Source organism: Lethenteron reissneri, chromosome 72 (assembly GCF_015708825.2).
Source record: "Lethenteron reissneri isolate LAM-NWPU_2019-01 chromosome 72, ASM1570882v1, whole genome shotgun sequence".
NCBI lineage: Eukaryota > Metazoa > Chordata > Hyperoartia > Petromyzontiformes > Petromyzontidae > Lethenteron > Lethenteron reissneri.
Window position 1 is genome coordinate 1,155,510 of NC_083850.1, and position 144,179 is coordinate 1,299,688.

Here is a 144,179-nt window from a genome sequence, read left to right on the forward strand (position 1 = left end):
TGGACTCACATGACATTGACTTCTCCAAGACAGAGGTTTTCTGCAAGCCATCTGGCTATCATGAGAGAGAGATTCGTTCATGAGGCGATCCACATATACAAACAGAGACAATTTCAACCGAGAAGATGGATTCTGGCTCAGCAATCATTGGAAGGACGTAATAAACCATTTCGGATCTTAACTGATTGTTGTTCACGTTTACGGTGACTTTCAGACCGCAGTCCACTCACTGGCATTAACTGTGTATCTTGTGTTCTCCACAGGGAATGCATTATTTGCTCCGCTGCGGGTCTCCTGCCACCGCTCTCCCATTCACATGTTTCATTGCTTCTACATACTATTAACATTCCCTCCCTTTGTTAATGCTACCCCCTGCCCCCTCCCTTTGGTGCTGCTGATCCTGCATAATGCATGGGCATAATATGACTTTGAAACCCCCCACCCACCTCCTACGCATTTTCCATGAATATGCAAAATTCCTCTTGATATGCACATTCTTTTGTTAAGGCGCTCTTCTTACACCCCCAACTCAGCTTATATATAAGCTCCTAGCTTGGCAGTGTCTCATTCTTTACCTGAAGACGGCTGCTTGCGTTGTAGCCGGAACGTCGTGAGAATTATTTTATTGTTTTATTTTTAATATTTTATTACTTCCCTTCTACGTGACTTTACCGAAAAAACCAAGAATATATATGCATTGTCCTTGAAACTGATTGGTCCACACCAAGGGACGGCTTTTTTTGAGCCTCGACCCAATTGGTGCTCCACCAGAGGACGCCAATTGGTGCTCGACCAGAGGACGCCAAAAGGCGTACAGCTCACACATTATCATAGTGTGTTTTTGCGGTTGGGGGTTGTGAGGGGTCCTACGATCCCTCGCAAACACTCCCAATGGCCGGGGGGGCTACTGACGTACTGGCCTGCAACGGCAGACATGCAGACCTCGGTGAGGGACTCTGGGGTCACCCGCGTCCCTCACGGAGGTCCGCACCTCGGCTGAGAAACGTATATAAGGCAGACCTCTGGAGAGGTCCTGGCAGTTTAAGACGACCAGTTGAAGCAAGAAGACCTGCTAGAATAGGACCCTGGACCCCTAGCTTCGCCGTCTTTTTAAGGGCCGAAGCTCTGTGAGGCCAGTGGTGGACCCTGGGTCTCCCATAGGATATTATAGCCAGAGGACCTGGAGCACAGCCGGGGCAGGCATGTTACGTAGGAGGCGTATAATATACCGAGTGGAAGTACTCGAGATAAACTGTACGAGGAGTTATGTTTAGTAGTTAGGGCGCGTGTATATAATAAAGACGTGCCCCCAACAAAGTGTCTCCGGAGAAAACACGACACAGAAATGAATCCTCGTAAGGTTTCAGTTTTGTTGCCAGAAAAAAGGGGAAAACTCCTATTATTAACTCCTATCATTTTTCATTGCTGGAGGGTTTGCCCCCCTCCCTACCTTAAAATACTGACTCCGCCCCTGAGTGTGTGACAGTGTCAAGTTTGTATTTGCAGTAAAGTCTTTTAATTCTATTGAGCACGGAGGTTATATCAAAACAGTAGTTTATTTTTGTTTTCCTCTGGAAGTCTTTGTAAGATTGGAGTCAGGAAGTTATCACAGCACACGTGCAGCTGAAGTCGGAACTTCATACCAGCATTTAAGGACATCTGTGCCTTGCTTCACACCTCTAAGTTGCAATTGAACATTAATTTATGCATTTGTGCATAACACAAATAGTATTTTTTTTCAACACCCTTTGCTATGTCAGCTGAATTTAGCTTTCATAAATAGTCATTTTGAAGCCAGACAGCCGAAATCGTGTGCTCGGAGTTTTGGGTTAACATTCATTTTGAAGATACTAGGGCTTCCAGGCATGTTTATAACCATTTGCCCTCTCATTGTGTGCAATAACAGCCCGTGTGATGAATTTGGGACACTTTTTCACTATCATGAATATATGTATAAGTATAGACGTGTAAATCACGTGTGACTATATATGCATTGATACTGATGTGTAGATGGTGTGGATATATTTTTCTGTCTGCAGCTGTCGCTTCCTCTGCAGAATTGGTCTGATGGAGCAAAGGCACTCGGCGCGGCTCGGTGCAAAAAGGCAACAATGCGACCTGCGTGCCAACAGCACAGATCGTACTGAACATTTGACACAGCACCAGAGAACTCAAACAGCAGAGAAACCCGTCAAGTGCAGTGTGTGTGGGAAAACGTTTGCACAGTCATCTACTCTTATAAAACACCAGAGAACACACACAGGAGAGAAACCCTTCAAGTGCAGTGTGTGTGGGAAGGCATTTTGACAGTCAGCTACTCTTGTAGCACACCAGAGAACACACACAGGAGAAAAACCCTTCAAGTGCAGTGTGTGTGGGACGGCGTTTGCACAGTTATCTGCTCTTGTAAATCACCAGAGAACACACACGGGAGAGAAACCCTTCAAGTGCGGTGTGTGTGGGAAGGCGTTTGCACTTTTATCTACTCTTGTAGAACACCAAAGAACACACACGGGAGAGAAACCCTTCAAGTGCAGTGTGTGTGGGAAGGCGTTTGCACAGTCATCTACTCTTTTAAAACACCAGAGAACCCACACGGGAGATAACCCCTTCAAGTGCAGTGTGTGTAGGAAGGCGTTTGCACAGTCATCTGCTCTTGTAATACACCAGATAACCCACACGGGAGATAAACCCTTCAAGTGCAGTGTGTGTGGGAAGGCGTTTGCACAGTCATCTGCTCTTGTAATACACCAGATAACCCACACGGGAGATAAACCCTTCAAGTGCAGTGTGTGTGGGAAGGCGTTTGCAAAGTCATCTACTCTTGTTATACACCAGAGAACACACACGGGAGAGAAACCCTTCAAGTGCAGAGTGTGTGAGAAGGCGTTTGCACGGCCATCTACTCGTGAAGCACACCAGACAACACACACGGGAGAGAAACCCTTCAAGTGCAGTGTGTGTGGGAATGCGTTTGCACGGTCATCTGTTCTTGTAATACACCAGAGAACCCACACGGGAGATAAACCCTTCAAGTGCGGTGTGTGTGGGAAGGCGTTTGCACATTCATCTACTCTTGCAGAACACCAGAGAACACACACAGGAGAGAAACCCTTCAAGTGCAGTGTGTGTGGGAAGGCGTTTGCACAGTCATCTGCTCTTGTAAAACACCAGAGAACACACACGGGAGAGAAACCCTTCAAGTGTGGTGTGTGTGAGAAGGCGTTTACACGGTCATCTACTCTTGTAGAACACCAGAGAACACACACGGGAGAGAAACCCTTCAAGTGCAGTGTGTGTGGGAAGGTGTTTACACTTTCACCAAATCTTCAAAGACACCAGAGAACACACAAGCATCACAATATCCACAAGGAGTGGAGTCTGAAATCAGCTTGTGAAAGTCAAAGTGATGCAATGAGTGTATCCCTCATGAAACAAGAACCGGAAGAAAATCCCAGCTTGGATACTTTGAAAGATATCGAGGTGAAACGTGAAGAAGTGATGGTGAAGAGCGAAGAAGTGAAGGTAAAATGTGAAGATGAAGATTCAACTCCAAAATCGGACCTTCACATCGATGGAGGCAACGTGAAGCAGGAGGATAATTCTCACTGTGAGGCAGAGCGAGGCAACTCCCAGCAGTTTGTGGAAGTGGAGGTGTGGGTTGACTTCCTCCGCGACAATAGAAAGTCAAATGGAGACCCGGGAGATGTGTAAGCTTGAGACGATGTCGCTCCAATAGACGCACCTTTGTCACAGGCCTTTAATGACAAGAATGTGAAGTTGAACACTCGGTTCCTAGGTTCAACCTGCAGGGTAAGAGCGGCCAGTCTTTGTGGACCTGTTTGTTGGGTAGATTTCTAACCAGGAGCGAGAGCCAATAAGCTCCCAAGCATTCACTGTTATAAATTGCATTCATATGGTGCTTACTTAATCGCCTCGGCAACTCGGAGTTTTGTATCGTATCTCGTTTCAAACACTCGAAGAGCACCCCCAAGTAGCAGCTGCCCCTGTGTGGCACAAGGTGGTTAAAATGATTGTCAATAATTTAGAATGATTACTTGTCTGATGGTGTGCGCACATGTAACATTTTGTCTATAAGGGTCAAACATTGAATAAGTGATGTTAGGACAAAGTTTGTGTTTTGCAAGTAACCTGTACAGATCACTCGGGTGAGACTCATTGTTCTTGTGATACAGGTCAAAGGGTACTTTTGTGTTTTCAGGAAGCGTCTGCCTCTGGAGCAACTCATTGTCTTTTAAATAGTGAGCACGCTCGGATCATTAATCAGTTACAAGGCATACCAATTAAAAGTTACACGAAAAGGAGGAACATTCTCTACAACACGAATTATAATTTTGTATTATGTGTTGAATTAGGACGAGAAATGGTCCTTGCTGATTGTAAAGTGACGAAAAAAATTTCACACGAGCGACGCATCCACGCAAGCTCCCGATGCTCCGTTTTTAAGTTTGAAAATGAAACAACTTTGAATTGTATTATGTTTTGAATTACATAAATGTACTTCTTCATTAAAAGCTTATTCATTGAAAACGATATTTCGTGTGAATTTTCTCTCGTCGTGAAGTAGATGGCCTTGCTGGGGGTTCAGTTTGATGCGGACTTTCACCTGTTTGGGATCGCGGGATCGAGATGAGGCGACACAGAGCTGGCCGTGCGATAAGACCGCCGTCTGCAGATCGATTCCAACGCGATCGAACGTCTGTCCCTGCCCCTCCGTCGTTCATGCAGGGGGCACGTAGGTTTGCAGCGCCCCCTGCATGAAAGCGACGGAACGTGCAGCGTTCGTCACGAAGTTGTGCGTAAGCGCCATAACAAGGCGCTGTAAGCTGACCTGCCACCACGTGCACTGGTCAAAAGGGAGCAGGCGAGAGAGAGCGAGGTGTGTAGGGGTCGACCAAAGGTTAAACCCCCGGCCCCCCACCGTGACCGGAGACTAACACCCCTGACCCCCCACTCGTCCCTAAGGCCCATTAAGATCCTTCAGAAGGTTCTGGGACGGGGGGGGGGGGGGGGTCAGGAGGGGAGGGGTGATCTCGACCTGGGGATAAAAGGCCGGCCCTCTGGACGGACCGGGCAGTGTGGGACGGGTCGTCCAGTCTTCCCTTAACGCCGGGCTAAGGGACCCGTGGGTGGCAGAGCCCAGAGTGTGCAGGCTGCGATAGAAACGAGGCTGTCACTCCCGTAGGCTATCGGTTGGAAGGGGTCGTACCCCTTCGTGTTTCAGTCGTGTGTAGAGCCGAGTTCGAAAGAGTTATAATAAACGTGTTGCCTCAACCAGACGTCCCCGTGTGGTTAGTTAAGGACACAACACTTATATAAAAGAGTATAGCCAGTGGGTTTTCAAAGTACCTTCGTTTTACAGAAATCAATTTCGCGTGAGCCCACCGCATTGAAACAATGCTCAGCTGAGCGAGGCAAGCCCCGGGAGGGGGGGGGGGGGGGCTCACCTCATCTTTGTCACGTGCCGTAGCTCACGTGACATCTGCCGCGACAATGTCTGGATGTTTTTGCCTGAGGACGATCGCTCGTGTTGCGATCGAAACGTCGTGATTTATTTATTATTATTTTATTTGTTCTACCTATTTTATTTATTTGTTTAGTAACTGCAGCTACATACTATTAACATTCCATCCCTTTGTTAATGCTACCCCCATCCCCTCCCTTTGATGCTGCTGGTCCTGCATAATGCACGGACATAATATGACTTTGAAACCCCCCGCCCACCTCCTACGCATTTACCATATATATGCTAAAATTATCTTGATATGCAAATTATTTTGTCAAGGTGCTCTTCTTCCAACCTCCCCCCCTCCAACCCAGCTTAAATATACGCTCCAAGCTTGGTGGTGTTTCGTTCTTCACCTGAGGACGGCTGCTTGCGTTGTGGCTGAATTTTATAGCTTTAAATCGAAATTTAATGCGATTCTTGCCCTGTACCCCCCACAGTTCACATATCCGACCCCTGGTTCGATTTAACAGATAATTTACATACATATGTATAGAGTGCGATTTAATACTTCTAATGAGATTAAAATATCGTACCTCCGTTTATGGTGGTATAAAGTATTAAACCAGTTGATAGTTTATAGACGTTTAATGTTCAGTGTTATTGTTTATAGTGTTATCAGTTTACGTGTTTTTAAGTACAGGTGATCCCCGGTATACTTCGGTATTCTGGACTTGAACGTTGCAAAACAATTCCTAACGAAGACATTTCCCCACCAGAGCGCAAGCAGCTAATGAAAAGAACACCGGCGGCAGCACGTGCTTCCATGGTTGGTCAGGGAGAGGGCATGGTTGTATTGCCCACAGGTGCCATCGGGTATATCCGCCCATGGCCGGTTCCGGTCGAGGTCATCGAGGTGGGTGATGTAAAGACAGTGCGTCTACTAAGCGACAAGTGGTGACAACAGGATAGAGAGATTTCGAGAAGGGAAGGCGGGACCAAGTGTAGACGGAGGTTCATGCTGAGAATAAGAGAGGGGGAGAAACGAGGTTCGGGGCTGTGTTGGCCGGGATTCGGGTCGAGGCTGGTTGCTGTCTCGTCGTCATCGTTGCTATATTTTGACGCCTGGGTCCTAAGCCGCGTTAAAGGCTAAATAAAAGAACCCTCTGTAGTCTGAGTCTGGAGTCATTACAATTTTAAGGATTCATAATTGCACTGGCTTATATTGGGTTTGTTCGATTATTTATATATTCATACTGAATATTGCTATTTGATGCCATTGAGATGGAACATTCATCCAGCAGTGGACAGCTTAATCCTAATACCACCAACGTGTTATTCAAATAATTGTAATCCCATCCTGATCCTGCACCTTCATGTTTCACATTTCCCACCATTGGTTTGCACGTGCATATTACATACATACATGTTACATGCATACATACTACATACATATCTCATGCATACATATTACATACAGACATGTTACATACTGACGAGCAAAGTGTGATTCCTAGAGGACCACGGTGTGAAGCTAAGAATTCGAATGAGATTCGATTATCACACTTCAATGTACGGTGTTCTAATCTGTAACACTAGTTCATAATGTCTTTTTATAGCATAATATATCGCTCATAGCTTATATTGTTAGAGTTCACAACATTATAGTTTACTATAACACTAGTTTGTAGTGTTATTTTAAAGCGTTACAATGTGTAGCTCATAGTTTAAAGGTTATGTTGTTAGAGTTTATAATGTTAGAGTATACAATGTGAGTTTATATTTTGAGAGTTTGTGGACGTGCCCTGTTCTCGTGGGACCCGACACGGATTTGGAAATAATTGCTATGATCATGTCTGAGCTGGGATGAGCGACTAATGTTTACTTTGGTTAATCATAACTGTATGTAGGTTAGTGCCATCGGTGCTTAGTGAATACTACTCATGAATGGACTCATACTTCTTCTTAGTTCTTTCGGTAAAGTCACGTAGAAGGGAAGTAATAAAATAATAAAAATAAAACAATAAAATAATTCTCACGACGTTTCGGCCACAACGCAAGTAGCCGTCTTCAGGTGAAGAATGAAACACTGCCAAGCTTGGAGCATATATATAAGCTGGGTTGGAGGTGGAATAAGAGCGCCTTGACAAAATAATTTGCATATCAAGAGGAATTTAGCATATTTATGGGAAATGCGTAGGAGGTGGGCGGGGGGGTTTTCAAAGTCATATTATGCCCATTCATTATGTAGGATTAGCAGCATCAGAGGGAGGGGGTAGCATTAACAAAGGGAGGGAATGTTAATAGTATGTAGAAGCCACCAAACATGTCAATGGGGAGCGGTGACAGGAGGCCCGCAGCGGAGAAAATAATGCTAAATGTCATCGAATAACAAAAGACGGAATATATTTAAATAAATACACGCACAAACCCATTATAAACCCATTATATACTCATGAGATTCTAACAATCACAGATTTTGACAAAGCGAAATTCCCACAAGCAAAACACCACGCTCACGTGACGAATTCTTAAACAAACTGCAACACTCAAGTGACAGAACTCAACAAAAAAACGCCGCAATAAAAATAATAACATCAATGGACAAATCCTAAAAACAGACAACACACGCACGTTAGTAGCTGTTAGAAAAAGACAACACCTAGCACCTTCAACTATACACATTTAAGCTGGGTGCTTTAAGGATCCGCCACGTGCGAGGGACCGGTGTCTGGAGCCCGGTCAAATTTTTCATAGGAGGGACCTGCCTAACCCTGTGGTGCGAACCCTTGACGCCCGGAAAGGCACAAGATTCCACCATGGGCAGGGGACTGGCGTCGAGAACCAGGTTAAAATGCGCAACGTAGCGATTGTAGGCTCCACTCCCAACAGCAATACTGTATAGTTCTATTCGGTGCCATTTAGTTAAAAGATTCAGCCAGCAGTGGGCAGCTTGATTCTAGTATGACCATAGTGTGATTATAATGATCTTGATGCGATTCTAAATCTGGCACCTGCCAGGCCGCATTTACAACTCCCGATGCGCATTTTCAAATAACGTTGATTCGAGCATATTGTAATTATAATACAACCAAAGTGTTATTCTAATACTTTAATCGAATCCTAATCCTGCACCTTCCGTTTCGCATATCCGACCCCCGATACGAATGTCCAAATTACATACATACATACGAGCATCGTGTGATTCTAATATGGCCACATTATGATTCTAATCATTCTTTTGTGATTCTAATACCACTCTTCAACATATGGTGTTCTAAACTATAACACTAGTTTATAGTGTTATTTTCACAGCATTATAATGTATTGTTTATAGTTTATAGGTGATATTGTTCACAACATTAGAATAATTATAATAGACCAAAGAGTTATTCAAATAATTTTAATCCGATCCTGCACCTTCAGTTTCACATATCTTCTATATTCAAGCAGAGTAAACGCTAATACGACCATAATGTTATTCAAATATTTTAATTCGGTAATCCCATTTATTCAAAATAAGCGCATAATTACACACTGAGATCCACTTACATATGCATGCATGAAGCACAATGGGCACATTACCCTTCGGTATGTTAAAAGACATGCGGATTGTGCCTTCAAAAATTAACAATCGAATGCAAATATCCTGAAATGCAAAGGATTGGATCCTAGGGGGGGAGTTATAAGGCGGCTCAGAAGCAGAGCTCAATGCCATTTCGAGAGGAAACTTGATGAGGTTGGACGCTCGACTCGTCGCTCTGCTGATCGCCCTTCTACCGCGATTTTGCGTCGGGAGAGTTCGTGGCGACATCTTCAGACGGGTTCCAGACATCGATATACCGTGAATCTCCAAGTAAGTGTCTATTTTCGCGGAACGTGTTCTTCGTCAAATTAGCGGGATTTTTTTGCGTCTCGGTTAGACGCAAGTGTCGTTCTTGTTTTAGCAGTTAACAAAATCTAAAACTCAACGCTAAACATCCTTGCGGCCGATAGCGTACTTTTGACTCGATAACACCGCTACTGTTACTACGCTCACATGGAGCAGAGACGCTCTCCACAGCCCAACGCACACGGAGGCAAGAAGCCATTCAATTGCTCTGTGTGTGGGAAGACATTTTCATGGCCATCACATCTTCAGAGACACCAGAGAACACACACGGGCGAGAAGCCGTTCCTGTGCTCTGTGTGTGGGAAGGCATTTGCACAGTCATCAACTCTTCAGAGTCATCGGAAAACACACACTGGTGAGAAGCCATTCCGGTGCCCTGTGTGTGGGAAGACATTTGCACACTCGTCAACTCTTCAAGACCATCAGAAAACACACACGGGCGAGAAGCCATTCCTGTGCCCTGTGTGTGGGAAGGCATTTGCACAGTCATCAACTCTTCAAACTCATCAAAGAACACACACGGGGGTGAAGCCATTCCTGTGCTCTGTGTGTGGGAAGGAATTTGCACACTCATCAACTCTTCAAACTCATCAAAGAACACACACGGTGGTGAAGCCATTCCTGTGCTCTGTGTGTGGGAAGGCATTTGCACACTCATCAACCATGAACAGGCATCAGAAGGTCCACAATGATAGGACACTGAAATCAAAAGCTGAAATTCAAGGTGCTGCAATGAGTCCTGAAGATGTTTCCACCTTCGATCCCATGCAATTGGATCCTGAGAGATGGCTGGATGTAATGGAGTGGCTCGAGAGTCAACCAGAGAGCTCGGGGTGACTGAAACATAATATTGCATGTGGTTACACCTATTACGCCATATCGAGTACTTTTGTGCGTAATTTTTTACCATTTTAGTTTAACAGTTTTTGTGAGTTTAATTACGTGCACAGTGGTGGTTTGTAATGTTATCAGATTACTTGCCGAAGTGGTGTGAAGAGCACTGGATGTGAGAGGGTTTAATTGTAGTCGTTAGGTGTTCCTGTTGAGCTAAAGTTGGAATGCGCCTGTAGGTACATCTTTACTCAACATTTTAAACGGTTTTTTCAAGTACATAGCTTTTTTATTGGTATTAATCGACTTTAGATAGCCGATTTCAGGATGTACATTGATGTGGTGAACTAATAAGGAAATCATGGGGAATTATATTTTAACGCTTTGGTATTCCTAGAACGGAAATGGTTTGCATTGTACTGGAAATGTGTGAACATAGAACATAATACATATTCCCTTCGAGTTTTGACGTAAGAATGATTGCAGATGAATAAAAATGTATTTTGAACAAATGTTTGTACGGTCTTTATTTTATAATGTCCCTAGCAAAAACATGTTCAGATAATGTCAGGTGGAGGATCTCCGTCACACAAGTGTGCCCTTAACCGGCAGCATCTTGGCTGTCTACCCGATTAACACGTGTTCCTTGAGGGGAAAGGTCCCCGTAGTTAATCGTTCATCAACGTACCAGTCACTAATCCCGAAGTATGTCGGGGATAAACTGTACTCTATAACATGTAAACTGTAATACTATAAACGATACCACTAAACATTTAACGATTATAAACTCATAACCATATACACGGAGGTAAGGTATTATAATATCATTAGAATCACAGTGTGGTCGTATAAGAATCACGCACAAACCCATTATAAACTCATGAGATTATGAATCGTTACAATTATTATAACAATCACAAATTGTGACGACTAGTGGGATTCGAATAATTGTAATTCGATTCATATTCTTAGGTTTTTTCGGTAAAGTCAGAGCTCGGGGTGACTGAAATATAATGTTGCATGCGGTTATACCTATTAAGCTGTCTTGAGTACTTGTGTGTTTAACTCTGACCCTTTAGTTTTACAGTTCGTTTGAGAGTTTCTTGACGTGCAGGTGGTGAGTTTTGATGTTGGCGGATTACTTGGTGAAGTGGTGTGATGAGCAGTGGTTGTGAGATGGTTAAATTCCAGACAATATTGTAGTGTTTAAGTCTTCCTGTTGAGCTAAAGTTGGAATGCATCTGTAGTTAGATCTTTACGTTTTTTATAACACCAAAACAGAGGTACGGTATTATTAGTTCTGAACAAAATAAACGGAGGTTCGTGATTATAATCGCATAATAATAATTAGAATCGCACTGTGATAATGTTAGAATCACACTGTGGCCATATGCATGTTAAGTGAATGCGAACCGGAGGTAGGATTTGCAAGATTTGAATCTCATTACAATGATTAAAATCCCACTGTAGTCGCATTAGAATCAAACAGTCCACTGTTGGATGAATGTCATGTTAATTTAATCGAATAGCTATAAACGGTATGTAAACATATAAAGTGTATAACAATCACACATTATAACATAATTACATTACATATGATTTGAAAAATATACGTTCATTTAAAAAAAACTGAGAATTACGTGGATCTTGTGGGGAGATGGAACGCGGTGGATCGGATCGTCTCCGCTGCTGTTGACGGGGCCAAGCAGCGAATTTTTAACTCCAGTCACAGCGCCTTATCCAAACTACATCTCCCCAAAAAGGCAGCCTTCCCTCTGCTGTGTATTTTAGCCGTATATTTGAGGACGATATTGAAGATAACAATTCTTCAAGAAAAGGCATGATTACAATGTCTTTCATAAAGGAGAATGAGTTCATTCATGAGTGGTATTCACTAAGCCCAGATGGCACTAACCTGCACTCAGTTATGTTGAAACAAAGTAAACATTAGTCGCTCAAATCTCAGCTCATTCATGGTCATTGCAATTATTTCCAAATCCGTGTGGGGTTCCACGAGGACAGGGCACGGCCAAAAAACTCTCACATTATAAACTCACACTGTAAGCTCTAACATTATAAACTCTAACAATATAACTGTTAGAGCTATACATTGTAACGCTATAACAATAACACGGCAAACTACTTTTATAGTAAAATTTAATGTTGTGAACTCTAACAATAAAACCTATGAGCTCTACATTATAATGCAAAAAATTGCATTGTGTTATAGATTGGAACACCATACATTGATGTGTGATATTGGAATAACATTCGAATATTTAGAATTATTCGTGGTCCTCTTGGAATGACACTATGCTCGTAAGTACGTTACATGTCTGTATGTAACATGTCTGTATGTAATATGTATGTAATATGGACGTGCGAACCAAGGGTGGGATCTGTGAAACGGAAGGTGCAGGATCTGATTACATTTTTTTTCGTACCAGAATTACACTGCTAAAATCTACGTTATATGTAAATACGCATCAGAAGACCAAAATGTGGCCTGCGAGGTGCCAGGTTTAGAATCGCATAAAATTATTAGAATCACACCATCATCGTATTAGAATCAAGTTGCCCACTGATTGATTAATGTTCCATCTCAACGGCATCGAATATAAATATACAAGTATGGAAATAGATAAATAATCGAACAAAGTTCATGAAATTGAATCGTTACAATTGTAATGACTCCAGACTCAGACTGGAGAGGGTTATTTTATTGATCTTTTAACACTGCTTACGACCCCGGAATCTCGATATAGCAACGAAAACGACGAGACAGAAAAATGCCACGACCCGATATTCCACCAAAACAGCCCTGAACGTCGTTCCTCCTCCTCTCTTATTCGTGGTGAGAATTTCCCACCACCATTTGTCCCGCCTTCCCTTCTTGAACTCTCTCTATCCTGTTGTCACCGCTTGTCCCTTAGTAGATGCACTGTCTTTACATCAACAACAGTTTTTAGAAGCCACGTGCGTCAGGGCAGCAGCTGTAGAAAAATTTCCCAAACCTAACACTCAACTGTACGGGGTAAGCGGTGTGACCACACTCACCCGTCAACAACAAGAAAACAACACAATAACCACAACAACAATCCTAACACGCTTCCACGTTGTTCAACTGGCCCCTTCAATTGTCCGTGTGTTGGGCTTGGATTCTACGAGCGCAACCTTGCGCATTTTGACCTGAATTTCGATTTAAAGCTTTCGTGACTGCAGGGATTCATCTTCTTGGTTCTTTCGGTAAAGTCACGTAGAAGGGAAGTAATAAAATAATAAAAATAAAACATAATAAAACAATTCTCACGACGTTTCGGCCACAACGCAAGCAGCCGTCCTCAGGTGAAAACCAGGTCCGTCGAGGCGACAGAGTCTGAATGAAACAGCACACGGGCTTAGAGCATATATATAAGCTGGGCGCATTGACAAAGGAATTTGCATATCAACAGGAATTTAGCATATTTATGGGAAATGCAGGAATGTAATTAGTACTGCATATGCATGTGCATTATGCAGGATTAACAGCATCAAAGGGAGCTGCAGTTACTACTGCTGCAGCAGTTGCTGCTGCTGCTGCAGTTTCTGCTGCTGCAGTTGCTGCTGCTGCTGCAGTTGCTGCTGCTGCTGCACTTGCTGCTGCTGCTGCACTTGCTGCTGCTGCTGCACTTGCTGCTGCTGCTGCAGTTGCTGCCTTATCCATTTTAATATAACACTATGTATTATTCTACCCACCCTAATGTGTATCATACTGCTATATGTTTACTGTACAATTACGACACCATACATTACTCTGCACACTGCACCATGCCAGTGAGTGGAACGCGGTCTGAAAGTCACCGTTAACGTGAACACAATCAGTTAAGATCCGAAATGGTTTATTACGTCCTTCCAATGATTGCTAAGCCAGAATCCATCTTCTCGGTTGAAATTGTCTCTGTGTTTGTATATGTGGATCGCCTCATGAACGAATCTCTCATGATAGCCAGATGGCTTGCAGAGAACCTCTGTCTTGGAGAAGTCAATGTCATTGACAAGGTAGCAGTTACATTCGAGAAACCAAACGACATGTCTCGGACCGCATCCGTGAACATAAGGCAGACCTGAAACACGGTAGGACAAACACCTCAGCCGTGGCAGATCACTGTTACAATTCAGTGGGCTCACATGACATTGACTTCTCCAAGACAGAGGTTCTCTGCAAGCCATCTGGCTATCATGAGAGATTCGTTCATGAGGCGATCCACATATACAAACACAGAGACAATTTCAACCGAGAAGATGGATTCTGGCTTAGCAATCATTGGAAGGACGTAATAAACCATTTCGGATCTTAACTGATTGTGTTCACGTTAACGGTGACTTTCAGACCGCGTTCCACTCACTGGCATGGTGCAGTGTGCAGAGTAATGTATGGTGTCGTAATTGTACAGTAAACATATAGCAGTATGATACACATTAGGGTGGGTAGAATAATACATAGTGTTATATTAAAATGGATAAGGCAGCAACTGCAGCAGCAGCAGCAAGTGCAGCAGCAGCAGCAAGTGCAGCAGCAGCAGCAACTGCAGCAGCAGCAGCAACTGCAGCAGCAGCAGAAACTGCAGCAGCAGCAGCAACTGCTGCAGCAGCAGTAACTGCAGCTCCCTTTGATGCTGTTAATCCTGCATAATGCACATGCATATGCAGTACTAATTACATTCCTGCATTTCCCATAAATATGCTAAATTCCTGTTGATATGCAAATTCCTTTGTCAATGCGCCCAGCTTATATATATGCTCTAAGCCCGTGTGCTGTTTCATTCAGACTCTGTCGCCTCGACGGACCTGGTTTTCACCTGAGGACGGCTGCTTGCGTTGTGGCCGAAACGTCGTGAGAATTGTTTTATTATGTTTTATTTTTATTATTTTATTACTTCCCTTCTACGTGACTTTACCGAAAGAACCAAGAAGACATTTTGACCTGGTTCTCGGCGCCGGTCCCTCGCCCATGGTGGAATCTTGTGCCTTTCGGGGCGTCAAGGGCTCGCACCACAGCCTTGAAGGATTAGACAGGTCCCTGGCTTCTTTTGAGAAACATGACCGGGCTCCTGGCACCGATTCCTCACACGTGGCGGATCCTTGAGGCACCCCGGGCCTCAGGGGCTAGGAAACTGTGGGCGCCACAACACATTTCCTTTGAAGTACGGTTTCCGTTGCCGAGAGCCCCACCACGTCGGACACACCAGACTTGGGCTGTACAGGACATGGGGATGAGCTGTCTGGGTGGGGACGGACATAAGTCTTGAGGCGGGATGGGTGGACGAACCAACGGCGACGCCCTATCTACATTTTGCACACTTAGGCCGTTTCACCTCTATGACTTCAGCTGTATCATTATAAACGATATCACTCAACATTAAACGACTATAGACTGATTTTAGAATTTATACCACCATAAACGGAGGTACGGTATTCAAATCTAATTAGAAGTATTATAACCACACTGCTCATATGTATCTAAAGCGAACGTTCCGTCGAACCGGGGATTGGATATGCGAACTGTGGGGGGTGCAGGGTTAGAATCGAATTCAAATTCCTAGAATAACAATATTGTCGTATTAGCATTTTACTGTGCTTGACTGCATGTTACGTGTAAATGCAAATTGTTAGTCGTAAATGCGAGGCAGGAGTTAAGAGGTGCATGTTAATCCAGTGTTAACGTTTATTTTAGCATCATATTTAAGGACAATATTGGAAATAAAAGTTCGTCTGGACATTGCACGTGCCTTGTTCGTCTCGATCAACAAAAATTAATACAATGTCGGTCATAAAGGAGTGCGAGTTCTTTCATGAATAGTATTCGCTGAGCCCCCAGATACTAACCTACACACAGTTATTGTTAAACAAAGTAACGTTTAGTCACTTAATTCTCAGCTCAAACATGATCATCGCATTCATTTCCAAAGATGTGTGGGGTCCCGCGAGAGCAGGGCCTGGCTACAAATAGCCGAGCAGCAGAAACAGCAGAATCAGAAGTAGTTGCGTCGCCCTCAAAATGTGTTGTTGCTGCTGTTATTGTTGCTGCTGTAGTTACTTCTGTTGCTGTTATGTATTGGGTGGTGGCTCTTTTACTCATCACCACCCATTATCATCAGAATTAACACCCATTATCATCATTATCACTATCAACTCACCATCACCAACCATCATCACCACCACCACAACCCAACCATCACAACCAACATGCATCATAACCACCAACAATCATCCATCATCATCAACACCCATAATCACAACAACCCATCATCACCACCCATAACCATCACCACCCATCATCATAACCTCACCAATCATTACCACCACCCATGATCACCACTACCACCCATCATAATCACTGCACATTAACATCATCAACCATCATCATTACCACCCTTAATAATCACCACCCATCATCATCATCACCACCATCCATTATCAAGAAACATCATCATCACCACCCATCATAAATTAACAAACACACACAGCTATATAGATATGTAACCTGACACATAGATAACAGACACACACAAATAAACAATCTCATTAACAACTTAATTATAAAAAGCCCATATTACCTCTGCCAGGATAGGTGCACACAGACAAATCGTTTACACAATAATTTACATGGAACTCAAATTCACACTTAGTACAACCACCTCACTCACTTAAATATAACTACAGATCAATAACTCTAATAAAAACCTGAATTTATAAGTAAATAAACCAATGGGATGGTGTTTATACACTTGAAATGTAATGAATGAAATGCAAGTTAATAATTCCAATTAAACAAAAAATAACTAAGAACAAATATGAAGCCTGAGGCCTAGGTATATGCCAGGCCTGATGGCCAGGCATCGCTTCAGTCCTCGCCGCAGTAACGGCGACATCAAAGACGGCACAAAGCGAGGGAGAAAATGTTTAATGTTGAACAGAGGGCTCTGCTGTTTCCGGTGACGCACACCACCCGCACTGCACCACGTGGTGCGCCCGCCACGCGCGTGGGGGCGGAGCCTCGCTGTAGTGACGTCACCTCTGTTACGTCATAGCCACGCCTCCACCCGCAGTCGAGAGGAATGCGCACGAGTGAGCAGCAGAAGAAGAAGCCTTTGCAGAGCGAATCCTCAACGAGGTGAGCGTCCCTGTTGACGATGTGTGTTGTTTATTTTTATTGCACGTTTTGACTACAAACTAAAGCTTCATTAATTTTTGAATATGTTGACATTTGGATTTTCTGCAACCAAATTAAGACTATTAGTTAGGTTACTTGGCATGCTCTGATATGTTGCTGTTACTGTCATTGTTTAGACGCAAAGTAAGTCAACATTTAAAACGTTCGTAACTAACCTGTTTTAATCTTATATAATATGATTAACATGTCTATAATGATTGTGTTATGATTGCCTGCATAAGTGTGCCCTGCATTACATGTATTGAATGTTATCCAACACGAGGAGTCTGCCTTTTAGTTCAGACCCAAGCTGCTGCCATAGACGTCTCCTATCTGTGATGTCACAGCCACATGGGCTGTATCTCTGACATCAAGTGACCTACGACGTCATTCTCGGGTCATAACAAATGATTAAAGTATGGTCATTTGACCCCAATGACCTACAAGACATGGGGGGGGGGGCTTTATCAAGCAGTCGATTAATACAAATGGGCTGTGAATCAACATGCTTGTCTGGATTAGAGTTTAAACATCACGGTTATGTCTGGCGATTATGTTTAATGCAATAGGCAGTTGGAATAAACATGTTCGCGTGGGTGGATGATTGAGTGATCTGACGCACGTGTGAGTGGGCAAACAAGCGAGTGAGTGATATGATTGGTACAGCGAGTGGTCAAATATGTAATAATTGAGAGGATGAGTGATTCAAAAGGTTGCTAAATCTGAGCGTTTTTACAACCTCCCCAGGCCCTCCAACATCAAACAGAAACTACTCCTGCCCAACAACATGGATAGACAACGCAAGTGGGCTGACATCTTGGAGGACTATGATGGTAAGTCCCAGTTACCTGCATCACGTGGCTTTTATGCAGAGGAGGCAGCTCCCTGATTAATTATTTTAGTGGACGTGGCTTGGTGGTGATGGGAAGAGGTAAACGGTCAAGTGTGGCAGACAGCATGGATTTAGAGCTGCGTTTCAGCCATATTGGTTTAAATGGGGGTCTCAACTTTATGAAATTGATGATCTCAACATGCTTACAAAAATATGACTTGTAATGTTTTACTGCCATGTGACTAATGTTTCTCAACAGCAGGTCATGTTATGTGTTAAGAGGTAATTACAAGAATCTCAGAATTAGTTGTGTGAATATCCACGTGCTTCGTTCTCTAATACACTACTCGTCCTTTGAATTAATTTTGTTTTCCGTAGCCCGGGAGTCATGGCGCCAGTCGACCACGTGGGGGGACATTATGGATGAAGTGGACCCTTTCCCAGGCCAAAGCTATGAAAATCGTTCCCCAAAGGTGTGTATGGGGTCTATGGGAGTCAAACACCACATTCTCTCCACACTCCCACACCATTGCACCAAAACATCACTACACCTCACATCACCACACAATCTCTTCACATCACCACCAACTCGATACAATATACTCTTAGTTTTTTTCGGTAAAGTCACGTATGTGACTCTTTCTTAGGTTTTTTTCGGTAAAGTCACATACGTGAGTATGAATCCTTGCAGTCACGAAAGCTTCAAATCGAGAATCAATACAATATCATAGAGCCTCATAAAGCGTCAATACCATCACAAGGCACCGTCTCTCCAGAACATTCCACAATTTCACCTCTCTGTATCACAACACCATCTCCCAACACCATCTTTCCATCCCTCCATCATCACGTCATGCCATGAGTTAATGTGCATGTTTGCATCCAGACATAGATGTGCCAGTATGCATTTTTGTTTGTCTAAGTGCCCGTCCATGTTTGTGTGCCAACGAGAATAGATTTTGTCCTGAGTGCACATGTCTCAATGGTCATGTGCTTATCTTCGCGTGAACAGAGGAGCATTGGGGAGGTGAAGAATTTCAGCGGAGTGAAGCGTCTCCAGGAGGACAAGCGCCTTGCGAAGGAGAAATGCACACTGGAAGAGAAGCGCCCCAACGACGTGAAGCGTCTCGCCAAGGTGAAGCACCAAACGGAGCAGAAGTGCCTTCAAAACAAAATCCTCAACGACGTAAAACGCGTCATGGAAAAGCGCCTCCTTGAAGAAACGCGCTTCATGGAGGAAAAGCGCCTTCGCGAGGTGAAGCGTCTCAAGGAGAAGCATCTGGAGGAAGAGAAGCGCCTCATAGATGTGAAGCGGATCAAGGAAGAGAAGCGCCTCATGGAGGAGAAGCGGATGGAAGAAGAGAAGCGCCTTGTCGAGGAGCAGCACCTCATTGAGGTGCAGCGGGTCGAGGAAGAGAAGCACCTCATGGAGGAGAATCGCCTCTTTGAGGTGAAGCATCTCATAGAGCTGAAGCGTCTTGAGAAAAAAAATAAGCGACTTGAGGAGAGGCGCTTTCGCAAGGTGAAGCTCCTCGAGGAGAAACGTCTCATTCAGGAGAAGCGCCTCGTTGAGGTGAAGCGTCAAGAGGAGGAGGAGCACTTGATGGAGGAGAAGCGTCTTGTGGAGCAAAAGCGCCTCGAGGAAGAGCAGCGCCTCGCCAAGATCGAGCGACAATGGCTCCAGACCGCTACCACCAGCAGCAGCACCACTACTACTGACACCACCTCCACCACCGCCGCCATCGCCGCCGCCACGTCCTCCAATCCTGTGTGGGGCCCAATAGCTCCGAGCTTTGGAGAAGAGGGCTTCCAAGAAGATAAAGCAAACTCCGGAGTCGCTGAGCCACGGTAAACCACTCTGCGTGCGCGCCCTGTGTGTTTATTTTTGTTATTTATTGCCATGCTTCTCACGCAGCATCAGCCTTACTCGGTCTCAAGACTTTTTTTCAGGAGGATCCTGCCAAGTTTGCTCGCATTTTTCAAGAAAGTTGCTACTGTTTGCGATCCAAATTGAACAATTTGCATTGCTTGTGTGGGTTCAGTAACAGGGAGAAGGCTGCAGAACCTTCCCAGAACAGGGGGCTGCATAATCCACACGGAGAATGTGGCCAAACGTGGAAATCAAACCCAGGTCAATGTTGCTGTGATGCACAGGTGCTCAAGCCCTGTCGCGCTCTCAAAATTCACAGACACTGCAAACCCCACGTGTACATTCTACTATACTGTGGACAGATTTATTTTTCATAACTGGTTTCTTGGTTAGACCACATAACGAAGTGGGCATATCTTCACCATGTAACCCTCCATCCACCGTGGGATTTTCGCTGTCTATCGACTGTTGCCAGGCCAGCTGCCAAGTCGCCTTGTAATGCACAGCGACAGCTACCACTGAGAGGGGTGTCCAATTTAAAACGCGATGAGATGAGAGATGCGAGAGGCTCATCGCATGCAATGCACTCTGAGATGTCTTCGACGTCAAGGGAGGTGGCTCTCTCGACCACAAATCACTGACGGACACTTTTTTTAAATCGTGGATGTGTTGAAGCGACCAAATTTTCGTGCACTCATTCTTCACCATTACAGTTCAGATCTTGCTTCCCGCCCTGGCTATTATTGCTGCTGCATTGACCACACAGATCCACACCCTTTCCGTCACAGTGGACGTTCAGGATCTCTATCGATGCCATTTGAAATGCTTAGGACATTATGTGCAAGGGGTCAATTAGAATATACATATAGAATATGTTCAATCTAGATTTGAAGTTTTAGTGACTACAGGGATCCATATTCTTTGGTTATATCGGTAAATTCACGTAGGTATGAAATAAAATAAATTAAATTAAATCACGACGTTTCGATGGCCATGTCGTTATTGCAAGAACGTTTCTTGCTGTGGTTTTCCCACCTGATGATGATTGCTTGTGTTACAATCGAAACGTTGTGATTTAATTTATTTTATTTTATACCTACATGACTTTACCGTAAGAACCAAAAAAATGTCACTTCAAATTATTCAGCTAAATTTGCACAGCAACGCCACCCACTACTGTGAAACTACAGCAGTCTGTGTGAGACACAGCTGCACCTATCTCAAGGATAGCCTGGCGCCATGAGAATGACAGCACCAATACTAAGCACACTCACTGGCCATGTCGTTATTGCTGTTTCTATTCAGCTCGAATTAATCCGCCACACATTCCACCCACGGACGATGGGGAGATGGCGATGTCTGCCGTAGCAGCAAGGTGGAACGGTGTCGTGTTTGACAGACAACCATCACAGTTTTACCATGTCTAGTGGTGGTCTCCCTGTTACAGGTTGAGTCACAAACCGCACCTCTCCATAACAAAGGCTCAGCCTTTGTTATGCAGTCTATTCTTAGTCTTAAGCCTCACCTTACCATATTAATAAAAGTATGCGGCCCTTGCCCCACCCACCTTCTCCAACTATCATATTAACGAAGTGGTAGCTTCTGCAATCTCTCATTTACCTGATACAGCTGTCGTGGCTGTGACGGTTCCACCTGAAGACGGAAGCTTGTGTTGCCTCCGAAACGTCGTGATTTTTATTTTTTATGTTATTTTATTTTACTTTTTAATGTTTTTTTACCTACGTGACTTCACCGAAAAAACCTAAGAATATGAATCATTGCAGTCACGAAAGCTTCAAATCTAGAACGGTGTCGTGTTGTCTCTTCACAGATCTGAGCCAGCTCAGCCCTCCTCCTCACTCGTCCAGGCCTTTGAAGTGAAGACAGAGGTTGTGGAGAAGGAGACGAAGGAAGAGGTGAAGGAGATGGAGGATGAAGTAGAGACGGAGGAAGAGAAGGCAAAGGAGGACGAGATTGTGATGGTGACAATGGAGGAGAACACGGAGGGAGAGGAGAAAGACAATACGGAGATGGAGGACAAGGAGACAACAAAGGATGAACAGATGGTCGTGGTGGAGGACATGGAGACGACGGACAAAGGGGAAACAATGGTGGTGGAGGAGGAAGAGAAGACGGTGGTGGAGATGGTGGTGCCGGAAGTTGAGGAGGAGATGAAGGAGGAAGAGATGGTGCTAGCGGAGGAGAAGAAGATGGAGAAGATGGAGGTGACGCAGGAAGAGGAGGAGGAGGTAGAGGAGATGGTGGTGGGGAATGAAGAAGAGGGGATGGAGGAGGATGAGACGGAGGAGAAAACGGAAGAGGTGCAGGTGGAGATGCACGAAAAGAAGAGGAAGCGAGGGGGCCTCGCTCGCGTGGCGAGAGCGATCGCCTCACTCCTCCGCCGCGTGCTGCTTTGTGGTGGCAGGTCCACCGCCCAGTAGGGGTGGTGGCGGTGGTCGTGCATCGGTGCCAACCGTGACCACTATCACCACACTACCCGCCCACCCCGTGATACTCGCTACACACACCACACGGGTCCCCAGAGAGACGGTGCAACGTTCAGGTCCAGAATACCGAAGTATACCGGGAATCACCTGTACTTAAAACACGTAAATTGATAACACTATAAACAATAACACTAAACATTAAACGACAAAAAAAGCTACCAACTGGTTTTATAATTTATACCACCATAAACGGAGGTACGGTATTTTAATTTCATTAGAAGTATTATAATGGAACTCTACACATGTTTGTTAATTGTCCGTTCAATCGAACCGACGGTCGGATATGTGAACTGTGGGGGTCGAGGGTAAGAATGGCATTCAAATTTTAGAATGACAATTTGGTCGTTTTAGCAAATTACTGTACTTGAATGTATGTTATGTGCAAATGCAAATTGTTAGTCGTAAATGCGAGGGAGGGGTTAAGAGGTGCACGTTGTTGATAAGAATTCGTCTGGACATGTTATGTGCCTTGTTCTACTCGATCAACCAAAATTAGTACAATGTCGGTCATACAGGAGTGTGATTTCATTCATGAGTAGTATTCACAGAGCCCCGACGACACTAACCTACCTAAAGTTATGGTTAAAAAAGTAATCTTGAGTGACTTAATTCTGAGCTCAAACATGATCATCGCAATCATTTCCAAAGACGTGTGGGGTCCTGCGAGAGCAGGTCCCGACTACAAACAGCTGGGCAGCAGAATCGGAAGTAGCTGCGTTGCCCTCGAAATGTGATGTTGCTGCTGTTGTTGCTGCTGTAGTTGCTTCTGTTGCTGTAATAATCGCAGAGAGGTGGTGTTCCGTGATGGGATGACGCCTTTGATTAAAGCCTCTGTTCAAACTCACCCGATTGACGCCCTTGATCGTCGCATTTTATCAACTCTGATATTGTAGACTCTCACATGTTAAGCTCTATCATAGTGAAACATAATATTATAACCTATGAACTACAACCTATCCATTGTAACGCTGTAAAAGAATATTACCTATTGGGTTTCACTCCCTCGTCGAGAAGGCCGCTCTATTCCTTTTCTAAAGTTACATGCTAATTTCTCTGCATTCACTTTAAATCGAGGACAAAGTTTTTCCATTTATTCAAAATAAGCGCACAATTACACACTGAGATGCACTTACATATTCATGCATGATGCACAATGGGCACATTACCCTTCGGTATGTTAATCTACATGCGGATTGTGCCTTCCAAAATTAACAATCGAATGCAAATATCCTGAAAGACAAAGGATTGGATCCTAGGGGGGGAGTTATAAGGCGGCTCAGAAGCAGAGCTCAATGCCATTTCGAGAGGGAACTTGATGAGGTTGGACGCTCGACTCGTCGCTCTGCTGATCGCCCTTCAACCGCGAGACAACGCAGCCTGGCGAGCACAATTGCTGAGTCGACAGTTAGGCGACTTTGCGTCGGGAGAGTTCGTGGCGACATCTTCAGACGGGTTCAAGACATCGATCTACCGTGAATCTCCAAGTAAGTGTCTATTTTCACGGATACACTCTTAAACGTGTTCGTCGTCAAATTTATGGGATTTTTTTTGCGTCTCGGTTAGACGCGAGTGTCGTTCTTGTTATAGCAGTTAACAAAATCCAAAACTCAACGCTAAACATCCTTGCGGCCGATAGCGTACTTTTAACTCGATAACACCGCTGCTGTTACTACGCTCACATGGAGCAGAGACGCTCTCCACAGCCCCACGCACACGGAGACAAGAAGCCATTCAATTGCTCTGTGTGTGGGAAGTCCTTTTCATGGCCATCAGATCTTCAGAGACACCAGAGAACACACACGGGCGAGAAGCCGTTCCTGTGCCCTGTGTGTGGGAAGGCATTTGCACGGTCATCAACTCTTCAAACTCATCAGAGAACGCACACGGGCGAGAAGCCATTCCTGTGCCCTGTGTGTGGGAATGCATTTGCACAATCATCAACTCTTCAAAACCATCAGAGAACACACACGGGCGAGAAGCCATTCCTGTGCCCTGTGTGTGGGAAGGCATTTTCACAGTCGTCAAATCTTAGCACGCATCAGAAGGTCCACAATGATTGGAAACTGATATCAAAAGCTGAAGTTCAAGGTGCTGCAATGATTCCTGAAGATAATTCCACTATCGATCCCATGCAGTTGGATCCCGAGAGATGGCTGGATGTAATGGAGTGGCTCGACGATCAAACCGAGAGTCAGGGATGACTGAACAAATATTACGTCAGGTAATATTTGTTAGTTTTACAGTTTTTGTGAGAGTTTAATGACGTGCACAATGGTGGTTTGTAATGTTATCGGATTACTTGCCGAAGTGGCGTGATGAGCAGTGGTTGTGATATGATTCAATTCCGGACAATATTGTAGTGTTTAAGTCTTCCTGTTGAGCTAAAGTTGAAATGCATCTTAAGTTAGATCTTTTCTCAACATTTTAAACGGGTTTTTTCAAGCATATAGCTTTTTTGGTTGGTATTAATCGACTTTAGATAACCGATTTAAGGATGTACATTGATGACGCGTTCGTTGGATATATGGCCTTGACTTCAACATGGACGCACAGTGAACAAATGTGGTGAATTAATAAGGAAATCAATGATACTTTAACGTTTTGGTATTCCTGGAACGGAAATGGTTTGCATTGTACTGGAAATGTGTGAACATAGGACATAATAAATATTCCCTTCGAGTTTTGATGTAAAATTATTGCAGATGAATAAAAACGTATTTTTAACAAATGTTTGTCCGGTCTTTATTTTATAATGTTCCTAGCAAAAACATGTTCATCTTGGCTGTCTACCCGATTAACACGTGTTCCTTGAGGGGAAAGGTCCCCGTAGTTAATCGTTCATCAACGTACCAGTCCCTAATCCCGAAGTATGTCGGGGATAAACTGTACTCTATAACATTTAAACTGTAATAATATAAACGATAACGCTAAATTATAAACTAGTATTCGAATCACTCCGTGGTCCTCTTCGAATCACACTAGTGTTTATAATTGTAAACGGAGGTAAGGTATTATAATTTGATTAGAACCATTAGATTATGAATCGTTACAATTATTATAACAATCACAAATTGTAACAAAGCGAAATTCCCACAAGCAAAACACCACGCTCACGTGACGAATTCTTAAACAAATTGCTACACTCAAGTGACAGAACTCAACAAAAAAACGCCGCAATAAAAAGAACAACATCAATAGACAAATCGTAAAAACAGACAACACACGCACGTTAGTAGCGGTTGGAAGACAACACCTAGCACCTTCAACTATACACATCATACAGCCAACTCGTAAATGGAGCGGTATATGACAGCCTTCGCTGCTGTCGACGGGGCCAAGCAGCGAGTGTTTAACGCCATTGTTTCAGAATCCGTGTCATCACCCGGTCACAGCGCCTTACCCAAACTGCATCTCCCCAACAAGGCAGCCTTCCCTATGCTGTGTATTTTAGCAGTTTATTTACGGACGCACTTGAAGATAACAATTCGTCTCGAAAAGGCAAGCGACTTGTTCTATCAACACGATTTCAAATTTATATCCGAAAGAAGTATGAGTTCATTCATGAGTAGTATTCACTTAGCCCCGATGGCACTAACCTACACACAGCTATGATTAAACAAAGTAAACATTAGTCGCTCATCCCAGCTCAGACATGATCATAGCAATTATTTCCAAATCCGTGTCGGGTCCCACGAGAACAGGGCACGGCCACAAACTCTCAAATTGAAGAAGAAGTCGCTGCTTTGCCATCGAATGGTTTCGTAGCTGCTGTAGTTGCTTCTGTTACTGTTATATCGGCAGCATGTTGGTGTCCCGTGACACCAACCTACCAACGCCATCGATCGTCGTCTTGGATATACTCTCACATTGTAAATTCTCACACTGTGAACTTTAACATTATGAACTTCAACAATGGTAACTTAAAAACATTCACATATACATTTGAAAAATCTACAAATTACTGTAAACTAGTATGTGAACTCTAACAATATAACATATGAGCTATACATTATAAGGCTATACAATAACATTATTAACTAGTGCTATAGATTAGAACAACCTACCTTGAAGTGTGATTTTCGAATCGCATTCGAATTATTCGAATCACTCCGTGGTCCTCTTCGAATCACACTACAGTCGTAAGAATGTAACATGTATGTATGTAACATGTCTGTTTGTAACATGTCTGTTTGTAGTAAGTATATGTGCATGTAACATGTATGCATGTAACATGTATGTATGTAATATGGACGTGCGAACCAAGGGTGGGTTATGTGAAACGGAAGGTGCAGGATCAGGATGGGATTACAATTATTTGAATAACACTTTGGTGGTATTAGGATCAAGCTGTCCACTGCGGGATGAATGTTCCATCTCAATGGCATCACATAGCAATATTCAGTATGTATATATAAAAAATTTGCACAGACCCAAAATAAGCCCGTGCAATTATGAATCGTTACAATTGTAATGACTCGTTTGATAAAAGTATTTGATCAAAGTTTGTTATCCCATCACGGAACACCACTGGAACTATTCTTTGGTTCTTTCGGTTAAGTCACGTCTAAAGATAAAATAATAAATTAAAATAATAGCATATTACGACGTTTCAATTGCAATACAAGCAATCATCATCAGGCATAAAAGTAATTGCAACAAAAATCTAACTCGAAAACTATAGACAGACATACAAGCAGACAGACATCACAAGGACACACAGAGAGAGGACACATATCGGCACAAAGAGAGGGGTCGTTTCTGTGACGGTCCCTTAAATATAGAGAGGGGGGGCGGGGACGGAGAGAGGGAGGGGGCAGATAAAATTAGCATATCAATGAGTGGACGGCAACGTGATGCTGCTGCGCAAGTAAGATTGGTGATAATAATTCGTCTGGACGTGGCACGTGCCTTGTTCTACTCGATCAACAAAAATTAGTACAATGTCCGTCATAAGGGAGTGCGTTTTCATTCATGAGTAGTCTTCGCTGATCCCCGATTATACAAACCAACACGCAGTTATGTTTACACAAAGTAAACTTTATTCGCTCAAACCTCAGCTCAGACATGATCATAGTATTCATTTCCAAAGACGTGTGGTGTCCCGCGAGAGCAGGGCCCGGCCACAAATAGCCGGGCAGCAGAAGCAGCATGTCCTTTAGATTGCACTCTCATACTCACAGGCCCTTTGGATTGTACCCGTTGGGTTGCACTCCCTCGTTGAGAAGGCCGCTCTCCTCCCTTTCTAAAGTTACATGCTAATTTCTCATGTGAACATCACTAGCCCCGGCCACTTCTTTATGACAAGAGGTCTACACCCATTTCAAACCTTTTAAAACATTCTGCCTCAGCAGCAGACCATGCTTTTACACATGACGGACGCTTGTGTTGCGCCTGAAACGTCGTGATTTATTGAATGCCTATGTGTCTTTTACTGAAATAACCAAAGAGTATATAATATTATAAACTATAACCTATCAATTATTACTCTATAAAATACTATTAATTGTTAGTGTATAATCACGTAAATGGAGGTATGGGATTATAATCGCATACGAATCATTGAATCGCACTGTGCTCATATTAGAATCAGAATGTGGTAGTACGTATGGTAAGTGAATATGCAAACACGGGGGTAGGATATGCAGGATTAGAATCGAATTACAATTATTCGAATCCCACTCGTATTAGAATCACACTGTGCACTGTTGGATGAATGTGTCGTATCAATGGAATCGAATCGCTATATACAGTATATATACACGTACAAAGATTATAACAATCACACATTATAACATTTATACAACGCACATTATTTTAAAAACGCATTTAAACATTTCCATTCATTTTTTTTTACTGAGAATGTCGTTGTCCATGTGGGGAGATGGAGCGCAGTGGATCGTATCGTCTAAGCTGCTTTTCGGAATCCGTGTGATAACCCAGTCACATCGCCTAACTCCAGTGACAGCACCTTACCCAAGCTACATCTCCCCAACAAGGCAGCCTTACCGCTGCTGTGTATTGTGTTTGTGGGATAACAGGGGTGTGTATTTTCCCATACGCCTTGCCCAAAAAGACTGATTATCCGCTTAACAGCCTAGCCCATAAACCACTATTGGTGACAGTGTTGTTTGAGAGCAGCTATTAAAGTCGCTTTGGCAAACGAGTTGGTGGCTGGCCAAACCATGCCTCGCTGTTTGTCTCCGGAGTGATGACGGATACCAACCAGACCAAGCGGAGACCATGTACCAGATCGGATTTTGGTAACTGATGTTAGAGTGATTGTATTGCAAGTGTGGTCACTACGCGTCTGTATGTGCTCACTCCCGAAGCTCGGCGATTTTTGGCAACGCCACGGGGCTGCATTCACTTTAAATCGAGGACAATGGAGGGCATGGGGAACGTGTTTTTCCATTTATTCAAAATAAGCGCATAATTACACACTGAGATGCACTTACATATTCATGCATGAAGCACAAAGGGCACATTACCCTTCGGTATGTTAATAGACATGCGGATTGTACCTTCCAAAATTAACAATCGAATGCAAATATCCTGAAAGACAAAGGATTGGATCCTAGGGGGGGAGTTATAAGGCGGCTCAGAAGCAGAGCTCAATGCCATTTCGAGAGGGAACTTGATGAGGTTGGACGCTCGACTCGTCGCTCTGCTGATCGCCCTTCAACCGCGAGACAACGCAGCCTGGCGAGCACAATTGCTGTGTCGACAGTTAGGCGACTTTGCGTCGGGAGAGTTCGTGGCGACATCTTCAGACGGGTTCTAGACATCGATATACCGTGAATCTCCAAGTAAGTGTCTATTTTCGCGGATAAACTCTTAAACGTGTTCGTCGTCAAATTAGCGGGATTTTTTTGCGTCTCGGTTAGACGCGAGTGTCGTTCTTGTTTTAGCTGTTAACAAAATCCAAAACTCAACGCTAAACATCCTTGCGGCCGATAGCGTACTTTTGACTCGATAACACCGCTGCTGTTACTTCGCTCACATGGAGCAGAGACGCTCTCCACAGCCCCACGTACACGGAGGCAAGAAGCCATTCAATTGCTCTGTGTGTGGGAAGACATTTTCATGGCCATCACATCTTCAGAGACACCAGAGAACACACACGGGTGAGAAGCCGTTCCTGTGCCCTGTGTGTGGGAAGGCATTTGCACACTCGGTAACTCTTCAAGACCATCAGAGAACACACACGGGCGAGAAGCCATTCCTGTGCTCTGTGTGTGGGGAGGCATTTGCACACTCGTCAACTCTTCAAGACCATCAGAGAACACACACGGGCGAGAAGCCATTCCTGTGCCCTGTGTGTGGGAAGGCATTTGCACACTCGGTAACTCTTCAAGACCATCAGAGAACACACACGGGCGAGAAGCCATTCCTGTGCTCTGTGTGTGGGGAGGCATTTGCACAGGCATCAACACTTCAAAACCATCGGAGAACACACACGGGCGACAAGCCATTTCTGTGCTCTGTGTGTGGGGAGGCATTTGCACAGGCATCAACTCTTCAAGACCATCAGAGAACACACACGGGCGACAAGCCGTTCCTGTGCTCTGTGTGTGGGAAGGCTTTTTTCACAGTCGTCAACTCTTAACAGGCATCAGAAGGTCCACAATAATAGTACACTGAAATCAAAAGCTGAAATTCAAGGTGCTGAAATTATTCCTGAAGATAATTCCACCTTCGATCCCATGCAGTTGGATCCCGAGAGATGGCTGGATGTAATGGAGTGGCTCGAGGATCAAACCGAGAGCTAGCGGTGACTGAAATATAATGTTGCATGCGGTTATACCTATTAAGCTGTCTTGAGTACTTTTGTGTGTAATTCTGACCCTTTGGTTTTGCAGTTCGTTTGAGAGTTTATTGACGTGCAGGTAGTGATTACTTGGTGAAGTGGTGTGATGAGCAGTGGTTGTGAGATGGTTCAATTCCAGACAATATTGTTGTGTTTAAGTCTTCCTGTTGAGCTAAAGTTGGAATGCATCTGTAGATAGATCTTTACTAAACATTTTTTTACGTTTTTTTTTCAAGTATAAAGCTTTTTTTGGTTGGTAATAATCGACTTTAGGATGTACATTGATGACGCGTTCGTTGGACTTCAACATAGACGAACAGTGAACAAACGTGGTGAACTAATAAGGAAATCATGGGGAATTATACTTTAACGCTTTGGTATTCCTGGAACGGAAATGGTTTGCATTGTACTGTAACTGTTTGAGCATATGACATAATAAATATTCCATTCGAGTTTTGACGTAAAAGTGATTGCAAATGAATAAAAACGTATTTTAACAAATGTGTGTCCGTTTATTTATTTTATAATGTTTATAGCAAAAACGTGTTTTAAGCGAGTTTTAGGTGGAGGATCGTCGTCACACAAATCTGCCCTTAACCGGCAGCATCTTGGCTGTCTCTCCATTAACATGTGTCCCTGGAGGGGAAAGGTCCCCATTATAAATCTATTCGCAACGTTACGGCCCCTAATCATCAAGTATGACGTGTGAACTGTAACACTATCAACGATAACAAAAATAGTTAAAATAAATAATCTATTAACTAGTTTCATCATTTATAACACCAAAAACAGAGGTACGGTATTATTAGTTTTGAACAAAATAAACGGAGGTTCGTAATTATAATCGCATAATAATAATTATAATCGCACTGTGATAATCTTAGAATCATACTGTGACCATATGCATGTTAAGTGAATGCGAACCGGGGGTAGGATATGCAAGATTTGAATCTCATTACAATTATTAAAATCCCACGTTAGTCGTATTAGAATAAAACTGTCCACTGTTGGATGAATGTCATGTTAATTGAATCGAATAGCTATATACGGTATGTAAACAGATAAAGTGTATAACAATCACATATTATAACATAATTGCATTTCATATGATGTGAAAAAACTACGTTCATTTAAAAAAAACTGAGAATTTCGTGTATAATAGTGTACGTGCAAGCGAACTGTGCTCGTATGCATGTAATATGCATCTATGGCCTTTGGACATGCGAACCGGTGGTCGGATATGCGAATTGGGGGGTGCAGGATTATGATCGGATAAAAATGATTAGAATAACACTATGATAGTATTAGAATTACACTGAGCTAGAATGTATGTTATATGTTGATGCACATCGGGAGTCGTAAATGCGGCCTGGGTGGTGCCAGATTTAGAATCGCATCAAAATTATTAAAATCGCACCATGGTCGTATTAGAATCAAGCTGCCCACTGCTGGTAGAATGTTCCATCTCAATGGAACCGAATAGCAATATACATCTTCTTGGTTCTTTTGGTAAAGTCACGTAGAAGGGAAGTAATAAAATAATAAAAATAAAACATAATAAAATAATTCTCACGACGTTTCGGCCACAACGCAAGCAGCCGTCCTCAGGTGGAGAACAGGTCCGTCAAGTAGACAGAGTCTGAATGTCACGCTCCAGGCTTGGAGCGACTATTTATGCTGCTGCGATGGAGGGGCGAAGAGCGTCTTGACCAAATAATTTGCATATCAAGAGGAGTTTAGCATATTTATGGGAAATGCAGATATGCGATTAGCACTACTTGTGAAATGCGTAGGAGGTTTGGCGAGGGGTTTAAAGTCATTATGCCCGTGCATTATGCAGGATTAGCAGCATCAAAGGGAGGGAGTAAGGTCAGAATTAATAATATACAGCATTGATATTGGGCGTGGAGCCTACAAGCGCAACCTTGCGCATTTTGACCTGGTTCTCGACGCCCGTCCCGCGCCCATGGTGAAATCTTGTGCATTTCGGGGCGTCAAGGGCTCGCACCACAGCCTTGAAGGATTAGGCAGGTCCCTGACTTCTTTTGAAGAATATGACCAGGCTCCAGGCACCGGTACCTCGAACGTGGCGGATCCGTGAGGCACCCCGGGCATCAGGGGCTCAGAAACTGTGGGCGCCACAACACATTTCCTTTGGAAATACGGTTTCTGTTGCCGAGCGCGCCACCACGTCGGACACACCAGACTTGGGCTGTACAGGACATGGGGATGAGCTGTCTGGGTGGGGACGGACATAAGTCTTGAGGCGGGATGGGTGGACGAACCAACGGCGACGCCCTATCTGTATTCATACACACTGCAGCCGTTTCACCTCTATGACTTCAGCTGTATCATTATAAACGATATCACTCAACATTAAATGACTATAAACTGGTTTTCTAATTCATTACACCATAAACGGAGGTACGGTATTCAAATCTCATTAGAAGTATTATAATCGCACTCTGCTCATATGTATGTAAAGCGAACGTTCCATCGAACCGGGGGTTGGATATGCAAACTGGGGTGGGGTGCAGGGTTAGAATCGAATTCAAATTCCTAGAATAATAATATTGTCGTATTAGCATTTTACTGTGCTTGACTGTATGTTAAGTGTAAATGCAAATTGTTAGTCGTAAATGCGAGGCAGAGGTTAAGAGGTGCATGTGTAATCCAGTGTTAACGTTTATTTTAGCATCAAATTTAAGGACAATATTGGAAATAAAAGTTCGTCTGCACGTGCCTTGTTCGTCTCGATCAACCAAAATTAGTACAATGTCGGTCATAAAGGAGTACGAGTTCTTTCATGAATAGTATTCGCTGAGCCCCCAGATACTAACCTACACACAGTCATGGTTAAACAAAGTAACGTTTAGTCACTTAATTCTCAGCTCAGACATGATCATCGCAATCATTTCCAAAGATTTGTGGGGTCCCGCGAGAGCAGGGCCTGGCTACAAATAGTCGAGCAGCAGAAACAGCAGAATCAGAAGTAGTTGCGTCACCCTCAAAATGTGTTGTTGCTGCTGCTGTTATTGTTGCTGCTGTAGTTACTTCTGTTGCTGTTATGTATTGGGTGGTGGCTCATTTACTCATCACCACCCATAATCATCAGCATCAACACCCATTATCATCACCAATCATCATTATCACTATCAACTCACCATCACCAACCATCGTCACCACCACCACCACCCAACCATCACAACCAACATTCATCATAACCACCACCAATCATCCATCATCATCAACACCCATAATCACAACAACCCATCATCATCACCACCCATCATCATAACCTCACCAATCATTACCACCACCCATGATCATTACTACCACCCATCATAATCACTACACATTATCATCACCAACCATCATCATTACCACCCTTCATAATCACCACCCATCATCATCACCACCATCCATTATCAAGAAACAGCATCATCACCACCCATCATAAATTAACAAATACACACAGCTACAAACATAGATATGTAACCTGACACAGACATAGATAACAGACACACACAAATAAACAATCTCATTAACAACTTAATCATAAAAAGCCCATATTACCACTGCCAGGATAGGTGCACACAGACAAATCCTTTACACAATAATAATTTACATGGAACTCAAATTCACACTTAGTACAACCACCTCACTCACTTAAATATAACTACAGACCAAAAACTCTTAATAAAAAACCTGAATTTAAAAGTAAATAAACCAATGGGATGGTGTTTATACGCTTGAAATGTAATTAATGAAATGCAAGTTAATAATTCCTATTAAACAAAAAATAACTACGAAACAGTATGAAGCCTGAGGCCTAGGTATATGCCAGGCCTGATGGCCAGGCATCGCTTCAGTCCTCGCCGCAGTAACGGCGACATCAAAGACAGCACAAAGCGAGGGGGCAAATGTTTAATGTCGAACCGAGGGCTCTGCTGTTTCCGGTGACGCACACCACCCGCACTGCACCACGTGGTGCGCCCGCCAAGCGCGTGGGGGCGGAGCCTCGCTGTAGTGACGTCACCTCTGTTACGTCATAGCCACGCCTCCACCCGCAGTCGAGAGGAATGCACACGAGTGAGCAGCAGCAGAAGAAGCCTTTGCAGAGCGAATCGTCAACGAGGTGAGCGTCCCTGTTGACGATGTGTGTTGTTTATTTTTATTGCACGTTTTGACTACAAACTAAAGCTTCATTATTTTTGTGTATGTTGCTATTTGGATTTTCTGCAACCAAATTAGGACTATTAGTTAGATTACTTGGCATGCTCTGATATGTTGTTGTTACTGTCATTGTTTAGACCCAAAGCAAGTTAACATTTAAAACGTTCATAACTAACCTGTTTAAATCTCATGTAATATGATTAACATGTCTATAATTATTGTGTTCTGATTGCCTGCATAATTGTGCCCTGCATTGCATGTATTGAATGTTATCCAACACGGGGGAGGAGTCTGCCTTTTAGTTCAGAACCGAGCTGCTGCCATAGACGTCTCCTATCTGTGATGTCACAGCCACATGGGCGGTACCTCTGACATCAAGTGACCTACGACGTCATTCTCGGGTTATAACAAATGATTTAAGTATGGTCATTTGACCCCAATGACCTACAAGACATAGGGGGGCCTTTATCAAACAGTCGATTAATACAAATGGGCTGTGCATCAACATGCTTGTCTGGATTAGAGGTTAAACATCACGGTTTTGTCTGGCGATTATGTTTAATGCAATAGGCAGTTGGAATAAACATGTTCGCGTGGGTGGATGAGTGAGTGATCTGACGCACGCGTGAGTGGGCAAACAAGCGAGTGAGTGGACTTGTAAAACAAACGGCACGAAAGTGATTTGATTGGTACAGCGAGTGATCAAATTTGTAATAATTGAGAGGATGAGTGATTCAAAAGGCTGATAAATCTGAGCGTTTTTACAACCTCCCCAGGCCCTCCAACATCAAACAGAAACTATTCCTTCCCAACAACATGGACAGACAACGCAAGTGGGCTGAGATCTTGGAGGACTATGATGGTAAGTCCCAAATACCTTATGCTCTCATACTCTGATGGTGCATTGTCTTTGAGTTGTGCGCCTTTTGGCATCATCTGGTCCAACCCATGTGAGACTAGGCTCTAAGGAAAGCTGTCTCGGGTGTGGACCAATCAACTTCAAGGACAGTGCACATTATCAGAGTTATGTCTTTTGTTTGTATTATGACTGCAGGTATTGTGGTCTATGCAAACATGACTCCTTGTAAAAAGGTGTCAGTTGTGTTGCCAGATAGAAGGGTAAAAAAACAATTATCCCAAATACCTGCAGCACGTGGTTTTTATGCAGAGGAGGCAGCTCCCTGATTAATTATTTTTAGTGGACGTGGCTTGGTGGTGATGGGAAGAGGTAAACGGTCAAGGGTGGCAGACAACATGGATTTAGAGCTGCGTTTCAGCCATATTGGTTTAATTTGGGGTCTCAACTTTATGAAATTGATGATCTCAACATGCTTACAAAAATATTACTTGTAATGTTTTACTGCCATGTGACTAATGTTTCTCAACAGCAGGTCATGTTATGTGTTAAGAGGTAATTACAAGAATATCAGAATTAGTTGTGTGAATATCCACGTGCTTCGTTCTCTAATACATGACTCGTCCTTTGAATTAATTTTGTTTTCCGTAGCCCGGGAGTCATGGCGCCAGTCGACCACGTGGGGGGACATTATGGATGAAGTGGACCCTTTCCCAGGCCAAAGCTATGAAAATCGTTCCCCAAAGGTGTGTATGGGGTCTATGGGAGTCAAACACCACATTCTCTCCACACTCCCACACCATTGCACCAAAACATTGCTAAACCTCACATCACCACACCATCTCTTCACATCACCTTTCTCATCACACCACACCACCACCAACTCAATACAATATACTCTTAGGTTTTTTCGGTAAAGTCACGTATGTGACTCTTTCTTAGGTTTTTTCGGTAAAGTCACATACGTGAGTATGAATGCTTGCAGTCACGAAAGCTTCAAATCGAGAATCAATACAATATCATAGAGCCTCATAAAGCGTCAATACCATCACAAGGCACCGTCTCTCCAGAACATTCCACAATTTCACCTCTCCGTATCACAACACCATCTCCCAACACCATCACTCCATCTCTCCACCATCACGTCATGCCATATCCCACTCGTGCAGGCAAATGAAGTCGCCATTCATTACCAATGAAGACAGAATGATATCAGGCAATCTCTTGAATTATGTCTGTGAGCTGATTGGAAGTTGCCATTCCAGTTACCCATTATGGGTGCTGCAATAAAATGTGTCCAGATTATGGGCATCCAGATCTTTACAATAGAACATTCTATGGAAACTATTGCCCGTGATGATTGTTGCCAACAATCGCCATGAAATCGTTGTAGACTATCACTGCATTAAGTGCGTGTATTGAATTTGTGAGAATATGAGGATGTAACATGTATTTTGATAACATTAGGTGATGGTGTATATTCATACGTGTGCTAGCATGTTTGCATGAGTTAATGTGCATTCTTGCATCCGTACATAGATGTGCCAGTATGCATTTTTGTTTGTCTATGTGTCCGTCCATGTTTGTGTGCCTGCGAGAATGGATTTTGTCCTGAGTGTGCATGTCTGAATGGGTATGTGCTTATCTTCGCGTGAACAGAGGAGCATTGGGGAGGTGAAGAACTTCAGCGGAGTGAAGCGTCTCCAGGAGGACAAGCGCCTTGCGAAGGAGAAATGCACAATGGAAGAGAAGCGCCCCAACGAGGTGAAGCACCTCGCCAAGTTGAAGCACCAAACGGAGCAGAAGTGCCTTCGAAACAATATCCTCAACGACGTGAAACGCGTCATGGAAAAGCGCCTCCTTGAAGAAACGCGCTTCATGGAGGAGAAGCGCCTTCGCGAGGTGAAGCGTCTCAAGGAGAAGCATCTGGAGGAAGAGAAGCGCCTCATAGATGTGAAGCGGGTCGAGGAAGAGAAGCGCCTCATGGAGGAGAATCGCCTCTTTGAGGTGAAGCGTCTCATAGAGCTGAAGCGTCTCGAGAAGAAGAAGAAGCGACTTGAGGAGAGGCGCTTTCGCAAGGTGAAGCTCCTCGAGGAGAAACGTCTCATGCAGGAGAAGCGCCTCGCTGAGGTGAAGCGTCAAGAGGAGGAGGAGCACTTGATGGAGGAGAAGCGTCTTGTGGAGCAAAAGCGCCTCGAGGAGGAGCAGCGCCTCGCCAAGATCGAGCGACAATGGCTCCAGACCGATACCACCACCAGCAGCACCACTACCACTGACACCACCGCCACCACCACCACCGCCACCACGTCCTCCAATCCTGTGTGGGGCCCAATAGCTCCGAGCTTTGGAGAAGAGGGCTTCCAAGAAGATAAAGCAAACTCCGGAGTCGCTGAGCCACGGTAAACCACTCTGCGTGTGCGCCCTGTGTGTTTATTTTTGTTATTTATTGCCATGCTTCTCACGCAGCATTAGCCTTATTCGGTCTCGAGACTTTTTTTCAGGAGGATCCTGCCAAGTTTGCTCGCATTTTGCAAGAAGGTTTCTACTATTTGCGATCCAAATTGAAGGATTTGCATTGCTTGTTTGGGTTCAGTAACAGGGAGAAAGCTGCAGAACCTTCCCAGAACAGCTGGCTGCATAATCCACACGGAGCATGTGGCCAAACGTGGAAATCAAACCCAGGTCAATGTTGCTGTGACGCACAGGTGCTCAAGCCCTGTCGCGCTCTCAAAATTCACAGACACTGCAAACTCCACGTGTACATTCCGCTATTCTGTGGACAGATTTATTTTTCATAATTGGTTTCTGGGTTAGACCACATAACGAAGTGGGCATATCTTCACCAAGTAACCCTCCATCCACCGTGAGATTTTCGCTCTCTATCGCCTGTTTCCAGGCCAGCTGCCAATTCGACTTGTAATGCACAGCGACAGCTACAACTAAGAGGGGTGTCCAATTTAAAACGCGATGAGATGAGAGATGCGAGAGGCTCATCGCATGCAATGCACTCTGAGATGTCTTCGACGTCAAGGGAGGTGGCTCTCTCGACCACAAATCACTGACGGACACTTTTTTTAAATCGTGGATGTGTTGAAGCGACCAAATTTTCGTGCACTCATTCTTCACCATTACAGTTCAGATCTTGCTTCCCGCCCTGGCTATTATTGCTGCTGCATTGACCACACAGATCCACACCCATTCCGTCACAGTGGACGTTCAGGATCTCTATCGATGCCATTTGAAATGCTTAGGACATTATGTGCAAGGGGTCAATTAGAATATACATATAGAATATGTTCAATCTAGATTTGAAGTTTTAGTGACTACAGGGATCCATATTCTTTGGTTATATCGGTAAATTCACGTAGGTATGAAATAAAATAAATTAAATTAAATCACGACGTTTCGATGGCCATGTCGTTATTGCAAGAACGTTTCTTGCTGTGGTTTTCCCACCTGATGATGATTGCTTGTGTTACAATCGAAACGTTGTGATTTAATTTATTTTATTTTATACCTACATGACTTTACCGAAAGAACCAAAAAATGTCACTTCAAATTATTCAGCTAAATTTGCACAGCAACGCCACCCACTACTGTGATACTACAGCAGTCTGTGTGGGACACAGCTGCACCTATCTCAAGGAGAGCCTGGCGCCATGAGAATGATAGCACCAATACTAAGCACACTCACTGGCCATGTCGTTATTGCTGTTTCTATTCAGCTGGAATTAATCCGCCACACATTCCACCCACGGACGATGGGGAGATGGCGATGTCTGCCGTAGCAGCAAGGTGGAACGGTGTCGTGTTTGACAGACAACCATCAGTTTTACCATGTCTAGTGGTGGTCTCCCTGTTACAGGTTGAGTCACAAACCGCACCTCTCCATAACAAAGGCTCAGCCTTTGATATGCAGTCTATTCTTAGTCTTAAGCCTCACCTTACCATATTAATAAAAGTATGCGGCCCTTGCCCCACCACCTTCTCCAACCATTATATAAACGAAGTGGTAGCTTCTGCAATCTCTCATTTACCTGATACAGCTGTCGTGGCTGTGACGGTTCCACCTGAAGACGGAAGCTTGTGTTGCCTCCGAAACGTCGTGATTTTTATTTTTTATGTTATTTTATTTTACTTTTTAATGTTTTTTTTCCTACGTGACTTTACCGAAAAAACCTAAGAATATGAATCATTGCAGTCACGAAAGCTTCAAATCTAGAACGGTGTCGTGTTGTCTCTTCACAGATCTGAGCCAGCTCAGCCCTCCTCCTCACTCGTCCAGGCCTTTGAAGCGAAGACAGAGGTTGTGGAGAAGGAGACGAAGGAAGAGGTGAAGGAGATGGAGGATGAAGTAGAGACGGAGGAAGAGAAGGCAAAGGAGGACGAGATTGTGATGGTGACAATGGAGGAGAACACGGAGGGAGAGGAGAAAGACAATACGGAGATGGAGGACAAGGAGACAACAAAGGATGAACAGATGGTCGTGGTGGAGGACATAGAGACGACGGACAAAGGGGAAACAATGGTGGTGGAGGAGGAAGAGAAGACGGTGGTGGAGATGGTGGTGCCGGAAGGTGAGGAGGAGATGAAGGAGGAAGAGATGGTGCTAGCGGAGGAGAAGAAGATGGAGAAGATGGAGGTGGCGCAGGAAGAGGAGGAGGTAGAGGAGATGGTGGTGGAGGATGAAGAAGAGGAGATGGAGGAGGATGAGACGGAGGAGAAAACGGAAGAGGTGCAGGTGGAGATGCACGAAAAGAAGAGGAAGCGAGGGGGCCTCGCTCGCGTGGCGAGAGCGATCGCCTCACTCCTCCGCCGCGTGCTGCTTTGTGGTGGCAGGTCCACCGCCCAGTAGGGGTGGTGGCGGTGGTCGTGCATCGGTGCCAACCGTGACCACTATCACCACACTACCCGCCCACCCCGTGATACTCGCTACACACACCACACGGGTCCCCAGAGAGACGGTGCAACGTTCAGGTCCAGAATACGAAGTATACCGGGAATCACCTGTACTTAAAAACACGTAAATTGATAACACTATAAACAATAACACTAAACATTAAACGACAAAAAAAGCTACCAACTGGTTTTATAATTTATACCACCATAAACGGAGGTACGGTATTTTAATTTCATTAGAAGTATTATAATGGAACTCTACACATGTTTGTTAATTGTCCGTTCAATCGAACCGACGGTCGGATATGTGAACTGTGGGGGTCGAGGGTAAGAATGGCATTCAAATTTTAGAATGACAATTTGGTCGTTTTAGCAGATTACTGTACTTGAATGTATGTTATGTGCAAATGCAAGGTGTTAGTCGTAAATGCGAGGGAGGGGTTAAGAGGTGCACGTTTAATCCAGTGTTAACATTTATTTTAGCATCATATTTAAGGACACTGTTGTTGATAAGAATTCGTCTGGACATGTTATGTGCCTTGTTCTACTCGATCAACCAAAATTAGTACAATGTCGGTCATACAGGAGTGTGATTTCATTCATGAGTAGTATTCACAGAGCCCCGATGACACTAATCTACCTAAAGTTATGGTTAAAAAAGTAATCTTGAGTGACTTAATTCTGAGCTCAGACATGATCATCGCAATCATTTCCAAAGACGTGTGGGGTCCTGCGAGAGCAGGTCCCGACTACAAACAGCTGGGCAGCAGAATCGGAAGTAGCTGCGTTGCCCTCGAAATGTGATGTTGCTGCTGTTGTTGCTGCTGTAGTTGCTTCTGTTGCTGTAATAAACGCAGGGAGGTGGTGTTCCGTGATGGGATGACGCCTTTGATTAAAGCCTCTGTTCAAACTCACCCGATTGACGCCCTTGATCGTCGCATTTTATCAACTCTGATATTGTAGACTCTCACATGTTAAGCTCTATCATAGTGAAACATAATATTAAAACCTATGTACTACAACCTATCCATTGTAACGCTGTAAAAGAATATTACCTATTGGGTTTCACTCCCTCGTCGAGGAGGCCGCTCTCTTCCTTTTCTAAAGTTACATGCTAATTTCTCTGCATTCACTTTAAATCGAGGACAAAGTTTTTCCATTTATTCAAAATAAGCGCACAATTACACACTGAGATGCACTTACATATTCATGCATGAAGCACAAAGGGCACATTACTCTTCGGTATGTTAATAGACATGCGGATTGTACCTTCCAATATTAACAATCGAATGCAAATATCCTGAAAGACAAAGGATTGGATCCTAGGGGGGGAGTTATAAGGCGGCTCAGAAGCAGAGCTCAATGCCATTTCGAGAGGGAACTTGATGAGGTTGGACGCTCGACTCGTCGCTCTGCTGATCGCCCCTCAACCGCGGGACAACGCAGCCTGGCGAGCACAATTGCTGTGTCGACAGTTAGGCGACTTTGCGTCGGGAGAGTTCGTGGCGACATCTTCAGACGGGTTCCAGACATCGAATTACCGTGAAGCTCCAAGTAAGTGTCTATTTTCGCGGATAAACTCTTAAACGTGTTCGTCGTCAAATTAGCGGGATTTTTTTGCGTCTCGGTTCGACGCGAGTGTCGTTCTTGTTTTAGCAGTTAACGAAATCCAAAACTCAACGCTAAACATCCTTGCGGCCGATAGCGTACTTTTGACTCGATAACACGCTGCTGTTATAATTGGTTCTTTACCCTTCTATCTGGAAACAAAACTGACACCTTTTTGCAAGGAGTCATGTTTGCATAGACCGCAATACCTGCAGTCATAATACAAACAAAATAACATAACTCTGATAATGTACTGTAGGACAGTGCACATTATCAGAGTTATGTTCTTTTGTTTGTATTATGACTGCAGGTATTGCGGTCTATGCAAACATGACTCCTTGCAAAAAGGTGTCAGTTTTGTTGCCAGATAGAAGGGTAAAGAACCAATTATCATATTTTTACTGGCAAATGAGGTCCCCATAGTAATAACGCTGCTGTTACTAAGCTCACATGGAGCAGAGACGCTCTCCACAGCCCCACGCACACGGAGACAAGAAGCCATTCAATTGCTCTGTGTGTGGGAAGGCATTTGCACAATCGTCAACTCTTCAAACTCATCAGAGAACGCACACGGGCGAGAAGCCATTCCTGTGCCCTGTGTGTGGGAAGGCATTTGCACGGTCATCAACTCTTCAAACTCATCAGAGAACGCACACGGGCGAGAAGCCATTCCTGTGTCCTGTGTGTGGGAAGGCATTTGCACGGTCATCAACTCTTCAAACTCATCAGAGAATGCACACGGGCGAGAAGCCATTCCCGTGCCCTGTGTGTGAGAAGACATTTGCAAAGTCATCAAATCTTCATAGTCATCAGAGAACACACACGGGCGAGAAGCCATTCCTGTGCCCTGTGTGTGGGAAGACATTTGCAAAGTCATCAAATCTTCATAGTCATCAGAGAACACACACGGGCGAGAAGCCATTCCTGTGCCCTGTGTGTGGGAAGGCATTTGCAGACTCATCAACTCTTCATAGTCATCAGAGAACACACACGGGCGAGAAGCCATTCCTGTGCCCTGTGTGTGGGAAGGCATTTGCAGACTCATCAACTCTTCATAGTCATCAGAGAACACACACGGGCGAGAAGCCATTCCTGTGCTCTGTGTGTGGGAAGAAATTTGCACACTCATCAACCAGGAACGGGCATCAAAAGGTCCACAATGATAGGAAACTGAAATCAAAAGCTGAAATTCAAGGTGCTGCAATTGGTCCTGAAGAAGTTTCCACCTTCGATCCCATGCAGTTGGATCCCGAGAGATGGCTGGATGTAATGGAGTGGCTCGAGAGTCAACCAGAGAGCTCGGGGTGACTGAAAAAATATTACGTCATGTGGTTATACCTATTAAGCCGTATCGAGTACTTTTGTGTGTAATTTTGACCATTTTAGTTTTACAGTTTTTGTGAGTTTAATTACGTGCACAGTGGTGGTTTGTAATGTTATCGGATTACTTGCCGAAGTGGTGTGATGAGCACTGGCTGTGAGAGGGCTCAATTGTAGTCGTTAGGTGTTCCTGTTGAGCTAAAGTTGGAATGCGTCTGTAGGTACATCTTTACTCAACATTTTAAACGGTTTTTTTTCGAGCATATAGCTGTTTTTATTGGTATTAATCGACTTTGGATAGCCGATTTCAGGATGTACATTGATGACAAGTTCGTTGGATATATGGCCTTGACTACAACATAGACGCACAGTGAACAAATGTGGTGAACTAATAAGGCAATCATGGGGAATGACACTTTAACGCTTTGGTAATGGTTTGCATGGTACTGGAAATGTGTGAACATAGGACATAATAAATATTCCCTTCGAGTTTTGACGTAAAAATGATTGCAGATGAATAAAAACGTATTTTTAACAAATGTTTGTCCGGTCTTTATTTTATAATGTTCCAAGCAAAAACATGTTAAGCGAGTTTCAGGTGGAGGATCTCCGTCACACAAGTGTGGCAGCATCTTGGCTGTCTACCCGATTAACACGTGTTCCTTGAGGGGAAAGGTCCCCGTAGTTAATCCTTCATCAACGTACCAGTCCCTAATCCCTAAGTATGTCGGGGATAAACTGTACTCTATAACATGTAAACTGTAATACTATAAACTATAACACTAAACATTGAACGATTATTAACTAGTGTTTTAATTTATAACCATATAAACAGAGGTAAGGTATTATAATATCATTAGAAGCATTAGAATCACAGTGTGATCGTATAAGAATCACGCACAAACCCATTCTTAACTGATGAGATTATGAATCGTTACAATTATTATAACAATCGCAATTTGTGACAAAGCGAAATTCCCACAAGCAAAACACCACGCTCACGTGACGAATTCTTAAACAAACTGCAACACTCAAGTGACAGAACTCAACAAAAAAACGCCGCAATAAAAAGAACTACATCAATGGGCAAATCATAAAAACAGACAACACACGCACGTTAGTAGCTGTTAGAAGAAGACAACACTTAACACCTTCAACTATACACATTGTACAGCCAACTCGTAAATGGGGCGGTATATGACAGCCTTCGCTGCTGTCGACGGGGCCAAGCAGCGAGTGTTTAACTCCATTGTTTCAGAATCCGTGTCATCACCCGGCCCCAGCGACTTAGCCAAACTACATCTCCCGAACAAGGCTGCCTTCCCTATGCTGTGTATTTCAGCAGTATATTTACGGGCGCACTTGAAGATAACAATTCGTCTCGAAAAGGAAAGCGAATTGTTCTACCAAAACGATTTCAAATTTCTATCCGAAAGAAGAATGAGTTCATTCATGAGTAGTATTCACTAAGCACCGATGGCACTAACCTACGCACAGTTATGATTAAACAAAGTAAACATTAGTCGCTCATCTCAGCTCAGACATGATCATAGCAATTATTTCCAAATCCGTGTCGGGTCCCACGAGAACAGGGCACGGCCACAAACTCTCAGATTGAAGAAGTCGCTGCTTTGCCATCAAATGGTTTCGTAGCTGCTGTAGTTGCTTCTGTTACTGTTATATCGGCAGCATGTTGGTGTCCCGTTATGGGATAACGTCTTTGATCAAAAACTATGATCGAACCTACCAGACCAACGCCATCGATCGACGTCTTGGATATACTCTCACATTGTAAACTCTGACATTGTAAATTCTCACATTGTGAACTTTAACATTATGAACTTCAACAATGGTAATTTAAAAACATTCACATATACATTTGAAGAATCTACAAATTACTGTAAACTAGTATGTGAACTCTAACAATATAACCTATGAGCTATACATTATAACGCTATACAATAACATTATTAACTAGTGCTATAGATTAGAACAACCTACCTTGAAGTGTGATATTCGAAATCGCATTCGAATTATTCGAATCACTCCGTGGTCCTCTTCGAATCACACTACGGTCGTAAGTATGTAACATGTATGTATGTAACATATCTGTTTGTAGTAAGTATATGTGCATGTAACATGTATGTATGTAACATATCTGTTTGTAGTAAGTATATGTGCATGTAACATGTATGTATGTAACATGCATGTATGTATGTAACATGGTACATGCATGCATGTAACATGTATGTATGTATGTAACATGTATGTATGTAATATAGACGTGCGAACCAAGGGTGGAATATGTAAAACGGAAGGTGCAGGATCAGGATGGGATTAAAATTATTTGAATAACACTTTGGTGGTATTAGGATCAAGCTGTCCACTATTGGATGAATGTTCCATCTCAATGGCATCACATAGCAATATTCAGTATGTATATATAAAATAATCGTACAAACTCAACATAAGCCCGTGCAATAATGAATCGTTAAAATTGTAATTACTCCAAACTCTTTTATTTAGCCTTTAACGCGGTTTCAGACCCCAGGCGTCACGATATAGCAACGACGACGAGACAGCAACCAGCCAACACAGCCCCAAACATCGTTACTCCCCCTCTCTCATTCTCGGCGTGAACCTCCGCCCACACATGGTCTCGCCTTCCCTTCTCGAACTCTCTCTATCTTGTTGTCACCACTTGTCCCTTAGTTGACGCACTGTCTTTACATCACCCACCTCTATGACCTTTACCTGACCCCGCCATGGGCGGAGCAACTTGGGAGATTTTCCCGGTAGCACCTGTAGGCAATACAACCATGCCCTGTCCCCCACTGCCCATGGAAGCACGTGCTCCCGCCGCCCCGAGTTCTTTTCATTAGCGTATTGCGCTCTGGTGGGGAAAGGTCCTCGTTATGAATCGTTTCGCAACGTTCAGGTCCAGAATACCGAAGTATACCGGGAATCACCTGCACCTAAAAAATATGTAAACTGATAACACTATAAACAATAACACTAAACATTAAACGACAAAAAATTATCAACTGGTTTTATAATTTATAGCACCATAAACGGAGGTATGGTATTTAAATCTCATTAGAAGTATTAAAATCGCACTCTACACATATGTATGTAAATTATCTGTTCAATCGAACCGGGGATAGGATATGTTAACTGTGAGGGTACAGGGCAAGAATCGCATTCACATTTTAGAATAATAATATGGTAGTATTAGCATTTTAATGGGCTATAATGTATGTTAAGTGCAAATGCAAATCGTTAGTCGTAAATGCGAGGGAGGGGTTAAGAGGTGCACGTTTAATCCAGTGTTAACATTTATTTTAGCATCATATTTAAGGACACTGTTGTTGATAAGAATTCGTCTACTCGATCAACCAAAATTAGTACAATGTCGGTCATACAGGAGTGTGATTTCATTCATGAGTAGTATTCACAGAGCCCCGATGACACTAACCTACCTAAAGTTATGGTTAAACAACGTAATCTTGAGTGACTTAATTCTCAGCTCAGACATGATCATCGCAATCATTTCCAAAGACGTGTGGGGTCCTGCGAGAGCAGGTCCCGACTACAAACAGCTGGGCAGCAGAATCGTAAGTAGCTGCGTCGCCCTCGAAATGTGATGTTGCTGCTGTTGTTGTCGCTACTGTTGTTGCTGCTGTAGTTGCTTCTGTTCCTGTGATATACGCAGGGAGGTGGTGTTCTGTGATGGGATGACGCTTTTGATTAAAGCCTCTGATCAAACTCACCCGATTGACGCCCTTGATCGTCGCATTTGATCAACTCTGATATTGTATACTCTCACATCTTAAGCTCTATCATAGTGAAACATAATATTATAACCTATGAACTACAACCTATCCATTGTAACGCTATTGGATTTCACTTCCTCGTCGAGAAGGCCGCTCTCTTCCTTTTCTAAAGTTATATGCTAATTTCTCTGCATTCACTTTGAATCGAGGACAATGTTTTTCCATTAATTCAAAATAAGCGCACAATTACACACTGAGATGCACTTACATATTCATGCATGAAGCACAATGGGCACATTACTCTTCGGTATGTTAATAGACATGCGGATTGTACCTTCCAAAATTAGCAATCGAATGCAAATATCCTGAAAGACAAAGGATTGGATTCTAGGGGGGGAGTTATAAGGAAGCTCAGAAGCAGAGCTCAATGCCATTTCGAGAGGGAACTTGATGAGGTTGGACGCTCGACTCTTCGCTCTGCTGATCGCCCTTCAACCGCGAGACAACGCAGCCTGGCGAGCACAATTGCTGTGTCGACAGTTAGGCGACTTTGTGTCGGGAGAGATCGTGGCGACATCTTCAGACGAGTTCTAGACATCCATATACCGTGAATCTCCAAGTAAGTGTCTATTATCGCGGATAAACTCTTAAACGTGTTTTGTCGTCATATTTACGGGATTTTTTTGCGTCTCGGTTAGACGCGAGTGTCGTTCTTGTTTTAGCAGTTAACGAAATCCAAAACTAAACGCTAAACATCCTTTCGGCCGATAGCGTATTTTTGATTCGATAACACCGCTGCTGTTACTACGCTCACATGGAGCAGAGACGCTCTCCACAGCCCCACGCACACGGAGACAAGAAGCCATTCAATTGCTCTGTGTGTGGGAAGGCATTTTCATGGTCATCAAGTCTTAAGAGACACCAGAAAACACACACGGGTGAGAAGCCAATCCTGTGCTCTGTGTGTGGGAAAACATTTGCACACTCATCACATCTTCAGAGTCATCAGAGAACACACACGGGCGAGAAGCCATTCCTGTGCCCTGTGTGTGGGAAGGCATTTGCACAGTCGTCAACTCTTCAAAACCATCAGAGAACACACACGGGCGATAAGCCATTCCTGTGCCCTGCGTGTGGGAAGGCATTTTCACAGTCGTCAACTCTTAACAGGCATCAGAAGGTCCACAATGATAGGAAACTGAAATCAAAAGCTGAAATTCAAGGTGCTGCAATGAGTCCTCAAGAAGTTTCCACCTTCGATCCCATGCAGTTGGATCCCGAGAGATGGCTGGATGTAATGGAGTGGCTCGAGGATCAAACCGAGAGCTCGGCGTGACTGAAAAAATATTACGTCATGTGGTTATACCTATTAAGCCGTATCGAGTACTTTTGTGTGTAATTTTGACCATTTTAGTTTTATAGTTTTTTTAAGAGTTTAATGACGTGCACAGTGGTGGTTTGTAATGTTATCGGGTTACTTGCCGAAGTGGTGTGATGAGCACTGGTTGTGAGAGGGTTCAATTGTAGTCGTTAAGTGTCCCTGTTGAGCTAAAGTTGGAATGCGTCTGTAGGTACATCTTTACTCAACATTTTAAACAAATTTTTTTCAAGTATATAGCTGTTTTTGATTGGTATTAATCGACTTTAGATAGCTGATTTCAGGATGTACATTGATGACGCGATCGTTGGATATATGGCCTTGACTTCAACATGGACGCACAGTGAACAAATGTGGTGAACTAATAAGGTATGAAACTTTAACGTTTTGGTATTCCTGGAACGGAAATGGTTTGCATTGTACTGGAAATGTGTGAACATAGGACGTAATAAATATTCCCTTCGAGTTTTGATGTAAAATTATTGCAGATGAATAAAAACGTATGTTTAACAAATGTTTGTCCATTCTTGATTTTATCATGTTCCTAGCAAAAACATGTTAAGAGAGTTTCAGGTGGAGGATCTCCGTCACACAAGTGTCCCCTTAACCGGCAGCATCTTGGCTGTCTACCCGATTAAACACGTGTTCCTTGAGGGGAAAGGTACCCGTAGTGAATAGTTCCCGAAGTATGTCGGGGATAAACTGTACTCTATAACATGTAAACTGTAATACTATAAACGATAACACCAACATTATGAATCGTTACATGCACGTTAGTAGCTGTTAGAAGAAAACAACACCTAGCACCTTCAACTATACACATAAAGCCCCAAAGAGCCAACTCGTAAATGGGGCGGTATATGACAGCCTTCGCTGCTGTCGACGGGGCCAAGCAGCGAGTGTTTAACTCCATTGTTTCAGAATCCGTGTCATCACCCGGCCACAGCGCCTTAGCCAAACTACATCTCCCGAACAAAGCAGCCTTCCCTATGCTGTGTATTTTAGCAAGTATATTTACGGACGCACTTGAAGATAACAATTCGTCTAGAAAAGACAGGCGACTTGTTCTACCAACACGATTTCAAATTTCTACCGAAAGAAGTATGAGTTCATTCATGAGTAGTATTCACTAAGCCCCGATGGCACTAACCTACACATAGCTATGATTAAACAAAGTAAACAGTCGCTCATCCCAGCTCAGACATGATCATAGCAATTATTTCCAAATCCGTGTCGGGTCCCACGAGAACAGGGCACGTCCACAAACTCTAAAATTGTAAACTCACATTGTATACTCTAACATTATAAACTCTAACAATATAACCTTCAAACTATGAGCTATACATTGTAACGCTTTAAAATAACACTACAAACTAGTGTTATAGTAAACTATAATGTTGTGAACTCTAACAATATAAGCTATGAGCTATACATTATAACGCTATACAATAACAATAAACTGGTGTTAAAGATTATAACACCGTACATTGAAGTGTGATATTTGAATTCGAATTCTTAGCTTCACACCGTGGTCCTCTAGGAATCACAATTTGCTCGTCAGTATGTAACATGTCTGTATGTAATATGTATGCATGAGATATGCTGTATGTAATATGTATGCATGTAACATGTATGTATGTAATATGGACGTGCGAACCAATGGTGGGATATGTGAAACATGAAGGTGGAAGATCAGGATGGGATTACAATTATTTGAATAACACTTTGGTGGTATGCGCCGCAGCCTGGCTGCCCAGCAGATACCAAGGAGGAATTTTGGGAACAATTGATGGACACATGCAATCAAATAAATGGAGAAGAGCAGTTAGTAATTGGTGGAGACCTAAATGGACACGTTGGAAACGCCCGGGATGGATACCCTCGAAACCATGGTGGCCAAGGATATGGTACCCGGAACGATGAGGAAAACCGAGCCCTGGACTTTGCGGAAGCCCATGATCTTGTCCTCGCCAACACCTTCTTCAAGAAGAGACCGTCCCATCTCATTACGTACGCCAGTGGTGGGATATCAACTCAAATTTATTTCTGGCTTGTCAAGCGGGATAAGCTGAAAACGGTGACAAACACTAAAGTCATACCATCGGACAACATCACCCCACAACATCGCATCCTGATCATGGACATGAAAATGGACATTGGCCAGCGACATCGCCCACCAACAACGGAACAGCAGCGAATTAAGTGGTGGCGGATGAAGGAATGCAACGATCAGCTGAGAGTCGCCCTCAATCAGATTGACGTGAACACCAACCGACCAGCGAATGTGATTTGGGAAGATCTCGCCGGCCAACTGTGCACAGCAGCAACGGAAGCACTGGGGCTAACTAAGCCGGCAAAACACTTCATTGATAAGCAAATATGGTGGTGGAACGAAGAAGTTCAGCTAGCAGTGAAAGAGAAGAAGCTAGCTTTCAAGAAGTGGCGCAAAACGCTCGCAGATCTGGACTACCAACAATACAGAAACTGCAAATCGGCAGCGAAGCGAGTAGTAGCAGCGGTGAAATAAGCTCAATACGACCAACTGTATGTCGAACTGGACACCCCAGAAGGTGCCAATAAGATCTATCGACTGGCAGAGGCGCGCCATCGTTCGACTCAGGATATTGGTCAGGTCAAATGCATAAAGGATGAGAATCACAGCGCTCTCAGAGACCCGCCCGCCATCCTTCAACGCTGGAGCGACTACTTCTCTGGAATCTGCAACCAGGAATTTCCCCACCCACCTATTATTAGCGCTGAACACGTCCTCGATCCGGTTTCACCTATCACCATCACCGAAGTGGAACAAGCTATCAAGAGAATGAAGAATGGGAAAGCGACTGGCCCGGACGATATACCTGCTGAGGCCTGGAAGATCCTTGGCAGGCAGGGTGCTGCCCTCCTTACCCAACTCTTCAGCACCATCACGAGCACCGGTGAGGTCCCAGAAGCCTGGTCGACCAGCACGACGGATCCAATTTGGAAGGGTAAAGGGGCCGTGGCAGAATGCTGGAATTACAGGCCAATCCGGCTCCTGTGTCATGCGATGAAGATCTTTGAGCGAGTTTTGGACACGAGGATTAGAAACATCGTCACCCTATCACCCAACCAATGCGGCTTCGTCAAAGGATGTGGCACTACGGACGCCATATTCGCGGCGAGGCTCCTGCTGGAGAGGCACAGAGAGAAGAACAAAGCTGTGCACGTGTCGTTCCTCGACCTTGAAAAGGCATTTGACAGGGTCCCCCACGACCTCATCTGGCACTCGCTTCGATCCCATGGAGTCCCTGAAACCTACGTGCATTGGGTGCAACTCCTATACAAGAACGTCACCAGTGCAGTCAGGTGTGCAGTGGGCATATCACCGCCATTTCCCATCAGCGTTGGAGTGCACCAAGGATCGGCCCTGTCACCACTCCTGTTTATCCTGTGCATGGACACGATCACTGCCGACCTGCACACGCCCCTGCCATGGTCAATTCTCTACGCGGATGACGTCCTCCTCTCAGATGAAGAGAGAGGAGAAGTGGAAAGACAAACGCGCCTGTGGAAGGAACGTTTGGACGAAAACGGGATGAGGTTCAACATCAAAAAGACGGAGTATATGGAGTGTGGCCCCCAAACCGACGGCACCATCAGCATTGACGGAGAAGATCTGAAGAAAGTGACGGACTTCAAGTACCTGGGTTGCACCATCAGCTCAGATGGTAGCATCACGACTGATGTGAGGTCACGAGTCAATGCGGCATGGATGAAGTGGAGGCAAGTCACCGGAGTCCTCTGTGATAGGAAAATGCCGGATAGGCTGAAGGGAAAAATTTACAAGACCATCGTCCGACCGGTGGCACTCTATGGATCCGAGTGCTGGCCAGCCACAACTGTACACGAACAAGCTCTCCACACCATGGAGATGAGGATGCTCAGATGGAGCCTCGGACTCACTCGATGGGATCGTGTCATGAACGAAGACGTTCGGAATCGACTTGGTGTGGCCCCCATTGCGGACAAGATGCTTGAGGCAAGGCTTCGGTGGTACGGCCATGTGATGCGAAGTGAAGAGTCATCAGTGGCCAAGACTGCCGTGTGTATTGAACCAGAGGGCCGCCGTCCACGCGGACGTCCGAAAAAGCGATGGATGGATCGAATAAAGGAAGACATAAAGACGGTCAACGCATCCCCTGAGGATGCCCTGGACCGAGCCAAATGGGGAAGACAATGCCGAAAAGCGGACCCTGCGCCACAGCGGGAACAACGCTAGGAAGAAGATTACCTATTGGGTTTCACTCCCTCGTCGAAAAGGCCGCTCTCTTCCTTTTCTAAAGTTACATGCTAATTTCTCTGCATTCACTTTAAATCGAGGACAAAGTTTTTATTCAAAATAAGCGCACAATTACACACTGAGATGCACTTACATATGCATGCATGAAGCACAATGGGCACATTACCCTTCGGTATGTTAATAGACATGCGGATTGTGCCTTCAAAAATTAACAATCAAATGCAAATATCCTGAAAGACAAAGGATTGGATCCTAGGGGGGGAGTTATAAGGCGGCTCAGAAGCAGAGCTCAATGCCATTTCGAGAGGGAACTTGATGAGGTTGGACGCTCGACTCGTCGCTCTGCTGATCGCCCTTCAACCGCGAGACAACGCAGCCTGGCGAGCACAATTGCTGTGTCGACAGTTAGGCGACTTTGCGTCGGGAGAGTTCGTGGCGACATCTTCAGACGGGTTCCAGACATCGATATACCGTGAATCTCCTAGTAAGTGTCTATTTTCGCGTCGTTAAATTAGCGGGATTTTTTTGCGTCTCGGTTAGACGCGAGTGTCGTTCTTGTTTTAGCAGTTAACAAAATCCAAAACATCCTTGCGGCCGATAGCGTACTTTTGACTCAATAACACCGCTGCTGTTACTACACTCACATGGAGCAGAGAGGCTCTCCACAGCCCCACGCACACGGAGGCAAGAAGCCATCTTAAGAGACACCAGAGAACACACACGGGCGAGAAGCCATTCCTGTGCCCTGTGTGTGGGAAGACATTTGCACGGTCATCACATCTTCAGAGACACCAGAGAACACACACGGGCGAGAAGCCGTTCCTGTGCCCTGTGTGTGGGAAGACATTTGCACGGTCATCACATCTTCAGAGTCACCAGAGAACACACACGGGCGAGAAGCCGTTTCTGTGCTCTGTGTGTGGGAAGACATTTGCACACTCATCAACCAGGAACAGGCATCAGAAGGTCCACAATGATAGGAAACTGAAATCAAAAGCTGAAATTCAAGGTGCTGCAATGAGTCCTGAAGAAGTTTCCACCTTCGATCCCATGCAGTTGGATCCCGAGAGATGGCTGGATGTAATGGAGTGGCTCGAGAGTCAACCAGAGAGCTCGGGGTGACTGACAAAATATTATGTCATGTGGTTATACCTTTTAATCCGTATAGAGTACTTTTGTGTATAATTTTGACCATTTTTGTTTTACAGTTTTTGTGAGAGTTTAATGACGTGCCCAGTGGTGGTTTGTAATGTTATCGGATTACTTGCCGAAGTGGTGTGATGAGCACTGGTTGTGAGAGGGTTCATTGTAGTCGTTAAGTGTTCCTGTTGAGCTAAAGTTGGAATGCGTATGTAGGTACATCTTTACTCAACATTTAAAAGTTTTTTTTCAATATATAGCTTTTTTTGATTGGTATTAATCGACTTTAGATAGCCGATTTCAGGATGTACATTGATGACGCGTTCGTTGGATATATTTGGCCTTGACTTCAACATAGACGCACAGTGAACAAATGTGGTGGAATCATGGGAATTATACTTTAACCCTTTGGTATTCCTGGAACGGAAATGGTTTGCATTGTACTGGAAATGTGTGAACATAGGACATAATAAATATTCCCTTCGAGTTTTGACGTAAAAATGATTGCAGATGAATAAAAACGTATTTTTAACAAATGTTTGTCCGGTCTTTATTTTATAATGTTCCTAGCAAAAACATGTTAAGAGAATTTCAGGTGGAGGATCTCCGTCACACAAGTGTGCCCTTAACCGGCAGCATCTTAGCTGTCTACCCTATTAACACGTGTTCCTTGAGGGGAAAGGCCCCCGTAGTTAATCGTTCATCAACGTACCAGTCCCAAATCCCGAAGTATGTCGGGAATAAACTGTACTCTATAACATGTAAACTGTTATACTATACACGATAACACTAAACATTAAACAATTATAAACTAGTGTTTTAAATTATAACCATATAAACGTAGTTAAGGTATTATAATATCATCAGAAGCATTATAATCACAGTGTGGTTGTATAATAATCGCACTCTGCTCATGTAACACTCAAGTGACAGAACTCAACAAAAAAACGCCGCAATAAAAAGAACAACATCTATGGACAAATCCTAAAAACAGACAACACACGCACGTTAGTAGCTGTTAGCAGAAGACAACACCGAGCACCTTCAACTATACACATCATACAGCCAACTCGTAAATGGGGCGGTATATGACAGCCTTCGCTGCTGTCGACGGAGCCAAGCAGCGAATGTTTAACTCCATTGTTTCAGAATCCGTGTCATCACCCGGCCACAGCGCCTTAGCCAAACTACATCTCCACAACAAGGCAGCCTTCCCTATGCTGTGTATTTTAGCAGTATATTTACTAACGCACTTGAAGATAACAATTAGTCTAGAAATGGCAGCCGACTTGTTCTACCAACATGATTTCAATTTATATCCGAAAGAAGTATGAGTTCATTCATGAGTAGTATTCACTAAGCCCCGATAGCACTAACCTACACACAGTTATGATTAAACAAAGTAAAAATTAGTCGCTCATCCCAGCTCAGACATGATCATAGCAATTATTTCCAAATCCTTGTCGGGTCCCACGAGAACAGGGGGCCTCGCTCGCGTGGCGACAGCGATCGCCTCACTCCTCCGCCGCGTGCTGCTTTGTGGTGGCAGGTCCACCGCCCAGTAGGGGTGGTGGCGGTGGGCGTGCATCGGTGCCAACCGTGACCACTATCACCACACTAACCGCCCACCCCGTGATACTCGCTACACACACCACACGGTTCCCCAGAGAGACGGTGCCACTGGGACCACAGCTGGGGAATGAAGCTGAGCAGCAGATGCCAGGACTACAGCGGAGAATGACTGCTGCCGGCGCAGCCAATGACATCGCCTGTTGCAATCCTTGCTCTGTGTGCGCGCGAGTCAGTGGGGAGGGGGGTGTGGACGTCATCGCTCACCCCCCATGCACAAATCATTTTCTTTTTAACTCCTCTATACCCGGTCGATATCCATGTACCGGTATTAGTATTATTCCTACCAGCCCACCCCGCAGGGTCCTGTTTTCAAATACGTATTTAAAAATATGTTTTCAATTTTTTAAAAATTTAGAATGTCGTTGTCCATGTGGGGAGCGCAGTGGATCGTTTCGTCTAAGTTGCTTTTCGGAATCCGCGTGATAACCCAGTCACATCGCCTAACTCCAGTGACAGCACCTTACCCAAGCTACATCTCCCCAACAAGGCAGCCTTACCGCTGCTGTGTATTGTGTTTATGGGATAACAGGGGTGTGTATTATCCCATACGCCTTGACCAAAACGACTGATTATCCGCTTAACACCATAGCCCGTAAAACACTATTGGAGACAGTGTTGTTTGAGAGCAGCTTTTAAAGTCGAGTGTGGTCACTACGCGTCTGTACGTGCTCCCTCCCGAAGCTTGGCGGTTTTTGGCAACGCCACGGGGTTGCATTCACTTTAAATTGAGGACAACGGAGGGCATGGCGAACGTGTTTATCCATTTATTCAAAATTTGTTGTTGATAATAATTCGTCTGGACATGGCACGTGCCTTATTCTACTTGATTAACAAAAATTAGTACAATGCCATACAGTAGTGTGATTTCATTCATGAGTAGTATTCATAGAGCCCCAATGACACTAACCTACCTAAAGTTATGGTTAAAAAAGTAATCTTGAGTGACTTAATTCTCAGCTCAGACATGATCATCGCAATCATTTCCAAAGACGTGTGGGGTCCTGCGAGAGCAGGTCCCGACTACAAACAGCTGGGCAGCAGAATCGGAAGTAGCTGCGTCGCCCTCGAAATGTGATGTTGCTGATGTTGTTGTCGCTGCTGTTGTTGCTGCTGTAGTTACTTCTGTTGCTGTGATAAACGCAGGGAGGTGGTGTTCCGTGATGGGATGACGCCTTTGATTAAAGCCTCTGTTCTGATCGTCGCATTTGATCAACTCTGATATTGTAGACTCTCACATGTTAAGCTCTATCATAGTGAAACATAATATTATAACCTATGAACTACAACCTATCCATTGTAACGCTGTAAAAGAATATTACCTATTGGGTTTCACTCCCTCGTCGAGAAGGCCGCTCTCTTCCTTTTCTAAAGTTACATGCTAATTTCTCTGCATTCACTTTAAATCGAGGACAAAGTTTTTCCATTTATTCAAAATAAGCGCACAATTACACACTGAGATGCACTTACATATTCATGTATGTTAATCTACATGCGGATTGTACCTTCCAAAATTAACAATCGAATGCAAATATCCTGAAAGACAAAGGTTTTGATCCTAGGCGAGAGTTATAAGGCGGCTCAGAAGCAGAGCTCAATGCCATTTCGAGCGGGAACTTGATGAGGTTGGACGCTCGACTCGTCGCTCTGCTGATCGCCCTTCAACCGCGAGACAACGCAGCCTGGCGAGCACAATTGCTGTGTCGACAGTTAGGCGACTTTGCGTCGGGAGAGTTCGTGGCGACATCTTCAGACGGGTTCTAGACATCGATATACCGTGAATCTCCAAGTAGGTGTCTATTTTCGCGGATAAACTCTTAAACGTGTTCGTCGTCAAATTAGCGGGATTTTTTTGCGTCTCGGTTAGACGCGAGTGTCGTTCTTGTTTTAGCTGTTAACAAAATCCAAAACTCAACGCTAAACATCCTTGCGGCCGATAGCGTACTTTTGACTCGATAACACCGCTGCTGTTACTTCGCTCACATGGAGCAGAGACGCTCTCCACAGCCCCACGTACACGGAGGCAAGAAGCCATGCAATTGCTCTGTGTGTGGGAAGACATTTTCATGGCCATCACATCTTCAGAGACACCAGAGAACACACACGGGCGAGAAGCCGTTCATGTGCCCTGTGTGTGGGAAGACATTTGCACATTCATCACATCTTCAGAGTCACCAGAGAACACACACGGGCGAGAAGCCTTTCCTGTGCCCTGTGTGTGGGAAGACATTTGCACAGTCATCACATCTTCAGAGTCACCAGAGAACACACACTGGCGAGAAGCCGTTTCTGTGCTCTGTGTGTGGGAAGACATTTGCACACTCATCACATCTTCAGAGTCACCAGAGAACACACACCGGCGAGAAGCCATTCCTGTGCCCTGTGTGTGGAAAGGCATTTGCACACTCGTCAACTTGTCAAGACCATCAGAGAACACATACGGGCAAGAAGCCATTCCTGTGCTCTGTGTGTAGGAAGACATTTGCAAAGTCATCACATCTTCAAAGTCACCAGAGAACACACACGGGTGAGAAGCCATTCTTGTGCTCTGTGTGTGGGAAGGCATTTGCACGGTCATCAACCATGAACATGCATCAGAAGGTCCACAATGATAGGAAACTGAAATCAAAAGCTGAAATTCAAGGTGCTGCAATTGGTCCTGAAGAAGTTTCCACATTCGATCCCATGCAGTTGGATCCCGAGAGGTGGCTGGATGTAATGGAGTGGCTCGGGGATCAAACAGAGAGCTCGGAGTGACTGAAAAAATATTACGTCATGTGGTTATACCTATTAAGCCGTTTCGAGTACTTTTGTGTGTAATTTTGACCATTTTAGTTTTACAGTTTTTTTGAGAGTTTAATTACGTGCACAGTGGTGGTTTCTAATGTTATCGGATTACTTGTCGAAGTGGTGTGATGAGCACTGGCTGTGAGAGGGTTGAATTGTAGTCGTTTGGTGTTCCTGTTGAGCTAAAGTTGGAATGTGTCTGTAGGTACATCTTTACTCAACATTTTAAACGGGTTTTTTTCAAGTATATAGCTTTTTTTGTTGGTATTAATCGACTTTAGATAACCGATTTCATGCACATTGATGACGCGTTCGTTGGATATATGGCCATGACTTCAACATAGACGCACAGTGAACAAATGTGGTGAAATCATGGAAATGATACTTTAACCCTTTGGTATTCATGGCACGGAAATGGTTTGCATTCTACTGGAAATGTGTGAACATAGGACATAATAAATATTCCCTTCGAGTTTTGACGTAAAAATGATTGCAGATGAATAAAAACGTATTTTAAACAAATGTTTGTCCGGTCTTTATTTTATAATGTTCCTAGCAAAAACATGTTAAGCGAGTTTCAGGTGGAGGATCTCCGTCATGCAAGTGTGCCCTTAACCGGCAGCATCTTGGCTGTCTACCCGATTAACACGTGTTCCTTGAGGGGAAAGGTCCCCGTAGTTAATCGTTCATCAACGTACCAGTCCCTAATTCCGAAGTATGTCGGGGATAAACTGTACTGTATAACATGTAAACCGTAATTCTATGAACTATAACACTAAACATTACACGATTATAAGCTAGTGTTTTAATTTATAACCATATAAACGGAGGTAAGGTATTATAAAATCATTAGAAGCATTAGAATAACAGCGTGGTCGTATAAGAATTGCTAATATGTTTGTATAGTGTACGTGCAATAATCGGATAAAAATTATTACAATTACAACATGGTCATATTACAATCACGATTTTCACTGCTAGATGTAATCGAATAACAAAAGACGGAATATATTTATATAAATACACGCACAAACCCATTATAAACGCATGCGATTATGAATCGTTACAATTTTATAACAATCACAAATTGTAACAAAGCGAAATTCCAACAAGCAAAACACCACGCTCACGTGACGAATTCTTAAACAAACTGCAACACTCAAGTGACAGAACTCAACAAAAAAACGCCGCAATAAAAAGAACTACAACAATGGACAAATCCTAAAAACAGACAACACACGCACGTTAGTAGCTGTTAGAAGAAGACAACACTTAACACCTTCAACTATACACATCGTACAGCCAACTCGTAAATGGGGCGGTATATGACAGCCGTCGCTGCTGTCGACGGTGCCAAGCAGGGAGTGTTTAACTCCAATGTTTCAGAATCCGTGTCATCACCCGGTCACAGCGCCTGAGCCAAACTACATCGTCCCAACAAGGCAGCATTCCCTATGCTGTGTATTTTAGCAATATATTTACGGACGCACTTGAAGATAACAATTCGTCTAGAAAAGACAGGCGACTTGTTCTACCAACACGATTTCAAATTTATATCCGAAAGAAGTATGAGTTCATTCATGAGTAGTATTCACTAAGCACCGATGACACTAACCTACACACAGCTATGATTAAACAAAGTAAACATTAGTCATCTCAGCTCAGACATGATCATAGCAATTATTTCCAAATCCGTGTCGGGTCCCACGAGAACAGGGCACGGCCACAAACTCTCAAATTGTAAACTCACATTGAATACTATAACATTATAAACTCTAACAATATAACCTTTAAACTATGAGCTATACATTGGAATGCTTTAAAATAACACTACAAACTAGTGTTATAGTAAACTATAATGTTGTGAACTCTAACAATATTAGCTATGAGCGATACATTATAACGCTATAAAATAACAATAAACTGGTGTTAAAGATTAGAACACCGTACATTGAAGTGTGATATTTGAATTCGAATTCTTAGCTTCACACCGTGGTCCTCTAGGAATCACAATTTGCTCGTCAGTATGTAACATGTCTGTATGTAATATGTATGCATGAGATATGTCTGTATGTAATATGTATGCATGTAACATGTATGTATGTAATATGGACGTGCGAACCAATGGTGGGATATGTGAAACATGAAGGTGCAGGATCAGGATGGGATTAAAATTATTTGAATAACACTTTGGTGGTATGCGCCGCAGCCTGGCTGCCCAGCAGATACCAAGGAGGAATTTTGGGAACAATTGATGGACACATGCAATCAAATAAATGGAGAAGAGCAGTTAGTAATTGGTGGAGACCTAAATGGACACGTTGGAAACGCCCGGGATGGATACCCTCGAAACCATGGTGGCCAAGGATATGGTACCCGGAACGATGAGGAAAACCGAGCCCTGGACTTTGCGGAAGCCCATGATCTTGTCCTCGCCAACACCTTCTTCAAGAAGAGACCGTCCCATCTCATTACGTACGCCAGTGGTGGGAGATCAACTCAAATTGATTTCTGGCTTGTCAAGCGGGATAAGCTGAAAACGGTTACAAACACTCAAGTCATACCATCGGACAACATCACCCCACAACATCGCATCCTGATCATGGACATGAAAATGGACATTGGCCAGCGACATCGCCCACCAACAACGGAACAGCAGCGAATTAAGTGGTGGCGGATGAAGGAATGCAAAGATCAGCTGAGAGTCGCCCTCAATCAGATTGACGTGAACACCAACCGACCAGCGAATGCGATTTGGGAAGATCTCGCCGGCCAACTGTGCACAGCAGCAACGGAAGCACTGGGGCTAACTAAGCCGGCAAAACACTTCATTGACAAGCAAATATGGTGGTGGAACGAAGAAGTTCAGCTAGCAGTGAAAGAGAAGAAGCTAGCTTTCAAGAAGTGGCGCAAAACGCTCGCAGATCTGGATTACCAATAATACAGAAACTGCAAATCGGCAGCGAAGAGAGTAGTAGCAGCGGTGAAATTAGCTCAATACGACCAACTGTATGTCGAACTGGACACCCCAGAAGGTGCCAATAAGATCTATCGACTGGCAGAGGCGCGCCATCGTTCGACTCAGCATATTGGTCAGGTCAAATGCATAAAGGATGAGAATCACAGCGCTCTCAGAGACCCGCCCGCCATTCTTCAACGCTGGAGCGACTACTTCTCTGGAATCTGCAACCAGCAATTTCCCCACCCACCTATTATTAGCGCTGAACACGTCCTCGATCCGGTTTCACCTATCACCATCACCGAAGTGGAACAAGCTATCAAGAGAATGAAGAATGGGAAAGCGACTGGCCCGGACGATATACCTGCTGAGGCCTGGAAGATCCTTGGCAGGCAGGGTGCTGCCCTCCTTACCCAACTCTTCAGCACCATCACGAGCACCGGTGAGGTCCCAGAAGCCTGGTCGACCAGCACGACGGATCCAATTTGGAAGGGTAAAGGTGCCGTGTCAGAATGCTCGAATTACAGGCCAATCCGGCTCCTGTGTCATGCGATGAAGATCTTTGAGCGAGTTTTGGACACGAGGATTAGAAACATCGTCACCCTATCACCCAACCAATGCGGCTTCGACAAAGGATGTGGCACTACGGACGCCATATTCTCGGCGAGGCTCCTGCTGGAGAGGCACAGAGAGAAGAACAAAGCTGTGCACGTGTCGTTCCTCGACCTTGAAAAGGCATTTGACAGGGTCCCCCACGACCTCATCTGGCACTCGCTTCGATCCCATGGAGTCCCTGAAACCTACGTGCATTGGGTACAAGAACGTCACCAGTGCAGTCAGGTGTGCAGTGGGCATATCACCGCCATTTCCCATCAGCGTTGGAGTGCACCAAGGATCGGCCCTGTCACCACTCCTGTTTATCCTGTGCATGGACACGATCACTGCCGACCTGCACACGCCCCTGCCATGGTCAATTCTCTACGCGGATGACGTCCTCCTCTCAGATGAAGAGAGAGGAGAAGTGGAAAGACAAACGCGCCTGTGGAAGGAACGTTTGGACGAAAACGGGATGAGGTTCAACATCAAAAAGACGGAGTATATGGAGTGTGGCCCCCAAACCGACGGCACCATCAGCATTGACGGAGAAGATCTGAAGAAAGTGACGGACTTCAAGTACCTGGGTTCCACCATCAGCTCAGATGGTAGCATCACGACTGATGTGAGGTCACGAGTCAATGCGGCATGGATGAAGTGGAGGCAAGTCACCGGAGTCCTCTGTGATAGGAAAATGCCGGATAGGCTGAAGGGAAAAATTTACAAGACCATCGTCCGACCGGTGGCACTCTATGGATCCGAGTGCTGGCCAGCCACAACTGTACACGAACAAGCTCTCCACACCATGGAGATGAGGATGCTCAGATGGAGCCTCGGACTCACTCGATGGGATCGTGTCATGAACGAAGACGTTCGGAATCGACTTGGTGTGGCCCCCATTGCGGACAAGATGCTTGAGGCAAGGCTTCGGTGGTACGGCCATGTGATGCGAAGTGAAGAGTCATCAGTGGCCAAGACTGCCGTGCGTATTGAGCCAGAGGGCCGCCGTCCACGCGGACGTCCAAAGAAGCGATGGATGGATCGAATAAAGGAAGACATAAAGACGGTCAACGCATCCCCTGAAGATGCCCTGGACCGAGCCAAATGGAGAAGACAATGCCGAAAAGCGGACCCTTTGCCACAGCGGGAACAACGCTAGGAAGAAGATTACCTATTGGGTTTCACTCCCTCGTCGAGAAGGCCGCTCTCTTCCTTGTCTAAAGTTACATGCTAATTTCTCTGCATTCACTTTAAATCGAGGACAAAGTTTTTCCATTTATTCAAAATAAGCGCACAATTACACACTGAAATGCACTTACATATTCATGCATGAAGCACAATGGGCACATTACCCTTTGGTATGTTAATAGACATGCGGATTGTGCCTTCCAAAATTAACAATCGAATGCAAATATCCTGAAAGACAAAGGATTGGATCCTAGGGGGGGAGTTATAAGGCGGCTCAGAAGCAGAGTTCAATGCCATTTCGAGAGGGAACTTGATGAGATTGGACGCTCGACTCGTCGCTCTGCTGATCGCCCTTCAACCGCGAGACAACGCAGCCTGGCGAGCACAATTGCTGTGTCGACAGTTAGGCGACTTTGCGTCGGCAAAGTTCGTGGCGACATCTTCAGACGGGTTACAGACATCGATCTACCGTGAATCTCCAAGTAAGTGTCTATTTTCGCGGATAAACTCTTAAACGTTTTCGTCGTTAAATTAGCGGGATTTGTTTTTCCTCTCGTTTAGACACGAGTGTCGTTCTTGTTTTAGCAGTTAACAAAATCCAAAACTCAACGTTAAACATCCTTGCGGCCGATAGCGTACTTTTGACTCAATAACACCGCTGCTGTTACTACGCTCACATGGAGCAGAGAGGCTCTCCACAGCCCCACGCACACGGAGACAAGAAGCCATTCAATTGCTCTGTGTGTGGGAAGTCATTTTCATGGCCATCAAGTCTTAAGAGACACCAGAGAACACACACGGGCGAGAAGCCATTCCTGTGCCCTGTGTGTGGGAAGGCATTTTCACAGTCATCACATCTTCAGATTCATCAGAGAACACACACGGGCGATAAGCCATTCCTGTGCCCTGTGTGTGGGAAGGCATTTTCACAGTCGTCAAATCTTAACACGCATCAAAAGGTCCACAATGATAGGAAACCGAAATCAAAAGCTGAAGTTCAAGGTGCTGCATTGAGTCCTAAAGAATTTTCCACCCTCGATCCCATGCAGTTGGATCCCGAGAGATGGCTGGATGTAATGGAGTGGCTCGACGATCAAACCGAGAGTCAGGGATGACTGAACAAATATTACGTCAGGTAATATTTGTTAGTTTTACAGTTTTTGTGAGAGTTTAATGACAGTGGTGGTTTGTTGCCGAAGTGGCGTGATGAGCAGTGGTTGTGATATGATTCAATTCCGGACAATATTGTAGTGGTTAAGTCTTCCTGTTGAGCTAAAGTTGGAATGCATCTTTAGTTAGATCTTTTCTCAACATTTTAAACGGGTTTTTTCAAGCATATAGCTTTTATTGGTTGGTATTAATCGACTTTAGATAACCGATTTAAGGATGTACATTGATGACGCATTCGTTGGATATATGGCCTTGACTTCAACATAGACGCACAGTGAACAAATGTGGTGAACTAATAAGGAAATAATGGGGAATGATACTTTAACGCGTTGGTATTCCTGGAACGGATATGGTTTACATTGTATTGTAACTGTTTGAACATAGGACATAATACATTCGGTTCGAGTTTTGACTTAAAAATGATTGCAGATGAATAAAAACGTATTTTTAACAAATGTTTGTCCGTTTATTTATTCATAGCAACAACGTGTTTTAAGCGAGTTTCAGGTGGAGGATCTTCGTCACACAAATCTGCCCTTAACCGGCAGCATCTTGGCTGTCTCCCCACTAACATGTGTTCCTGGAGGGGAAAGGTCCCCATTATTAATCGATTCACAACGTTACGGTCCCTAACCATCAAGTATACAGGGAATCCTGTACGCTAAGACACGTGAACTGTAACACTATAAACGATAACACGAAACATTAAAATACTATAAACTAGTTTCATCATTTATAATAGCAAAAACAGAGGTACGGTATCATAATCTCATTACAAGCAGTAGAATTTCAACGTGATCGTATTAAAATCACATTCTGCGCATATGTATGTATAGCGTACGTGCAAGCGAACTGTGCTCGTATGCATGTAATATGCATCTATGGCCTTTGGACATGCGAACCGGTGGTCAGATATGCGAATTGGGGTGTGCAGGATTATGATCGGATTGAAACGATTATAATAACACTTTGGTAGTATGCGAATAACACTGAGCTAGAATGTATGCTGGTAGAATGTTACATCGCAATGGCACCGAATAGCAATATACAGCATTGATATTGGTAATGGAGCCTACAAGCGCAACCTTGCGCATTTTGACCTGGTTCTCGACGCCCGTCCCGCGCCCATGGTAGAATCTTGTGCATGTCGGGGCGTCAAGGGCTCGCACCACAGCCTTGAAGGATTAGGCAGGTCCCGGGCTTCTTTTGAAGAATTTGACCAGGCTCCAGGCACCGGTTCCTCGCACGTGGCGGATCCCTGAGGGACCCCGGGCCTCAGGGGCTCGGAAACTGTGGGCGGCACAACACATTCCCTTTGGAGTACGGTTTCCGTTGCCGAGAGCCCCACCACGTTGGACACACCAGACTTGGGCTGTACAGGACATGGGGATGAGCCGTCTGGGTGGGGACGGATATAACTGCATGCGTACACACTGCAGTGTGTACGCATGTAGTTATATCCGTCCCATTGTTACTTAATAAAATTATGGCAACAAAGTGACACGTAATATAATTGAGTAGATTTTAAGCACTACAACTTTGAATATAAAGTGTTGAATAAATTAACTAAAAAATAATAATAATAAATAAGTACATGGTAATAAAAGCAACAGTTAAAATGTGTTGGATTTAGTAATATGATTCCAAATGATGAGTTATATAGCCTAAAAAAATTGTGTAAATCCAAATAGATTTTACAAGGAAAAGTGATTTATATTTACTTAATATCTGAGCAATGGTAATTTAGATTTACTAAATATCTGGTAGAATCTGATTAATATTTATTAATGATCTGGGTGAAATTGATATAAGCTTACTAAATATCTGGATCAAAATGATTTGGATTTACTAAATAAAATACTTATATTGAATGTCTGTTGCCATAACTTTTCTATTTCTAATCCACCCAATATCATGCCTTCGTGGTGCCACAATTCACTTACGTTAAGTCAACCGATCACCATGAAAAAGATAAGAACCATGAAAAGGAACAGCAGGTTAACATTTATTCGTGCAATTTTGTCTCAACATGTTTATCCAACATATTACAAGTACAAAACAAAGACAGAAATCATGTATGTGTACAATAGGGATACAATACTGGAGGTATTTATAATTTGTGGGCATTACAGGCACAGATTACTTTTTTGGATGTGAATCAAGGTTTAGTCTTTTTAGGGCATTTAAATTACGACAATGTTTTTAAAAAAATCTGTAAAAAAACTTTCATATTATTTCTTTTTTATATGCGCAAATTGAAATCCTAAGGGCCAATATGTTTTTTAAAACAGCTAAAAGAGATTAAAACATCACGTGAATTGACTTGCATTCCCTGTACTTATACTAGTAGCCATAATCCACAATCCGGGTGGACCTATATTTTTTAACATGCATAATTACAGTACAAGCATGGCTTTCTAACAAGTAAACTAGCACAGCCTACAGATGGTCTATGCATCTTACATCTATTCCTTTAGAACAAACACTTGCAATGGCCTAGGTCAGCGTCACATCAGAAGAAAGCACAATGTTAGAACACCCAAGAAACATTAAACAAAAATAAAGATAGCTTTCAATAACAAATCAGTGCATTCTCTGATAGCCTATCAGATGTATAGGCCTATAACGCAGAACTTTGACAGTCAGACTCAGTTATTAACTCGTTAAGCTCAGTCAAACTGAAGTACTTCTTCTTGGTGACAATCTGAAAACACAATGCTAGTTCCCTTGGGACTATGCCTTCCAAAAGGTCATGTAGTACATCTGGTGGGTACCCAGACTCAAAATGAAAGTGATTTAATTTATCAGTCAATGGACACGACCGCTTTACGCCAAAGCAATGAGTAACATTTGGATTTTCTCTCAGTTTGCACATGCAAACTATGTTCCTTCTTTGTCCGAGGTGGAAACACTCCGGTCCGCACTTCGTGTGTCTGGTACTCTGAAGAATGTCCAAGACAAAATCTACAGATGTACGGCCCCGTGAAACATTCAACTAGTCCACTGATAGAATGTGCATCGAGATTGTCAGCTACAACACAATGTACTGTCCCTTTAATGTTTTTTCCAACACTGGAAATGAAAATCCCTTCCTGTTCTAGAATGACAAGATCCTTCAAGAGTGGTTCCAAAACTGTTCTGTATTCAAACTGTTTGACATCAACAGCTTTCCAAAGTAAAGCTAGGCGTATTGACGTTAATGCAGATTGCAACTTTGTTGGAACATTTGCCAAAACCCAATAAACAGCTGTTATTTTTTTTTTCTCGAAGTTCCTAGTGGGTTACACACTTCGAAGTCGTCAACGTAAAGGATTATAGACAGTCTTGTTTCTTCCCCAGCATAAAATACGTTTTGCTTGAAGGATTTTCCATCAAAAATTGACTTAATATATCCAGTACTATTTGATTTTCTGGATACAATTATTTCTGCAATGTCTTCATTCTTCAAGACTTCCTGCAAAGTCTGGAGAATAGGCAAATATTGAAAGGTCTTGTTCTTTTCAGTATCAATAATATATTCAATGCTATCAACACACTGGAAATGCACCTTAAAATACTTTCTTCTCTTAAAAGCCGAACCAAGTGGACCACCTGCTCCAAGTGCTGTACTAATGGGATGGAAGTTGCACAACTGCTCTGACAATTCAGTTACGATGGCCTGGTCAATAATGCATTTATTCACCTTCAATGTTGAATCTAGTATGTTTCTAACAACTGCAACTGATACTGAAGATGAAATGAACTGAAGGTCTTCAACCAAGGCATCAATGTACTTCACTGAGGCATTATATATTGTTTCTAGCTTCAGCAGAAGTAAGCCAATTCTTTGAAGAACTAAGTATGATGCACTTTCCTGATCACAATCTAAACTAGTGCCCTCACCATCACTGGCCTCTGGTAAATCAGAATGGTCAACAGTATGATTATGGCGACTCTCATACACGTCTTTCTTAAAATCACTCAAAGAATAGGATTTGTGTCTTCTGCTTTTGTGTTTTAGAAATGTATTGTATATATTTGTCTGAAAGTTGCATCCTTCAAATACACAAAAGACAGTTTCGTTGCTCTTCAGATGAATTCCAATATGCTGAAAGTAGTCCTTCTCTATAGAACAACAAGCATTGCAAACTAAACACTTAAAAGCAGAGATGTTTCCTGACCGTAGACTTTCTTCATCTGAATGGTATCTGGACAAATGTGTGCGAAGGGCACTCTGTGTTTTAAATGTGCAAGGGCAACTGTCATATAGGCATGGCTGAGATTGCCCACGACCAAATGTTGCGTGTTGTAGTCTGTAATGCTTTTGTAGATTTCCCTTTGTGGCAGACAAAGACTTGCAGATCTTACACTTCCATTCCATAAGCAAAAACCTGAGGCAGAAAAAGGTCCATGTATCAGATGCAAGGCCACCAGGTATCTAATCACATGAAGACAATAGGAGCACATTTACAACATAATTCCTTATTATTTTTAATATTCAAATTTTCATGCTCACATTTAGCACATCAACTTCTTGTCACTCACATCATCTAGCTAGCAACTACACAACAAGCTCGCCACAACGTAAGGGTGACGCTAACTGACTGGTGGCAAGCTAGCTAACGTTAGCATACTGTACGTACATAAACACGCTGTGATCCGAATGAATATAGTCTAGTTTTAATCACGCACGTTACTTTTTCGTGTGCGGAACAAAAATTATAGTCTCGTGCTTTTAGTCGAATCAGACTGACTTCCAAAGGACTAACGTTGTGCTAGTTAATTCTGATATACGTTACAGCCAGTTAAATTGGCATGCTGGTAACATGCAGTAACATAAAACAATGTTCAACTGCTACCACACCTTTGTTAAAAAATTGTTCGCTAAAATAATAAAACATGTCTTACCTTTGGGAGAACGGCGGTCCCTGAAACGTGTCTGTGGAAGAAGATGGTTGACATGCACGTGGCGCGAAAAAATGCCTCCAGTTTGGGCGGGAGTGTAACATTATTAAATTCAAAAACCTCCCGGTTAGTAAAATTAATCAATTTTTGGCATTTTTGACTTTCCTGATAAAATACAATTACATTCTACTCAGCTATTGATGGCTGATTTTATTTGAACAAAACTGAGTAAAATACAATTAATAACTAATAGAAAGGTGTTGAATTTAGCTCAATGTGATTCTAAACTACACATAGTCATTATTTTTATGTATAGGCTACTCTTATATATTTACTAAACATTAATTAACCCCAGTCTCGGTTTTTACAGTGTAGGGCGTCGCCGTTGGTTCGTCCACCCATCGCGCCTCAAGACTTATGTCCGTCCCCACCCGGACAGCTCATCCCCATGTCCTGTACAGCCCAAGTCTGGTGTGTCCAACGTGGTGGGGCACTCGGCAACGGAAACCGTACGCCAAAGGAAATGTCTTGTGGCGCCCACAGTTTCTGAGCCCCTGAGGCCCGGGGTGCCTCAAGGATCCGCCACGTGCGAGGAACCGGTGCCTGGAGTCTGGTCATATTCTTCAAAAGAAGCCAGGGACCTGCCTAATCCTTCAAGGCTGTGGTGCGAGCCCTTGACGCCCCGAAATGCACAAGATTCTACCATGGGCGCGGGACGGGCGTCGAGAACCAGGTCAAAATGCGCAAGGTTGCGCTTGTAGGCTCCACGCAAAATATCAATGCTGTATATTACTAACTAGCAGTAGTACCCGGCGTTGCCCGGGCGAAAAATATATTTCTAAATAACCTTACATATATACACACCCTCACCACTCAGCACTCACCCTCACCATTCACCCTCAAAACTCTCCCTCACCACTCTCCCTCACCACTCATCCTCACCAATAACACCCTCACGAATCACCACTCACCCTCAACACTCACCCTCAACACTCACCCTCACCACTCACCCTCACCACTTTCCTTCACCAATCTCCCTCACCACTCATCCTCACCACTCATCCTCACCAATCACACCCTCACCAATCACCACTCACCCTCAACACTCACCCTCACCACTCACCCTCACCATTCACCAGACAGATTTGCGATTATATATATATAGATTCTGACTTTACTCCCTCCCTTTGATGCTGCTAATCCTGCATAATGCATGGACATAATGACGTTGAAACCCCCCGCCCACCTCCTACGCATTTCACAAGTAGTGCTAATCACATATCTGCATTTCCCATAAATATGCTAAAATCATCTTGATATGCAAATTATTTTGTCAAGACGCTCTTCGCCCCTCCATCCCAGCAGCATAAATAGTCGCTCCAAGCCTGGGGCGTGACATACAGACTCTGTCTACTTGACGGACCTGTTCTCCACCTGAGGACGGCTGCTTGCGTTGTGGCCGAAACGTCGTGAGAATTATTTTATTATGTTTTATTTTTATTATTTTATTACTTCCCTTCTACGTGACTTTACCGAAAGAACCAAGAAGATGTATATTGCTATTCGGTTCCATTGAGATGGAACATTCTACCAGCAGTGGGCAGCTTGATTCTAATACGACCATGGTGCGATTTTAATAATTTTGATGCGATTCTAAATCTGGCACCACCCAGGCCGCATTTACGACTCCCGATGTGCATCTACATTTAACATACATTCTAGCTCAGTGTAATTCTAATACTACCAAAGTGTTATTCTAAGCATTTTAATCCGATCATAATCCTGCACCCACCAATTCGCATATCCGTCCACCGGTTCGCATGTCCATAGATGCATATTACATGCATACATACGAGCACAGTTCGCTTGCACGTACACTATACATACATATGCGCAGTGTGATTCTAATACGATCACATTGTGATTCTAATACTTCGAATGATATTCTAATTTTGAATTGACGCTTTCTTTCGGTAAAGTCACGTAGGTAAAAAATATATAATAATTATAATAAATAAATGAAAATAACTAAATTACATCACGACGTTTCGGAAGCAACACCAGCGTCCGTCATCAGTGTGTCTACTGCACTCCATCTCCCCACATGAACCTCGAAATTCTCAGTTTCAAAAAAATGAACATGTATTTTAAAAATAAGTTTTTTAAATCATGTGTATTGTTTATATGTAAAAATGTGTAATTGTTATATTCTTTGCATGTGTGTATGCTGTATATAGGTATTCTATTAAATTGATACGACACATTCATCCAACAGTGGACAGTGTGATTCTAATACGACTAGCGGGATTCGAATAATTGTAATTCGATTCTTATCCTGCATATCCTACCACTGGTTCGCATATTCACTTACCATACGTACGACCACAGTGTGAGAGATTAGCATGATGTTAATGTAAGAAATAAGCATGTAAACGTAGAAAAGGAGGAGAGCGGCCTCCTCGACGAGGGAGTGCAACCCAACGGGTGCAATCCAAAGGGCATGAGAGCATGATATATAATATTTTATGTTTGAGTTTAACATGTGAGAGTTTACAATGTCAGAGTTGATCAAATACGACAATCAATGGCGTTAATCGGGGGCGTTTGATCAAAGTCTTTAATCAAAGGCGTCATCCCTTTGCGGACCACCACCTCCCTGCGTATATAACTTCAAAAGAAGCAACAACAGCGGCAACAACATATTTCGAGGGCGACGCTGCTACTTCTGATTCTGCTGCTTCTGCTGCCCGGCTATTTGTAGCCGGGCTGGAAATGATTGCGATGATCATGTCTGAACTGAGAATTAAGTGACTAAATATTACTTTGTTTAACCATAACTGTATGTAGGTTAGCGTCATCATGACTCATCGAATACTACTCATGAATGAACTCACACTGTTTAATGACAGAAATTGTAATCATTTTGGCTGCCCGTGTAGGACAAGTCACCTTCCTTGTATAGACGCATTCTAAACACAACACGGTCCTTAAATATATTGTTAAAATAACGTCTACACCCGTTTCAAAATGCAGCTCCACCTCGGCCATGAGCAACCCACAGCACGCCCAGAGGCAGTAGACCACGAGGGAGCTACATACTGTTAACATTTTTTCCCTCTATTAATGCTTCCCCCTATCCACACCCTGTGATGCTGCTGGTCCTGCATAATGGACGGGCAAAACATGACTTTAAAACCCCCGCCAAACCTCCTACGCATTTCACAAGTAGTACTAGTCGCATATCTGCATTTCCCATAAATATGCTAAATTTCCTCTTGATATGCAAATTATTTTGTCAAGGCGATCTTCCTCCTCCCTCCCAGCTGAAATAGATGCTCCAAGCCTAGGACGTGTCAATCAGACTCTGTCTAATCGACAGACCTGTTCTTCACCTGAGGACGGCTGCTTGCGTTGTGGCCGAAACGTAGTGAGAATTATTTTATTATGTTTTATTTTTATTATTTTATTATATCCATTCTACGTGACTTTACCGAAAGAACCAAGAAGAAGTATGAGTCCATTCATGAGTAGTATTCACTAAGCACCGATGGCACTAACCTACACACAGTTATGATTAAACAAAGTAAACATTAGTCGCTCATCCCAGCTCAGACAATGATCATAGCAATTATTTCCAAATCCGTGTCGGGTCCCACGAGAACAGGGCACTTCTACAAACTCTCAAATTGTAAACTCACATTGCATACTCTAACATTATAAACGCTAACAACATAACCTTTAAACTATGAGCAACACATTGTAACGCTTTAAAATAACACTACAAACTAGTGTTATAGTAAACTATAATGTTGCGAACTCTAACAATATAAGCTATGATCGATATATTATAATGCTATAAAAAGACATCATAAACTAGTGTTACAGATTAGAACACCGTACATTGAAGTGTGATATTCGAATCTCATTCGAATTCTTAGCTTCACACCGTGGTCCTCTAGGAATCACAATTTGCTCGTCAGTATGTAACATGTCTGTATGTAATATGTATGCATGAGATATGTCTGTATGTAATATGTATGCATGTAACATGTATGTATGTAATATGGACGTGCGAACCAATGGTGGGACATGTGAAACATGAAGGTGCAGGATCAGGATGGGATTAAAATTATTTGAATAACACTTTGGTGGTATGCGCCGCAGCCTGGCTGCCCAGCAGATACCAAGGAGGAATTTTGGTAACAATTGATGGACACATGCAATCAAATAAATGGAGAAGAGCAGTTAGTAATTGGTGGAGACCTAAATGGACACGTTGGAAACGCCCGGGATGGATACCCTCGAAACCATGGTGGCCAAGGATATGGTACCCGGAACGATGAGGAAAACCGAGCCCTGGACTTTGCGGAAGCCCATGATCTTGTCCTCGCCAACACCTTCTTCAAGAAGAGACCGTCCCATCTCATTACGTACGCCAGTGGTGGGAGATCAACTCAAATTGATTTCTGGCTTGTCAAGCGGGATAAGCTGAAAACGGTGACAAACACTAAAGTCATACCATCGGACAACATCACCCCACAACATCGCATCCTGATCATGGACATGAAAATGGACATTGGCCAGCGACATCGCCCACCAACAACGGAACAGCAGCGAATTAAGTGGTGGCGGATGAAGGAATGCAAAGATCAGCTGAGAGTCGCCCTCAATCAGATTGACGTGAACACCAACCGACCAGCGAATGCGATTTGGGAAGATCTCGCCGGCCAACTGTGCACAGCAGCAACGGAAGCACTGGGGCCAACTAAGCCGGCAAAACACTTCATTGACAAGCAAATATGGTGGTGGAACGAATAAGTTCAGCTAGCAGCGAAAGAGAAGAAGCTAGCTTTCAAGAAGTGGCGCAAAACGCTCGCAGATCTGGATTACCAACAATACAGAAACTGAAAATCGGCAGCGAAGCGAGTAGTAGCAGCGGTGAAATTAGCTCAATACGACCAACTGTATGTCGAACTGGACACCCCAGAAGGTGCCAATAAGATCTATCGACTGGCAGAGGCGCGCCATCGTTCGACTCAGGATATTGGTCAGGTCAAATGCATAAAGGATGAGAATCACAGCGCTCTCAGAGACCCGCCCGCCATCCTTCAACGCTGGAGCGACTACTTCTCTGGAATCTGCAACCAGGAATTTCCCCACCCACCGATTATTAGCGCTGAACACGTCCTCGATCCGGTTTCACCTATCACCATCACCGAAGTGGAACAAGCTATCAAGAGAATGAAGAATGGGAAAGCGACTGGCCCGGACGATATACCTGCTGAGGCCTGGAAGATCCTTGGCAGGCAGGGTGCTGCCCTCCTTACCCAACTCTTCAGCACCATCACGAGCACCGGTGAGGTCCCAGAAGCCTGGTCGACCAGCACGACGGATCCAATTTGGAAGGGTAAAGGGGCCGTGGCAGAATGCTCGAATTACAGGCCAATCCGGCTCCTGTGTCATGCGATGAAGATCTTTGAGCGAGTTTTGGACACGAGGATTAGAAACATCGTCACCCTATCACCCAACCAATGCGGCTTCGTCAAAGGATATGGCACTACGGACGCCATATTCGCGGCGAGGCTCCTGCTGGAGAGGCACAGAGAGAAGAACAAAGCTGTGCACGTGTCGTTCCTCGACCTTGAAAAGGCATTTGACAGGGTCCCCCACGACCTCATCTGGCACTCGCTTCGATCCCATGGAGTCCCTGAAACCTACGTGCATTGGGTACAAGAACGTCACCAGTGCAGTCAGGTGTGCAGTGGGCATATCACCGCCATTTCCCATCAGCGTTGGAGTGCACCAAGGATCGGCTCTGTCACCACTCCTGTTTATCCTGTGCATGGACACGATCACTGCCGACCTGCACACGCCCCTGCCATGGTCAATTCTCTACGCGGATGACGTCCTCCTCTCAGATGAAGAGAGAGGAGAAGTGGAAAGACAAACGCGCCTGTGGAAGGAACGTTTGGACGAAAACGGGATGAGGTTCAACATCAAAAGACGGAGTATATGGAGTGTGGCCCCCAAACCGACGGCACCATCAGCATTGACAGAGAAGATCTGAAGAAAGTGACGGACTTCAAGTACCTGGGTTCCACCATCAGCTCAGATGGTAGCATCACGACTGATGTGAGGTCACGAGTCAATGCGGTATGGATGAAGGCAAGTCACCGGAGTCCTCTGTGATAGGAAAATGCCGGATAGGCTGAAGGGAAAAATGTACAAGACCATCGTCCGACCGGTGGCACTCTATGGATCCGAGTGCTGGCCAGCCACAACTGTACACGAACAAGCTCTCCACACCATGGAGATGAGGATGCTCAGATGGAGCCTCGGACTCACTCGATGGGATCGTGTCATGAACGAAGACGTTCGGAATCGACTTGGTGTGGCCCCCATTGCGGACAAGATGCTTGAGGCAAGGCTTCGGTGGTACGGCCATGTGATGCGAAGTGAAGAGTCATCAGTGGCCAAGACTGCCATGTGTATTGAGCCAGAGGGCCGCCGTCCACGCGGACGTCCGAAGAAGCGATGGATGGATCGAATAAAGGAAAACATAAAGACGGTCAACGCATCCCCTGAAGATGCCCTGGACCGAGCCAAATGGGGAAGACAATGCCGAAAAGCGGACCCTGCGCCACAGCGGGAACAACGCTAGGAAGAAGATTACTTATTGGATTTCACTCCCTCGTCGAGAAGGCCGCTCTCTTCCTTTTCTAAAGTTACATGCTAATTTCTCTGCATTCACTTTAAATCGAGGACAAAGTTTTTCCATTTATTCAAAATAAGCGCACAATTACACACTGAGATGCACTTACATATTCATGCATGAAGCACAATGGGCACATTACCCTTCGGTATGTTAATAGACATGCGGATTGTGCCTTCCAAAATTAACAATCGAATGCAAATATTCTGAAAGACAAAGGATTGGATCGTAGGGGGGGAGTTATAAGGTGGCTCAGAAGCAGAGCTCAATGCCATTTCGAGAGGGAATTTGATGAGGTTGGACGCTCGACTCGTCGCTCTGCTGATCGCCCTTCAACCGCGAGACAACGCAGCCTGGCGAGCACAATTGCTGTGTCGACAGTTAGGCGACTTTGCATCGGGAGAGTTCGTGGCGACATCTTCAGACGGGTTCCAGACATCGATATACCGTGAATCTCCAAGTAAGTGTCTATTTTCGCGGAACGTGTTCTTCGTCAAATTAGCGGGATTTTTTTGCGTCTCGGTAAGACGCGAGTGTCGTTCTTGTTTTAGCAGTTAACAAAATCTAAAACTCAACGCTAAACATCCTTGCGGCTGATAGCGTACTTTTGACTCGATAACAGCGCTGCTGTTACTACGCTCACATGGAGCAGAGACGCTCTCCACAGCCCCACGCACACGGAGACAAGAAGCCATTGAATTGCTCTGTGTGTGGGAAGTCCTTTTCATGGTCATCAAGTCTTAAGAGACACCAGAGAACGCACACGGGTGAGAAGCCATTCCTGTGCCCTGTGTGTGGGAAGACATTTGCGAAGTCATCACACCTTCAGAGTCATCAGAGAACACACACGGGTGAGAATCCATTCCTGTGCCATGTGTGTGGGAAGGCATTTGCACAGTCGTCAACTCTTCAAACTCACCAGAGAACACACACGGGCGAGAAGCCATTCCTGTGCCCTGTGTGTGGGAAGACATTTGCAGACTCATCAACTCTTCAAACTCATCAGAGAAGACACACAGGCGAGAAGCCAATCCTGTGCCCTGTGTGTGGGAAGGCATTTGCACAATCGTCAACTCTTCAAACTCATCAGAGAACGCACACGGGCGAGAAGCCATTCCTGTGCCCTGTGTGTGGGAAGACATTTGCGAAGTCATCACACCTTCAGAGTCATCAGAGAACACACACGGGTAAGAAGCCATTCCTGTGCCCTGTGTGTGGGAAGGCATTTGCACAGTCGTCAACTCTTAACAGGCATCAGAAGGTCCACAATGATAGGAAACTGAAATCAAAAGCTGAAATTCAAGGTGCTGCAATGAGTCCTCAAGAAGTTTCCACCTTCGATCCCATGCAGTTGGATCCCGAGAGATGGCTGGACGTAACGGAGTGGCTCGAGAGTCAACTAGAGAGCTCGGGGTGACTGAAATAATATTATGTCATGTGGTTATACCTATTAAGCCGTATCGAGTACTTTTGTGTGTAATTTTGACCATTTTAGATTTACAGTTTTTGTGAGTTTAATTACGTGCACAGTGGTGGTTTGTAATGTTATCGGATTACTTGCCGAAGTGGTGTGATGAGCACTGGCTGTGAGAGGGCTCAATTGTAGTCGTTAGGTATTCCTGTTGAGCTAAAGTTGGAATGCGTCTGTAGGTACATCTTTACTCAACATTTTAAACGGTTTTTTTTCGAGCATATAGCTGTTTTTATTGGTATTAATCGACTTTAGATAGCCGATTTCAGGATGTACATTGATGACAAGTTCGTTGGATATATGGCCTTGACTACAACATAGACGCACAGTGAACAAATGTGGTGAACTAATAAGGAAATCATGGGGAATGATACTTTAACGCTTTGGTATTCCTGGAACGGAAATGGTTTGCATGGTACTGGAAATTTGTGAACATAGGACACAATAAATATTCCCTTCGAGTTTTGATGTAAAAATGATTGCAGATGAATAAAAAGTATTTTTAACAAATGTTTGTCCGGTCTTTATTTTATAATGTTCCTAGCAAAAATATGAGAGAATTTCAGGTGGAGGATCTCCGTCACACAAGTGTGCCCTTAACCGGCAGCAACTTGGCTGTCTACCCGATTAACACGTGTTCCTTGAGGGGAAAGGTCCCAGTAGTTAATCGTTCATCAACGTACCAGTCCCTAATCCCGAAGTATGTTGTACCTTATAACATGTAAACTGTAATACTATAAATGATAACACTAAACTTTAAACGATTATAAACTAGTGTTTTAATTTATAACCATATAAATTGAGGTAAGGTATTATAATAGCATTAGAATTACAGTGTGGTCGTATAAGAATCGCACTATGCTGATATGTATGTATAGTGTACGTGCAAGGATCGGATAAAAAATTATTACAATTACAACATGGTCATATGACAATCAAGATTTTTAATGCAAGATGTCATCGAATAACAAAAGACGGAATATATTTATATAAATACACGCACAAACCCATTATAAACTCATGAGATTATGAATCGTTACAATTATTATAACAATCACAAATTGTGACAAAGAGAAATTCCCACAAGCAAAACACCACGCTCACGTGACGAATTCTTAAACAAACTGCTACACTCAAGTGACAGAACTCAACAAAAAAACGCCGCAAAAAAAAGAACAACATCAATGGACAAATCCTAAAAACATACAAAACACGCACGTTAGCAGATGTTAGAAGAAGACAACACATAGCACCTTCAACTATACACATTATACAGCCAACTCGTAAATGGGGCGGTATATGACAGCCTTCGCTGCTGGCGACGGGGCCAAGGAGCGAGTGTTTAACTCCATTGTTTCAGAATCCGTGTCATTACCCGGCCACAGCGCCTTAGCCAAACTACATCTCCCCAACAAGGCAGCCTTCCCTATGCTGTGTATTTTAGCAATATATTTACGGACGCACTTGAAGATAACAATTCGTCCAACAAAGGCAGTCGACTTGTTCTACCAACATGATTTAAATTAACTAACCTACACACAGTTATGATTAAACAAAGTAAACATTAGTCGCTCATCCCAGCTCAGATATGATCATAGAAATTACTTCCAAATCCGTGTCGGGTCCCACGAGAACAGGGCACTTCTACAAACTCTCAAATTGTAAACTCACATTGCATACTCTAACATTATAAACTCTAACAATATAACCTTTAAACTATGAGCTAAACATTGTAACGCTTTAAAATAACACTACAAACTAGTGTTATAGTAAACTATAATGTTGTGAACTCTAACAATATTAGCTATGAGCGATACATTATAACGCTATAAAATAACATCATAAACAAGTGTTACAGATTAGAACACCGTACATTGAAGTGTGATATTCGAATTCGAATTCTTAGCTTCACAACGTGGTCCTCTAGGAATCACAATTTGCTCGTCAGTATGTAACATGTCTGTATGTAATATGTATGCATGAGATATGTCTGTATGTAATATGTATGCATGTAACATGTATGTATGTAATATGGACGTGCGAACCAATGGTGGGACATGTGAAACATGAAGGTGCAGGATCAGGATGGGATTAAAATTATTTGAATAACACTTTGGTGGTATGCGCCGCAGCCTGGCTGCCCAGCAGATACCAAGGAGGAATTTTGGTAACAATTGATGGACACATGCAATCAAATAAATGGAGAAGAGCAGTTAGTAATTGGTGGAGACCTAAATGGACACGTTGGAAACGCCCGGGATGGATACCCTCGAAACCATGGTGGCCAAGGATATGGTACCCGGAACGATGAGGAAAACCGAGCCCTGGACTTTGCGGAAGCCCATGATCTTGTCCTCGCCAACACCTTCTTCAAGAAGAGACCGTCCCATCTCATTACGTACGCCAGTGGTGGGAGATCAACTCAAATTGATTTCTGGCTTGTCAAGCGGGATAAGCTGAAAACGGTGACAAACACTAAAGTCATACCATCGGACAACATCACCCCACAACATCGCATCCTGATCATGGACATGAAAATGGACATTGGCCAGCGACATCGCCCACCAACAACGGAACAGCAGCGAATTAAGTGGTGGCGGATGAAGGAATGCAAAAATCAGCTGAGAGTCGCCCTCAATCAGATTGACGTGAACACCAACCGACCAGCGAATGCGATTTGGGAAGATCTCGCCGGCCAACTGTGCACAGCAGCAACGGAAGCACTGGGGCCAACTAAGCCGGCAAAACACTTCATTGACAAGCAAATATGGTGGTGGAACGAATAAGTTCAGCTAGCAGCGAAAGAGAAGAAGCTAGCTTTCAAGAAGTGGCGCAAAACGCTCGCAGATCTGGATTACCAACAATACAGAAACTGAAAATCGGCAGCGAAGCGAGTAGTAGCAGCGGTGAAATTAGCTCAATACGACCAACTGTATGTCGAACTGGACACCCCAGAAGGTGCCAATAAGATCTATCGACTGGCAGAGGCGCGCCATCGTTCGACTCAGGATATTGGTCAGGTCAAATGCATAAAGGATGAGAATCACAGCGCTCTCAGAGACCCGCCCGCCATCCTTCAACGCTGGAGCGACTACTTCTCTGGAATCTGCAACCAGGAATTTCCCCACCCACCGATTATTAGCGCTGAACACGTCCTCGATCCGGTTTCACCTATCACCATCACCGAAGTGGAACAAGCTATCAAGAGAATGAAGAATGGGAAAGCGACTGGCCCGGACGATATACCTGCTGAGGCCTGGAAGATCCTTGGCAGGCAGGGTGCTGCCCTCCTTACCCAACTCTTCAGCACCATCACGAGCACCGGTGAGGTCCCAGAAGCCTGGTCGACCAGCACGACGGATCCAATTTGGAAGGGTAAAGGGGCCGTGGCAGAATGCTCGAATTACAGGCCAATCCGGCTCCTGTGTCATGCGATGAAGATCTTTGAGCGAGTTTTGGACACGAGGATTAGAAACATCGTCACCCTATCACCCAACCAATGCGGCTTCGTCAAAGGATATGGCACTACGGACGCCATATTCGCGGCGAGGCTCCTGCTGGAGAGGCACAGAGAGAAGAACAAAGCTGTGCACGTGTCGTTCCTCGACCTTGAAAAGGCATTTGACAGGGTCCCCCACGACCTCATCTGGCACTCGCTTCGATCCCATGGAGTCCCTGAAACCTACGTGCATTGGGTACAAGAACGTCACCAGTGCAGTCAGGTGTGCAGTGGGCATATCACCGCCATTTCCCATCAGCGTTGGAGTGCACCAAGGATCGGCTCTGTCACCACTCCTGTTTATCCTGTGCATGGACACGATCACTGCCGACCTGCACACGCCCCTGCCATGGTCAATTCTCTACGCGGATGACGTCCTCCTCTCAGATGAAGAGAGAGGAGAAGTGGAAAGACAAACGCGCCTGTGGAAGGAACGTTTGGACGAAAACGGGATGAGGTTCAACATCAAAAGACGGAGTATATGGAGTGTGGCCCCCAAACCGACGGCACCATCAGCATTGACAGAGAAGATCTGAAGAAAGTGACGGACTTCAAGTACCTGGGTTCCACCATCAGCTCAGATGGTAGCATCACGACTGATGTGAGGTCACGAGTCAATGCGGTATGGATGAAGGCAAGTCACCGGAGTCCTCTGTGATAGGAAAATGCCGGATAGGCTGAAGGGAAAAATGTACAAGACCATCGTCCGACCGGTGGCACTCTATGGATCCGAGTGCTGGCCAGCCACAACTGTACACGAACAAGCTCTCCACACCATGGAGATGAGGATGCTCAGATGGAGCCTCGGACTCACTCGATGGGATCGTGTCATGAACGAAGACGTTCGGAATCGACTTGGTGTGGCCCCCATTGCGGACAAGATGCTTGAGGCAAGGCTTCGGTGGTACGGCCATGTGATGCGAAGTGAAGAGTCATCAGTGGCCAAGACTGCCATGTGTATTGAGCCAGAGGGCCGCCGTCCACGCGGACGTCCGAAGAAGCGATGGATGGATCGAATAAAGGAAAACATAAAGACGGTCAACGCATCCCCTGAAGATGCCCTGGACCGAGCCAAATGGGGAAGACAATGCCGAAAAGCGGACCCTGCGCCACAGCGGGAACAACGCTAGGAAGAAGATTACTTATTGGATTTCACTCCCTCGTCGAGAAGGCCGCTCTCTTCCTTTTCTAAAGTTACATGCTAATTTCTCTGCATTCACTTTAAATCGAGGACAAAGTTTTTATTCAAAATAGACGCACAATTACACACTGAGATGCACTTACATATGCATGCATGAAGCACAATGGGCACATTACCCTTCGGTATGTTAATAGACATGCGGATTGTGCCTTCAAAAATTAACAATCAAATGCAAATATCCTGAAAGACAAAGGATTGGATCCTAGGGGGGGAGTTATAAGGCGGCTCAGAAGCAGAGCTCAATGCCATTTCGAGAGGGAACTTGATGAGGTTGGACGCTCGACTCGTCGCTCTGCTGATCGCCCTTCAACCGCGAGACAACGCAGCCTGGCGAGCACAATTGCTGTGTCGACAGTTAGGCGACTTTGCGTCGGGAGAGTTCGTGGCGACATCTTCAGACGGGTTCTAGACATCGATATACCGTGAATCTCCTAGTAAGTGTCTATTTTCGCGTCGTTAAATTAGCGGGATTTTTTTGCGTCTCGGTTAGACGCGAGTGTCGTTCTTGTTTTAGCAGTTAACAAAATCCAAAACATCCTTGCGGCCGATAGCGTACTTTTGACTCAATAACACCGCTGCTGTTACTACACTCACATGGAGCAGAGAGGCTCTCCACAGCCCCACGCACACGGAGGCAAGAAGCCATTCAATTGCTCTGTGTGTGGGAAGTCCTTTTCACGGTCATCACATCTTAAGAGACACCAGAGAACACACACGGGCGAGAAGCCATTCCTGTGCCCTGTGTGTGGGAAGACATTTGCACGGTCATCACATCTTCAGAGACACCAGAGAACACACACGGGCGAGAAGCCGTTCCTGTGCCCTGTGTGTGGGAAGACATTTGCACGGTCATCACATCTTCAGAGTCACCAGAGAACACACACGGGCGAGAAGCCGTTTCTGTGCTCTGTGTGTGGGAAGACATTTGCACACTCATCAACCAGGAACAGGCATCAGAAGGTCCACAATGATAGGAAACTGAAATCAAAAGCTGAAATTCAAGGTGCTGCAATGAGTCCTGAAGAAGTTTCCACCTTCGATCCCATGCAGTTGGATCCCGAGAGATGGCTGGACGTAATGGAGTGGCTCGAGAGTCAACTAGAGAGCTCGGGGTGACTGAAATAATATTATGTCATGTGGTTTTACCTATTAAGCCGTATCGAGTACTTTTGTGTGTAATTTTGACCATTTTAGATTTACAGTTTTTGTGAGTTTAATTACGTGCACAGTGGTGGTTTGTAATGTTATCGGATTACTTGCCGAAGTGGTGTGATGAGCACTGGCTGTGAGAGGGCTCAATTGTAGTCGTTAGGTATTCCTGTTGAGCTAAAGTTGGAATGCGTCTGTAGGTACATCTTTACTCAACATTTTAAACGGTTTTTTTTCGAGCATATAGCTGTTTTTATTGGTATTAATCGACTTTAGATAGCCGATTTCAGGATGTACATTGATGACAAGTTCGTTGGATATATGGCCTTGACTACAACATAGACGCACAGTGAACAAATGTGGTGAACTAATAAGGAAATCATGGGGAATGATACTTTAACGCTTTGGTATTCCTGGAACGGAAATGGTTTGCATGGTACTGGAAATTTGTGAACATAGGACACAATAAATATTCCCTTCGAGTTTTGATGTAAAAATGATTGCAGATGAATAAAAAGTATTTTTAACAAATGTTTGTCCGGTCTTTATTTTATAATGTTCCTAGCAAAAATATGAGAGAATTTCAGGTGGAGGATCTCCGTCACACAAGTGTGCCCTTAACCGGCAGCAACTTGGCTGTCTACCCGATTAACACGTGTTCCTTGAGGGGAAAGGTCCCAGTAGTTAATCGTTCATCAACGTACCAGTCCCTAATCCCGAAGTATGTTGTACCTTATAACATGTAAACTGTAATACTATAAATGATAACACTAAACTTTAAACGATTATAAACTAGTGTTTTAATTTATAACCATATAAATTGAGGTAAGGTATTATAATAGCATTAGAATTACAGTGTGGTCGTATAAGAATCGCACTATGCTGATATGTATGTATAGTGTACGTGCAAGGATCGGATAAAAATTTATTACAATTACAACATGGTCATATGACAATCAAGATTTTTAATGCAAGATGTCATCGAATAACAAAAGACGGAATATATTTATATAAATACACGCACAAACCCATTATAAACTCTTGAGATTATGAATCGTTACAATTATTAAAACAATCACAAATTGTGACAAAGCGAAATTCCCACAAGCATAACACCACGCTCACGTGACGAATTTTTAAACAAACTGCAACACTCAAGTGACAAAATTCAACAAAAAAAGGCCGCAATAAAAAGAAAAACATCAATGGACAAATCCAAAAAACAGTCAATACACGCACGTTAGTAGCTGTTAGAAGAAGACAACACTTAACACCTTCAACTATACACATTATACATCCAACTCGTAAATGGGGCGGTATATGACAGCCTTCGCTGCTGTCGACCGGGCCAAGCAGCGAGTGTTTAACTTCATTGTTTCAGAATCCGTGTCATCACCCGGCCACAGCGCCTTAGCCAAACTACATCTCCCAAACAAGGCAGCCTTCCCTATGCTGTGTATTTTAGCAGTATATTTACGGACGCACTTGAAGATAACAATTCGTCTAGAAAAGACAGGCGATTTGTTCTACCAACACGATTTAAATTTATACCCGAAAGAAGTATGAGTTCATTCATGAGTAGTATTCATTAAGCCCCGATAGCACTAACCTACACACAGTTATGATTTAACAAAGTAAACATTAGTCGCTCATCTCAGCTCAGATATGATCATAGCAATTATTTCCAAATCCGTGTCGGGTCTCACGAGAACAGGACACGTCCACAAACTCTCAAATTATTAACTCACATTGTATACTCTAACATTATAAACTCTAACAATATAACCTTAAAACTATGAGCTATACATTGTAACGCTTTAAAATAACACTACAAACTAGTGTTATAGTAAACTATAATGTTGTGAACTCTAACAATATAAGCTATGAGCGATACATTATAACGCTATAAAATAACATCATAAACTAGTGTTACAGATTAGAACACCGTACATTGAAGTGTGATATTCGAATCTCATTCGAATTCTTAGCTTCACACCATAGTCCTCTAAGAATCACACTATGCTCGTGAGTATGTAACATGTCTGTATGTAATATGTCTGTATGTAATATGTCTGTTTGTAATATGGACGTGCGATCCAAGGGTGGGATATGTGAAACGGAAGGTGCAGGATCACACTTTGGTGGTATTAGGATCAAGCTATCCATTGCTGGATGAATGTTCCATCTCAATGGCATCAAATAGCAATATTTAGTATGAATATATAAAATAATCGCACAACCCAAACATAAGCCCCTGCAATTATAAATCGTTACAATTGTAATGACTCGTTTGATAAAAGTATTTTATCAAAGTTTGCTATCCCATCACGGAACACCACTGGAACTGAAGCATATTAAGCAGCAACAACAGCAGCAACAACAGCAGCAGCAGCAACAGCAACAACAGCAACAACAGAAGCAGCAGCAACAGCAACAACACCAACAGCAGTAACAACAGCAGCAGCGACGACAGCAGCAGCGACGACAGCAGCAGCAACAACAGCAACAGCAGCAACAACTGCAGAAGCAGCAACAGCAACATCCAGGCGAAGAAAGAAACAGCAGAGCCCGAATCGACGGCCGCCACCCGAACATCGGCAGCTGTAGATAGTGTGATTCTAATAGGACCACGTTATTATTATTATTATACTAATTTTGATGCTATTCTAAACCGAGCACCTCCCTGTTTGCATTTACGACTCCCAATGCGCATCTACATATAACATACACTCTAGCTCAGTGTAATTATAATACTACCAGAGTGTTATTCTAATAATTTTCATCCGATTCCTAATCCTGCACGCCCCAGTTCGCATATCCGACCCCCGGTTCGCAAGTCCAAATGGCATGCATACACATTACATACATACGAGCACAGTTCACATGCCCGTACACTATTATACATATGTAGAGAAGTTCCCAGGACGCACTCGGAGACGAATGTGAGGTTTATGGGCTTTCGCCGAGTGTTTATTAAAGTTATTGACATACACCAGGTGTACCAACTTCCCAGGGGTGAGGGCTGCCGGGCTCGGTCCCACTGGTGCCCCCGACACAGTCGGCTGCCCCGTGCTGCCTCCTCTGCGCCGGCCGTGGGCTCAGCCAACACGGCCGGCCGAGGAGCGCAGCCACCTCCAGCCCTGGCGCTGCGCTCTTTCCTATCCCGACTCCATTGCCCCTGGCTCCCCGTTCCACCTGACTCCGAGCCCCGACTTCAGCACAGACCCCGATGACGACACGGGCTCTACTTTCCGCAAGCCGCTAATGAAAAGAACACAAGGCGGTGGAAACACGTGCTTCCATGGGCGGTCGGGGACAGGGCATGCTTGTTTGCCCACAGGTGCCACCGGGTATATCCCCAAGTTGCTCCGTCAATTGACAGGTACGGTAGAAGTCATAGAAGTGAAATGGCTGCAGTGTGTAACGAATGTATTTAGGAAGTCGCCGTTGGTTCATCCACCCATCGCGCCTCAAGACGTATGTCCGTCCCCACCCAGACAGCTCATCCCCATGTCCTGTACAGCCCAAGTCTGGTGTGTCCGACGTGGTGAGGCGCTCGGCAACGGAAACCGTACTCCAAAGGAAATGTCTTGTGATGCCCACAGTTTCCGAGCCCCAGAGGCCCGGGGTGCCTCAAGGATCCGCCACGTGCGAGGAACCGGTGCCTGGATCCTGGTCATATTCTTCAAAAGAAGCCAGGGACCTGCCTAATCCTTCAAGGCTGTGGTGCGAACCCTTGACGCCCCGAAATGCACAAGAATCTACCATGGGCGAGGGATGGACGTCGAGAACCAGGTCAAAATGTGCAAGGTTGCGCTTGAAGGCTCCACGCCCAATATCAATACTGTATATTATTAATTCTGACCTTACTCCCTCCCTTTGATGCTGCTAATCCTGCATAATGCACGGGCATAATGACTTTAAACCCCTCGCCAAACCTCCTACGCAGTTCACAAGTAATGCTAATCGCATATCTCCATTTCCCACAAATATGCTAAAATCCTCTTGATATGCAAATTATTTTGTCAAGACGCTCTTCGCTCCTAAATCCCAGCATAAATAGTCGCTCCAAGCCTGGAGCGTGACATTCAGACTCTGTCTACTTGACGGACCTGTTCTCCACCTTAGGACGGCTGCTTGCGTTGTGGCCGAAACGTCGTGAGAATTATTTTATTATGTTTTATTTTTATTATTTTATTACTTCCCTTGTACGTGACTTTACCGAAAGAACCAAGAAGATGTATATTGCTATTCGGTTCCATTGAGATGGAACATTCTACCAGCAGTGGGCAGCTTGATTCTAATACGACCATGGTGCGATTTTAATAATTTTGATGCAATTCTAAATCTGGCACCACCCAGGCCGCATTAACGACTCCCGATGTACATCTACATATAACATACATTCTAGCTCAGTGTAATTCTAATACGACCCTAGTGTTATTCTAATCATTTTAATCCGATCATAATCCTGCACCCCCCCGTTCGCATATCCGACCACCGGTTCGCATGTCCAAAGGCCATAGATGCATATTACATACGTACATACGAGCACAGTTCACTTGCACGTACACTATTATACACGAAATTCTCAGTTTTTTTTTTAATGAACGTATGTTTTTCAAATGATATGAAATGTAATTATGTTATAATATGTGATTGTTATACATTTTATCTGTTTACATACCGTACATAGCTATTCGATTCAATTAACATGACATTCATCCAACAGTGGACAGTTTTATTCTAATACGACTACAGTGGGATTTTAATAATTGTAATGAGATTCAAATCTTGCAAATCCTACCCCCGGTTCGCATTTACTTAACATGCATATGGCCACAGTGTGATTCTAACATTATCACAGTGCGATTATAATTATTATGCGATTATAATCACGAACTTCCATTTATTTTGTTCAAAACTAATAATACCGTACCTCTGTTGTTGGTGTTATAAATGATGAAACTAGTTAATAGATTATAGTATTTTAACTATTTTTGTTATCGTTGATAGTGTTACAGTTCACACGTCATACTTGATGATTAGGGACCGTAACGTTGCGAATACATTTATAATGGGGACCTTTCCCCTCCAGGGACACATGTTAATGGGGAGACATCCAAGATGCTGCCGGTTAAGGGCAGATTTGTGTGACGAAGATCCTCCACCTGAAACTCGCTTAAAACACGTTTTTGCTATGAACATTGTAAAATAAATAAACGGACAAACATTTGTTAAAATACGTTTTTATTAATCTGCAATAATTTTTACGTTAAAACTCCAACCGAATATGTATTATGTTCTATGTTCAAACAATTACAGTACAATGCAAACCATATCCGTTCCAGGAATACCAAAGCGTTAAAGTATCATTACCCATGATGCCCTTATTAGTTCACCACGTTTGTTCACTGCTCGTCTATGTTGAAGTCAAGGCCATATATCCAACGAACGCGTCATCAATGTACATACCAAAGCAGATTATTACCATCCAAAAAAGCTTTATACTTGAAAAAAAAACCCGTTTAAAATGTTGAGTAAAGATCTAACTACATATGCATTCCAACTTTAGCTCAACAGGAAGACTTAAATCCGACAAAATCAAAAATCACCACCTGCACGTCAAGAAACTCTCAAACGAACTGTAAAACTAAAGGGTCAGAATTACACACAAAAGTACTCAAGACAGCTTAATAGGTATAACTACATGCAACATTATATTTCAGTCACCCCGAGCTCTCGGGTTGATCCTCGAGCCACTCCATTACATCCAGCCATCTCTCGGGATCCAACTGCATGGGATCGATAGTGGAATTATCTTCAGGAATCATTGCAGCACCTTGAATTCCACCTTTTGATTTCATCTTCCTATCATTGTGGACCTTCTGATGCCTGTTCATGGATGATGACTGTGAAAATGCCTTCCCACACACAGGGCACAGGAATGGCTTTTCGTCCGTGTGTGTTTTCTGATGAGTTTGAAGATTTGATGACTGTGCAAATGCCTTTCCACACACAGAGCATATGAATGGCTTCTCGCCCGTGTGTGTTCTCTGGTGACTATGAAGATGTGATGGCCGTGAAAAGGACTTACCACACACAGAGCAATTGAATGGCTTCTTGCCTCCGTGTGCGTTGGGCTGTGGAGAGCGTCTCTGCTCCATGTGAGCGTCGTAACAGCAGCTGTGTTATCGAGTCAAAAGTACGCTATCGGCCGAAAGGATGTTTAGCGTTGAATTTTGGATTTTGTTAACTGCTAAAACAAGAACGACACACGCGTCTAACCGAGACGCAAAAAAATCCCGCTAATTTAACGACGAACACGTTTAAGAGTTTATCCGCGAAAATAGACACTTACTTAGAGATTCACGGTATATCGATGTCTGGAACCCGTCTGAAGATGTCGCCACGAACTCTCCCGACGCAAAGTCGCCTAACTGTCGACACAGCAATTGTGCTCGCCAGGCTGCGTTGTCTCGCGGTTGAAGGGCGATCAGCAGAGCGACGAGTCGAGCGTCCAACCTCATTAAGTTCTCTCTCGAAATGGCATTGAGCTCTGCTTCTGAGCCGCCTTATAACTCCCCCCCCTAGGATCCAATCCTTTGTCTTTCAGGATATTTACATTCGATTGTTAATTTTGGAAGGTACAATCCGCATGTCTATTAACATACCGAAAGGTAATGTGCCCATTGTGCTTCATGCATGAATATGTAAGTGCATCTCAGTGTGTAATTGTGCGCTTATTTTGAATAAATGGAAAAACATTGTCCTCGATTTAAAGTGAATGCAGAGAAATTAGCATTTAACTTTAGAAAAGGAAGAGAGCGGCCTTCTCGACGAGGGAATGAAACCCAATAGGTAATATTATTTTACAGCGTTACAATGGATAGGTTGTAGTTCATAGGTTATAATATTATGTTTCACTATGATAGAGCTTAACATGTGAGAGTCTACAATATCAGAGTTGATCAAATGCGTCAATCGGGTGAGTTTGATCAGAGGCTTTAATCAAAGGCGTCATCCCATCACGGAACACCACTTCCCTGCGTATATCACAGCAACAGAAGCAACTACAGCAGCAACAACAGCAGCGACAACAACAGCAGCAACATCACATTTCGAGGGCGACGCAGCTACTTCCGATTTTGCTGCCCAGCTGTTTATAGTCGGGACCTGCTCTCGCAGGACCCCACAAGTCTTTGGAAATGATTGCGATGATCATGCCTGAGCTGAGACTTAAGTCACTCAAGATTACTTTGTTTGACCATAACTTTAGGTAGGTTAGTGTCATCGGGGCTCTGTGAATACTACTCATGAATGAAATCACACTCTTGTATGACCGACATTGTACTAATTTTGGTTGATCGAGTAGAACAAGGCACGTGCCATGTCCAGACGAATTCTTATCAACAACAGTGTCCTTAAATATGATGCTAAAATAAATGTTAACATTGGATTAAACGTGCACCTCTTAACCCTCCCTCGCATTTACGACTAACGATTTGCACTTGCACATAATATACATTCAAGCACAGTAAAATGCTAATACGACAATATTGTTATTCTAAAATTTAAATGCGATTCTTGCCCTGTACCCCCCACAATTCACATATCCGACCCCCGGTTCGATTGAACAGATAATTTACATAAATATGTGTAGAGTGCGATTTTAATACTTCTAATGAGATTTAAATACCGTACCTGCGTTTATGGTGGTATAAATTATAAAACCAGTTGGTAGGTTTTTTTGTCGTTTAATGTTTAGTGTTATTGTTTATAGTGTTATCAATTTACATGTTTTTAAGTACAGGTGATTCCCGGTGTACTTCGGTATTCTGGACCTGAACGTTGCAAAACGATTCATAACGAGGACCTTTCCCCACCAGAGCGCAATCCGCTAATGAAAATAACTCGGGGCAGCGGGAACACGTGCTTCCATGGGCAGTGGGGGACAGGGCATGGTTGTATTGCCTACAGGTGCCACCAGGAAAATCCAAGTTGCTCCGCCCATGGCGGGGACAGGTAGAGGTCATAGAGGTGGGTGATGTAAAGACAATGCGTCAACTAAGGGACAAGTGGTGACAACAAGATAGAGAGAGATCGAGAAGGGAAGGCGAGACCAAGTATGGGCGGAGGTTCACGCCGAGAATGAGAGAGGGGGAGGAACGAGGTTTGGGGCTGTGTTGGCTGGTTGCTGTCTCGTCGTCGTCGTTGCTATATCGTGACGCCTGGGGTCTAAAACCGCGTTAAAGGCCCATGGTGGAATCTTGTGCCTTTCGGGGAGTCAAGGGTTCGCACCACAGCCTTGAAGGGTTAGGCAGGTCCCTGGCTTCTTTTGAGAAACATGACTGGGCTCCAGGCACCGATTCCTCACACGCGGGAGATCATTGAAGCACCCCGGGCCTCAGGGGCTAGGAAACTGTGAGCGCCACAACACATTTCCTTTGGTGTACGGTTTCCGTTGCCGAGAGCCCCACCACGTGGGGCACACCAGACTTGGGCTGTACAGGACATGGGGATGAGCTGTCCGGGTGGGGACGGACATAAGTCTTGAGGCGCGATGGGTGGACGAACCAACGGCGACGCCCTATCTACATTCGTACACACTTAGGCCGTTTCATCTCTATGACTTCAGCTGTATCACTATAAACGATACCACTCAACTTTAAATGACTATAGACTGGTTTCCTAATTCATTACACCATAAACTGAGGTACGGTATTCAAATCTCATTAGAAGTATTATAATCGTACTCTGCTCATATGTATGTAAAGCGAACGTTCCATTAAACCGGGGGTTGGATATGCGAACTGTTGGGGGTGCAGGGTTAGAATCGAATTTAAATTCCTAGAATAACAATATTGTCGTATTAGCATTTTAGAATTTAAATTCCTAGAATAACAATATTAAATTCCTAGAATAACAATATTGTCGTATTAGCATTTTACTGTGCTTGACTGCATGTTACGTGTAAAATGCAAATTGTTAGTCGTAAATGCGAGGCAGCGGTTAAGAGGTGCAGGTTTAATACAGTGTTAATGTTTATTTTAGCATCATATTTAAGGACAATATTGGTAATAAAAATTATTCTGGACATGGCACGTGCCTTGTTCGTCTCGATCAACCAAAATTAGTAGAATGTCGGTCATAAAGGAGTGCGAGTTCATTCATGAGTAGTATTCGCTAAGCCCCCAGACACTAACCTACACACAGTTATGGTTAAACAAAGTAACGTTTAGTCACTTAATTCTCAGCTCAGACATGATCGCAATCATTTCCAAAGACGTGTGGGGTCCCGCGAGAGCAGGTCCTGTCTACAAATAGTCGAGCAGCAGAAACAGCAGAATCGGAAGTAGTTGCGTCGCCTTCAAAATGTGTTGTTGCTGCTGCTGTTGTCGCTGCTGTTATTGGTGCTGATTTAGTTACTTCTGTTGCTGTTATGTGTCTGGTGGTTGCTCATTTACTCATCACCACCCATAATCATCAACACAAATCATCAGTATCAACACCCATTATCATCATTATCACTATCAACTCACCATCACCAACCATCGTCTCCACCACCACCACCCAACCATCACAACCAACATTCATCATAACCATCACCAATCATCCATAATCACAACAACCCATCATCATCACCACCCATAACCATCACCACCCATCATCATAAACTCCCCAATCATTACCACCACCCATCATCATCACTACCACCCATCATAATCACTACACATTATCATCACCACCATCCATTATCAAGAAACATCATCATCACCACCCATCATAAATTAACAAACACACAGAGCTACAAACATAGATATGTAACCTTACACAGACATCGATAACAGACACACACAAATAAACAATCTCATTAACAACTTAATTATAAAAAGCCCTAATTACCACTGCCAGGATAGGTGCACATAGACAAATCCTTTACACAATAATAATTTACATGGAACTCAAATTCACACTTAGTACAACCACCTCACTCACTTAAATATAACTACAGATCAATAACTATACTACAAACCTGAATTTAAAAGTAAATAAACCAATGTTATGGTGTTTATACGCTTGAAATGTAATTAATGAAATGCAAGTTAATAATTCCAATTAAACAAAAAATAACTCCGAACAAATATGAAGCCTGAGGCCTAGGTATATGCCAGGCCTGATGGCCAGGCATCGCTTCAGTCCTCGCCGCAGTAACGGCGACATCAAAGACAGCACAAAGCGAGGGGGCAAATGTTTAATGTCGAACCGAGGGCTCTGCTGTTTCCGGTGACGCAACCACCCGCACTGCACCACGTGGTGCGCCCGCCAAGCGCGTGGGGGCGGAGCCTCGCTGTAGTGACGTCACCTCTGTTACGTCATAGCCACGCCTCCACCCGCAGTCGAGAGGAATGCGCACGAGTGAGCAGCAGCAGAAGAAGCCTTTGCAGAGTGAATCGTCAACGAGGTGAGCGTTCCTGTGGGAACCTCATTTGCCAGTAAAAATATGATAATTGTTTTTTACCCTTCTATCTGACACCTTTTTACAGTGCGCCTTTTGGCGTCATCAGGTCCAACCCATGTGAGACTAGGCTCTAAGGAAAGCTGTCCCGGGTGTGGACCAATCAACTTCAAGGACAGTGCACATTATTAGAGTTATGTTCTTTTGTTTGTATTATGACTGCAGGTATTGCGGTCTATGCAAACATGACTCCTTGTAAAAAGGTGTCAGTTTTGTTGCCAGATAGAAGGGTAAAAACCAATTATCTTGAGCGTCCCTGTTGACGATGTGTGTTGTTAATTTTTAATGCACGTTTTGACTACAAACTAAAGCTTCATTATTTTTGAATATGTTGGAATTTGGATTATCTGCAACCAAATTAGGACTATTAGTTAGGTTACTTTGCATGCTCTGATATGTTGCTGTTACTGTCATTGTTTAGACCCAAAGCAAGTCAACATTTAAAACGTTCATAACTAACCTGTTTAAATCTCATATGACATGATTAACATGTCTATAATGATTGTGTTCTGATTGCCTGCATAATTGTGCACTGCATTACATGTATTGAATGTTTTCCAACGCGGGGGAGGAGTCTGCCTTTTAGTTCAGACCCAAGCTGCTGCCATAGACGTCTCTTATCTGTGATGTCACAGCCACATGGGCGGTACCTCTGACATCAAGTGACCTACGACGTCATTCTCGGGTTATAACAAATAATTTAAGTATGGTCATTTGACCCCAATGACCTACAAGACATAGGGGGGCCTTTATCAAGCAGTAGATTAATACAAATGGGCTGTGCATCAACATGCTTGTCTGGATTAGAGGTTAAACATCACGGTTATGTCTGGCGATTATGTTTAATGCAATAGGCAGTTGGAATAAACATGTTCGCGTGGGTGGATGAGTGAGCGATCTGACGCACGCGTGAGTGGGCAAACAAGCGAGTGAGTGGACTTGTAAAACAAACGGCACGAAAGTGATTTGATTGGTACAGCGAGTGGTCAAATATGTAATAATTGAGAGGATGAGTGTTTCAAAAGGTTGCTAAATCTGAGCGTTTTTACAACCTCCCCAGGCCCTCCAACATCAAACAGAAACTACTCCTTCCCAAAAACATGGACAGACAATGCAAGTGGGCTGACATCTTGGAGGACTATGATGGTAAGTCACAGTTACCTACATCACGTGGCTTTTATGCAGAGGAGGCAGCTCCCTGATTAATTATTTTTCTTGGTGGTGATGGGAAGAGGTAAACGGTCAAGTGTGGCAGACAGCATGGATTTAGAGCTGCGTTTCAGCCATATTGGGTTAAATTGGGGTCTCAACTTTATGAAATTGATGATCTCAACATGCTTACAAAAATATGACTTGTAATGTTTTACTGCCATGTGACTAATGTTTATCAACAGTAGGTCATGTTATGTGTTAAGAGGTAATTACAAGAATCTCAGAATTAGTTGTGTGAATATCCACGTGCTTCGTTCTCTAATACATTACTCGTCCTTTGAATTAATTTTGTTTTCCGTAGCCAGGGAGTCATGGCGCCAGTCGACCACGTGGGGGGACATTATGGATGAAGTGGACCCTTTCCCAGGCCAAAGCTATGAAAATCGTTCCCCAAAGGTGTGTATGGGGTCTATGGGAGTCAAACACCACATTCTCTCCACACTCCCACACCATTGCACCAAAACATCACTACACCTCACATCACCACACAATCTCTTCACATCACCACCAACTCGATACAATATACTCTTAGTTTTTTTGGTAAAGTCACGTACGTGACTCTTTCTTAGGTTTTTTCTGTAAAGTCGCATACGTGAGTATGAATGCTTGCAGTCACGAAAGATTCAATTCGAGAATCAATACAATAGCATAGAGCCTCATAATGCGCCAATACCATCACAAGGCACCGTCTCTCCAGAACATTCCACAATTTCACCTCTCCGTATCACAACACCATCTCCCAACACCATCACTCCATCTCTCCATAATCACGTCATGCCATGAGTTAATGTGCATGTTTGCATCCGTACATAGATGTGCCAGTATGCATTTTTGTTTGTCTATGTGCCCGTCTATGTTTGTGTGCCTGCGAGAATAGATTTTGTCCTGAGTGCGCATGTCTGAATGATCATGTGCTTATCTTCGCGTGAACAGAGGAGCATTGGGGAGGTGAAGAACGTCAGCGGAGTGAAGCGTCTCCAGGAGGACAAGCGCCTTGCGAAGGAGAAATGCACAATGGAAGAGAAGCGCCCCAATGAGGTGAAGCGCCTCGCCAAGGTGAAGCACCAAACGGAGCAGAAGTGCCTTCGAAATAATATCCTCAACGACGTGAAACGGGTCATGGAAAAGCGCCTCCTTGAAGAAACGCGCTTCATGGAGGAAAAGCGCCTTCGCGAGGTGAAGCGTCTCAAGGAGAAGCATCTGGAGGAGGAGAAGCGCCTCATAGATGTGAAGCGGGTCGAGGAAGAGAAGCGCCTCATGGAGGAGAAGCGGGTGGAAGAAGAGAAGCGCCTTGTCGAGGAGCAGCACCTCATTGAGGTGCAGCGAGTCGAGGAAGAGAAGCGCCTCATGGAGGAGAATCGCCTCTTTGAGGTGAAGCGTCTCATAGAGCTGAAGCGTCTTGAGAAAAAAAATAAGCGACTTGAGGAGAGGCGCTTTCGCAAGGTGAAGCTCCTCGAGGAGAAACGTCTCATGCAGGAGAAGCGCCTCGTTGAGGTGAAGCGTCAAGAGGAGGAGGAGCACTTGATGGAGGAGAAGCGTCTTGTGGAGCAAAAGCGCCTCGAGGAGGAGGAGCGCCTCGCCAAGATCGAGCGACAATGGCTCCAGACCGATACCACCAGCAGCAGCACCACTACTACTGACATCGCCACCGCCGCCACCGCCACCACGTCCTCCAATCCTGTGTGGGGCCCAATCGCTCCGAGCTTTGGAGAAGAGGGCTTCCAAGAAGATAAAGCAAACTCCGGAGTCATTGAGCCACGGTAAAGCACTCTGCGTGTGCGCCCTGTGTGTTTATTTTTGTTATGTATTACCATGCTTCTCACGCAGCATCAGCCTTACTCGGTCTCAAGACTTTTTTTCAGGAGGATTCTGCCAAGTTTGCTCGCATTTTGCAAGAAAGTTGCTACAGTTTGCGATCCAAATTGAACGATTTGCATTGCTTGTGTGGGTTCAGTAACAGGGAGAAAGCTGCAGAACCTTCACAGAACAGGTGGCTGCATAATCCACACGGAAAATGTGGCCAAACGTGGAAATCAAACCCAGGTCAATGTCGCTGTGATGCACAGGTGCTCAAGCCCTGTCGCGCTCTCAAAATTCACAGACACTGCAAACCCCACGTGTACATTCCGCTATACTGTGGACAGATGTATTTTTCATAACTGGTTTCTGGGTTAGACCACATAACGAAGTGGGCATATCTTCACCATGTAACCCTCCATCCACCGTGAGATTTTCGCTGTCTATCGCCTGTTTCCAGGCCAGTTGCCAAGTCGCTTTGTAATGCACAGCGACAGCTACCACTGAGAGGGGTGTCCAATTTAAAACGCGATGAGATGAGAGATGCGAGAGGCTCATCGCATGCAATGCACTCTGAGATGCCTTCGACGTCCAGGGAGGTGGCTCTCTCGACCACGAATCACTGACGGATACTTTTTTAAAATCGTGGATGTGTTGAAGCGACCAAATGGCCGTGCACTCATTCTTCACCATTACAGTTCAGATCTTGCTTCCCGCCTTGGCTATTATTGCTGCTGCATTGACCACACAGATACACACCCATTCCGTCACAGTGGACGTTCAGGATCTCTATCGATGCCATTTGAAATGCTTAGGACATTATGTGCAAGGGGTCAATTAGAATATACATATAGAAAGTTTCAATCTAGATTTTTTTCGTGACTACAGGGATCCATACTCTTTGGTTATATCGGTAAATTCACGTAGGTATGAAATAAAATAAATTTAATTAAATCACGACGTTTCGATGGCCATGTCTTTATTGCAAGAAAATGTATTGCTGTGGTTTTCCCACCTTATGATGATTGCTTGTGTTACAATCTAAACGTTGTGATTTAATTTATTTTATTTTATACCTACGTGACTTACCGAAAGAACCAAATTATTCAGCTAAATTTGCACAGCAACGCCACCCACTACTGTGAAACTACAGCAGTCTGTGTGAGACACAGCTGCACCTATCCCAAGGATAGCCTGGCGCCATGAGAATGACAGCACCAATACTAAGCACACTCACTAGCAATGTCGTTATTGCTGTTTCTATTCAGCTCGAATTAATCCGCCACACATTCCACCCACGGACGATGGGGAGATGGCGATGTCTGCCGTAGCAGCAAGGTGGAACGGTGTCGTGTTTGACAGACAACCATCACAGTTTTACCATGTCTAGTGGTGGTCTCCCTGTTACAGGTTGAGTCACAAACCGCACCTCTCTATAACAAAGGCTCAGTCTTTGTTATGCAGTCTATTCTTAGTCTTAAGCCTCACCTTACCATATTAATAAAAGTATGTGGCCCTTGCCCCACCACCTTCTCCAACCATTATATAAACGGAGTGGTAGCTTCTGCAATCTCTCATTTACCTGATACAGCTGTCGTGGCTGTGACGGTTCCACCTTAAGACGGAAGCTTGTGTTGCCTCCGAAACGTCGTGATTTTTATTTTATTTTTTATTTTACTTTTTAATGTTTTTTACCTACGTGACTTTACCGAAAAAACCTAAGAATATGAATCATTGCAGTCACGAAAGCTTCAAATCTAGAACGGTGTCGTGTTGTCTCTTCACAGATCTGAGCCAGCTCAGCCCTCCTCCTCACTCGTCCAGGCCTTTGAAGTGAAGACAGAGGTTGTGGAGAAGGAGACGAAGCAAGAGGTGAAGGAGGAGATGATGGAGGATGAGGTAGAGACAGAGGAGGAGGAGAAATCGGAGGAAGAGAAGGCAAAGGAGGACGAGATTGTGATGGTGACAATGGAGGAGAACACGGAGGGAGAGGAGAAAGACAATACGGAGATGGAGGACAAGGAAACAACAAAGGATGAACAGATGGTCGTGGTGGAGGACATGGAGACGACGGGCAAAGGGGAAACAATGGTGGTGGAGGAGGAAGAGAAGACGGTGGTGGAGATGGTGGTGCCGGAAGGTGAGGAGGAGATGGATGAGGAAGAGGTGTTGCTAGCGGAGGAGAAGAAGATGGACAAGATGGAGGTGGAGCAGGAAGAGGAGGAGGTAGAGGAGATGGTGGTGGAGGATGAAGAAGAGGAGATGGAGGAGGATGAGACGGAGGAGAAAACGGAAGAGGTGCAGGTGGAGATGCACGAAAAGAAGAAGAAGCGAAGGGGCCTCGCTCGCGTGGCGACAGCGATCGCCTCACTCCTCCGCCGCGTGCTGCTTTGTGGTGGCAGGTCCACCGCCCAGTAGGGGTGGTGGCGGTGGGCGTGCATCGGTGCCGACCGTGACCACTATCACCACACTAACCGCCCACCCCGTGATACTCGCTACACACACCACACGGTTCCCCAGAGAGACGGTGCAACGTTCAGGTCCAGAATACCGAAGTATACCGGGAATCACCTGTACTTAAAAACACGTAAATTGGTAACACTATAAACAATAACACTAAACATTAAACGACAAAAAAAGCTACCAACTGGTTTTATAATTTATACCACCATAAACGGAGGTACGGTATTTTAATTTCATTAGAAGTATTATAATGGAACTCTACACATGTTTGTTAATTGTCCGTTCAATCGAACCGACGGTCGGATATGTGAACTGTGGGGGTCGAGGGTAAGAATGGCATTCAAATTTTAGAATGACAATTTGGTCGTTTTAGAAAATTACTGTACTTGAATGTATGTTATGTGCAAATGCAAATTGTTAGTCGTAAATGTGAGGGAGGGGTTAAGAGGTGCACGTTTAATCCAGTGTTAACATTTATTTTAGCATCATATTTAAGGACACTGTTGTTGATAAGAATTCGTCTGGACATGTTATGTGCCTTGTTCTACTCGATCAACCAAATTAGTACAATGTCGGTCATACAGGAGTGTGATTTCATTCATGAGTAGTATTCACAGAGCCCCGATGACACTAACCTACCTAAAGTTATGGTTAAAAAAGTAATCTTGAGTGACTTAATTCTCAGCTCAGACATGATCATCGCAATCATTTCCAAAGACGTGTGGGGTCCTGCGAGAGAAGGTCCCGACTACAAACAGCTGGGCAGCAGAATCGGAAGTAGCTGCGTTGCCCTCGAAATGTGATGTTGCTGCTGTTGTTGCTGCTGTAGTTGCTTCTGTTGCTGTAATAAACGCAGGGAGGTGGTGTTCCGTGATGGGATGACGCCTTTGATTAAAGCCTCTGTTCAAACTCACCCGATTGACGCCCTTGATCGTCGCATTTTATCAACTCTGATATTGTAGACTCTCACATGTTAAGCTCTATCATAGTGAAACATAATATTATAACCTATGAACTACAACCTATCCATTGTAACGCTGTTAAAGAATATTACCTATTGGGTTTCACTCCCTCGTCGAGAAGGCCGCTCTCTTCCTTTTCTAAAGTTACATGCTAATTTCTCTGCATTCACTTTAAATCGAGGACAAAGTTTTTCCATTCATTCAAAATAAGCGCACAATTACACACTGAGATGCACTTACATATTCATGCATGAAGCACAATGGGCACATTACCCTTCGGTATGTTAATAAACATGCGGATTGTACCTTCCAAAATTAACAATCGAATGCATATATCCTGAAAGACAAAGAATTGGATCCTAGGGGGGGAGTTATAAGGCGGCTCAGAAGCAGAGCTCAATGCCATTTCGAGAGGGAACTTGATGAGGTTGGACGCTCGACTCGTCGCTCTGCTGATCGCCCTTCAACCGCGAGACAACGCAGCCTGGCGAGCACAATTGCTGTGTCGACAGTTAGGCGACTTTGCGTCGGGAGAGTTCGTGGCGACATCTTCAGACGGGTTCCAGACATCGATATACCGTGAATCTCCAAGTAAGTGTCTATTTTCGCGGATAAACTCTTAAACGTGTTCGTCGTCAAATTAGCGGGATTTTTTTGCGTCTCGGTTAGACGCGAGTGTCGTTCTTGTTTTAGCAGTTAACAAAATCCAAAACTCGACGCTAAACATCCTTGCGGCCGATAGCGTACTTTTGACTCGATAACACCGCTACTGTTACTACGCTCACATGGAGCAGAGACGCTCTCCACAGCCCCACGCACACGGGGGCAAGGAACAATTCAATTGCTCTGTGTGTGGGAAGGCATTTTCATGGTCATCAAGTCTTAAGAGACACCAGAGAACACACACGGGTGAGAAGCCATTCCTGTGCTCTGTGTGTGGGAAAACATTTGCACACTCATCACATCTTCAGAGTCATCAGAGAACACACACGGGCGAGAAGCCATTCCTGTGCCCTGTGTGTGGGAAGACATTTGCACAGGCATCAAATCTTCAAACTCACCAGAGAACACACACGGGCGAGAAGCCATTCCTGTGCCCTGTGTGCGGGAAGACATTTGCACAATCGACAACTCTTCAAACTCATCAGAGAACGCACACGGGCGAGAAGCCATTCCTGTGCCCTGTGTGCGGGAAGACATTTGCACAATCGACAACTCTTCAAACTCATCAGAGAACACACACGGGCGAGAAGCCATTCCTGTGCCCTGTGTGTGGGAAGACATTTACACACTCATCACATCTTCAGCGTCACCAGAGAACACACACGGGCGAGAAGCCATTCTTGTGCCCTGTGTGTGGGGAGGCATTTGCACACTCATCAAACATGAACAGGCATCAGAAGGTCCACAATGATAGGAAACTGAAATCAAAAGCTGAAATTCAAGGTGCTGCAATGAGTCCTGAAGAAGTTTCCACCTTCGATCCCATGCAGTTGGATCCCGAGAGATGGCTGGATGTAATGGAGTGGCTCGAGAGTCAACCAGAGAGCTCGGAGTGACTGAAAAAATATTATGTCATGTGGTTATACCTATTAAGCCGTATCGAGTACTTTTTGGTTATAATTTTGACCATTTACAGTTTTTGACGTGCACAGTGGTGGTTTGTAATGTTATCGGATTACTTGCCGAAGTGGTGTGATGAGCACTGGCTGTGAGAGGGTTCAATTGTAGTCGTTATGTGTTCCTGTTGAGCTAAAGTTGGAATGCGTATGTAGGTACATCTTTACTCAACATTTTAAACGGTTTTTTCAAGTACATAGCTTTTTTATTGGTATTAATCGACTTTAGATAGCCGATTTCAGGAAGTACATTGATGACGCGTTCGTTGGATATATGGCCTTGACTACAACATAGACGCACAGTGAACAAATGTGGTGAACTAATAAGGAAATCATGGGGAATGACACTTTAACGCTTTGGTAATGGTTTGCATTGTACTGGAAATGTGTGAACATAGGACATAATAAATATTCCCTTCGAGTTTTGACGTAAAAATGATTGCAGATGAATAAAAACGTATTTTTAACAAATGTTTGTCCGGTCTTTATTTTATAATGCTCCTATGTTAAGAGAATTTCAGGTGGATGATCTCCGTCACACAAGTGTGCCCTTAACCGGCAGCATCTTGGCTGTCTACCCGATTAACACGTGTTCCTTGAGGGGAAAGGTCCCAGTAGTTAATCGTTCATCAACGTACCAGTCACTAATCCCGAAGTATGTCGGGGATAAACTGTACTCTATAACATGTAAACTGTAATACTATAAACGAAAACACTAAACATTAAACGATTATAAACTAGTGTTTTAATTTATAACCATATAAACGGAGGTAAGGTATTATAATATCATTAGAAGCATTAGAATCACAGTGTGATCGTATAAGAATCACGCACAAACCCATTCTTAACTCATGAGATTATGAATCTTTACAATTTTATAACAATCACAAATTGTAACAAAGCGAAATTCCAAAAAGCAAAACACCACGCTCACGTGACGAATTCTTAAACAAACTGCAACACTCAAGTGACAGAACTCAACATAAAAACGCCGCAATAAAAAGAACAACATCAATAGACAAATCCTAAAAACAGACAACACACGCACGTTAGTATCTGTTAGAAGAAGACAACACCTAGCACCTTTAACTATACACATTATACATCCAACTCGTAAATGGAGCGGTATATGACAGCCTTCGCTGCTGTCGACGGGGCCAAGCAGCGAGTGTTTAACTCCATTGTTTCAGAATCTGTGTCATTACCCGGTCACAGCGCCTTAGCCAAACTACATCTCCCCAACAAGGCAGCCTTCCCTATGCTGTGTATTTTAGCAATATATTTACGGACGCACTTGAAGATAACAATTCGTCTAGCAAAGGCAGTCGACTTGTTCTACCAACATGATTTCAATTAACTAACCTACACACAGCTATGATTAATCAAAGTAAACATTAGTCGCTCATCCCAGCTCAGACATGATCATAGCAATCATTTCCAAATCCGTGTCGGGTCCCACGAGAACAGGGCACGTTCACAAACTCTCAGATTTTAAACTCACATTGTATACCTTAACATTATAAACTCTAACAATATAACCTTTAAACTATGAGCTATATATTGTAACGCTTTAAAATAACACTACAAACCAGTGTTATAGTAAACTATAATGTTGTGAACTCTAACAATATAAGCTATGAGCAATACATTATAACGCTATAAAATAACATAATAAGCTAGTGTTACAGATTAGAACACCGTACATTGAAGTGTGATACTCGACTCTCATTCGAATTCTTAGCTTCACACCGTGGTCCTCTAAGAATCACACTATGCTCGTGAGTATGTAACATGTATGTATGTAATATGCATGAATGTAATATGTCTGTATGCAACATGTATGCATGTAAAATCTATGTAATATGCATGAATGTTATATGTCTGTATGTAGTATGTATGCATGTAACATGTATGTAATATGGACGTGCCAAACAAGGGTGGCATATGTGAAATGGAAGGTGCAGGATCAGAATGGGATTAAAATTGTTTGAATAACACTTTGGTGGGATTAGGATCAAGCTGCCCACTGCTGTTAATCTCAATGGCATCAAATAGCACAAACCCAATATTACATACATACATGTTACATACATGTTACATGCACATATACTTACTACAAACAGGCATTTTACATACATACATGTACGACTGTAGTGTGATTCGAAGAGGATTACGGAGTGATTCGAAAAATTCGAATGCGATTAGAATATCACACTTCCATGTAGGTTGTTCTATTCTACAATCTATAACACTAGTTAATAATGTTTTTGTATAGCGTTATAATGTATAGCTTGAGGCCCGGGGTGCCTCAAGGATCCGCCACGTGCGAGGAACCGGTGCCTGGAGCCTGGTCAAATTCTTCAAAAGAAGCCAGGGACCTGCCTAATCCTTCAAGGCTGTGGTGCGAACCCTTGACGCCCCGACATGCACAAGATTCCACCATGGGCGTGGGACTGGCGTCGAGAACCAGTTAAAAATGCGCAAGGTTGCACTTGAAGGCTCCACGCCCAATATCAAAGACAGTGCATCAACTAAAGGGACAAGTGGTGACAACAGGATAGAGAGATTTCGAGAAGGGAAGGCGGGATCAAGTGTGGACGGAGGTTCACGCCGAGAATGGGAGAGGCGGGAGTAACGAGGTTAAATGCTAAATAAAAGAACCCTCTGCAGTCTGTGTCCGGAGTCATTACAATTTTAACGATTCATTATTTCACGGGCTAATATTGGGTTTGTGCGATTAATTTATATATTCACTAGCTGTACTACCCGGCTTCGCCTGGGTCTTGGATACACGACGCCAGGCCGCCTTTGTCTCCCCAGTGGCGATGTTAATACGCCACACCAGTTACTCGTTTTGCGGCTGAGTCCCTCCCTCACCACTCTCCCTCCCTCACCACTGTCCCTCCCTCACCACTCTCCCTCCCTCACCACTCTCCCTCCCTCACTACTCTCCCTCCCTCACCACTCACGCACGGCCGCCTTTGTCTCCCCAGTGGCGATGTTAATACGCCACACCAGTTACTCGTTTGAGGCTGAGTCGACCTAGGGGAGGTTCAAATAATCGTCACCGGTGGTGGCCGTGAGCGGGAATGGAACTCGGTTCGCCGGGTTTGTAGCGCAGCGTAGCGTTAACCACTACACCCACTGCTCCTCACACACCACACACGCACAGACACACACACAGACACACACACAGACACACGCAGACACACACAGACAGACACACACACACAGACACACAGACAGCACGCTAACCACTACACTACCGCTCCCCACACACGCACACACACGCACACACACAGACACACACACACAGACACACACACACAGACACAGACAGCACGCGAACCACTACACTACCGTTCCCCCTACACAACACACGCGCGCGCGTCCATAGGTACACATACACGCGCTTGCTGCAGACACACACGACTGTCAGGGGCGTACGGCAGTAAACGACTGAAAAAAGAAAGCGGCAATGCTGCGCGAGGAACGCCTTAGACCTGCAACACATTTGTGTAATGCGAGCGTAAACACACAAACACATACAAACACATACACACACATACATACACACACATACACACAAACACATACACACACATACACACAGACATACACATACACACAAACACACACATACATACACACAAAAACATAGACAATACACACACACATACATGCAGACACACAGACAGACACATAACACACATACATACACACAGATACATACACAGAAACACATACACACAATACATAGACACACACATACATACACACAAACACATCCACAGACGTACATACACACATACATACAGATACGCAGACATACACATAAACACATACAAAAAAACCCACATACATACACACACACATACATACACACAAACACATACACACACATACATACACACATGCATACAGACACACAGACATACATAAACATATACACACATACACATGACCCGGCTTCGCCCGGGACTTGGATCCACCACGCCCGGCCGCCTTTGTCTCCCCAGTGCCGATGTTAATACGCCACACCAGTTACTCGTTTGAGGCTGAGTCGACCTAGGGGAGGTTCAAATAATCGTCACCGGTGGTGGCCGTGAGCGGGAATCGAACTCGGTTCGCCGGGTTGGTAGCGCAGCGTAGCGTTAAGCACTACACCCACCGCTCCTCACACACCACACACGCACAGACACACACACAGACACACACACAGACACACGCAGACACACACAGACAGACACAGACAGACACACACCCACACAGACACACAGACGGCACGCTAAGCACTACACTACCGCTCCCCACACACCACACACAGACACACACACAGACACACACACAGACACACACACACACAGACACAGACAGCACGTTAAGCACTACACTACCGTTCCCCCTACACAACACACGCGCGCGCGTCCATAGGTACACATACACGCGCTTGCTGCAGACACACACGACTTTCAGGGTGCGTACGGCAGTAAACGACTGAAATAATAAAGCGGCAATGCTGCGCGAGGAACGCCTTAGAAACTGCAACACATTTGTGTAATGCGAGCGTAAACACACAAACACATACAAACACATACACACACATACATACACACACATACACACAAACACATACACACACATACATACACACAGACATACACATACACACAAACACACACATACATACACACAAACACATACACAATACACACAGACATACATGCAGACACACAGAGACACACATAACACACATACATACACACACATACATACACAGAAACACATACACACACATACATACACACACATACATACACACAAACACATACACACACGTACATACACACATACATACAGACACACAGACATAGACATAAACACATACAGAAAAACCCACATACATACACACACAGACATACACACAAACACATACACACACATACATACACACATACATACACAGAAACAAACACATACACACAAACACACACATACATACACACAAACACATACACAATACACACACACATACATGCAGACACACAGACACACACATAACACACATACATACACACGCATACATACACAGAAACACATACACACACATACATACACACACACATACATGCACACAAACACATGCACACACGTACATACACACATACATACAGACACGCAGACATACACATAAACACATACACACATACACATGACCCGGCTTCGCCCGGGACTTGGATCCACGATGGCCGGCCGCCTTTGTCTCCCCAGTGACGATGTTCACACACGACAGCAGTTACGCGTTTGAGGCTGAGTCGACCTAGGGGAGGCCCAGGTCCGTTTCAAATAATCGTCAGCGGTGGTGGGCGTGAGTTGGAATGGAACTGGGGTCGCTCAACCAGCTTAATGACTATTTGTACAAAGAACATATAAAGAATCGATTATAATAACCAGGCTACAGTCCACATTATATACTGGCAGTACACGCACTCAGCTTCATAAGCAGGCTAGAGTGTACATGATAGAATGGCAGTACGCTCACCGAGTTTAATAAGCAGGCTACAGTCTACATGATAGACTGGCAGTACGCTGACCCAGCTTAATGACTATTTGTACAGTGAACATTTAAGTAATCGATTGTTGGCGCGTTGGGTTTAAAAGTAATATAAATTGCACACATTGTGGTGGGGGTGGAGTGAAGAGTAGGAAAAACTTTGATGAATTTACCTCAGAGTGGCGTGGTGGGTGTCGAGGCCTAGTAGCGTGCAGAGCCTGCGGCCTCGCCAAAATTGTCCAGCCGGCAGAGGCAGGGTACGGGTGGCGTGCCTTCCCCCCCCCCCCCTCAGCGCTCGAACAATACTGTGTAATGGCTATTATTTAATTATTTACGGAGCCTATGAAAGTGGCGAAGGCGTGGCTAGCCGTTGGCAGGGGCAACCGCCGTCCAATGAAACTGCAGCCCTTGGCGAAGGCGTCGCTAGCCGTTGCCAGGTCCAATGAAAGCGGCGAAGGCGTCGCTAGCCGTTGCCAGGGGCAACCGCCGTCCATTGAAAGTGCGTATGGTCCGAAATCCACACACAGACAGACAGACATGCACGATTTTATATATATAGATACAGACATGTTACATACTCACGAGCATAGTGTGATTCTTAGAGGACCACTGTGTGAAGCTAAGAATTCGAATGAGATTCGAATATCACACTTCAATGTACGGTGTTCTAATCTGTAACACTAGTTTATTATGTTATTTTATAGCGTTATAATGTATTGCTCATAGCTTATATTGTGAGAGATCACAACATTATAGTTTACTATAACACTAGTTTGTAGTGTTATTTTAAAGCGTTACAATGTATAGCTCATAGTTTAAAGGTTATATTGTTAGAGTTTATTATGTTAGAGTATGCAATGTGAGTTTACAATTTGAGAGTTTGTGGACGTGCCCTGTTCTCGTGGGACCCGACACGGATTTGGAAATAATTGCTATGATCATGTCTGAGCTGGGATGAGCGACTAATGTTTACTTTGCTTAATCATAACTGTGTGTAGGTTAGTGCCATCGGTGCTTAGTGAATACTACTCATGAATGAACTCATACTTCTTTCGGATATAAATTGAAATCATGTTGGTAGAACAAGTCGCCTGCCTTTTCTAGACGAATTGTTATCTTCAAGTGCGTCCGTAAATATATTGCTAAAATACACAGCATAGGGAAGGCTGCCTTGTTGGGGAGATGTAGTTTGGGTAAGGCGCTGTGACCGGGTGATGACACGGATTCTGAAACAATGGAGTTAAACACTCGCTGCTTGGCCCCGTCGACAGCAGCGAAGGCTGTCATATACCGCCCCATTTACGAGTTGGCTGTATGATGTGTATAGTTGAAGGTGCTAGGTGTTGAGTTCTGTCACTTGAGTGTTGCAGTTTGTTAAAGAATTCGTCACGTGTTATAATAATTGTAACGAATCATAATCTCATGAGTTTATAATGGGTTTGTGCGTGTATTTATATAAATATATTCCGTCTTTTGTTATTCGATGACATCTAGCAGTGAAAATCGTGATTGTAATATGACCATGTTGTAATTGTAATACTTTTTATCCGATCCTTGCACGTACACTATACATACATATTAGCGATTCTTATACGACCACACTGTGATTTTAATGCTTCTAATAATATTATAATACCTTACCTCCGTTTATATGGTTGTAAATTAAAACACTAGTTTATAACCGTTCAATGTGTAGTGTTGTCGTTTATAGTATTACAGTTTACATGTTATAGAGTACAGTTTATCCCCGACATACTTCGGGATTAGGGACTGGTACGTTGATGAACGATTAACTACGGGGACCTTTCCCCTCAAGGAACACGTGTTAATCGGGTAGTCAGCCAAGATGCTGCCGGTTAAGGGCACACTTGTGTGACGGAGATCCTCCACCTGAAACTCGCTTAACATGTTTTTGCTAGGAACATTATAAAATTAAGAACATTTGTTAAAAATACGTTTTTATTCATCTGCAATCATTTTTACGTGAAAACTCGAAGGGAATATTTATTACATTTCCAGTACAATGCAAACTATTTCCGTTCCAGGAATACCAAAGCGTTAAAGTATCATTCCCCATGATTTCCTTATTAGTTCACCACATTTGTTCACTGTGGGTCTATGTTGAAGTCAAGGCCATATATCCAACGAACGCGTCATCAATGTACATCCTGAAATCGGCTATCTAAAGTTGATTAATACCAATAAAAAAGCTTTATACTTGAAAAAAAACGTTTAAAATGTTGAGTAAAGATGTACCTACATACGCATTCCAACTTTAGCTCAACAGGAACACTTAACGACTACAATTGAACAGTCTCACAACCAGTGCTCATCACACCACTTCGGCAAGTAATCCGATAACATTACAAACCACCACTGTGCACGTCAAAAACTGTAAATGGTCAAAATTATAACCAAAAAGTACTCGATACGGCTTAATAGGTATAACCACCTGACATAATATTTTTTCAGTCACTCCGAGCTCTCGGTTTGATCCCCGAGCCACTCCATTACATCCAGCCACCTCTCGGGATCCAACTGCATGGGATCGAATGTGGAAACTTCTTCAGGACCAATTGCAGCACCTTGAATTTCAGCTTTTGATTTCAGTTTCATATCATTGTGGACCTTCTGATGCCTGTTCATGTTTGATGAGTGTGCAAATGCCTCCCCACACACAGGGCACAAGAATGGCTTCTCGCCCGTGTGTGTTCTCTGGTGACTTTGAAGATGTGATGACTTTGCAAATGTCTTCCTACACACAGAGCACAGGAATGGCTTCTTGCCCGTATGTGTTCTCTGATGGTCTTGACAAGTTGACGAGTGTGCAAAAAAAAAAAAAGTGTATTTTGAGAATGTTTGCATGGTGTACAGTCTGCAAAGTAGCCCCATGCGAAATTTGCTGTTTGTTGCATGTCGGGAAATACGGTTAACATGTTGAACAGACACACATATTGACAACTTTGGCAATTCGCAGTAAAACCCGGCGTTGCACGGGTCCTCACGTGTTGTCTGAGTTGGAGGCTTTGTATTTTGTGGTTTGCATGTGCACGCGTTGCGCTTGTGGCGGGTACATAAGTGGGGACAGAGAAAGATGTTAAAGTGTATCGAATAATTTATTACGGAGTGTTAGAAAAAGGTAAGTAAAGAGTGTGTTTAAGTGAAGTGTTTAAAGATAATTGATTACGGAAGTTTAGAAACTAATCAATGAGAACTTGTGGGTACACAATGTTTTTCGTGATACCGCCAGGTGCGTAGACAAATAAGTTTTTGGCGGATCCGACGCGAGAGCAGGCCACGTATAGTTGGCCGTGGGCAAAGCAAGGCGTTTGTAGATTGATCCCAGCAATTAGGAATGTTTGACCTTGAGATTTGTTAATGGTCGTTGCATAAGCCAAACGAATGGGGAATTGCGTTCGCTTGAAGGGAAATGGGACATCTTCGGCAATAATGGGGATCCGTGGCAATAGCACTTCAACCCCTTTGTGACTGCCAGTCAACACAACTGCTTCAATTAAGTTTGGAAACAAAGACTTGACACAAAGTCTTGTACCATTGCAGAGTTTTGGAGCATTGAGATTTCGCAACAAAAGTATAGGTGCGCCAACCTTCAGCGTGAGTTTGTGTTGAGGCATGCCTGGCAATTCTTGAGAGTCAAGAAATTCAGTGGGAAAGCGTACTGCATCGTCATTTTCAAGTGTCTTGTTGAACGACTTGTACGTCACAGCAGGCTGTGGCAGCAACCCCAAAATATGAGCATTGATTGCATTGACATCATCGTTCCGGGGTGCCAGTATAGCTCGTGCACATAGCCAAGTGCACAAATCATCTCCCATAGGTTTGGTGGCGATATCAGGATAGACTTTGTCTTTTAAGTCGCTGGGAGACGACAACATATGACAAAAGTCGATAGGGAGTGTAATGTCATCGTTATGGATTGGCTGCATAGTCCCATTTCCAATGTGGAGTAATGTGTCGGCAAAACGTTGAGCCGACAAATCCCCACTGGTCAATAGGCGCATGTTAGTAGTCAACTTTAGCTTATCGACCTGGGTCCAAAGGCGGCTTTTCTTCAAGCACGCATGGACCTCATCCGCCATGGTTCCCCGGGTAATGATAGGCAGTGTCTGACGAAAGTCCCCTGATAAAATGACACAGACTCCTCCCATGACTTGACGGGGTTCGCGGATATCGCGTGAAGTGTCATCGAGGAGTTCTACAGCTCTTTTGTGTGCCATGGTACATTCATCCCAAACAATGACTTTGCAAGCACGTAACAATTTGGCAGTACCACTTTGGTTGGAGATATTGCAAGTGGCATCTTCACGTGTCAAATTCAGTGGTAGCTTGAATGTGGAATGAGCTGTGCGTCCCCCATCCATAAGAGTAGCAGCAATGCCAGAAGAAGCTGTTGCTAACGCAATATCTCCTTTGCACCGGACAGAGGCTAATATGGTGTTGATGAGGAACGTCTTCCCAGTGCCAGCAGGTGCGTCGAGGAAGGTGACGGAACCTTGTCCGGAGTAGATCTTCTCTATCAATGATACATATGCCGTATGTTGCGCAGGCACATTCTGCAATAGAGGCAGATTGTGGTCCACTAAACGTGAGAGAGCAATAGTATCGTAGTTCTGCTCCCGAACAATTTCAGCACAAAGGGGCACTGGAAGGTCTCGTCGAGGTGTATCCAGACCAAAGTGTTCCAACGGGCGGCCCGCCATAGACAAAGTGATGTTCTCTATCAAGATCAAAGCCTCATTAGTCATAGCATCGGACAGTTCAAGTCCTTGGTCGTTGGACTCATTTTGATAGCGAAATAGAATGTCTTCAGCCATGTGATCTTTGTAAGCATCCCACAGGTCTCTCGCATTAGCTGGAGTATACGTAGTCAAAATAATAGCAAATAGATCGCGGATTTTTGACGGTCCTCGACAGTCTACTGCTTCTTGCATGGCCTGGTGCAAATGATGTTCGCTTTCCAGAGGGTGCAAACCTTGGCACGCTTGTTTAAACGTATCACAAAGTTGTCCATCGACCGTTTTAATGGAGTCAAAGGATGTTGGGCCTCTGACGTTAATCAAAAGCAAACGGAGATAATAGCATTCCGTTTGGGACATATGAACGGTATAGAGGCGACCCAATGCGTGGTCCTTGCAAACGCCAGGCCAGCCTTCCACTGGTAGGCCCTTGAGACGACGGTTCCAAGTGTAGTTCTTCCAAGTGTAATACGACGGAATGTCAGAGTACAGTAGCGTACGCGCAAACTCATCGCTTTCGCAAAGTTTGAAGAATGCAGTCAATGTAGTATTGCGACGCACTTGAAGGACTTTGTCGACGTTGCCGGCTGTAAAATACACGCGTTCACCGTTTTCTAGATGCACATCAAGATGGACAACGGCAGGAAACCGATCATGGATGGAAAAGCTGAAGATTCTCCATATAGCCTCGTTGCTGCTTATGTAGCGGCCCTGTTGAAACTGTCGAACCTCGTCAAAATTTTCAGTGCCTCCAGTGACCTCAAACACAGCTTGGTCGCTGCCTTTGTAGACATACTTGCAAATGTATTTGATAGCCTTCACAGACTGACAAAATTCGACATTGATGTGCGCATGGAACATTTTGCACAAAATCGGCGAATATGGCACAACATATCGGTTGTCGTACGTAAATTCTTTCCCACGGATAGTCTTTTTGAATGTATGACCACCATGGTTGGAATCTCGTCTTCTGTATAAAGGATACCCTTCTTTGTCAGTTTGTGTTTCGACAATGAATTGCCTGGGGTAGCGCTTCGAACAAACGCCATTTAGCATGCACGGTGAGGAAGGATTGTCCCTTCCGCATGGACCATGAAGCAAGTTTGTAGTGACAGTTGTGTAAAAAGCAGGGTCGATGTTGGAATCTGGGATCTCAGCAGTGATAATGAGATCCACTTGATTGGGGCGTATTTTTGTAGCCAACCAAACCAAGATGTGCGCATGGGGTAACCCACGTTTTTGCCATTCCACCGAATACATGTGGCAAATGGTGTCACCAAATATTTTTCCCTTCCAGATGACTTCCATCATTTTTTTAAGCTTGAGACGAAAGACCCGAGCGATCACATCGTGACGATGTGTAGGTTTTTGGTTTTGGAATAGATGACGTTGTATTTCCTCCCACTTGGGGTTGCATGTGAACGTAACAAAAAGATCAGGTCGGCCGTACTTGCGCACATACGCCATGGCATCTTGAGTGTATTTGTGCATGTGTCTCGGGCTACCAGTGAACGTAGCAGGCAAGACGACACGTCTCCCAATTTGAGTAGGATCCGCGTCTGCCTGATTCATCGCGTCACACAAATGGAAGTAAGATTCACTGCGCAATTTTGTTTGGTTGTAACGAATAAAGTCCAATCGTTCAGATTCAATTTTGGCGTACATGTCGACGACGAATTGATGGAACAATTCACGATAGTACAGCAATAGGTTCTTAGTACCGTCGCGAATCATGAGCATGTAGCAGTAGAATTGCATACATGACACCTTTTTAGCGCTTTGCCCTCCGTTTTGATATATATCAAAGTGATAACCATCATGCCCGTTCCAAAAAATCAAGGGGTACTGCAGTGGATCATACGTTGGATTAAATTCGGAAATCCGCACCAGAACACCGCTTGATTTCTCAAGCACAATGTCCCTTTTCTTTCCGTTTTCTCCACAGATGATGACTGCGACGTCGGGTGCTGTTGGTGCGTTGTAGCGCCCACGATGTTCATCCCCAGGTGTTTTGTCCCCACGAATGATCAAGCGCTGGCCTGGTGTAGTCAAATTCCCAAGATGGTTTTTGAACTGCCGCACCAACTCGTTGTGGTCATTAAGCATGTCTTGAAGCATCACAACCACCTCACGGTCCTTGGACCGATCTCGTTCGTTCTGAACTGTGAAGCTCAATCGAGCATTGGTGGCGGTGTCGATACCATCGCAGAAATAAATCTGCAAGAACTGAGGATTATTATCAGCGAAAGGCAACAATGACCCTAATCTATGGTACACTTGACCCTTGACGCGAAACGTTGGCATAAAGCCCCCCTGATCTTTAACGTCTGCACCAAAGCTGGTCATCTGAAATGCAGAGTTAAAGCGCCGGATATTGTTTTGGAAATGCCGATCCAAGTCTCCATTCCCGTACAACAGTTGATTCAATGGCGAAGGGGGTTGTGGCAAAGCAGGCAATACAACCTTGCCACTTGCACAACATAGACCCTTGGGTTCTCCTGCAAACGTTAAAGCAGTGCATTGGACACACCGCTTGTCCATGAGACCAAGTTAGAGAACGCGCATATCGGCATATGGGTCGTGGGGTGAATAGACGAATGCCGCGCCAATTAGGTCTCGATAGTTTGTCGAGACCCGGATAGCTCTGCGCTGCGCATCGTCAGCGCGTGGTGTTGAGAGTTGGCGTTCATCTTCATTTTGCCGTGCCACGGCAGTTGCCTCGCGATCCACTCGGCGTCGCGCTTGACGCTCTTCGGTGCTTTCGTTGGCACGTGCGGCCGACGTAAGTTCGCGGTCGCGGAGGCGTCGCGCCTCGTGTTCTTCGTCGGTTTCGTTAGAACGTGCGGCCGACGTAACTTCCTGGTCGTTCTGGCGTCGCGCGTCGCGTTCTTCAGCGGTTTCGTTAGCACGTGCGTCCGACGTCGCCTCGCGGTCGCGGTGGCGTCGCGCCTCGCGTTCTTCGGGGGTTTCGTTGCCACGTGCGTAAGACATGAGCTCTCGGTTGCGTTGGCGTCGCGCCTCGCGTTCATGGTCGGTTTCCTCGGCACGTGCGTCCGACATGAGCTCTCGGTTGCGTTGGCGTCGCGCGTCGCGTTGTTCCTCGGTTTCCGCGGCACGTGCGTCCGACGTAACCTCACGGTTGCGTAGGTGTCGCGCGTCGCGTTCTTCGGGGGTTTCGTTGGCACGTGCGTAAGACATGAGCTCTCGGTTGCATTGGCGTCTGGCTTCAAGTTGTTTTGCAGTAGCTTGGGTGCGCAAACGCGCCTTGGTAATTGCTTTATTGTGGCGGCTTTGTTGCAACGCTTTAGCCGTTTGCGCAGCATGTATAAACGCCGCCCGTTGACGTTTTAGCTTTTTTTGTTGTTCGGTCATAACGCGCTTTGGTGCAGGTATGGAGAGTGCTTCGTCGCTGGTTGTACGGGCTTTTTTGTTGGCTTGTTTAGTTGTCGTGGTTTGCGCTTTACGCTTTCCCTTGCTTGATGTAGACATGGATACTTGGTTTCTATGGAAGAGAAAAAAGAACTTCGAATTAAGTGCAGCAAGTTGACACGTGCGTGGGAAAAGACCACCAATAGCGCTGAACGCAAAAGCGTCAACACTAAATGTCGGTTGACAGTGGGGTTGATTATCCCTACGAATGGGGAAACCCAACTGTAGTTTAGAGTAGTGTTGTAGTTCGCTAGCAATGAGGCAACACGACTGTGGTGCTCTCAAGTTGTGTTGGAGATCCCTTCCAATGGGGCCCTTCCGATGGGGCAACACGACTATGGCGCTGTGAAAATAGTGTTGCGTGCCCCCGATTTATGGGGTTCCAAACGAAACGTTGACCTGACGCCTTTCGGTATGACTAGTCTGTTTCCACCTTGCGGTGTTAACACGTCTCTGCCATTGGCCATACAATTCAAGGTGTAGACGGTTGGCTCGGATCATTAGCTTTAGGTGAAGTCCGGTTCGCTACAGGAAACTCTAGAGTGAGGCAACACAAAAATCGCGGACGCTTGGAAAATGAGTGTGTACCGGCTTGGGGATCCTCGAGATATCGGATACGTACGGAAGGTAAATGTGGGCAAAGCCATGGTACAGAAAACGCACGGTTGGCCGCACCCCCCTCGGGAGAAGTGGATATGTGGCAGGACATGAGGCAGTGAAGAATTTAGGTGAGCGTTTAGTGTATTTGTAAAGCATTTTTAAGGGAATAAAAATGTTGCCGTCACTACCAGCGTGCAACTTGGCATGAGCCGTCTCCCCCACGAAAGGTGCGTGATTTGGGATGGTCATGCACATGAATAAAGAATAAGTATAATGCGTGAAAGTAAATTGTTTAACAGTAAAATATGAATATGCGTGGCAGCAAACTTAATAGAAAAGATTTCAAAATATATTCTCCTATGAAAGACGCGGGGATCGATGGCGCAATAGTTTGTATGGGAAGCTCGGAGCGGCGCGGGGAAATAAATAAATACAAAAGTTAACAAAAGACGAAAAAAAACGACATTAAAGGTGACGGATAAAAAAATACTGACATGCCTATTGCCATCGCGGGGCACGGTACGTGGCTCCGGGCAAATCGCTCGCAAGCGAGCGTACACAGACGGACAGACAATTGTAGAGTAGGACGTTTGGCTGGTAATTGAATCGAGCATAAGCGAAACGTCCTACTCTGAAATGGTATTTTTTGTGGTTTGACGCTTGAACACACCGGTGGGCTAAACCAGTGAACTATTAGTGTTTTATGAAGGGGACACTTTTGTAGTGATTGGCCGTGTGGGGTGGTGGAGGGTTACAACACATTAATAAAGAAGGCGATGTAAAGGCAATAAGGTTGTTTTTGAATAATGGTTGGCAAAGCGTACGTGTTACATAATGAGTGACTTTACTTATTAAGCAGGCTACAGTCTACATTATAGACTGGCAGTACAAGCAGCGAGTTTAATAAGCAGGCTGCAGTGTACATTATAGAGTGGCAGTACGCTCACCCAGCTGAATGACAATTAGTACAGTGAAGATGGAAAGAATCGATTTTTGGCGCGTGTGGTTGAAACATAATGGCGCGTGGGGTTGAAACATCATGATACAGTTGTTTTTTTAATCAGAAATGTTAATTGTAGTGTTTGAACGCTTGAACACAGCGGTGGCGTAAAGCAGTGAACTATGATTGTTTTATCAACGGGACACTTTTGTACTGATTGTCCGTGTGGGGTGGTGGAGTGTTACAACACATTAATAAATAAGGCGATCTAAAGCCAATAACGGTGTTTATGAATAATGTTAGCGAAAGCCTACGTGTTACCAATTGACTAACTTTATTTAAGAACCAGGCTACAGTCCACATTATAGACTGGCAGTACACCCACTGTGCTTCATAAGCAGTGCACTAACCGAATGTAATAAGCAGGCTACAGTGTACGTAATATACTGGCAGTCCGCTCAGCCAGCTGAATGAGTATTTGCACAGTGAACTTAGAAAGAATATATTTTTTGCGCGTCGGGTTAAAAAGTAATTAGACAGTTGTTTTGTCATTGCTATGTAATGTAGAAAAGATTTCTTAAGAGTAAAAATGTATTTTCCCCCCGGGCAACGCTGTGTATAGCGACTTAATACGACAAAGTCGTCGCTTGACGACTACCCGGCTTCGCCCGGGACTTGTATCCACCACGGCCGGCCGCCTTTGTCTCCCCAGTGGCGATGTTAATACGATACAGCAGTTACTCGTTTGAGGCAGAGTCGACCTAGGGGAGGTTCAAATAATCGTCACCGGTGGTGGCCGTGAGCGGGAATGGAACTGGGTTCGCCGGGTAGGTAGCGCAGCGTAGCGTTAAGCACTACACCCACCGCTCCTCACACACCACACACGCACAGACACACACAGAGACAAACACACAGACACACGCAGACACACACAGACAGAGACACACACACACACAGACAGCACGCTAACCACTACACTACCGCTCCCCACACACCACACACGCACACACACAGACACACACACAGACACACACACACAGACACACACACAGACACAGGCAGCACGCTAAGCACTACACTACCGTTCCCCCTACACAACACACGCACACACACAGACACACACACACACACACAGACACACACACAGAGACACACAGACACACAGACAGCACGCTAACCACTACACTACCGCTCCCCACACACCACACACGCACACACACAGACACACACACAGACACACACACAGACACACACACACAGACACACACACACAGACACAGGCAGCACGCTAAGCACTACACTACCGTTCCCCCTACACAACACACGCACACACACAGACACACACACACAGACACACACACAGAGACACACAGACACACAGACAGCACGCTAACCACTACACTACCGCTCCCCACACACCACACACGCACACACACAGACACACACACAGACACACAGACACACACAGACACAGACAGCACGCTAACCACTACACTACCGTTCCCCCTACACAACACACGCGCGCGCGTCCATAGGTACACATACACGCGCTTGCTGCAGACACACACGACTGTGAGGGTGCGTACGGCAGTAAACGACTGAAATAATAAAGCGGAAATGCTGCGCGAGGAACGCCTTAGACCTGCAACACATTTGTGTAATGCGAGCGTAAACACACAAACACATACAAAGACATACACACACATACATACACACACATACAAACAAACACATACACAAACATACATACACAGAGACATACACATACACACAAACACACACATATGTGGTGCCACAACGACGGGGCCGCTCTGCCGAACCAGGGAGCCGCCCGGCTTCCCCCACCGCACTGCCCCCCATCACCCGCCCCACATAAGCACACACCCGCACGCATTCCCCCCCCCCCCCCCATAGAGCTGGAAGGGAAGGTCACCTGATCGACCGGTTTTTATCCGAGAGACCCTTATCGGGATTAATTCTCACGGTTTCCGGCGATCAGGGAATTGGATGACCTCCCCGTGCTACGTGGCACCGCGGCGCTGCGGCCGGCCTTAATATGGTGTGGTCGCGGCGTGGGGCATTCGGCCACCGCGGTTGAGGCGCATTTCCCCCCACACACCCCCACGAGTCGACGGGGCAAGCAGGGGAGGCACGGGACAGCATGAATAGCGGGCTCACAGGGGCTGTTGCGCATAGTCATGGAGGGTTGGGATAATTGCGCTTGAGCGCGCAGGCCCCATTGTTAGGGAGGGTAAGGGATTAATTAGGATTTACGCCTTGCACGCAGCACACTGATTAGCATATCAACAGCGCCCGGGGAACCGCCGTGCACGGGCTTGGGGTGCACGAGCCGATTGTTCAGCGCAGCATCCCCTTTGAGGTAGGGAGGATAAATAGAGGAGCGGAGAGGGGAAATCGCCCTTCTCTCCAGGCCAGCGGACCAGCAGGGGTTCCAGCCAGCGACCCGGACGTCCGTGCGACGCATCGAGGTACGCTGTTAGCGCAGAGAGCAATGAACCTCCGCGGGCACCAAACAGTGAGTGGGGAGGTGAAGTAGGGTATCGTAAGCCGATAAATAGGGAATAGGTACAGGTTTAGTGGAATAGGCCAGCCTCGTCGACTCACTGATTCAACATCAATTCGCAGGTGGCCTATAATAAATCATTAATAGCGAAGCGTGGTCTCGCGTGATCTTGTCGTGCAGTGTGAGCGTGTGGGTGCGCTGTGTGCACAGTGGTTCGCCACGTGAGTGAGCGCTGCGCGGAGCTGAGCGCGCGGGTTGCGCGTGGGTACGCAGTGATTCTGTAGTGCTGCGGCTCGCCTCGGGGGAGCGCTGCGCAGAGCGGTGCGAGAGTGGGTGTCGCGTGTGTTCACTCCGTGTGTGATACAGGTGCGCGAGTATAACGTGAGTTGAGTTGGAGTGCGCGGAGCGGCGTGTGTGTGGGCGTGCGTGCGTTCGCTCCGCGTGGGTTGCAGGCGCGCGATTAGGAAAGGGAAGTATCGTAGTAGAGAGGGGCAGAATACTAATCGGTAATTAACCATGCCCATTACGCGGACCCGCGGTGGAGGGGAATCCGCGGGCGACGGCTCCCCCGCCATAGGTGAGGAACTTAGCAGCGGGGGGGCGATTGATGATGCTAGCCCGGCCGTTAGCATTATCGAGGGAGGGATCTCGGGGGCTAGCGACCCCCACATATTGGTGTCAGGAGCGGGACGATCCCCCGCACCCCCAAGGGAAAGAGGCCCCCCAACCCAGGTTAAAATCAAATGCACATTTACGGGCAAAGGAATTCCATCATGGAAATCGTTTGCCCGCAGCATCAGGGGGGCTAAAAAGGTTAATGGGTGGTCGGATGAGGAGGCGTTGCAGCAGTTAGAGATACATTTAGATGGACGGGCAGCTGACTTTGTGGAAGCTTTGCCCGCAAGCACACAAACTCAGTGGGAAAAATTAATGTGCGAACTCGAACGGCGCTTCGGCGCCTATGACGAGGAGGAGGCGCAGGCGGCCTTAGAGGCACGCCGCCGCCAGCCCGGCGAGGATCTGCGAGATTACGCCGAGGACGTACGCATGTTGACCCAGCTTGCGTACCCGGAGCACGAGGCGAAAGTAATTGAGAGCCTCGCCGCCGGGAAGGTCCAGCGATATTTGGCACGCACCCCGTGGTGGCAGCCAAATATAGACGGTGCACGCCTCTCCTTTAACACACTTGTCGAGCGCGCGCGTAAATGCGAGAAGCTCTCTGGTGAGCGCGCGCAGCCTCGAGGGAGGGGACGAGAGTGCGCCGTAGCGAGCCTACTCTCGGACGAGGAGGAGGAGCTCGCCATCGCAGTAAGGGGACGGGCAAGGGAGCCCCAGAGACCCAGCGAAACAACTCCGGGGTGGGTAGCTGGGTTACAGACCGGCATCGGAGATATGGATGGTAAGATAACCCACGTAGGTGAGAATATGACCAAGCTGAAATCCTCCGTTGAGACCATCCGATCCGAGATGGGGGAACTAGACTCCACGGTAGGAGGGCTAACTGGAAGGATAGCACTTCTAGAAGCAGAATATGAGCAGCAGCGCACTGGGGGAGGAGGGAGTGGGCAGAGAACCCACCACGGAGCCGCCACCCCTCCCCGGGCGTGTTATGTGTGCGATCGGCGAGGGCATCTCAGGAGGGACTGTCCTCAGGTCGCCCGAGCTAGACAAGAGCTAAGGTCAAACACTAAGGCCCCCCTAGAGAGGGGACCGCCGGTGGGTGAAATCGACGTAGCCCCGACACAAACAAGCTGTGAGAATAATGGCGAGCGAGTGATCTCCACACAGGTTCCAGCAACAACGCCCACAGAAACGGTGACTCCTGGCGACTGGCTACGGGAGCTGGTGGCGGGGATCACGGGGGCCACGTCGCTGGTGGAAGGGGAGGTTAACGGAGTGCGTACCCGAATCCTGCTGGACACGGGGGCGGTGGCCTCGCTCGTGAGCGCAGCGCACTGCAGCGCGATCGGGGTCGACGTGCGTCACCTGCAGGCCCCGGACCGCGCGCTGCACACTGCGAGCGGAGCCGGAATGGGGCTGCTGGGGAGAGCCACCCTAGAGGTCCGCATAGGCAGTCAGGTGTGCACCCAGGAGTTCTACGTGTCGAGTGCGTTGTGTCACGAGTGTATCGCAGGTACCGACCTCTTAGAACGGCTGGGACTCAACGTGCAACCCCGCCAGCGATGCGCCACCATGGAGAGCAACGGCGAGCGGATACCGTTCCTGGGACGAGAACCGACGCGCCGCCGCTTTGCACCTGTGGCCGCTATCCTGACGACGGCAGTCACCATCGGCCCGCTCACCGAGATGCTGGTGCCGGTGGCAACATCCCCCACCGACCCCGCGCTCCGACCATCAGGGGAGGTAATGCTAACTCCTCACCCGGAGTTGGCAAAACGGTATGGGGTTGTGGGATCCGCCACGTTGGTAAACGCAGATGGGGACCGATTGTTTATGCGGATGTTTAACCCCCACAATACCCCCGCGATACTGCGACGGCGCACACCGATAGCCACAGTACACCCCCTGCACGCACGCCACTCTAACGACTCGGTGTTCGCACTCTGGGCTGAGGACCCCGGTCGTCCTGAGGGTGAGCAGGCCCTGGCCTGGCGAGTCGGCCCGACTCCCCGAGCCGAGGTCGTTCCCCTGCTCGACGCGTTACATGTACCATGGGCGGACTTACCTAAGGGAGAGGCCGATCGGCTGCGCGAGTTACTGCGGGAGTATGCCGACGTGTTCAGCGAACACGACTCGGACGTGGGTCGGACCGACCTTGTTAAGCATCAAATTGACACCGGTGCAGCCCGACCCATCAAACTCCCTGCGTACCGAGTGGGCGCACCCGAACGCGCCCAAATCAAAGAGGCAGTTGGGGACATGCTTCGCGATAACATAATTCAGCCCTCGGCGAGCCCCTGGTCAGCCCCGGTGGTACTAGTAACGAAAAAGGATGGGTCAACCCGATTCTGCGTCGATTACCGTAAACTAAACGCAGTCACGCTCGGCGATGCCTTCCCCATACCTCGCATCGACGACACCTTCGACAGTCTCGCAGGAGCGCGGTATTTTTCCACCCTCGATCTGGCGTCCGGTTACTGGCAGGTGGAGATGACGGAGGAGGATCGGCCAAAAACAGCATTCACCACCCCGATGGGCCTGTTTGAGTTTCGAGTGTTGCCGTTCGGACTCACTAACGCGCCCGCGACGTTCCAGCGGTTGATGGAGTTGGTGATGCGGGGCTTGCAGTGGGAACAGTGCCTGATTTACTTGGACGATGTGATAGTGTTCAGTAGATCTTTGTCTGAGCATTGGTCCAGGCTTCGAGAGGTGTTCCAGCGACTGCGAGCGGCTCATCTCAAGCTCAAGCCACGTAAGTGTTACATCGCACAATGCGAGGTGGGGTACCTCGGGCATCGCGTCAGCGAGGCAGGCGTGCGCACCGATCCGGAGAAGGTACGCGCCGTAGTGGAGTGGCCACGGCCAAGGAATCTGACGGAGATCAGATCATTTTTGGGGCTCGCCACCTATTATCGTCGATTTGTAAAGGGATTCAGCGAGATTGCACGCCCCCTCACCCAACTCACCTCCCCTAAGCACCCCTACCAGTGGACGGGGGCCTGCCAGACGGCCTTCACCACTCTCAAAGACCACCTCACCCACGCCCCCACCCTCGCTTTCCCCGATTTTACCACCGATTTTATTTTGGACACCGACGCCTGCAGCAGCGGGCTGGGCGCGGTGTTGTCACAGGTACAGGATGGGACGGAACGAGTCATCGCGTACGCCAGCCGGACCCTGAGTGGGGCCGAGCTGAACTATTGCGTGACCCGCCAAGAGTTGTACGCCGTGATTTTCGCATGCAAACAGTTCCGGCCGTATTTGTAACGGCAGGAGATGTCGCGTACGCACTGACCATTATGCTCTGCAGTTTCTTCTTACATTCAAGGAGCCGCGGGGGCAGATGGCCCGGTGGTTGGCGCAGTTGCAGGAGTACAACCTGCAAATCGAGTATCGGGCTGGCCGGACGCATGCAAACGCGGACGCCTTGTCGAGGCGACCCACGGTGTACGCCGAGACGAGGGCGGAGGAGGCCTGCCCGTGTTTCACGGGGGGACGCTGCCGGCAGGCAACGGACCCCCGAGAAGCCGCGGCCACTGACCCCCCCCCAGCGAGAGAGAGTGCAGTGTGCGCCACAGAGACCCTCACAGGTGGCACCGAGACAGACCCAGCAGCGAGATCCGGATCTGGCGGCGGTGGAGGCGGCACTGCGAGAGAAGAAGGATGCACTACCAGGACCCTGGAGCGGTTTGTATGCCCGGTTGTGTGTAGAAAACGGGGTGGTGAGGGAACTGGCCGACGCTGGGCAGCCGGGGTGCATCTGCATTCCCGCCCATGTGCGACCCCAACTACTACGACTGGTACACGACCACCCGCTCGGGGGCCATGATGGGGAACGGCGCACCCGGGAGACTCTGCGTCGCCAGTATCTCTGGCCTAAATTGGCGCAAGATGTGGCCGCCTGGGTGCAGGGCTGCCGGGCCTGTCAGCAGTGTGGGCAAAATCCGGCGAGGTACCAGGTACCCCTGAGGCCGTTCCGAGTCAGTCGGACGAATCAGTTGGTCGGAATCGACCTGCAGGGGCCCTTTCCACGATCCCACCGGGGCAACCGATATATTCTCGTAGCGGTGGAATACTTCACCCGCTACCCCGTGGCGGTGGCTATCCCGGACAAAACAGCCCTCGTAGTGGCCCGGGCCTTCGTGGAAAACTACGTACTTAAGTGCGGGATCCCCGAACGAGTCATTACCGACCAGGGTAGTGAATTCGAGGCCGAACTATTTCAGGCGCTGTGCCGAGAGTTCGGGATCCAGAAGGACCGAACCACGGCGTATCACCCCCAGGCGAACGGGATGGTAGAGAGGATGAACCAGACTCTGGCCGGGAAGCTTAAACGCATGGCGGCCGCGAATCAACAGGACTGGGACGAACACCTTCCCTATGCCCTGTTCGCCTACACCACCGCCGTTCACACCTCTACAGGACAGACCCCGTTCCTAATGATGTTTGGTCGCGAGTCTCGCCTGCCCGCAGATCTGCTGTTCGGTGTCCCTCCGCCGCAACGGGAGGAAGGGAGCCACCCCGTGGAGCACTTTCTGGAGACCCTGCGAGGGGCCAGGGGCCGAGCCTACCCGCACGGAGAGGCCGCGCACCAGCGGCAAGAGCAGGGCGCCCGACCCCGTATGGAGCCCCCCTTCTACACTGCGGGCTCCGAGGTGTGGCTGTACACTCCCCGCGTCGGTGCCGGACAGGTGGGGAAGCTGACCACCTACTGGCGAGGACCCTGGATTGTGAGACGGCAGATCTCACCATGGACGGTGCTGATTCAGGGAGGAGAGAGGGGCCGGGAGATGGTGGTCAACATCCGCCGACTGAAGCCGTGGCGAGCAGCCCCCGAGGGGGGGAGCCCCGCCGTCCAAGTACCCCGAAACCCCGGGGTCCCCCCACCCCCCGTGCCCGGGGGCCTCGCGCAGTACATGGGCCCCACGGAGCCCCGGGCTCCGAGGGGCCCCGGGCGGGGCCGGGGGCGACGAGGACGGCGACCCTTAAACCCCACCGCCTCTGAGTTTGTTCCCCAGCCCGCAGGTGCCAGAGGCCGAGGGGAGCCGTTGGAATGGAGGAGGAGACCACCGCCGGAGCCCCAGGAGACGGAGCCGCCACCCCCGAGGCCAGCCACAAGGGCCGGGCGAATCCCGCGGACCCCGCAGCGATACCTCGTGGGGGCAACCCAGGCGAGGTGCTCCAGTCAACCCGGGACGGGGACTGGCACCCCGGGGGGCTATGTGGTGCCACAACGACGGAGCCGCTCTGCCGAGCCAGGGAGCCGCCCGGCTTCCACCACTGCACTGCCCCCCATCACCCCCCCACATAAGCACGCACCCGCACCCACGTAGGGCCTTGTGGTCGGGTCACCTACCCTGAGTTTTCACCCGAGGGCCCCCTCGGGGGGTTACCCCACGGTTTCTCAGGGCCAGGGAATTGGACAGGACCCTTCCCAGGCTAAGTCACACTGCGGTGCCGTGGGCGGATTTGAGATCGCACGACCACGGCGAGCTCAGAGAGCCCCGCAGTTAGAAACGCATACAAACACAAACACGGGTCAGCAAGGCAGATAGCTAGGATCAGGACCCGGGGCTGCTGCTTAGCAAAAAGATCAAAGGCCGGCGGGATCGCAAAAGGGCGGGAAATCCTAGGCTCAGGATTGGTCGAGAGACCAAGGTGGTCGGGACGGGGGCGCCTAGCTTTGATGTGGATAGTTTAAAAGAAAACGCAGGGGCAGTAGGGGACTCTCTTCTTCTGGAGTAGTGACACGGGGTCAACGACGAGGGAGTCATCGGGCGAGCCGCAGGATCGTCTGCAGGACGACCTGAGCGCCGCAAGGTCACCCAGGACTACAGACGGTATCGTATTACGCGCCTTACAACACCTCAGAGCGGAGAGTAGGATCCGTAGGAGAAGGTTAGTTCGGGGTAAGGACGAGTAGGAAAGCGGTGTAACAGAGAGCGCAGCATAGAATAGGGCTGCACGCCACTAGAGAGTGGGTTGGAAGCGCCTTGCTGGCTCGTACACACACACGGGTGGCTCGGTGAGTTAACAAGGGTTAATACAATCTCGAGCGTAGTAACAAAACCGTGTTGTTGGGTGTTTTTGAACGTAGTATTAGCGTGCACTGCATTCGCGGGTGTGTGGTCGTTGTATGCGTAAAGGCCGTGGTCTCTGTACGATGGTGCGGGTACGGAGGTGTGTGTGTTAACGCCCGGGGAGAGCACTTTTGTGTGTTGGCGTGCCTACGCAGCCGTGTGAGAGGAGAATCGTCCTTGCACGATACTTGTGTTGACGTGCACGCGCGAGTGCGGGAGGGGACGAGTCGTCGTGTCGGCGTGCACCCCGCTCGCGTGTGCGAAACCGCGGTGCGCAGTGGAGCTGTTAGCTTTGTGCGAGCTTGCGTGTGCTCGAGCGCGTAATCAGCTGCGCATTGTTGTACGGTTTATCTCGCGCGCACGGCGGCGGCAACTTGAGTCGTTGTGTCGGCGTGTGCCCCGCTTGCGTGTGCTCGTTACGTGCGTAAAGTGCGGCGCGGTGGTGAGTTCCTGACCCCCAGCCCCGCGGCTCGAGCGCGTAATCGGCTGCGCATTGTTGTACGGTTTATCTCGCGCGCACGGCGGTGGCAACTTGAGTCGTTGTGTCGGCGCGTGCCCCGCTTGCGTGTGCTCGTGTGATCCCGTGTTATAAGTGTGAACGCGTGTGGTACGGGGTATGCGTAAGCTCTCGTCGTGCGAAATCGGCGTACCCCAGGTGCGCGATCGTAACGTGAGCGGCCAGCGCGGCGCAGAGCGGCGCAAGAGTGAGTGCCGTGCAGAGCTGTGTGTGGGAGTGCGCATACGTTCGTTACGTGTCGGATACGGATGCGCATTGGTAACGTGCCGCACAGGGCTATACTGCGAGCACGGCGTTTGATTGATGATGATGTGCGCACGTATGCTCGCAGCGTGGGAGCGCGGCGCGAGGCTGTAAATAGTAGGGGTGTCGCGTTCGAATGCCGGCGAAACCGTAGCAGGTAATAGGGAGGTGGGGTAACGTAAACGAATAGGGGGATGCAGGCGGGAGGGACCCCGGGGGCCAACGGCCCCCACAAATGCAGAGAAATTAGCATGTAACTTTAGAAAAGGATGAGAGCGGCCTTCTCGACGAGGGAGTGAAACCGAAATAGGTAATATTATTTTACAGCGTTACAATGGATAGGTTGTAGTTCATAGGTTATAATATTATGTTTCACTATGATAGAGCTTAAGATGTGAGAGTATACAATATCAGAGTTGATCAAATGCGACGATCAATGGCGTCAATCGGGTGAGTTTGATCAGAGGCTTTAATCAAAGGCGTCATCCCATCACGGAACACCACTTCCCTGCGTTTATCACAGCAACAGAAGCAACTACAGCAGCAACAACAGCAGCAGCGACAACAACAGCAGCAACATCACATTTCGAGGGCGACGCAGCTACTTCCGATTCTGCTGCCCAGCTGTTTGTAGTCGGGACCTGCTCTCGCAGGACCCCACACGCGTTCGAATGCCGGCGAAACCGTAGCGGGTAATAGGGAGGTGGGGTAACGTAAACGAATAGGGGATGCAGGCGGGAGGGACCCCGGGGGCCAACGGCCCCCACAAATTGGTGTCGGAAGCGGTACGGACCCCCGCGTTACCTCACGCTAAAATAAGACTAATATTTACCGGCCGGGGGGCCCCTTCGTGGAAGGCATTCGCCCGCAATCTCTTAGGGGTCAAGGAAATTAATGGATGGACGGACGCGCAGGCAGTACATCAACTTAATATGAATCTTGATGGGCGGGCAGCCGATTTTGTAGAAGCATTACCCGCGAGCGCACAGACACAGCTAGAGGAGCTGATGCGCCGACTCGATCAGCGCTTTGGCACGCGTGACGAGGAGGAAGCAAAATCGGCCTTAGAGGCGCGCCGGCGCCAACCTGGCGAAGATCTACGTGATTACGCCGAGGATGTGCGCGAGTTAACAAAGATCGCACGCCCGGGGTACGCAACTGATGTTATTGAGGAACTGGCCGCCGAGAAAATCCAGCGGTACCTGTCTCGCACGGCGTGGTGGCAGCCAGACGTGAGCTGCCCACGTCTTCCCTTTAACGCCCTTGTCGAGCGCGCACGTAAGTGTGAAAGAATTCACAGCGAACGCGCGCAGCTCCGGGGGCTGGGACGAGAGCGCGCCATTGCGAGCCTGCTCTCGGAAGACGAGGAGGAGGAACAGGAGCTCGCGAGGACGGTAAGGGGCCGGGAAAGAGAGCCTCCAGTGTCCCGCGAGACAACCCCGGGATGGGATGCCGGTATACAAACGGGTATAAAGGATGTCTCCGGCCAGGTAACCCAGATAGACAACAAGGTAAACCAAGTAGGTGAGGAAACGAATAAAAATATGGCCAAACTGCAATCCTCCGTTGAGACCATCCGATCCGAGATGGGGGAACTAGACTCCACGGTAGGAGGGCTAACTGGAAGGATAGCGCGACTAGAAGCAGAGTATGAGCAGCAGCGCACTGGGGGAGGAGGGAGTGGGCAGAGAGCCCACTACGGAGCCGCCGCCCCTCCCCGGGCATGTTATATGTGCGATCGCCGAGGGCATCTAGTGAGGGACTGTCCTCAGGTCGCCCGAGCTAGACAAGAGCTAAGGTCAAACACTAAGGCCCCCTTAGAGAGGGGACCACCGGGGGGTGAAATCGACGTAGCCCCGACACAAACAAGGTGTGAGAATAATGGCGAGCGAGTGATCTCCACACAGGTTCCAGCAACAACGCCCACGGAAACGGTGACTCCTGGCGACTGGCTGCGGGAGCTGGTGGCGGGGATCACGGGGGCCACGTCGCTGGTGGAAGGGGAGGTTAACGGAGTGCGTACCCGAATCCTGCTGGACACGGGGGCGGTGGCCTCGCTCGTGAGCGCAGCGCACTGCAGCGCGATCGGGGTCGACGTGCGTCACCTGCAGGCACCGGACCGCGCGCTGCACACGGCGAGCGGAGCCGGAATGGGGCTGCTGGGGAGAGCCACCCTAGAGGTCCGCATAGGCAGTCAGGTGTGCACCCAGGAGTTCTACGTGTCGAGTGCGTTGTGTCACGAGTGTATCGCAGGTACCGACCTCTTAGAACGGCTGGGACTCAACGTGCAACCCCGCCAGCGATGCGCCACCATGGAGAGCAACGGCGAGCGGATACCGTTCCTGGGACGAGAACCGACGCGCCGCCGCTTTGCACCTGTGGCCGCTATCCTGACGACGGCAGTCACCATCGGCCCGCTCACCGAGATGCTGGTGCCGGTGGCAACATCCCCCACCGACCCCGCGCTCCGACCATCAGGGGAGGTAATGCTAACTCCTCACCCGGAGTTGGCAAAACGGTATGGGGTTGTGGGATCCGCCACGTTGGTAAACGCAGATGGGGACCGATTGTTTATGCGGATGTTTAACCCCCACAGTACCCCAGCGATACTGCGACGGCGCACCCCGATAGCCACAGTACACCCCCTGCACGCACGCCACTCTAACGACTCGGTGTTCGCACTCTGGGCTGAGGACCCCGGTCGTCCTGAGGGTGAGCAGGACCTGGCCTGGCGAGTCGGCCCGACTCCCCGAGCCGAGGTCGTTCCCCTGCTCGACGCGTTACATGTACCATGGGCGGATTTACCTAAGGGAGAGGGCGATCGGCTGCGCGAGTTACTGCGGGAGTATGCCGACGTATTCAGTGAACACGACTCGGACGTGGGTCGGACCGATCTTGTTAAGCACCAAATTGACACCGGTGCAGCCCGACCCATCAAACTCCCTGCGTACCGAGTGGGCGCACCCGAACGCGCCCAAATCAAAGAGGCAGTTGGGGACATGCTTCGCGATAACATAATTCAGCCCTCGGCGAGCCCCTGGTCAGCCCCGGTGGTACTAGTAACGAAAAAGGATGGGTCAACCCGGTTCTGCGTCGATTACCGTAAACTAAATGCAGTCACGCTCGGCGATGCCTTCCCCATACCCCGCATCGACGACACCTTCGACAGTCTCGCAGGAGCGCGGTATTTTTCCACCCTCGATCTGGCGTCCGGTTACTGGCAGGTGGAGATGACGGAGGAGGATCGGCCAAAAACAGCATTCACCACCCCGATGGGCCTGTTTGAGTTTCGAGTGTTGCCGTTCGGACTCACTAACGCGCCCGCGACGTTCCAGCGGTTGATGGAGTTGGTGATGCGGGGCTTGCAGTGGGAACAGTGCCTGATTTACTTGGACGATGTGATAGTGTTCAGTAGATCTTTGTCTGAGCATTGGTCCAGGCTTCGGGAGGTGTTCCAGCGACTGCGAGCGGCTCATCTCAAGCTCAAGCCACGTAAGTGTTACATCGCACAACGCGAGGTGGGGTACCTCGGGCATCGCGTCAGCGAGGCAGGCGTGCGCACCGATCCGGAGAAGGTACGCGCCGTAGTGGAGTGGCCACGGCCAAGGAATCTGACGGAGATCAGATCATTTTTGGGGCTCGCCACCTATTATCGTCGATTTGTAAAGGGATTCAGCGAGATTGCACGCCCCCTCACCCAACTCACCTCCCCTAAGCACCCCTATCAGTGGACGGGGGCCTGCCAGACGGCCTTCACCACTCTCAAAGACCACCTCACCCACGCCCCCACCCTCGCTTTCCCCGATTTTACCACCGATTTTATTTTGGACACCGACGCCTGCAGCAGCGGGCTGGGCGCGGTGTTGTCACAGGTACAGGATGGGACGGAACGAGTCATCGCGTACGCCAGCCGGACCCTGAGTGGGGCCGAGCTGAACTATTGCGTGACCCGCCAAGAGTTGTACGCTGTGATTTTCGCATGTAAACAGTTCCGGCCGTATTTGTACGGCCGGAGATGTCGCGTACGCACTGACCATTATGCTCTTCAGTTCCTTCTTACATTCAAGGAGCCGCGGGGGCAGATGGCCCGGTGGTTGGCGCAGTTGCAGGAGTACCATTCATAATCTATAAATATATTCCGTCTTTTGTTATTCGATGACATCTAGCAGTGAAAATCGTGATTGTAATATGACCATGTTGTAATCGTAATAATTTATATCCGACCTTTGCATATGGTTATAAATTAAAACACTAGTTTATAACGACTACAATGAACCCTCTCACAACCAGTGCTCACCACACCACTTCGGCAAGTAATCCGATAACATTACAAACCACCACTGTGCACGTGATTAAACTCTCACAAACTGTAAAACTAAAATAGTCAAAATTATACACAAAAGTACTCGATACGGCTTAATAGGTATAGCCACATGACATAATATTTTTTCAGTCACCCCGAGTTCTCGGGTTGATCCTCGAGCCACTCCATTACATCCAACCATCTCTCGGGATCCAACTGCATGGGATCGATAGTGGAATTATCTTCAGGAATCATTGCAGCACCTTGAATTCCACCTTTTGATTTCAGCTTCCTATCATTGTGGACCTTCTGATGCCTGTTCATGTTTGATGACTGTGAAAATGCCTCCCCACACACAGAACACAAGAATGGCTTCTCGCCCGTGTGCGTTCTCTGGTGACGCTGAAGATGTGATGACTTTGCAAATGTCTTCCCACACACAGGACACAAGAATGGCTTCTCGCCCGTGTGCGTTCTCTGATGGTCTTGAAGAGTTGACGAGTGTGCAAATGCCTTTCCACACACAGGGCACAGGAATGGCTTCTCGCCCGTGTGCGTTCTCTGATGAGTTTGAAGATTTGTCGATTGTGCAAATGTCTTCCCGCACACAGGGCACAGGAATGGCTTCTCGCCCGTGTGTGTTCTCTGGTGAGTTTGAAGATTTGATGCCTGTGCAAATGTCTTCCCACACACAGGGAACAGGAATGGCTTCTCGCCCGTGTGTGTTCTCTGATGACTCTGAAGATGTGATGAGTGTGCAAATGTTTTCCCACACACAGAGCACAGGAATGGCTTCTCACCCGTGTGTGTTCTCTGGTGTCTCTGAAGACTTGATGACCATGAAAATGCCTTCCCACACACAGAGCAATTGAATTGTTCCTTGCCCCCGTGTGCGTGGGGCTGTGGAGAGCGTCTCTGCTCCATGTGAGCGTAGTAACAGTAGCGGTGTTATCGAGTCAAAAGTACGCTATCGGCCGCAAGGATGTTTAGCGTCGAGTTTTGGATTTTGTTAACTGCTAAAACAAGAACGACACTCGCGTCTAACCGAGACGCAAAAAAATCCCGCTAATTTGACGACGAACACGTTTAAGAGTTTATCCGCGAAAATAGACACTTACTTGGAGATTCACGGTATATCGATGTCTGGAACCCGTCTGAAGATGTCGCCACGAACTCTCCCGACGCAAAGTCGCCTAACTGTCGACACAGCAATTGTGCTCGCCAGGCTGCGTTGTCTCGCGGTTGAAGGGCGATCAGCAGAGCGACGAGTCGAGCGTCCAACCTCATCAAGTTTCCTCTCGAAATGGCATTGAGCTCTGCTTCTGAGCCGCCTTATCACTCCCCCCCTAGGATCCAATCCTTTGTCTTTCAGGATATTTGCATTCGATTGTTAATTTTGGAAGGAACAATCCGCATGTCTATTAACATACCGAAGGGTAATGTGACCATTGTGCTTCATGCATGAATATGTAAGTGCATCTCAGTGTGTAATTGTGCGCTTATTTTGAATAAATGGAAAAACTTTGTCTTCGATTTAAAGTGAATGCAGAGAAATTAGCATGTAACTTTAGAAAAGGAAGAGAGCGGCCTTATCGACGAGGGAGTGAAACCCAATAGGTAATATTCTTTTACAGCGTTACAATGGATAGGTTGTAGTTCATAGGTTATAATATTACGTTTCACTATGTTAGAGCTTAACATGTGAGAGTGTACAATGTCAGATCAAATACGACGATCAAGGGCGTCAATCGGGTGAGTTTGATCAGAGGCTTTAATCAAAGGCGTCATCCCATCACGGAACACCACCTCCCTGCGTTTATCACAGCAACAGAAGCAACTACAGCAGCAACAACAGCAGCAGCGACAACAACAGTAGCAACATCACATTTCGAGGGCGACGCAGCTACTTCCGATTCTGCTGCCCAGCTGTTTGTAGTCGGGACCTGCTCTCGCAGGACCCCACACGTCTTTAGAAATGATTGCGATGATCATGTCTGAGCTGAGAATTAAGTCACTCAAGATTACTTTGTTTGACCATAACTTTAGGTAGGTTAGTGTCATCGGGGCTCTGTGACTACTACTCATGAATGATATCACACTCCTGTATGACCGACATTGTACTAAATTTGGTTGATCGAGTAGAACAAGGCACGTGCCACGTCCAGACAAATTCTTATCAACAACAGTGTCATTTAATATGATGCTAAAATAAATGTTAACACTGGATTAAACGTGCACCTCTTAACCCCTCCCTCGCATTTACGACTAACAATTTGCATTTGCACATAACATACATTCAAGTACAGTAATTTTCTAAAACGACCAAATTGTCATTCTAAAATTTGAATGCCATTCTTACCCTCGACCCCCACAGTTCACATATCCGACCGTCGGTTCGATTGAACGGACAATTAACAAACATGTGTAGAGTTCCATTATAACACTTCTAATGAAATTAAAATACCGTACCTCCGTTTATGGTGGTATAAATTATAAAACCAGTTGGTAGCTTTTTTTGTCGTTTAATGTTTAGTGTTATTGTTTATAGTGTTATCAATTTACGTGTTTTTAAGTACAGGTGATTCCCGGTATACTTCGGTATTCTGGACCTGAACGTTGCACCGTCTCTCTGGGGACCCGTGTGGTGTGTGTAGCGAGTATTACGGGGTGGGCGGGTAGTGTGGTGATAGTGGTCACGGTTGGCACCGATGCACGACCACCGCCACCACCCCTACTGGGCGGTGGACCTGCCACCACAAAGCAGCACGCGGCGGAGGAGTGAGGCGATCGCTCTCGCCACGCGAGCGAGGCTCCCTCGCTTCCTCTTCTTTTCGTGCATCTCCACCTGCACCTCTTCCGTTTTTTCCTCCGTCTCATCCTCCTCCATCCCCTCTTCTTCATCCTCCACTACCATCTTCTCCTCTACCTCCTCTTCTTCCTGCGCCACCTCCATCTTCTCTATCTTCTTCTCCTCCGCTAGCACCATCTCTTCCTCCTTCATCTGCTCCTCAACTTCCGGCACCACCATCTCCACCACCGTCTTCTCTTCCTCCTCCACCACCATTGTTTCCCCTTTGTCCGTCGTCTCCATGTCCTCCACCACGACCATCTGTTCATCCTTTGTTGTCTCCTTGTCCTCCATCTCCGTATTGTCTTTCTCCTCTCCCTCCGTGTTCTCCTCCATTGTCACCATCACAATCTCGTCCTCCTTTGCCTTCTCTTCCTCCGTCTCTACTTCATCCTCCATCTCCTTCACCTCTTCCTTCGTCTCCTTCTCCACAACCTCTGTCTTCACTTCAAAGGCCTGGACGAGTGAGGAGGAGGGCTGAGCTGGCTCAGATCTGTGAAGAGACAACACGACACCGTTCTAGATTTGAAGCTTTCGTGACTGCAATGATTCATATTCTTAGGTTTTTTCGGTAAAGTCACGTAGGTAAAAAAACATTAAAAAGTAAAATAAAATAACATAAAAAATAAAAATCACGACGTTTCGGAGGCAACACAAGCTTCCGTCTTCAGGTGGAACCATTCACAGCCACGACAGCTGTATAAAGTAAATGAGAGATTGTAGAAGCTACCACTCCGTTTATATAATGGTTGGAGAAGGTGGTGGGGCAAGGGCCGCATACTTTTATTAATATGGTAAGGTGAGGCTTAAGACTAAGAATAGACTGCATAACAAAGGCTGAGCCTTTGTTATGGAGAGGTGCGGTTTGTGACTCAACCTGTAACAGGGAGACCACCACTAGACATGGTAAAACTGTGATGGTTGTCTGTCAAACACGACACCGTTCCACCTTGCTGCTACGGCAGACATCGCCATCTCCCATCGTCCGTGGGTGGAATGTGTGGCGGATTAATTCGAGCTGAATAGAAACAGCAATAACGACATGGCCAGTGAGTGTGCATAGTATTGGTGCTGTCATTCTCATGGCGCCAGGCTATCCTTGAGATAGGTGCAGCTGTGTCTCACACAGACTGCTGTAGTTTCACAGTAGTGGGTGGCGTTGCTGTGCAAATTTAGCTGAATAATTTGAAGTGACATTTTTTTGGTTCTTTCGGTAAAGTCATGTAGGTATAAAATAAAATAAATTAAATCACAACGTTTCGATTGTAACACAAGCAATCATCATCAGGTGGGAAAACCACAGCAAGAAACGTTCTTGCAATAACGACATGGCCATCGAAACGTCGTGATTTAATTTAATTTATTTTATTTCATACCTACGTGAATTTACCGATATAACCAAAGAATATGGATCCCTGTAGTCACTAAAACTTCAAATCTAGATTGAACATATTCTATATGTATATTCTAATTGACCCCTTGCACACAATGTCCTAAGCATTTCAAATGGCATCGATAGAGATCCTGAACGTCCACTGTGACGGAATGGGTGTGGATCTGTGTGGTCAATGCAGCAGCAATAATAGCCAGGGCGGGAAGCAAGATCTGAACTGTAATGGTGAAGAATGAGTGCACGAAAATTTGGTCGCTTCAACACATCCACGATTTAAAAAAAGTGTCCGTGAGTGATTTGTGGTCGAGAGAGCCACCTCCCTTGACGTCAAAGGCATCTCAGAGTGCATTGCATGCGATGAGCCTCTCGCATCTCTCATCTCATCGCGTTTTAAATTGGACACTCCTCTCAGCGGTAGCTGTCGCTGTGCATTACAAGGCGAATTGGCAGCTGGCCTGGCAACAGGCGATAGACAGCGAAAATCTCACGGTGGATGGAGGGTTACATGGTGAAGATATGCCCACTTCGTTACGTGGTCTAACCCAGAAACCAGTTATGAAAAATAAATCTGTCCTCAGTATAGCGGAATGTACACGTGGGGTTTGCAGTGTCTGTGAATTTTGAGAGCGCGACAGGGCTTGAGCACCTGTGCCTCACAGCAACATTGACCTGGGTTTGATTTCCACGTTTGGCCACATTCTCTGTGTGGATTGTGCAGCCACCTGTTCTGGGAATGTTCTGCAGCTTTCTCCCTGTTACTGAACCCACACAAGCAATGCAAATCGTTCAATTTGGATCGCAAATAGTAGCAACTTTCTTGCAAAATGCGAGCAAACGTGGCAGGATCCTCCTGAAAAAAAGTCTTGAGACCGAGTAAGGCTGATGCTGCGTGAGAAGCATGGTAATAAATAACAAAAATAAACACACAGGGCGCACACGCAGAGTGGTTTACCGTGGCTCAGCGACTCCGGAGTTTGCTTTATCTTCTTTGAAGCCCTCTTCTCCAAAGCTCGGAGCTATTTGGCCCCACACAGGATTGGAGGACGTGGTGGCGGTGGTGGTGGAGGTGGTGTCAGTAGTAGTGGTGCTGCTGCTGGTGGTAGCGGTCTGGAGCCATTGTCGCTCGATCTTGGCGAGGCGCTCCTCCTCCTCGAGGCGCTTTTGCTCCACAAGACGCTTCTCCTCCATCAAGTGCTCCTCCTCCTCTTGACGCTTCACCTCAACGAGGCGCTTCTCCTGAATGAGACGTTTCTCCTCGAGGAGCTTCACCTTGCGAAAGCGCCTCTCCTCAAGTCGCTTATTTTTTTTCTCACGACGCTTCAGCTCTATGAGACGCTTCACCTCAAAGAGGCGATTCTCCTCCATGAGGCGTTTCTCTTCCTCGACTCGCTGCACCTCAATGAGGCGCTGCTCCTCGACAAGGCGCTTCTCTTCTTCCACCCGCTTCTCCTCCATGAGGCGCTTCTCTTCCTCGACCCGCTTCACATCTATGAGGCGCTTCTCTTCCTCCAGATGCTTCTCCTTGAGACGCTTCACCTCGCGAAGGCGCTTCTCCTCCATGAAGCGCGTTTCTTCAAGGAGGCGCTTTTCCATGACCCGTTTCACGTCTTTGAGGATATTATTTCGAAGGCACTTCTGCTCCGTTTGGTGCTTCACCTTGGCGAGGCGCTTCACCTCATTGGGGCGCTTCTCTTCCATTGTGCATTTCTCCTTCTCAAGGCGCTTGTCCTCCTGGAGACGCTTCACTCCGCTCAAGTTCTTCACCTCCCCAATGCTCCTCTGTTCACGCGAAGATAAGCACATGATCATTCAGACATGCGCACTCAGGACAAAATCCATTCTCGCAGGCACACAAACATGGACGGGCACATAGACAAACAAAAATGCATACTGGCACATCTATGTAAGGATGCAAACATGCACATTAACTCATGGCATGACGTGATGATGGAGGGATGGAGTGATGGTGTTGGGAGATGGTGTTGTGATACGGAGAGGAGAAATTGTGGAATGTTCTGGAGAGACGGTGCCTTGTGATGGTATTGACGCTTTATGAGGCTCTATGCTATTGTATTGATTCTCGAATTGAATCTTTCGTGACTGCAAGCATTCATACTCACGTATGCGACTTTACCGAAAAAACCTAAGAAAGAGTCACGTACGTGACTTTACCGAAAAAACTAAGAGTATATTGTATCGAGTTGGTGGTGATGTGAAGAGATTGTGTGGTGATGTGAGGTGTAGTGATGTTTTGGTGCAATGGTGTGGGAGTGTGGAGAGAATGTGGTGTTTGACTCCCATAGACCCCATACACACCTTTGGGGAACGATTTTCATAGCTTTGGCCTGGGAAAGGGTCCACTTCATCCATAATGTCCCCCCACGTGGTCGATTGGCGCCATGACTCCCTGGCTACGGAAAACAAAATTAATTCAAAGGACGAGTAATGTATTAGAGAACGAAGCACGTGGATATTCACACAACTAATTCTGAGATTCTTGTAATTACCTCTTAACACATAACATGACCTACTGTTGAGAAACATTAGTCACATGGCAGTAAAACATTACAAGTCATATTTTTGTAAGCATGTTGAGATCATCAATTTCATAAAGTTGAGACCCCAATTTAACCCAATATGGCTGAAACGCAGCTCTAAATCCATGCTGTCTGCCACACTTGACCGTTTACCTCTTCCCATCACCACCAAGAAAAATAATTAATCAGGGAGCTGCCTCCTCTGCATAAAAGCCACGTGATGCAGGTAACTGTGACTTACCATCATAGTCCTCCAAGATGTCAGCCCACTTGCGTTGTCTGTCCATGTTGTTGGGAAGGAGTAGTTTCTGTTTGATGTTGGAGGGCCTGGGGAGGTTGTAAAAACGCTCAGATTTAGCAACCTTTTGAAACAATCATCCTCTCAATTATTACATATTTGACCACTCGCTGTACCAATCAAATCACTTTCGTGCCGTTTGTTTTACAAGTCCACTCACTCGCTTGTTTGCCCACTCACGCGTGCGTCAGATCACTCACTCATCCACCCACGCGAACATGTTTATTCCAACTGCCTATTGCATTAAACATAATCGCCAGACATAACCGTGATGTTTAACCTCTAATCCAGACAAGCATGTTGATGCACAGCCCATTTGTATTAATCTACTGCTTGATAAAGGCCCCCCTATGTCTTGTAGGTCATTGGGGTCAAATGACCATACTTAAATCATTTGTTATAACCCGAGAATGACGTCGTAGGTCACGTGATGTCAGAGGTACCGCCCATGTGGCTGTGACATCACAGATAGGAGACATCTATGGCAGCAGCTCGGGTCTGAACTAAAAGGTAGACTCCTCCCCCGTGTTGGATAACATTCAATACATGTAATGCAGGGCACAATTATGCAGGCAATCAGAACACAATAATTATAGACATGTTAATTATATTATATGAGATTTAAACAGGTTAGTTATGAACGTTTTAAATGTTAACTTGCTTTGGGTCTAAACAATGACAGTAACAGCAACATATCAGAGCATGCCAAGTAATCTAACTAATAGTCCTAATTTGGTTTTAGAAAATCTAAATGCCAACATACACAAAAATAATGAAGCTTTAGTTTGTAGTCAAAACGTGCAATAAAAATAAACAACACACATCGTCAACAGGGACGCTCACGATAATTGGTTTTTTACCCTTCTATCTGGCAACAAAACTGACACCTTTTTACAAGGAGTCATGTTTGCATAGACCGCAATACCTGCAGTCATAATACAAACAAAAGAACATAACTCTGATAATGTGCACTGTCCTTGAAGTTGATTGGTCCACACCCGAGACAGCTTTCCTTAGAGCCTAGTCTCACATGGGTTGGACCTGATGACGCCAAAAGGCGCACTGTAAAAAGGTGTCAGTTTTGTTGCCAGATAGAAGGGTAAAAAAACCAATTATCATATTTTTACTGGCAAATGAGGTTCCCATAGGGACGCTCACCTCGTTGACGATTCGCTCTGCAAAGGCTTCTGCTGCTGCTGCTCACTCGTGCGCATTCCTCTCGACTGCGGGTGGAGGCGTGGCTATGACGTAACAGAGGTGACGTCACTACAGTGAGGCTCCGCCCCCACGCGCTTGGCGGGCGCACCACGTGGTGCAGTGCGGGTGGTGTGCGTCACCGGAAACAGCAGAGCCCTCGGTTCGACATTAAACATTTGCCCCCTCGCTTTGTGCTGTCTTTGATCTCGCCGTTACTGCGGCGAGGACTGAAGCGATGCCTGGCCATCAGGCCTGGCATATACCTAGGCCTCAGGCTTCATATTTGTTCGTAGTTATTTTTTGTTTACTTGGAATTATTAACTTGCATTTCATTCATTACATTTCAAGCGTATGAACACCATCCCATTGGTTTATTTACTTTTAAATTCAGGTTTTTATTAGAGTTTTTGATCTGTAGTTATATTTAAGTGAGTGAGGTGGTTGTACTAAGTGTGAATTTGAGTTCCATGTAAATTGTTATTGTGTAAAGGATTTGTCTGTGTGCACCTATCCTGGCAGTGGTAATATGGGCTTTTTATGATTAAGTTGTTAATGAGATTGTTTATTTGTGTGTGTCTGTTATCTATGTCTGTGTCAGGTTACATATCTATGTTTGGAGCTGTTTGTGTTTGTTTATTTATGATGGGTGGTGATGATGTTTCTTAATAATGGATGGTGGTGATGATGATGGGTGGTGATTATGAAGGGTGGTAATGATGATGGTCGGTGATGATAACGTGGAGTGATTATGATGGGTGGTAATGATCATGGGTGGTGGTAATGATTGGTGAGTTTATGATGATGGGTGGTGATGGTTATGGGTGGTGATGATGATGGGTTGTTGTGATTATGGGTGTTGATGATGATGGATGATTGGTGGTGGTTATGATGAATGTTGGTTGTGATGGTTGGGTGGTGGTGGTGGTGACGATGGTTGGTGATGGTGAGTTGATAGTGATAATGATGATTGGTGATGATAATGGGTGTTGATGCTGATGATTATGGGTGGTGATGAGTAAATGAGCCACCACCCAATACATAACAGTAACAGAAGTAACTAAAGCAGCACCAATAACAGCAGCAACAACAGCAGCAGCAACACGTTTTGAGGGCGACGCAACTACTTCTGATTCTGCTGTTTCTGCTGCTCGGCTATTTGTAGCCAGGCCCTGCTCTCGCGGGACCCCACACGTCTTTGGAAATGATTGCGATCATGTCTGAGCTGAGAATTAAGTGACTAATCGTTGCTTTGTTTAACCATAACTGTGTATAGGTTAGTGTCTGGGGACTCAGCGAATACTACTCATGAAAGAACTTGCACTCCTTTATGACCGACATTCTACTAATTTTGGTTGATCGAGACGAACAAGGCACGTGCCATGTCCAGATTATTTTTATTACCAATATTGTCTTAAATATGATGCTAAACTAAACGTTAACACTGGATTAAATATTCACCTCTTAACCCCTGCCTCGCATTTACGACTAACAATTTGCATTTACACGTAACATACAGTCAAGCACAGTAAAATGCTAATACGACAATATTGTTATTCTAGGAATTTGAATTCGATTCTAACCCTGCACCCCTCACAGTTCGCATATCCAACCCCCGGTTCGATGGAACGTTCGCTTTACATACATTTGAGCAGAGTGCGATTATAATTCTTCTAATGAGATTTGAATACCGTACCTCCGATTATATTGTAATGAATTAGGAAACCAGTTTATAGTCGTTTAATGTTGAGTGTTATCGTTTATAGTGATACAGCTGAAGTCATAGAGGTGAAACGGCCTAAGTGTGTAGGAATGTAGATAGGGCGTCGCCGTTGGTTCGTCCAACCATCCCGCCTCAAGACTTATGTCCGTCCCCACCCAGACAGCTCATCCCCATGTCCCGTACAGCCCAAGTCTGGTGTGTCCGACGTGGTGGGGCTCTCGGCAACGGAAACCGTACTCCAAATGAAATGTGTTGTGCCGCTCACAGTTTGCTAGCCCCTGACGCCCGGGGTGCTTCAAGGATCTCCCACGTGCGAGGAATCGGTGCCAGGAGCCCGGTCATGTTTCTCAAAAGAAGCCAGGGACCTGCCTAACCCTTCAAGGCTGTGGTGCGAACCCTTGACGCCCCGAAAGGCACAAGATTCCACCATGGGCGAGGGACCGACGTCGAGAACCAGGTCAAAATGCGCAAGGTTGCGCTCGTAGGATCCAAGCCCAACACACGGACAATTGAAGGGTCTAGTTGAACAACGTGGAAGTGTGTTGGGATTGTTGTTGTGGTAATTGTGTTGTTTTCTTGTTGTTGACGGGTGAGTGTGGTCACACCGCTTACCCCTTACAGTTGAGTGTTAGGTTTGGGAAATTTTGCTACATCTGCTGCCCTGACGCACGTGGCTTCTAAAACATATTGTTGATGAAAAGACAGTGCATCTAGTAAGGGACAAGCGGTGACAATAGGATAGAGAGAGTTAAATAAGGGAAGGTGGGAAAAAGGGTGGTGGTAGATTCACAACGAGAATAAGAGAGCGGGAGGAACGAGGTCCGGGGCTGTTTTGGTGGAATATCGGGTCGTGGCTTGTTGCTGTCTCGTCGTTGTCGTTGCTATATCGTGATTCCGGTGTCGTAAGCATTGTTACAGGCTAAATAAAATAACCTTCTACAGTCTACAGAGTCTGGAGTCATTAGAATTGTAACGATTCATAATCTCACGAGCTCATAGTGGGTTTGTTCAATTATTTATATATTTCCATACTGCTATCCGATGCCATTGCTATTCGATTCCATTGAGATGGAATATTCATCCATAAGTGGGCAACTTGATTCTAATACGATGATGGTGTGATTCTAATAATTTTATGCGATCCTAAACCTGGCACCTCGCAGGCCACATTTTGGTCTTCTGATGCGTATTTACATATAACGTAGATTTGAGCAGTGTAATTATGGTACGACAAAAATGTATCAGATCCTGATCCTGCACCTTCCGTTTCACAGATCCCACCCTTGGTTCGCACGTCCATATTACATACATACATATTACATACATACATATTACATACAGACATATTACATACATACATATTACATACAGACATGTAACGTACTTACGAGCATAGTGTGATTCGCAGAGGACCACGAAGTAATTCTAAATATTCGAATGTTATTCCAATATCACACAATGTATGGTGTTCCAATCTATAACACTAGCTTATAATGCAATTTTTTGCATTAAAATGTAGAGCTCATAGGTTTTATTGTTAGAGTTCACAACATTAGATTTTACTATAAAATTAGTTTACAGTGTTATTGTTATAGCGTTACAATGTATAGCTACAACAGTTATATTGTTAGAGTTTATAATGTGAGCGTTTTTGGCCGTGCCCTGTCCTCGTGGAACCCCACACGGATTTGGAAATAATTGCAATGACCATGAATGAGCTGAGATTTGAGCGACTAATGTTTACTTTGTTTAAACATAACTGAGTGCAGGTTAGTGCCATCTGGGCTTAGCGAATACTACTCATGAATGAACTCATACTCCTTTATGAAAGACATTGTAATCATTTCTAGATTTGAAGCTTTCGTGACTGCAAGGATTCATATTCTTAGGTTTTACCGACGTGAAAAAAAAACCTAAGAATATACATTGTAATCATGCCTTTTCGTGACGAATTGTTACCTTCAATCGCGTCCTCAAATTTTGTCGGGGAGATGTAGTTTGGGTAAGGCGCTGTGACTGGAGTTAAACATTCTTTCCTTGGCCCCGTCGACAGCAGCGGAGACGATCCGATCCACCGCGCTCCATCTCCCCACAAGGTCGACGAAATTCTCAGTTTTTTTAAATGAACGTATGTTTTTCAAATCATATGAAATGTAATTATGGTATAATATGTGATTGTTATACACACCATATATAGCTATTCGATTCAATTAACATGACATTCATCCAACAGTGGACAGTTTGATTCTAATACGACTACAGTGGGATTTTAATAATTGTAATGAGATACAAATCTTGAATATCCTACCCCCGGTTCGCATTCACTTAACATGCATATGGCCAAAGTGTGATTCTAACATTATCACAGTGCGATTATAATTATTATTATGCGATTATAATCACGAACCTCCGTTTATGTTGCTCAAAACTAATAATACCGTACCTCTGTTTTTGGTGTTATAAATGATGAAACTAGTTAATAGATTATAGTATTTTAATGATTTTAGTTATCGTTGATAGTGTTACAGTTCACATGTCATACTTGATGATTAGGGACCGTAACGTTGCGAATAGATTTCTAATGGGGACCTTTCCCCTCCAGGGACACATGGTAATGGAGAGACAGCCAAGATGCTGCCGGTTAAGGGCAGATTTGTGTGACGAAGATCCTCCACCTGAAACTCGCTTAAAACACGTTTTTGCTATGAACATTGTAAAATAAATAAACGGACAAACATTTGTTAAAATACGTTTTTATTAATCTGCAATCATTTTTATGTTAAAACTCCAACCGCATATGTATTAAGTCTTATGTTCAAACAGTTACAGTACAATGCAAACCATATCCGTTCCAGGAATACCAAAGCGTTAAAATATCATTCCCCATGATTTCCTTATTAGTTCACCACATTTGTTCACTGTGCCTCTATGTTGAAGTCAAGGCCAAATATCCAACGAACGCGTCATCAATGTACA

General features: G+C 45.7%; 2 protein-coding genes and 1 pseudogene across 2 annotated transcripts; 2 read left to right on the forward strand and 1 right to left on the reverse strand.

The window, feature by feature from the left end:
• Nucleotides 1-10,004, forward strand: part of LOC133361268 (zinc finger protein 84-like) — a 539,839-nt pseudogene extending 529,835 nt beyond the window's left edge.
• A 27,166-nt stretch (nucleotides 10,005-37,170) lies between these two features.
• LOC133361315 (zinc finger protein ZFP2-like) lies at nucleotides 37,171-86,781 on the forward strand. The gene is made up of 7 exons (XM_061580253.1): nucleotides 37,171-37,263; nucleotides 57,551-58,021; nucleotides 63,710-63,943; nucleotides 76,466-76,951; nucleotides 79,354-79,388; nucleotides 86,067-86,378; nucleotides 86,676-86,781. The coding sequence occupies exons 1-7, from the start codon at nucleotides 37,171-37,173 to the stop codon at nucleotides 86,779-86,781; spliced, it is 1,737 nt and encodes a 578-aa protein (XP_061436237.1).
• A 25,464-nt stretch (nucleotides 86,782-112,245) lies between these two features.
• On the reverse strand, nucleotides 112,246-113,525 carry LOC133361316 (uncharacterized). Its single transcript, XM_061580254.1, has 2 exons — nucleotides 112,683-113,525; nucleotides 112,246-112,263 (listed from the first exon to the last, which is right to left on the reverse strand). The coding sequence occupies exons 1-2, from the start codon at nucleotides 113,523-113,525 to the stop codon at nucleotides 112,246-112,248; spliced, it is 861 nt and encodes a 286-aa protein (XP_061436238.1).
• Nucleotides 113,526-144,179: the final 30,654 nt, after the last annotated feature.

Excerpts from the sequence above, each read along its gene's own strand:
- LOC133361315 (XM_061580253.1), top strand. The coding sequence starts at position 37,171 with ATGGAAGAGAAGCGCCCCAACGAGGTGAAGCACCTCGCCAAGTTGAAG. Across the intron at positions 76,952-79,353 it reads ACACGGGTAAGAAGCCATTC|CCTGGCTGCCCAGCAGATAC; the intron begins CTGTGCCCTGTG and ends TATGCGCCGCAG. Across the intron at positions 86,379-86,675 it reads AACACGTGCTTCCATGGGCG|TTTCCGAGCCCCAGAGGCCC; the intron begins GTCGGGGACAGG and ends TGATGCCCACAG.
- LOC133361316 (XM_061580254.1), bottom strand. The coding sequence starts at position 113,525 with ATGAATCAGGCAGACGCGGATCCTACTCAAATTGGGAGACGTGTCGTC.